This window comes from Pistacia vera, unplaced genomic scaffold, assembly GCF_008641045.1.
Source record: "Pistacia vera cultivar Batoury unplaced genomic scaffold, PisVer_v2 Contig291, whole genome shotgun sequence".
NCBI lineage: Eukaryota > Viridiplantae > Streptophyta > Magnoliopsida > Sapindales > Anacardiaceae > Pistacia > Pistacia vera.
The window spans coordinates 631,837-752,544 of record NW_022196103.1 but is presented as its reverse complement, the minus strand read 5'-3'; the positions used below and the strand labels follow the sequence as shown (position 1 = coordinate 752,544).

The following is a 120,708-nucleotide window of genomic DNA, read 5'->3' as shown; positions in this document are numbered from 1 at the left end:
TATATTGCTGCAGCTGATCAACCTATTAATATGGCTGAAGATATATTTGAAAGTTTGTTCAAAATTCATTTTTTCCAGGATTTAAAAGTTATTCAAAACTGTACTAGAAATGATTTAATAAAATTGTTTAAAAAAATGAAATTAGAATTAAAAAATAAATTTTATACTTGTCAATTAGTGTGGCTCTAACTGCCGATATTTGGAGTGGTAGAGCTAAACAAGATTATATTTGTGTTACTAGTCATTATTTTGATAATGAATTTAAATTAAATAAATCTTTATTAGATTTAGATTATGGATGTGGATCATAGTGGTTTAGAAATCTATATAAATTGTTGAAGTTTTAAAGATTATGATATTATTGATAAAGTGATAAGTTTACTTTAATAATGCAAGTTCTAATAGTAAATCTATAGATTTTTTTCAAACTAATTATCCTTTATATAACAATTTGAGTTTTTTTCACCAACGTGTGCATGTCATGTTTAATTTTAATTGTGAAAAGTATATGAAAAATTAAAAAAATATTGATAATTAGGGATCTTTAGCTTGGATTACTGGTAGTAATAAAAGAAATGCTGAATTTCAAGAAGCTTGTATAAAATCAAATATGTCTCCTAAACTTTTGCATTAGATATGCCTGTTAGATGAATAGTACTTATTTAATGCTTAGATTCATGTTTACCTTATGCTAATATAATAGTTATTTTGTAGCAATAATAGAGGTCCATTATTTGGTTGAAATGATGGAAGATAGCTAAAGTATTTTATCTTTTTCTCAAATGTTTTTACCAATCTACTTTACCACTTTCTGGTGTGTATTATCCTACTAGTCCATTGGTAATACATACATTATAAAATTTCCGAGTTATTTACAAAAAACAGAGACAATGAAATTTTAAAATGCACCAATAAGGCATGGAATTTTTTTTTTTGAAATATTGGGAACCCATTCATTTTCTTTATTGTTTAGGTGCTATATGATCCTAGAATTAAATTAGCACGTTTAGAAAATGGTTTTGAACAATTTAAGTGAAATTTACAAACCGAATCATTTGTCAATCAAATGGAGAGTGTAAAAATAGTCTTTTTCGAAGTATATTTCCACTATGAAAATAGGTATGGGAACCCCAGTCGCAAAGAAGCGAAATATCCAGTAGAGTTATAGCAGAAGAAACAGCAAATGAAGACTTATACCTTGGAATGCACTGATAGGCCAAGAGGACCCGAATCCGAACACAGCCGCAGCCTCCTCTTCAGAACACCACCACCACCACCACCACCACCAACAACAACAACAACTAATATATTGTCCCTCCATGGAGTCGCAGAGTAATGAATTCAACAATTTTGGCAACCCCCAAAATGTTCAACAGGTCACTTTGATATCTTAGAGTATGGAGAGCCAGAAAATGTATTTTCCGGTATTATCAAGACTTGCCTTGGATGTTTTCGCTGTTCCTGTCTCAACCGTCTCATCCGAACAAAACATTAGTGCAAGTGGAGGATTTTAAATGAAAGGAGGACTAAACTTGCTCCAAAAATGATTGAAGTCCTCACATGTCTTCGAGATTGGGAACGATCGCGCCATCAAGATCAATACGAGGTTATCGAAATACTTTAGTAGAATCGTTTCATTTTTGTAATATAGATGATACAGATAGGGAGGTCCTAGTGAACCCTCCAATTAGTTTTTTTGTAAAATGTATTTGTAAATTAATTGTCAATTATGCACTCTTTTTTCTTTACCAATTTTTCTCCTATTGGTTTTTCTTGGTGAGGTTTTTAACGAGGCAATAATGTTATAATTTCTTATTTTATTTTTTGATAAATGAATAATTTTTCTTATATTATAATTTTATTGTATCAAAATTGATTAATATTTGAAATGTTAACAAACAAAAAAATTGAATTGAATTATTGATATTTGAAAAGTTAATTAAAAAACAATTAATTATATTATTTATTTGAAAAGTTAAATTAAAAAAAAAAAAAAAAAAAAGGAAAATCGGGCTAACCCGGCCCAGCCCGCCACTAACCCGGGCGGGTTAGGGCTGGCGGCCGGCTGGGCCAGCCATTTTGAAGAAAATGGCGGGCCTAACCCGGCCTGCCTTTGCTGCGGGTGGGTTAGGCCCGGCCCGCCAAACAAAGTACCCGTCGCAGGCCGGGGGTTACTTTTCCACCTCTATTCCTACCATTGAAAACAGCCCAGATCCGTGAAAACCGAGATGGTGCGCAGTCACTGAGAGTGTAATTGAAGTATTTTCAAAATAAGATAGTAATTTTATAATTTCAGTAATTTAGGGGTTAGGGTTAAGTATTATGGTAATTACACCCTCACAACCCTAAAAATTGTTAATAGTGTTTTTTTAAGGGTGACAATACGGAATAAATAGAACTTGGATACCAACTTAAGATTTCTCAAACCTTAGTGAGAATATGTCGTTTACTCTAAAAATTTATTGGGAAAATGAGTTGGTCCACGTATCTCATAGAGCTGGCTTTGCTCAAAACCGTTCCCCTATTTTGGGCATTTTAACAGGTAAAATCTTTCTAACCACACAAATATACCAAGAGTTTTATTACTCTTATAAATATTATATAAGAAGTTTTCTTAAAACATGCACTAATAAAAATTTGATTATGGCGATACCACACTTTGTTTAAAAAAAAAAATTCATTTTAAATATATTAGTTCTTAAGAAATTTTATATTTATAAATAAATTAGGGTTCAAATTTTTTAAAATCTTAAAATATCAATACAAGTAGATGAAGAATATAGGTCCAAAATAAACAGAAAAAAGACAAAAACATTAGCCATCTATTTTTCTTCGGATTCATTAAAATCGAGTAATTGACGTTTTCCCACCCAAATATGTTTTAGTGACACTTTCTCATCTACATATTTTTAAAATACTTTTTTATTATCCAAACGTTATATATGTTGACAATTTTCGTTAAATACAGTGATTTTAATTGTGAAGCGAAATTATCCTCTAACCAAGCTCACCCCACCATTTTCATCACCAAATATGCTAACTGTGTCGCCCCTTGCAAATGCGCCTGCTTCTGTAAACATTTAATTGATCATTCTATTTTTACTTATTGTACTCAGAAAATAAAAGTGAAAAAACCTTTGAAAGGCAAAAAAAGGGAGAAAAATGCAGAAGTAAGATGAAGAAATAGAAACGACTTTCAAACGAGAGAAACTACAGGAACAAGAGGTCTATGGAAAAAGACCCTCCCTTCCCTGGTTTTGGAAGAAAAAGAGGATTCGAACAGAATTGAGAAAACAAAAGAGAACCGAGTGAATGGATCTTGATCATCTTATCTTTCTTCATAGTGAAATTTATTACAAAATTATTTTAGAACCATAAAATGATATTTTAAAATTAATAATGAAAAATTGCCGTTAAACCATATAAAAAAAAAAAAAGTCGTTTAATCAATGTGAGTATCACTATCAACTACATGGGTCCAAAAAAAAACAAAAATAATTGATAGAAACAATAGCTTTACAGCACAGAAAAGATGACAATAATAAGAATTGATTAGGCCCACATTAACATTAACATTAAATTTGACAAGGAAAGTGACAATCCTTCGTGCACATTAAAAGTGATATACGTTTCAGATTTTCCCAAAAATATGATGAGAAATCCAGGGGTTGATTACTGATTAGAACGGAGGTGTTACGGCATGGTACGGATTGGTACCTAATTTGAAGCAGAAACAAGACAAATCTCATTTGATTTCTTTTAATTAGCCAATGGGACACATGCAACACATTATTATTATACACTGCCTCCTTGTTTCTATTTTGTTGAAGCTATTTGATCATCAACAGGAATAAATGACATTATTAAACCTCTAATATTATAATAATAAATATTTTTTAGTTTACCTAAACTTTTCCAAGTATAAATTATTATTTTTATATATTAGCTATACCAAGAAAAAAAGGGAAAGATAAAGAGATAGGTTAGGTGTGGAGAGTAGGTTTTACTTTTTCCTATTAAGGTAAAAGTTGGAAAGTCTTTTTCAACAGTAGTTTAGACTTTAGAATGGCAAAGCACATAAACGTGTCTATTATTTCTTTTAGATTTTTATTTGATATTTCACATCCTGATGCTTTCCTTCTTCTTTGTTGAAATACATTATTCATTGGATTTTCCCCCTCTCCAAACGGAATATCAGAGAGAAAGCGACTTAAATTTTTAAAAATTCAACATTAATTTAATTTACATTCAAATGTTAAAAGCACAATCAGTCAAAACCCCACCTGATAATTTGGCCGTCGCCTGCTTTAATAACAATTCACATAAATTGGATTGAAGGGCGAACATTTATATTAATTATAGAGAGGTTTTGTTTTTGGTGTGTTGCGAACTAGAAAACACTATAGGTGTCAAACACGACCTGAACAAGTTTGAAAATCTCGATCACTGAGAGAATTTTTTATCTGACTGATAATTAGGATTAGGGATTAATTGAGGTACGCGTAGCTGTCTAAACACATTTGGTCATCAAAAAAATAATAGAGATACCACTGAAGTTCTACTGATCGATATTTCTAAGATTCGAAAGATTAGTTAATAGAATAATCATTAAAACTCTTATCTGACCATAATTCTAGGATACCAAAATTTGATCCAGATGTGTATACTCTGAGTCGGATACTCCGTCATCAAAAAGAAAAAAAAAAAAAAAAAACAAAATATCACTGACTCATAGAACTTGTTGGACATCACATGTTGAATTTCAACTCATTCAAAGCTACTTTTTTTGCTTTTTTTGTTTTATTATTTAAAAGACAAGAACAAAGTCTTTCTTACCATATTTTTATCTTCTCTGGATTAGTTCATCTACGTAAAAGCAGGTGAGAATTTGGTTGCATCACCACCCTACACAATGAATTTCCATTCATACTTTGATTGTAATTCTTTGTGAAAGTACTAATAAAAACATATTTGTGATATTTAAGACAGGAAGTAAACGTTTCTTGTTTAACCAAAAAAACAAATAAATAAATGAAACGTTTATATAATTCAGTTACAGCCTTCAAAAAAAGAATTTAGTGCCCAAAAATTATTAGTGGGTGCATGTGATTTATTATTATTGGCTTGTTTGGTGTTCTCATCTTCAATTTTCAAGAAAAATGTATATTATGTCAAATTTCATTACTACATGAAAAAATAAGTATATCAAAATGACCCAAGGAACAATCCTTCACGGAGTGATACAAGACAATTTGACAATCATCCACAAGTACTAGTTTTATACACAGGACTACCCTTAGGTTTAACTTTAGGAACGTAGTTTTTGATATTTAGTCAGAAGAAAAAGATTGTGGACTGTTACTACTGTCTCATACAGTCATAGTGCCACTCCCTTACGTTGTGCTCTTCTGGTTGGCTCTCACGAATTTGTGTTGGCTGGTCGTTCTCATTTTGTTTCAGAGCCTAATCTATTCTCAAATAAAAACTTCGTAACTGGGTAAAGCTTGAATTCTTCTCATTTTTTAAGTTTTGATTGGTGTTTGATGGCTCTTTATGGTGGTTTGGTTAATGTGTGTTGATCTTTGGGGGTTTGTAGTGAGAAGTTGAATTTTGAGCTTGTGTGGGAGGAAGATGGGGGAAAAGGGGTGAAGTTTTGGACGCAGGTTTGAAGGAAACTGTGGATTTGTAATAGATCTGAATATACTTTGAAGCTCTTTCTTTTTATTTTTTTGTTATGTGATTATGTTTTGTTTTCTGTTGGTATTTTTGTGTTAAAGTGTTGAGCTTTTTGTTGTAGTGCAGAAACATAGCCTTGAGGAAGTTTTTGAGAATCTGAGATGTAGCAGAGAAGGTTCAGCAGCGAGGCTGCTGAGGAGAGACTGACCATTTTTGGTCACACGGCTTGAAGAGAAAAAGGTATTTTTTTCTTCATGTTGCTGTTACAAACCATTATCTTTTCCTCATTATGTTTATGTCTCGTTTGGTGTTTATTAGGACAGCAATTCTGAAGTTCTTGGGGTTCATGTGGATCCTCTCTCGTGGGGTTATGGAGCGCTGCTATTATGGCTATTGCTCTTGCAAATGGAGGATTAAGTGATTGTTTAATGTTTGCTGGCCTTTTTTTTTGTGTGTGTGTGTGTTTCTCCTGAATAGTTGTGTCTTCTTCGACTTTCAGTGAATTGTATCCTTTTATTTTACTTTTGCAGGGAAACCCCCCAGATTGGCAGACTTCGTTGGTACATCACCTCTCTTATAATTACCTCGACCATCAGTTTTATAGAGAAAACAACGCTGGTAATGCTGCAGCTGCTGCTCGATGGCTCGTCTTGCTCCAAAAGCGAAGGTACCAGGTTCCAGCAACGATGAACACGTCAATGATCTTATGCTTAAGTGTTTAAATCTTGATAAGTGGCCCTGTGTATAAATGAATATTGGAGATACAGTTTGGCTCACTATTTTTGTATGATTCTTGAATGTATTTGTTAAAAAAGGTTCTTCGAGATGGAAGGTGGAATGAGCAAGATGCTGCCGTTTTAGTTCCTGGTGACATAATTAGTATCAAACTAGGAGATATTTTCCAGCTGTGATGCTCGTCTTCTTGGGGCGTCCTTTAAAATTGATCAGGTAGGTTGTCGGTAATATATTGTTTTACAGGACTATATTATGCTGAATTGGTCTATTTTTTGTTTTAATCTTTATTTTTTATTTTTTTTTGGACTGGCTTCCTGCGCTTACTGGCGAGTCTCTTCCTGTAACGAAAGGCCCGGGGATGGTATATACTCGGTTCTACTTGCAAGCAGGGAGAGATTGAAGCAGTGGTCATCGCCACTGGTGTCCCTACCTTCTTTGGGAAGGCTGCTCACCTTGTTGATAGCACTAACCAAGTTGGCCACTTCCCGAAGGCAGAGAGATGAATATAAAGTATCTTTATTACTAACTTACTTTGCATTTCTTTTTAATGATTCTGATTCTGTGTGTCACATCTCATGATACGTAGGTCTTGACTGCAATAGGGAATTTCTGCATTTGCTCAATTGCTGTGGGAATGATAATAGAGATTATTGTTATGTACCCAATCCAAGACCGGCAATATCGTCCTGGAATTGACAATCTTCTTGTGCTTCTTATTGGTGGAATTCCAATTGCTATGCCAACAGTTCTGTCTGTCACAATGGCTATTGGTTCTCATAGGTTATCTCAGCAGGTTAGCTAGGTTCCTAGAGATGTTTTAATTGATTGTGTTTCATGTGGCTTTTGATTTAGATGGAATGTGTTAATGATATTTGCAGGGAGCTATCACAAAGAGAATGACTGCAATTGAAGAGATGGCAGGCATGGATGTGCTTTGCAGTGACAAGACTGGAACATTGACGCTGAATAAACTAACTGTTGACAAGAATCTTATTGAGGTTGGTGGCAGTTGTGTTGTTGGGCATTTTCTTTTCATGCTTGGGGATTATAATTTCTCATTGCATGTCTGAATTTCCATTTTCAGGTTTTTGCTAAAGGAGTAGATGCAGATACAGTTGTTCTAATGGCAGCGCGGGCCTCTAGGACTGAGAACCAAGATGCAATAGATACTGCTATAGTTGGGATGCTGGCTGATCCAAAAGAGGTAACGGGTTGGCATCCTGACCTTGTATCTTCTTATTGAAAGCAACTTAGTTATTCAAATGTCAACTGAAGATGGTATTCTGTTTCTTTTTTTGCTACAAAAGGCTCGTGCTGGCATTCAGGAGATACACTTCCTTCCTTTTAACCCAACTGATAAGCGCACAGCTTTAACTTACCTTGACCGTGAAGGTAGAATGCATAGAGTTAGCAAAGGGGCACCAGAGCAGGTAACTTGTCCTCACATCTTATCTGTATGGTTGTCCCTGTTTTTTTTTTTTTTTCCCCAAAATTTTCTTCCTAATTCCTGGCCGTGATTTTATTTTCAAGATTCTACATCTTGCTCACAACAAGTCAGACATTGAGCGAAGAGTTCACGCTGTTATTGATAAGTTTGCAGAGCGAGGCCTGCGATCTCTTGCCGTGGCCTACCAGGTGATTGGAATTTTTCTTTCATTTATAATCCTGTTTAACATTTTATGTTTTGTTTACTCTATTTTATTTTCATGTTACTGTTTTTAATTTTTAATTTCCTTCATGGATGTAGGAAGTTCCGGATGGAAGAAAAGAAAGTCCTGGAGGCCCATGGCAATTTATTGGTCTGATGCCTCTCTTTGATCCACCTAGGCATGATAGTGCAGAGACCATAAGGAGGGCTTTGAATCTTGGAGTAAATGTTAAAATGATTACAGGTGGTTTCTATTTTGCAGTTTAAGTTATTTTTTTACTTGGGGAATGATATTGTTGAATGACTACTATGTTACTGCCTGGTGAAAGCATAATTAAGTAATAAGATATTGCATGTTTTGGAAATTTTACTGAAATTTAAGCTCTATACATATCATTTACCTTGTTTTAAAAATGAATGGAATTCTTTATGCTCATCATACTTATGTTGCTTTTACGGAATGATGAATCTATTCTTTGAAGTATTAGCATAATTGTGCTAATACTTCACGAAAAAGTCATTAGTACTTGGTATAATCATTAGATTTGGAATGACTATTTGATTGTCATTTTTCTTCTTGGAGTTTAGTTTTGTGCAAATTCATTTTAAGAAATTAGGTAGATTTATGGTACCTAAGGGCTGTGATTTGTCCTAACATCTTTGGTAGTTGCATCCATAATATTGAATCATATTCTCAAATTTTGCCTAATATGATGAATATTATCTTTGTGGACTATGCTTGTTTTGCTTAAATCTGTGAGTATCTTCAGGAGATCAACTGGCAATTGGGAAGGAAACTGGACGACGTTTGGGAATGGGAACAAACATGTATCCTTCATCTGCTTTGCTAGGACAGGACAAAGATGAGTCTATTGCCGCTTTACCAATTGATGAATTGATAGAAAAAGCTGATGGCTTTGCTGGTGTTTTCCCTGGTATTTATTTATTTGTTTTTTCAAAAAGATAAAGTTTTTATTTTTCTCTATTTGTTTTCATGCTCTTTGTTTACCTTTGATGTATGCTTGATGTTAAATTTATACTTGTTTCTGCCTATAGCCTAGTTTTTATTTGTCCTTGGTTACATTATTGAGTTAAATATGTTTATTGGTTCAGAACACAAATATGAGATAGTAAAGCGTTTGCAAGCTAGGAAACATATTTGTGGTATGACTGGTGATGGAGTCAATGATGCTCCTGCTCTTAAGAAGGCTGACATTGGCATAGCTGTTGCGGATGCTACTGATGCAGCTCGTAGTGCTTCTGATATTGTCCTTACTGAACCTGGCCTTAGTGTCATCATCAGTGCTGTTTTGACCAGTCGAGCTATCTTCCAGCGTATGAAAAATTACACAGTTAAGTTTTTTCTGAATGTAGTGTATGTCCTTACTTTTAACTCAAAGTTTTTATGTGAAACACACTGTTTTACTCTTGATCACTAGCTAGTTGCAGTGATATCATGTATGTCCTACATACGTTATGAGCCTAGAATGGTGTTAATTAGCACATACTTTCTACCAGTTTACTTATATTTGTCTATTCCCTTTCTCAGATATATGCAGTTTCCATTACAATCCGTATTGTGGTAAGATGTTCTTCTTTTCAGAGGGTTGTTACATCATATGGATTCATTTTCCCACTCTGGTGCTTTAGTCAATAAGATTAATTTTGGTTATTTGTTATGGTGATAGCTTGGCTTCATGCTTCTGGCACTCATATGGAAGTTTGACTTTCCTCCATTTATGGTGCTTATTATTGCTATCCTCAATGATGGTTCGTTTTCGTCTCACCTCAAATTTCAAATTGAATGTGTAAAATATTTAAAAAATTTACAAATCATGAAATAAGGTATGCTCAGTTGCTATACTTGTGATATTAGTTGATCACCTTGGGAGATCCTTTATGCCTTCCAATTGGTTAACGGTTTGTAATTCATTTTTCTTTTTCTGCTAGTCGATTATCTTGCTCTATGCTTTATTCTGTTAAACTTCCCATGACTTCACCTACCCACCTATTTAAACAATGCACTTTCAGGTACGATTATGACGATATCAAAGGATAGGGTGAAACCATCACCTCTGCCGGACAGCTGGAAGCTAGCTGAGATTTTTACAACTGGCGTTGTTCTTGGTAGTTACTTGGCAGTTATGACTGTTATTTTCTTTTGGGCAGCATACAAAACTGACTTCTTTCCGGTAAGATGATATTCCTTCTCCAAAGATGTAGTTTGTTTTAATCTTGGATGATACAGCCAGTTGCTTATTTACCATTTGAAAGCATTGTCCATCCCATTGTATGAATTTCCATCTTGTTGAAGTAAACTTCCCATCTTGGTGCCAATTGAAAGATGGGTGCCTTCATGGAGAAACCTTGTGGACATCTGATGGAACTTTCAAATGATTTACTTTCTCTATCATTTGGCAGCGAACATTTGGGGTGTCAACTCTTGAGAAAACGGCTACTAATGATTTCCGAAAGCTTGCCTCAGCTGTGTATCTGCAAGTGAGCATCATCAGTCAGGCCCTTATATTTGTAACACGATCCCGAAGTTGGTCTTTTGTTGAGCGACCTGGTTTATTGCTTGTAGTAGCTTTTGTGATTGCTCAGCTGGTGAGCCAATTTCTCTTTTCCATTTAATTGCAAATTTGAACCAATAGGTTTGGGAGAATAAGAAACACTTATAATTATATTTCGTTATGAGCAGATTGCTACTCTGATTGCCGTCTATGCAAATTGGAGCTTTGCTGCAATTGAAGGGATTGGATGGGGTTGGGCTGGTGTGATCTGGCTTTATAATATCATCTTCTACATCCCACTTGATCCAATTAATTTCATGATTCGCTATGCTCTGAGTGGGAGGGCTTGGGATCTTGTTATTGAGCAGAGGGTATGAATTTCAATGATTTGCTGAGACTTCTTTGCCTAGCTTGGATTTAATGTCTTATTGTATTTTGATTGATTTCTTTTTGATGTAGATCGCCTTTACAAGGCAAAAGGATTTTGGTAAGGAACAACGTGAGCTTCAATGGGCACATGCACAAAGAACATTGCATGGGTTGCAAGCACCTGATACCAAAATGTTCACTGAGCGAACCCATTTCAATGAACTCAATCAGATGGCCGAAGAAGCCAAAAGGAGAGCTGAAATTGCCAGGTGAGCTGCACTCTTTAAGATTGTTTTCTTTTGAGTCATGCCGTGGGAACCCGCTACTGGTTGCCTATATAGTTTTCTTTATAGATGGATATTACTTGAAGAAGATGGATCTTTAAAATATTGATGCATTCCTTTTTGGTATAATGACAAGCTCTGGTTTTCTTTCAAGACCTCTGATTGTTTTGGTTTCTCTAAGACTAATTCTTTTCTATCCTCTTGAAAAAAAATTAAATTTGTTCTCTTTTGGTGGCTTCTTTCAGATTGAGGGAACTTCATACACTGAAAGGTCATGTAGAATCAGTGGTGAGATTGAAGGGACTTGACATAGACACTATTCAGCAAGCTTACACAGTCTAAAAGAGATCATCTATTGATCTACTCATTTGTTAAGAGACGTTTAACGGTGCTGAGATTAAAGACATGCAATCCGCATGTTGTGAGTTATTCGTCAAACAGTGTTAGTTTCTGCTTCTATAGTTTCCATTTGAGCACTTTAGAGTGCCGCGGTAAGCTTTTTTTTGTTTGTTTTCCTCTCTGCTCTTTAAAATTACTCATCAGAACGTTGTGGCATTTAATGTTTATATTAGTAAAAGATTTAAGGTCAGTTCCCTTATTCCGCTGTACTATGGAAAAACTTTCTGTTTTTAGATAATTACTTCTGTTGTTGATAGTGGGCAATAAGAGCTCAGAAACTTGAAATATATTGGATTCCGCACTTCTTGCTTCTTGCTGTATGTTTGATCCATGGTTTATTTCTAGTAGAGCATGTCAAATGTTTCCAATGTTCGGCGTGTAATCTCATGATGAATAGTTTTTCCATTAAAGCAACCCACCAATGTTTTAACATTTTTAGAATTGGTCTGTTGTTAACTACTTCCAAAATTTGAAATATAAATATAACTTTTACAGAGTCGGATATAAATATAAACCCAGTCAGCATGATCACAGTGGACATATCATCTTTGAGCGTCAGTAATTTGACTGGTTACCCACCCAGAAGTTAAAACAGTTCAGGCTTGCTGAGATTCTACGTATATTGACAATTGAGAACATTATCCGTACGACTTCACTGGGAAAGCATTTAGCGATTATATAAATGCTTAAATGGTTTCATGGTCAATAAATCAATGTTGAAAAGCAGTTTACTATTAAAGCCCATAAAGAGCGTTGACTAAAAGTCTGAAGAAAAATATGCAAAAATTTCGCAGAAATTCTTCAGGGTTCTGACTTGGAGCCGGCAAAGTTGAAAAAAATATTCGTCTTTTTATTCGAGGAAATGATTATTAAGTGGAACCAGGAGTCACTAATCAGCTTCTTATGTTTCCTAAAAACTGAAAATGTAAATGTATCATACATAAGTTGCTAAGAAACCTCCATAGGCTAAGGCTGTGTGAACTCCTGCCACTATCATCTGACATCTCCATGAATGCTATCTCCTATGAACATAAACATCAAACTAAAGTTTTATCTGATTGCTTTTTCTCTCCATTGGCTTTAATGGTGTCGGAGCCAGTCTCTTTGTACTTGTACCAACTGGAGCATACTAAAAAATAGCCAAAATTCAAAATCCCGAAAGCAGCAATCACGTAATAGTAATAATCTAATCTTCCCTTGTTAAGATCTTCAGCTAACCAATCTCCAGTTGCAGCTTTTTCTGTTGTTTTGTGAACTACACCAATTAATAGACTACTCAAATAACTTGAACCTGCGATACCACAGTAGAAGAGAGACCCCGCAATGCTTCTCATGTTCTCTGGGAATTGCTTGTAATAGAATTCCACCTGTCCAACGGCCGCGAACGCTTCTGCAAGTCCAGCTAGTGCAAGCTGAGGAACCAGAAACATAGCTGACATCGATGAAATGGCACCTCTTCTCGGTTGAATCCCGAGAGTTGGCTTGGTCAGAGCTACAGTCCTCCGGTGCTCTTCAACAATGGCTGATATTATCATGGTTATCACAGATAGAGCTATGCCAATGCCCATTCTTTGAAGCAGTGTGATGCCTTCTTCTTTTCCGGTGAGTCTCCGGAGACATGGGACTACAATTCTGTCATAAATAGGTAGCCAAAGAGTCAGGGACAGCATGAAGAAGACGACGTAAGTTGCTGCTGGAATCTTAAAGTTGGTGTTTCCAAGACGTCTATCACTTTGCTGGGCTTGGAAAACTACATAAGTTTGTTGTTGAACAATGGCAACATGGTACACAAGAGCTGCAGCCCATATTGGAAGCACTCTGAAAATGCATTTCACTTCTTCCACTTGCTGCATACAGCACAGTTTCCAAGGATTCGCCGGCGAACCGTCGGGGTTTATTTTGTCTTCAGGGGTTACTATTGCTGCTTTGTCTAGAAATCTGATAACACAAAATTAGTTGTTAATTTGATTAGTTCCCGTGATAAGATTTCGAATGAGACTACCAAATGAGATGTTGGTTACCTGAATTGATGTGAATAAGGGAGCTTGGAGTTGATAGAAGTAGGAGGAATATAATTAAAAAGAGAGAGCCAAGGATGGTCTGGTTGTTTTAGTCGCCTTTTCTTGATTGCAACCGCTATAACCTGGGCTACACTAGTCATTGGACTACCGGTGGCTTTCACTTTGACATATATTTTTGAACCCATGAAGAAGAGAACGCATGCTATAAACATTAGAAGTGCTGGAATTGCTAAACCGATAGCCCAACTCACATTGGATTGCACATACACAATTAAGGTCAAGGATACCATCTGGGCAAAAGTGTAGGTGAAGAAGTACCAATTGAAGAAGCTATTGATACCTTTCTTTCCTGATTCTGTTTCAGGATTGAATTGATCCGCGCCAAATGCCAAGTTACATGGCCGGACACCACCGGCCCCTATTATCATTAGTCCAAACCCGCACAACAGAAATGCCATTTGCCCTACTGTTGGCCCTTCGCATGTCGCACTCTCTGCTGCACAGTGATGAGGATGCAATTTGTGGATTGCCGCGGTTAATTGAATTGTTTGCAGCCCCTTCACAAAAAAGAAAAAGAACAATAAGAGATGTAGGAATTAGATTCACATCATGTTGAACTGCATGCAGAAGAATTTTGATTCTTAGTAAAGGTGCAAATTACACACTGGTGTGTTGGGGAGATGATTACTATGTCAAATTTTACAATATTTTTATGGTTTAGTTGAATTATTGACCGGGTCTGTTTCGGAGTTTTGTCTGGCTCTGTCACTTCTGTGTTTTTCAAATAATATATATATATATATATATATCAGATCTAAGTTCAACGAAATTTCAAGATTCTGTCATGTTCATCACTTTGAGGGTCCTGACTATAAATAAATTCATTATTGAAACTCACTAAACAGCAAAAGAAGTACCAAGAAAGAAGTGATTGTAGCGAATCCCAACGTCTTATAGCGACCGAAGTAAGTATCACAAAGATAAGCTCCAAGCATAGTGCCAAAGTTTGTGGTGCCATTGAAGATATTGATAATTGTTGCAGCAGTTATGCTCTTCATGTTGAAGACAGAAGTTAGATAGATCAACAGATTGGCCAGTGTGCCAATAGCTCCCAGCTTCTCAAAAGTTTCATTACCTGCAATATCATGGAAATTTGTCACTCAAAATGAACAACCAAAAAAAAGAAAAAAGTAGGAAGCGAGTAAGCAAACAAGCATGCAACTCCCTTAAGTTCACCTATGATGAAAGGCATGGCTTTCCATCCTCTGTAGTTAATCTCAGGTTCTTTTTTACTAACTGCTTTCATATCCAGCTCCAGGGTTCCATTGATCTCAGTCTTTTCTATAGCTAACCCTCCATTCTCAGTTTTATCCATAACTACTTCTCTCTCATTCTTCTCAGACGTTCCATTCTCATAATTCTTACTCGCCATATCTCCCTCACTCTTCTCCATGTTTTCTCTCTCACTTCTTCTCCCTCATACGCACGTTAATATAACCACTGGCCCCTATAACAGTACATTTGGACCAAAAAAAAATCAACACGGTTTAGAATTAGCAGAAGAATTTCAGGTCATGCCTAACTACACATGTTCACATTCATGTTGCTTTCCTCCACCTATGAAACGCACATTAATCACTCACTGATCTCTTTTTGTCCAATTATTGGAAGGGGTTACTGTTCTTTGGTGGACCATCATTACCCACGTCATCCCTGACCTCAAGTCCACCGATTGCAAATGCTCCAGTGGGTGGTTGAAAATGAAATTGTTAATGACTTAAATAAGAAACAAATTTATCCATGTAAATCAAAGAAAACAAACGAAAAAGTTAAAATGAGATTCCCTTTCTCTCAGACTGGTGGCCTGCACTATCATTGATATATACATTACTCTATAGTCATATTGCGTTGTTTCAATCTGTTTGCCTGATCTTTAGTTCATATCTGGAAAGTCGTTTCAATTTGATTTCTTTCATGTAGCAGCATATCTACTAGTCAATCTGCATAAATTTTGGTTGTTCTTTTTTCAACATTTTTACACTCAACCACTTCTATGAAATTGACAAACCTAATGAAGTGTTTTTCCCCTCTTGAGCTTTCTCCATATATGGCTTTAGCTCTAAAGTTTGGAGATGGCACGTTTTCTTCTAACTCTAACAGCAGTTTACCAACTTAGTTAGAATAAAAGGATATATTCTGGAAGATCTAATAATAAATGGTAATAAGTTGATCAAAAGGATTCTGAAAAATGTTTCCAATATTTCACTATTCAGAACCAAATAAAAAAAGAATGGTAGGTTTGGCAAAATTCATTGGTGACCCCCACCATTGGGTGAGTGGACTTGCCAGAAGACTCCTTACGTAAAAAACGTCATCGTGATTGCTACTGAACGGTGCTGACTAAACTGTCCGGTTGCTCTTGCTCTTAATCAAAACCAAATTTTTTTCCACTCTATTTATGATTTATTTCTAATAATTAATTACTACACATGACGTACACCTCAAAATGGTAACCAAAAGGTTTGAAAATGATACATACCCACTTTCCCTCATGTTTGACTAGGAATTTTCATCTTAAAATGGTACCCAAAAGGTTTAAAAATGACAAACACCCACTTTCCCTCATGTTCTGTTAGGAATTTTCATCTACTAAAAGATAAAAATAGTAAAAAGACTGAAATACCCTTAACATCTTCTTCTTCTCAACGTCACACATTAGCAACCTCTGCTACCAACGTTTTGGCCACTTTTCTAGCCATTTTCCACCCAAAACCTCCTCCATCCACCCTTTTGGCCCTCCCTCACTGAACCCACCTAATCTCGACATCGATGCACCCATTAATCGCGAAAATGAGGCAACTGTTATTCCTTGCAACTACCCATATTTGAGGCTGGATTCTGGTCGATATTCACACCAGAAATCCACCATTCGAATCCCCACCATTCCCTCTTCGAAACCCAACCTCCCATCGCTCCTCCCCACTTGCCGTTTGTTGTCTAGTACTCAGTGTTTGCCCGCCCTCCAATTGTTTGTGAAAATTTCCCAACCAACCCAACAGACTACCACTCCTTTGTTGAGGATCTTGGGCTCTTTTGGAGTTTGTTATTGAAAATATTGTTATTGAAGTGTTGTTTGTTTGTGTGGGTTGTGTTTTTCGGTCACCGTCACTCCTCAAGTTCCCATCTTCGACATTTTCCAGCACGCACACAACATGCTCGACAAAAGGTTGCAGTCACGGATCTATTCCCAACGCGCGCTAGCAAGAGCTAGTGCCACTGTTTATCACCAAACTTCACAGAAAATGCTAAATCCGGTCAAAAAATCGATCGATGACACAAGAGGGCTGTGCAAACGGGCTTGGTGAGAATGGATACGGAGAAAAATATTTAAAATTAAAAATTTTGTGGTTGTAGATGAAATTATTATACTGTCTTTTAGCACAGAAATCCCTAACAGAATATGACAGAAAGTATTTGTTTATTATTTCCAAACCTTTTGGGTATCAATTTGTCTTTATGTCAAACTTTGGGTAGGTGGAAGTCGTTCGGCCATCTAAAGTACTTACAAAAGATTTCCCAAATAAACTTATTAAAGAAATTCAAATCTCAAATCCTTACAAAGAAAACACAATTCTAACTGAAAACTAAAAAATGGAATTTATTCGTTCTCCTCAAGAAGTTATTATTCACTCCCAAATCTCCAATTCTGAAACTGCTTTGCAAAAATATTAACATCACAAAGTACCCCTGGTGACCCGGCCAATCATTTTAGGGAGAACGACTTACACGTACCCAAGGTTTGTCGTAACGACAAGTTGGTACCCAAAAGGTTTTGAAACGACAAATAGGTACCTTCCGTCATGTTCTGTTAGTGGTTTCTGTTTATTACTGTTTATTAATAGTAAAAAGACTAAAATGCCCTTAAAGGTTTGAATTTTAGTTTTTTATAAATTTCTAAAAAACCCCCTAAGTTTACAAATTTAACTAAATACCCCAATGTATAAAAATTTTGTAAAATAACAAAAACACCCCCGCCACCTGCAGTGCCAGATTCCGGCCACCACCGCCGGAATCTGGACGGAAAGTTGCGTTACGACACAGACCCGTCGGATCTGTGTCGTTACGCGTCGATCTGGCCTTTTCCGGCCAGATCCGTGGCTGATCTGGCCGGAAAAGGCCAGATCTACGGCTAGATCTGGCCGTCGACGTCGCAAAACTCCATCCCGGAAAAGGCCAGATCTGGCTGTTGCTTCGACGGCCAGATCTTGCCTTTTCCGGCCAGATCCGTGGCGGATCTGACCGGAAAAGGTCAGATCGGCACGTTACGACACAGACCCGATGTAGTTTTCCGGCCAGATTCCGACGATGGTGGCCGGAATCTGGCACTGGGGGTGTTTTTGTTATTTAACAAACTTTTTATATATGGGGGTGTTTAATTAAATTAGAAAACTTAGGGGGTTTTTTAGAAATTTTTAAATTTATAAAAAACTAAAATTGAAACTTTGAAGGGTATTTTAGTCTTTTCACTATTAATAAACAGAAATCAGTAACAGAATATGACGGAAGGTACCTATTTATCGTTTCAAAACTTTTTAGGTATCAACTTGTCGTTACGGTAAATCTTGGGTATGCACAAGTCGTTCGGCCATCATTTTATTACACTTTGTGCACATAATAACGTATCAATCATGACCATGGACTTGAGGCAAAACATTTTCTCAATCGACATTCCTTTGTAAAAGTCATTTATTTTAATTTTTATTTAAATAAAATGATTGAAAATTAAAGACTTGGGATTTTTTAGAAAAAAGGATATTTCTAAAAATTAACTCACAATAGATCTTTCGAAGTTAGAAACAATTTCGGGCGCGTTTGGCTAGGTATTTTTATTCATATTTTGGACCGGATTTTACAGATAGTATTTGTTTTATTATTTACAGAATCATGTCCCTATAATTTAATCCTGACAACTATCCTAACAAATTTTTTTTTTACCGTTATAGTTTGTTTTTTTCACTGCATCTTTACTGCTTCACCATTTCACTTTCTCATATCCATCACCAGCTTTGTGCTTCACTTCTCAATTGGCATTACCGTTTTCAGTGCTTCACTTTCTTAGTATCCATCACCACCATTTCGGTTTCTGATAATCAATTACCAGGTTCAGTGCTTCACTTCCCAGTTTGCATTACCACCATGTCACTTTCTAGTATCCAGTACCAGCTTCAGTGCTTCACTTCCCAGTTTGCATTACCACCATGTCACTTTCTAGTATCCAGTACCAGCTTTAGTGCTTCACTTCTCACCGTGAACCCGCAATGCCCTCTGTCACAAACCCACATCCTAACCCAACGTGAACCCACCATGAACCCACAAATCCCTCTGTCACAAACCCATCGTGAACCCACCTCAGATCCCGAACCGTGAACCCACCGTGACCCGATCTGATCCTCACAACACCATCGTGACCCAATCTATCGCAAACCTATCCACCGTGACCCGATCTGTCGCAAATCCACCCACCCTGACCCGATCTGATCCTTAGAACCCCACCGTGACCCGATCTGTCATAAATGCACCCACGGTGACCCGATCTATTGCAAACACACCCACCGTTACCCGATCTGTCGTAAACCCACACCCCGAGCACACACAACCCCACCGTGACCGTGACCCGATCTACCGCAAACCAACCCACCCCGATCACACTGTCACCGTCACCCAATCTATCGCATACCAACCCACCCCGATCACACACAAACCCACTGTCATTGTGACCCGATCTGCTGCAAACCCACACCCCGATCTGGATCAAACCCACCTTAGATCTGTGTACAAGGGGATGCTGTTTTGCGTTTTTTCTTTGTTTGGCATGAATGGATTGTGAATGCGCATGGATGGGTTTTTGTTTTAATTGGGTTTTTATTTTTTTCGGCAATTGGCATAAAATTATTTTAATTGGGTTTTTGTTTCAATTGGGTTTTTATTTTAACAAAATGCAATAAAATATTATATTAATAAATCATTTATAAAAATATATATTACTCAAATATTCAACACAAATATCATAACCCTATCTAACTATCTAATACTATCCCCAAAATCCTATTCAAAATAATAAATCAAACGCACCCTTCAATTTTCCAAAAGAAGTTTAAAAGCCTCACCCACACGTGCAACACTAAACTACAATAAAAAAAATTCATTTAAGCTGAATAAAATAAACAATCCAGAACCTTAAACTCCATAAAAAACCAAAATATAACTTTCAATAAAAACAGTCACTAATTACACATTATATATATATAATATAATATATATATATATATATATAACGCATACTTTTGTTTTTGCAAAAATAAACGACACTTAATATACAAAGATTACCATATCTCTATTAAAAAAACAAAATTTAATATGAGTACTGTACATACAGTCAAACTTTAGAACTCAATGCTCAATCAAATAAAATGTGTCACATTTCATATTTAAAAAAAAAATATATCAAACGAACAAAGGACAATACAAAAAAAATTCACGGCGTTACGAGGTATACCAAAATTTTTTATTAATAAATTTATCACATTATTTTATGATTCACATCATGATTTAGAAGAATATCATATAACTTTGAAATACTAACGTCGGGTTGCAAAGCTTGTGCATGTACTTCTATTTAATTTAAAGATTTAAGAAAGAGTAAAGATTTTTTTCCATTCAAATAATGTCTTAATTAATGATACTTTTCACCAATAAATTTTAAAGTAACTTATTACTCAAATTATATTTTGTTTTCGATTTTATTGTTTTAACCTCACACCACATCATTCTTTCCTCAATCATCACTCACCAAAACCCTCAAACCTTACTCTCGTCGACCATGTCAATCTTGGCAATTGAGTGATTAGGGTTTGCACAACCGCCACTTCCAAGTCAATTTCAATCAAGTCCAACCACTAAATCCAATATTTCTACCACCAAAAGACTCATCAGTCTCTCTTCTTCAAAGCCACAATAGTTAGACTGAGTTTGATCTCTGTTTCTATCAGAATATAATAAATAGTAAACTACCTGGAATATAATTTAGAAAATAAAGACATTTTAAAAGTCTGTGAGTGGAAAAGTATCATACGCTATTATTGGATTGGGAAAAAGTCATTAACTCTTTTAAGAAATAAAAACTTGTACAATTGATTAATGTTTGGATTGAACTCCGATTAAGATGGTTTAATATGGTAAGAAAGTTGAGACCATGCTATCTGCGGGGCTATAATGGGATCACAGACTGGTCCAGTATGCAGTTAATACTGTGGGAAAAAACGGGTAACCATTGGAGAAAGGAAAAGGATAACATTTTTGACTTCAAGCTATAATTCATTATACTGATACATAATTATTGAAAGGTTGAACTTGAATAATCTTTTGCATTCTTTTCATCATGGAGAAGCTTGTTACAAGACTAGAAGTTGATGGCAAGGGATTCTAGCTAACTTCTTTTTGTATAAGTGAACTGTTGAAACATACCGTAGTGTAAGTTTTCCTCTTGAATGAATTTGTACTAATTCATGTTTTATACTGGAGGTTTTTCAGACCGCAGTTTTCCATTACCGAATTCATGTGGGAATTAGCATCATCACTTCCTTTAACTTGTACCACCTTGCACACACTATAAAATAACCCAAATTTAAAACCCCTAATGCTGCAACTAAGTAATAGAAGTAGTCCAATCTCCCCTTGTTAAGATCATCAGGCAACCAGTCCCCAGTTGCAGCCCCATCCGTGGTTCTGTGTATTATTGATATTAATAAACCACTCAAGTAATTTGATGCAGCAAAACCACAAATGTTAAAGACCCCCCAATACTCTGTTTTCTGGAAACTGCTTGTAGTAGAACTCGACTTGGGCAATTACAGTAAATGCCTCTGAAAGTCCTGTAAGTGTCACTGAGGTATTAGCCACAATCTGACAAAGAAGATATTGCACCTCTTCTTGGATCCTCACCAAGTGGCCTAGTGAGAGCCAAGGTTCTTCTCCTTTCTTCAATTGTGCCAGATAAAAGCATGGTGACTATGCGAAGAACCATACCAATACCCATCCTTCGAAGGATTGTGAGGCCACCTTCTTTTTTGTCACCTTTGGAGCCTTGGAACAATGATTCTGTCATAGATAGGTATCCATATAGTGAGGCTAAACATGGTGAAGATTGTGTAAGTTGCAGCTGGGATTTTGAAATTGGTATTGCCAAGGCGTCATCAGATTGGGGGCTTGAAGACACATAGGTTGTTGTTGAATCAAAGAACATAATACACAACAGCTGAGGCCCATATAGGAATACTCTTATTAAGACTTTCAGTTCCTCCACTTTTGCAGACTGCAAAGTCTCCATGGATTGGCTGCTGAACCATCGAATTGATTTGGTCATCAGGTGTCACGATCGCAGCTTTATTGAGGAACCTGAGAACATTTCATGCCAAATTTGTTAACTTACATTCATACTAAAATTTCTATATAAAGTATTCTACGATCTTAATTACTCATTGCATGTCAGCTTAGGAATTTGACATAAGTTTACTCGTCTTTATGATCTGATTGTTTGCTTGCTACAAGGTTGATAAATATATCTTCAATAGAAGTAGTAGAAGGCTAGAAGCAGTATAAGGTGATGGAAACATGTTTAATTTTGTAATTTTTTTTCTTGTTCATTGTCTTTGTAGCCTTGCAGAGCTGCTCTTAAGCTACCCCCATCTTTAAAAGCCTTCTACTTTGTTCTAAAACCGGTTTTTTATTAATACTCTCGTTGAGGTTTATGCCCAACTTTCACAACCTTTTTATTGCACATTAATAAGTTCCAGTACCGCTCAAATTATATAACTTACGCAAAAGTAGCCTATAAAGTTGGGATTTGCAATTTAAAGAACTTATTTTCTTAACTGAGACAAAATTTGAAGAAACTAGAAAGCAATTGAATGGTTACCTGAATTGTTCAGTGTAAGGAAGCTTGGAGTTGATACAATTTTTCGGAACATTGTTATAAAGGGACAACCATGGTTGATCTGTTAACTTCAGTCGCCTCTTCTTAATAGCAGCCACTATGACCTGCACTCAGCTTGTCAAGGGACTGCCATCGGTTTTATTTCACATATATTCTTGATCCTATAAAGAACATTACACATGATAGGAACATCATAAATGCAGGAATTGCCAATCCCAAAGCCCAGCTCACATCGGATTGCACATACACAACTATTGTTAAAGATACCATCATGGCAAAAGTGTAGGTGAAGTAGAACCAGTTGAAGAAGCTGGAGGTTCCCTCTTTCCAGATTCTGTTTTGGGATCAAATTGGTCAGCTCCAAGGCCAAATTACATGGTCTAATTCCGCCAGCTCCAACTACTAGGAATCCTGTCACCTAAACAGAAATGCCAATGCCATGGTGTCGCTCCATGGCAGTTCCAGTTGTTGATTCTCACAGGAAGGTGGGTGCAATTGTGAGATTGCTGCTGTCAACGAAAGTAAAACCATCCCCTTGAAAGAAAAAATGGAAAGTTAAGATTGAGTTTGACTCCCACAGACTAAAAGGGACTAACTAGTTGTGTTGTACCAGAAACGAGGCGATGGAAGCGACCCAGCGTCTTGTATCGACCAAAATAAGTGTCGCAGAGGAATGCTCCCAGCAAGGTTGCAAAGTTTGTTGTACCATTGAAGACATTAACGAGAGTTGTACTTGGATACTTTTCATGTTGAACACAGTAGTGAAATATACCAAGAGGTTGTTTGAGGTACCAGTAGTCCCCAGCTTCTCAAAAGTTTCATTTCCTGCAATTTAATATTTGTATTTGATTCATAAAGATCAGAATTAAAGAGAAATAAGGAGAAGAAAAAGCTATGAGCGAAAAAAGTCGTCTCTCTTCTAATTACCTATAACAAAAGGCATAGCTTTCCATCCTCTGTAGTTAATCTTAGGCTCATCAGTTGCCACAGCCTCTTCATTCTTCTCCAGGTTTCTGGCAAAGAACTCTTTCTCAGTTTGCTATTAAATAGCTAAATAAGTAATCCAACCAATCACATCCAGGCTTATGTTTTAGAGCAGAAAATAAAATAAAATAATCAAACAAAATCTTATCTTTCCTTAACCATATGAAAATTGAAGTTTCTGATGGAATATGTATAGAAGCACATGTAAAGGACAAAAATAGGATGAAGTTAAAAACAGAGAGGGTGATTACTATAGTTAAACTGATTTCCCACTAGTTTCCATTTTTTAGAAGCCCTCCACAGTCATTGGATTGCGTGCATTCATCTAATCTGTCAGCATGGTAAAATTTAAATGCTACAGGACTCTGAGCTCATCAAACTCAGTAAGTCGTACAAACTACTTGGATATATATAAAAAGAAAAAGTATCTTACAAGACCCATATAAAGAGGGTATAAAGTGCATTATGAAGTAAAAAACAAAAAAAAAAGGAAATAGAGAGAAATCTGAAAATCAAGGTGGGGATTATTTGTATATCCTTTGTATGTATCTTTTACCCCTTTTTATAATCTTTTTTTGACTTTTCATAACCTAGACGTGGAATGAAGGTTTTGAAAGGCAAGAAAGATTAAAAATTCGTTTTGGAAACATCCAACTTGGTTGAACTTTGAATTATCAATTGCTTTCATCGTGTAATTCAATTTAAAAATGGACGCTTCCATTGCGGACCGGCTAGAATCCTACCTAAAGTTGTAAGAAATCATCTCGGAGTTTACTCATCTCTTAGTCCGATCATCTACAGAATTCTTCAAAAGGATACGTAATGCAATGCTTCTTCATCGAGTTTTATGACTTTCCACTGATTTCCTAAAGAAAAATGAAATTGGAGATTTCCCATTCGTTTCTGCACATTTTGCTTGCATTCGTGAAATTTTGTTTCTTATTCTTGAAGCAAATGAATATAACAAAAATAATTATTGGGTTGGATGTGTTTATAGCGGCCCTCGTTTAAGATAATCAGTATTATATCAAGGTCCACTTCATCTCAGGAGGATATTCCCATAAGATGACCGGATTAAATTGCTTTCAGAATAAAAAAAGAAAACAGTTCTTAGATATAGTTTTCTATTGCACATAATCGTTAAAGTTTTAACTTGACGATAAAATAGCAAGAAGGTGAAAAAATAATGTTTAATTATTAGCAGTCCTTGTCTCAGAATCAAAATTCTACAGTAATATCATTCTTATCAATGGGGACAAAGCACAGGCGCAAGTAATGAACAAAACAAATAAAGTTTGCATTATTGACTTCTCCAGTAGTATATATGCGGCTGCGGGCCCCAATGTAGAATGGCAGTCAAACCCTCAGGCTACTGAGATAATAGATGCAAGAGGAGGAACCAGAGTTTGAAACGGAAAATTTAGAATGTGATAGGGCGTGTCTTCTTGTGTACTTCCAATGTCGTGAAAAATAAAATATTAAATGGTATTCCATTATTGAAGAAACGGGTTCCTCTAACTTCTGGGAGGCTGGGAGCTAGCTAGCTTCACAACTACTACTAATGAATTGCGTCTTGCCTGTTTATCACTTAACTACGATGCTGCCAGGTTTGAAATTTGATGCCCTGCAAAAATATTTTAATTATCTCAAACTGTAAACCAAAAATCATCGTTTTAAATACATTATCATTTTAAATATACTTATTTTGTTGACACCACTATGGTAGGTTCAAGCAATGTTCTAAAAACCAGATCAGACAATGAACCGTTCAGGGTCGTTTTCGATTTGACGGTTGGATCGGTCGGTTGGACCGTAATTTATAAAATTACATTTTAGTCTCAAAGGTTGAAATTCATCAAAAACCCCTATAATACTCTCTTAAGGTTTGAAATCTATCTAAAACAACCCTGTGCGTGAAGATTCTAGTGGGTGGGGGCGGTAGCGATGATCGACGGCCAATCGAAGCTGGAATCTTCGGGCTTGTGATGTGTAGGTGCTGCCGACTCTGATGGTGGTGCTAGGGAGTTCCATTGTCGTCAGAACTCGCGGAATCAACAAAAGAAATCCGCGTCGGTGAACTTTAGGTGGACGACAATCGACATAGGTTGGACGACAGCGACTGAAAATGGATGGGTTTGGTCGGGAGATGTCGGCGTCGAATGGGACCGTGTTTTCTCCGTCAAAAGATGGGAATCGGCAGGGTTTAGCTGCTATTGGATCGCGATCGCACTATTCTGGCGGTCCATTCGGTTTAAATCAAAATGGCATTTTTTTATATATACGGATCAGATTGGCCGGTTGCCGGTCGAACCAGTCCGACTGGGCTGTCTAGTCCAGTTTTCAAAACATTGGTTCAAGTGAAAAGTTGCATCAATAGTGGAAGTGACGACCGAAACGATGCAGTTTGGAGATTAATAAAACGCTGCGTTTTGTTAATTTGTGTTGGATCTTGGTCATTGATCCACTCTGATCTGACGGCTGAGATGCATATTGAGTTATAAAGGGCAATGTATAATTATTCACTCACGCATTTTGTCTTTGAGAAGAACATTGCATTCTCATTTTTATCTCTGTTAGGGTTTCAGTTGATTTGGGGACTCTTTGTAACTTGGGTTGATTGGGTAATTTGTTAGTCAATCAAGAGGGCTCTTTGCGCTTGTTCTTAGGATTCCTGATGAGTGTCTCTAAGATAGTACGGTGTGGATTTCTTGTTAATCATTGAGAGTTTGATCAGGTTTATAGTTGTTCTTGTTGATCTTGATCTATAATATGCAACGAGCTTCCATTCTTAGAGCTCAACGGGGACGTAGCTTATCCAAATTGGATAAGTGAACCACGATAAATCTGTGTTGTAGTTGTTGATTTTCTGTGGTTTGTGTGTTTTGTTTATTACAAGAAGTAGCTGTAGAGTTGAATGTTGATTATGTGTGACATATCTGGATATATGACAACAAGAGTGTGTTTTCTCATATTATCTTGTCACTCACTGAAATACGTAAAATAAAACTACCAAAAAGTGACAAGTACTAACATTAGGCTGTTTTCAAATGATTTAATCTACCTTCTGTATAAAGCTTCCAAGTTTACAAAACCACCTTCCAAAAATTAAGCACATTTACTGCTTTTTAAGTCGCTTGAGGAACCATCAAGCACCTAAAATATTGAGATATATGTTACCTATTCTTGTTAAGGTCATGACCACCCAACCATGGTGAATTCTCATTTTTCTTAGTAGCATTGTCGATGATATTGACAAGAAAGGCGTTTATGTATCTTGCTATACGGATAAAGCTGAGAAAGAAGGCTGCCATGCGACAGTCCTCATGCTCTCTGGCAAATGAACCATGTATCAAAACTGAGTCATGGCGCAATTTCTTAACAAGTCCAGCTACAATCATGCAAATTCTTGATTCTTTGTTGTAATGTCAGCCTTTTTATACTTGCTGTCCATTTTTTTTTTCCCCACTTGAAATTATATGGAAAGTGCAATCATTGATGTAAGATTCATCCAGGCTGGTGGCATTTTAAAATGTGGTCCGAATGATTTGTTTATCTGAATTGCTTGAAGGATCTCTAATGTATTATGTTGGTCCATAGCTTCCGGCCATTTTTGGGCAGAGTAATACTATGTGCACTATCCAATTTGTACTAATCCAAGTACTAACAGTTAAAATTTTAAAATTTCTTTTTTAGTTTTTTGGAAGAACTGACTTGATAATAAGAGAGGTCTATCACGTTAGTTAATACTTGGATTGTATGGTTTTTGGTTAGTGCACATATCATTATTCTTTTGGGCATGCCTTAGTCTTAAAACAACTCACTTTGTTTTGTGATTATAGCAGCCTTATCAAGGAACTTGAACATATTTGCGCGCTTGAGCTTTATCATCTGTGTCTCTGTGACACAGATACTCGCAATCTGGCTCAACACTAAGGGGGTGTTTGTCCGAGCTTATGAAAATTAGCTTATAAGCAACAAGTGCTTATAAACATTTGAAATTTTCAATTACGTGTTCGGTTAAAGTATTTATAAGTGATTGATAAGTAATTGACGTGTTTGGTAAAATGTGGCTTATAAATACATTTTATTATAAAATGACTAAAAATAATATTACATTAAACAAGAGTATACTATGTAATTTTAAAATTAAACAAGGATAATATGGTAATATACTTGGTCAAACTAGCTTATAAGCAGAGTATTTANAACGTTTAAAAGCCTCACCCACACGTGCAACACTAAACTCCTATAAAAATAAATTCATTTAAGCTATCACAATTCATATAAAATAAACAATCCAGAACCTTAAACTCCATAAAACACCAAAATATAACTTTCCAATAAAAACAGTCCACTAATTACACTTAAATAATAAAAAAAAATATATATAAAACGCATACCTTTTGTTTTTTTAAAGAAATAAACGACACTTTCAATTATACAAAGATACAATATCTCTATTAAAAAAACAAAATTATATAATATGAGTACGTATCATACAGTCAAACTTTAGAACTCAAATGCTCAATCAAATAAAATGTGTCACATTTCAATCTTATTTTAAAAAAACTTAAAAATCAAACGAAACAAAGGACAATACAAAAAAAATTCACGGCGTTACGAGGTATACCAAAATTTTTTTATTAATAAATTTATCACATTATTTTATGATTCACATCATGATTCTAGAAGAATATCATATAACTTTGAAATACTAACGTCGGGTTGCAAAGCTTGTGCATGTACTTCTATTTTAATTATAAGATTTAAGAAAGAGTAAACGATTTTTTTCCATTCAAATAATGTCTTAATTAATGATACTTTTTCACCAATAAATTTTTAAAATGTAACTTTATTACTCAAATTTATATTTTGTTTTCGATTTTAATATTGTTGTAACCTCACACCATCATCATTATCTTCCTCAATCATCACTCACCAAAACCCATCAAACCTTACTCTCGTCGACCATGTCAATCTTTGGCAATTGAGTGATTAGGGTTTGCACAACCGCCACTTCCAAGTCAAATTTCAATCAAGTCCAACCACTAAATCCAATATTCTACCACCAAAAGACTCATCAGTCTCTCTTCTTCAAAAGCCACAATAGTTTAGACTGAGTTTGATCTCTGTTTTCTATCAGAATATAAATTTAAATAGTAAACTAACCTGGAATATAAATTTAGAAAATAAACTGACATTTTAAAAGTCTGTGAGTGGAAAAGTATCATTACGCTATTATTTGATTGGGAAAAAGTCATTAACTCTTTTAAGAAATAAAAACTTGTAACAATTGATTAATGTTTAGGATTGAACCTCCGATTAAGATGGTTATTTATTATTGGTAAGAAAGTTGAGACCATGCTATCTGCAGGGGCTATAATGGAGATCACAGACTGGTCCAGTATGCAGTTAATACTTGTGGAAAAAACGGGTAACCATTGGAGAAAGGAAAAGGATAACATTTTTGACTTCAAGCTATAGAATTCATTATACTGATACATAATTATTGAAAGGTTGAACTTGAATAATCTTTTGCATTCTTTTTCATCATGGAGAACTTGGTTACAAGACTAGAAGTTGATGGCAAGGGATTCTAGCTAACTTCTTTTTGTATAAGTGAACTGTTGAAACATACCGTAGGATAAGTTTTCCTCTTGAATGAATTTGTACTAATTCATGTTTTATACTGGAGGTTTTTCAGACCGCAGTTTTCCATTACCGAATTCATGTGGGGAATTAGCATCATCACTTCCTTTATACTTGTACCACCTTGCACACACTATAAAATAACCCAAATTTAAAACCCCTAATGCTGCAACTAAGTAATAGAAGTAGTCCAATCTCCCCTTGTTAAGATCATCAGGCAACCAGTCCCCAGTTGCAGCCCCATCCGTGGTTCTGTGTATTATTGATATTAATAAACCACTCAAGTAATTTGATGCAGCAAAACCAACAAATGTTAAAGACCCCCCAATACTTCTCATGTTTTCTGGAAACTGCTTGTAGTAGAACTCGACTTGGGCAATTACAGTAAATGCCTCTGAAAGTCCTGTAAGTGTCAGCTGAGGTATTAGCCACAATCCTGACAAAGAAGATATTGCACCTCTTCTTGGATCCTCACCAAGTGGCCTAGTGAGAGCCAAGGTTCTTCTCCTTTCTTCAATTTTGCCAGATAAAAGCATGGTGACTATGGCAAGAACCATACCAATACCCATCCTTCGAAGGATTGTGAGGCCACCTTCTTTTTTTGTCCACCTTTGGAGCCTTGGAACAATGATTCTGTCATAGATAGGTATCCATATAGTGAGGCTAAACATGGTGAAGATTGTGTAAGTTGCAGCTGGGATTTTGAAATTGGTATTGCCAAGGCGTCTATCAGATTGGAGGGCTTGGAAGACTACATAGGTCTGTTGTTGAATCAAAGCAACATAATACACAACAGCTGAGGCCCATATAGGAATAACTCTTATTAAGACTTTCAGTTCCTCCACTTTTTGCAGACTGCAAAGTCTCCATGGATTGGCTGCTGAACCATCCGAATTGATTTGGTCATCAGGTGTCACGATCGCAGCTTTATTGAGGAACCTGAGAACATTTCATGCCAAATTTGTTCAACTTACATCATACTAAATTTCTTATATAAAGTATTCTAACGATCTTACATTACTCATTGCATGTCAGCTTATGGAATTTGACATAAGTTTACTCGTCTTTATGATCTGATTGTTTGCTTGCTACAAGGTTGATAAATATTATCTTTTCAATAGAAGTAGTAGAAGGCTAGAAGCAGTATAAGGTGATGGAAACATGTTTAATTTTGTAATTTTTTTTCTTGTTCATTTGTCTTTGTAGCCTTGCAGAGCCTGCTTAAGCTACCCCCATCTTTAAAAGCCTTCTACTTTTGTACTTAACCCGGTTTTTTATTAATACTCTAGTTGAGGTTTATGCCCAGCTTTCGCACCCTTTTTATTGCACATTAAATAAGTTCCAGTACCGCTACAAATTATATTAACTTACGCAAAAGTAACCTAGTAGAGTGAAAAGTATCCTATAAAGTTGGGATTTGCAATTTAAAGAACTTATTTTCTTAACCAGAGACAACATTTTCAAGAAACTAGATAAGCAATTAGAATTGGTTACCTGAATTGTTCAGTGTAAGGAAGCTTGGAGTTGATACAATTTTTCGGAACATTGTTATAAAGGGACAACCATGGTTGATCTGTTAACTTCAGTCGCCTCTTCTTAATAGCAGCCACTATGACCTGCACTACGCTTGTCAAGGGACTGCCATCTGGTTTTATTTTCACATATATTCTTGATCCTATAAAGAACATTACACATGATAGGAACATCATAAATGCAGGAATTGCCAATCCCAAAGCCCAGCTCACATCGGATTGCACATACACAACTATTGTTAAAGATACCATCATGGCAAAAGTGTAGGTGAAGTAGAACCAGTTGAAGAAGCTGGAGGTTCCCCTCTTTCCAGATTCTGTTTTGGGATCAAATTGGTCAGCTCCAAAGGCCAAATTACATGGTCTGATTCCGCCAGCTCCAACTACTAGGAATCCTAGTCCACCAAACAGAAATGCCAATTGCCATGGTGTCGCTCCATGGCATGTTCCAGTTTGTTGATTCTCACAGGAAGGTGGGTGCAATTGTGAGATTGCTGCTGTCAACGAAAGTAAAACCATCCCCTTGAAAGAAAAAATGGAAAGTTAAGATTGAGTTTGACTCCCACAGATACATAAAAGGGACTAACTAGTTGTGTTAGTACCAGAAACGAGGCGATGGAAGCGAACCCCAGCGTCTTGTATCGACCAAAATAAGTGTCGCAGAGGAATGCTCCCAGCAAGGTTGCAAAGTTTGTTGTACCATTGAAGACATTAACGAGAGTTGTAGCTTGGATACTTTTCATGTTGAACACAGTAGTGAAATATACCAAGAGGTTGTTTGAGGTACCAGTAGTCCCCAGCTTCTCAAAAGTTTCATTTCCTGCAATTTAATATTTGTATTTGATTCATAAGGATCAGAATTAAAGAGAAAATAAGGAAAGAAAAAGCTATGAGCGAAAAAAGTCTTCTCTCTTTCTAATTACCTATAACAAAAGGCATAGCTTTCCATCCTCTGTAGTTAATCTTAGGCTCATCAGTTGCCACAGCCTCTTCATTCTTCTCCATGGTTTCTGGTAAAGAACTCTTTCTCAGTTTGCTATTAAATAGCTAAATAAGTAATCCAACTCAATCACATCCAGGCTTTATGTTTAGAGCAGAAAATAAAATAAAATAATCAAAATCAAAATCTTATCTTTCCTTAACCATATGAAAATTGAAGTTTCTGATGGATATATGTATAGAAGCACATTGTAAAGGACAAAAATAGGATGAAGTTAAAAAACAGAGAGGGTGATTACTATAGTTAAACTGATTTCCCACTAGATTTCCATTTTTTAGAAGCCCTCCACAGTCATTGGATTGCGTGCATTCATCTTAATCTGTCAGCATGGTAAAATCTTAAATGCTACAGGACTCTGAGCTCATCAAAACTCAGTAAGTCGTACAAACTACTTGGATATATATAAAAAGAAAAATGTTATCTTTACAAAGACCCATATAAAGAGGGTTATAAAGTGACATTATCCAGAAGTAAAAAACAAAAAAAAAAAGGAAATAGAGAGAAATCATGAAAATCAAAGGTGGGGATTATCTTTGTATACTCCTTTTGTATGTATCTTTGTATACCCCTTTTTTATAATTCTTTTTTTGACTTTTCATTAAACCTAGACGTGAATGAAGGTTTTGAAAGGCAAAGAAAGATTAAAAAATTCGTTTTGGAAACATCCAACTTGGTTGAACTTTGAATTATCAATTGCTTTCATCGTGTAATTCAATTTTAAAAATGGACGCTTCCATTGCTGGACCGGCTAGAATCCTTACCTAAAGTTGTAAGAAATCATCTCGGAGTTTACCTCATCTCTTAGTCCGATCATCTACAGAATTCTTCAAAAGGATACGTAATGCAATGCTTCTTCATCGAGTTTTATGACTTTCCACTGAATTTCCTAAAGAAAAATGAAATTGGAGATTTCCCATTCGTTTCTGCACATTTTGCTTGCATTCGTGAAATTTTGTTTCTTATTCTTGAAGCAAATGAATATAACAAAAATAATTATTGGGTTGGATGTGTTTATTAGCGGCCCTCGTTTAAGATAATCAGTTATTTATATCAAGGTCCACTTCATCTTCAGGAGGATATTCCCATTAAGATGACCGGATTAAATTGCTTTTCAGAATAAAAAAAGAAAACAGTTCTTAGATATAGTTTTCTATTGCACATAATCGTTAAAGTTTTAACTTTGACGATAAAATATGCAAGAAGGTGAAATAATGTTTAATTATTAGCAGTCCTTGTCTCAGAATCAAAATTCTACAGTAATATCATTCATTATCAATGGGGACAAAGCACAGGCGCAAGATAATGAACAAACCAAATCAAAGTTTGCATTATTGACTTCTCCAGTAGTATATATATGCGGCTGCGGGCCCCTAATGTAGAATGGCAGTCAAACCTCAGCCGCTACTGAGATAATATAGATGCAAGAGGGAGAACCAGAGTTTGAAACGGAAAATTTAGAATGTGATAGGGCGTGTCTTCTTGTGCTACTTCCAATGCTCGTGAAAAAATAAATTATTAAATGGTATTCCATTATTGAAGAAACGGGTCTCCTCTTAACTTCTGGGAGGCTGGGAGCTAGCTAGCTTTCACAACTACTACTAATGAATTGCGTCTTGCCTGTTTATCACTTAACTACGCATGCTGCCAAGGTTTGAAATTTGATGCCCTGCAAAAATATTTTTAATTATCTCAAACTGTAAACCAAAAATATCATCGTTTTAAATAACATTATCATTTTAAATATACTATTATTTTGTTGACCACCACTATGGTAGGTTCAAGCAATGTTCTAAAAACCAGATCAGACAATGAACCGTTCAAGGGTCCGGTTTTCGATTTGACCGGTTGGATCGGTCGGTTGGACCGTAATTTATAAAATTACATTTTAGTCTCTAAAGGTTTGAAATTCATCAAAAACACCCCTATAATACTCTCTTAAGGTTTGAAATCTATCTAAAACAACCCTGTTGCGTGAAGATTCTAGTGAGTGGTGGCGGTAGCGATGATCGACGGCCAATCGAAGCTGGAATCTTCGGGCTTTTGATGTGTAGGTGCTGCCGACTCTGATGGTGGTGCTAGGGAGTTCCATTGTCGTCAGAACTCGCCGGAATCAACAAAAGAAATCCGACGTCGCGTGAACTTTAGGTGGACGACAATCGACATAGGTTGGACGACAGCGACTGAAAATGGATGGGTTTGGTCGTGGAGATGTCGTCCGTCGAATGGGACCGTGTTTTCTCCGTCAAAAGATGCCGGAATCCGGCAGGGTTTAGCTGCTATTGGATCGCGATTCGGCACTATTCTGGCGGTCCAATTCGGTTTAAATCAAAATGGCAGTTTTTTATATATACCGGATCAGATTTGCCGCCGGTTGCCGGTCGAACCAGTCCGACTGGGCTGTCTAGTCCAGTTTTCAAAACATTGGGTTCAAGTGAAAAGTTGCATACAATAGTGATGAAGTGAAGACCGAAACGATGCAGTTTTGGAGATTAATAAAACGCTGCGTTTTTTGTATTAATTTGTGTTGGATCTTGGTCATTGATCCAACTCTGATCTGACGGCTGAGATGCAATATTGAGTTATAAAAGGGCAATGTATAATCATTATTCACTCACGCATTTTGTCTTTGTTGAAGAACATTGCATTCTCATTTTTATCTCTGTTAGGGTTTCAGTTGATTTGGGGAAATCTTTGTAACTTGGGTTGATTGGGTAATTTGTTAGTCAATCAAGAGGGCTCTTTGCTCTTGTTCTTAGGGATTCCTGATGAGTGTCTCTAAGATTAGTTACGGTGTGGATTTCTTGTAATCATTGAGAGTTTGATCAGGTTTATAGTTGTTCTTGCTTGGATCTTGATCTAATAAATAGTGCAACGAGCTCTCCCATTCTTAGAGCTCAACGTGGACGTAGCTTATCCAAATTTGGATAAGTGAACCACGATAAATCTGTGTTGTAGTTGTTCTTGATTTTCTTGTGGTTTGTGTGTTTTTGTTAATTAGTTACAAGAAGTAGCTGTAGAGTTGAATGTTGATTATGTGTGACATTATCTGGATAATATGACAACAAGATGTGTTTATCATATTATCTTGTCCATCACTTGAAATACGTAAAATAAAACTACCAAAAAGTGGAAAGTACTAACATTAGGCTGTTTTCAAATGATTTAATCTACCTTCTGTATAAAGCTTCCAAGTTTACAAAACCACCTTCCAAAAATTAAGCACATTTACTGTTTTTTAAGTCGTTTGAGGAATTTATCAAGCACCTAAAATATTGAGATATGTTAAGTCATGACCACCCAACCATGGTGAATTCTCATTTTTCTTAGTAGCATTGTCGATGATATTGACAAGAAAGGCGTTTATGTATCTTGCTATACGGATAAAGCTGAGAAAGAAGGCTGCCCTGCGACACTCCTCATGCTTTCTGGCAAATGAACCATGTATCAAAGCTGAGTCACGGCGCAATTTCTTAACAAGTCCAGCTACAATCATGCAAATTCTTGATTCTTTGTTGTAATGTCAGCCTTTTTATACTTGCTGTCCATTTTTTTCTTTCCACTTGAAATTATATGGAAAGTGCAATCATTGATGTAAGATTCATCCAGGCTGGTGGCATTTTAAAATGTGGTCCGAATGATTTGTTTATCTGAATTGCTTGAAGGATCCCTAATGTATTATGTTGGTCCATAGCTTCCAGCCATTTTTGGGCATGCCTTAGTCTTAAAACAACTCACTTGGTTTTGTGATTATAGCAGCCTTATCAAGGAACTTGAACATATTTGTAAGATTGAGCTTTATCATCTGTGTCTCTGTGACACAGATACTCGCAATCTGGCTCAACTGTAAGAGCGACGGGCTATCAAGAAGAAAGATATGGAGGCCGAATTGCCGGGCTTCAGGCTGAGAGCAATTGGATTGCCCATTACAAGTGGAGGGTCTCATAAGAATGCTAACTTTGACCTTGACTCACCTCATTTTCCCCAAAAATATATGGCTTCGTTTGGTTGGATTTTGGGAATACTACTTTTAGTATTTCCAAAAAAGTTAAACAGTAAAATACTCAAAAACTCACAATATTATTCAACTTTATTCAACATTTTTTAAACCCCCTAAATTTATTAATTCAATTAAATACCCCTAAATATTTTTAATGTTTTTGTTACGGCGACTCCGGCCACCCTCCGGTGGTGGTGGCCGGCTGTCCATATTTGAGGGTGGATTGGGGGTGTTTTTGTTAACTTTTAATATTTTATTATAAGGGATGTTTTGTAAAAAAAACAAACATAGGGGGTATTTTATAATTTGTAAATCCTACATCGTAATACCCGCCCAATTCAACTTTTTTTTTAACTTTTTTCAAAAAACTTTTCCTAAAAACACAAAATTGTGAACCAAACGGAGATTAAAATTTAAAAGTGCTATTTATAAAAGGTTATATTTTTTTAAACAAAAGAAAACCCTAACCACTACAACTTTATTCCTCGTTGACTTATTTCAAATTAATTTATTGTTATCTTCCTCACTTGTGAATACGAAAATAAGTTAAGTTATTAAATTGTTTAACTTATAAGTTATAACTACTGACATTATATAATTTATTTAACTTTATAATTGTGTGAACATTAATGTTGATACCAAAAAAGGTACAAACTAAAGAGATCCGATTGACCGTGATAGAATTGGAACGGATGTATGCATGATTAATTAAAATCAGCAAAGATTGTAATGTAAATGGCAATCAAATGAAAATGACATAAAAGAGTTTTTAAAATGGTTCGGCAAGTTGCTCCTCAAACCTACATCCACTATGTTTATTGCTTCTTCTTTTATTGAATGAGAATTGTTAACCCCTTCTAAATGGTTTTTGGGGTATTTAAACGTGAATTTTACAAAGGTAGGTGAGATAGATCTGGGATAGTAATCACACTTGATGTACGTCAAAGTCAAGCTAAAAAGATATTGGCAATATCCTCTCCGAGATATCAGGAGATCTGGACTTATCTTTTGAGTTGTTGGACAACTATTGTGACGAGCTTTGTTTCAATTGAGCTTTATCCTCTTGCCACCTTAAGATCGCAACAAGCTCTATATGGCAACGAGCTTCATGTTTCACGAGCTATTGACATTTTCGAGCTTACAACAAAATTCACGCACAACAATTAACTTTATATTAAAATTGTTTCTTTTATATTGTTAAATTAAGTAGTTTAGGGTGTGAATTATTTTATGAATTATGAATTTAAAATATTTGGAATCAGATTTGTTATTAAATTATAATTAAATTTTGAATAATTTTTGCTATAGAATTATTAAACTCTGAATATAAATCTCATATTAAATAATACAAAATTATTATTTATTACTTTGATTAATTTATTCAAAATATAGTTCGTATAGGTTATATATATATAATGGATCAAATGGGACGATCCAAAGTTTTTCTCTAAAAAAATATCTCAAACCCAAACGGCCCAAACCCATTCCACTTTTCAGAACGATAGGGCGGATTTGAATATCCATCAAAAAGGTGGACATGGGCACGGATCTTTTAGTATTCAACCCATCCATCCCATTGATATCCCTATATCTGTCGAAGAGATTTATTTACTTTAATTACTTTTGTTGGATTTAACATCCTTTAATTATAATTTTTGTTTCTCAATAAAGATTAAATTATCAAATATATTCTAAAATTATAAAATAAAACTGCCACGTCACTTTATATAAAAAACTTTGTTTAAACAAATGCAATACATATTATTTTATTCTAAAATAAAATCTAATTATTTTTATTTTTTAAAATTAATAATAAAGAAGACCTCTACCCTCGGACCTCTAAGAAGATTATGGGATTTCCAGCCCTCAGACCATCTCGAACCATAAACACCAAATTGGTGTGATTTTTGGTGTAAAATACTATTGTATCTCCAACCCATTGCACTAAATATTATACAAAAAAGAATATTTCTTAGAATATTATCTTTATTTTTCTTTCTATTAATAATCAACGATTAATTTATTTCACTAATTATTTTTGTATATATTAATTAAATATTGAGAATGATATTTTTATTAAATAATAATTACAGTAAAACTTTTCTATAGTGATATTCTATATAAGAATAAACTCTATATAGTTATAAAAAATTTTATTCCCAACTTGGGATAGTTATAAATAAGAATAAACTGTACATGATAATAAGTTATAATTTTTCTAATTCCCGTCTTAAGGAAAGTTGCCTCCATATAATAATAATTATGTGTATATTGCAAAAAAAAAAATATATATATATTTAGTACATTAAAAGTTTAAGATGAAATAAAATACTTATCTAAAGTTGTTTGGAAGAATGATTTATGCTTTAAAGTTGTTACCACATCTTTTAACTTGTGGGTACATTACTCGCTAGCATTAACATCTTCTTGTTGAAACCAAAATATTTATACCTTCTCAAGCATGTTTAGAGTTTCTTGGCACGAAACTTTTTGTATTCTGTATTATCATCGTCATGATTATTTCCTTCTCTTCTTGTGTAATTGTAGTAATGATTTTTTCTTCAATTAAAGCATACATGACTTGTTGTTCATTTGAATGATTGAGGAAGATATTAATATCCATTCTATTAGTGTAGTGAACTTGTTAAATCTGATCACTCAATTCTACAATGACTCTTTGATTATTCTCATCCACTTTATTTATAACTTGCAATTCATCGACATCAGGGGTCCTAATTTTATAATGCTTAAAACAATTGACAATTGTTTGTGACTTCAACTCAATTTAACCATGCAGCAACTGTATTTATAATTCATCAAGGACACTTATCTTTGCTGGTTCCAAGACACGATCTTCTATTTGTTTAAAAAGTAGGCAATTGAAGTGCTGAATTGAAATTCGAATACTATTAAAACATGAATTGAAATCTTAATACTGTACTACTAAAACATGAATTATAAAATAACAAATTTTTATAACTACACCTCTATTAAATTATAATCTCCTTAGAGTAATAAAATTAATTAGTCTCATCATTATGACTGTAGAGAGATTTTACTGTACTTTGAAAATTACACTAATTTAATCAAATTAAACATTTATTTCATCAAATAAACATTACATTTAATACAGAAAAACATTAAATCTAATATAAAATGCCACCAAAAAAAAAAAAATTACATTTAATATTTTGATAATCTTAAAGGATCCGGAACTAATTTACCAGAATACTAAATTGTTATTTTAGTTTATGTTGTATTTTATTTTTTAATTTTAGTATTTTTAAATTAGTGTTAATTTTTATTTTGAGTTATTTTAGTTTAATATTTGTATTGAATAAAGTTTTGTTTTTTATTTTTTTTATTTTTTTTTGAATTATATAATTATTATAAATTTATTATTATAAATACCAATATAAATAATAATCAAATTAACATAAATATAAATAAAAAAAATATTTTATAGTATTTGAACAATGTCACATCAAATTAGTATACATAAATAGTATTATATCAAATTTAACGTACAATTATACTAATTTAGTGTAAATGTAATGTTTGACGTAGGCTGAAGCCCATTTTTCACGCCACCAAATTGGCGTTGGGTTGGAGATGCGCTCAGACTTCTATAAACAGGATTATCCGCCAGTATTTGAGATTGAAGTAACTGGAATATATATTGTCCAGCACTAACGGGATGATTACTCTGCTTTGGAATTCATACTCTCTGTCGCCAATTAGGAATTTATACTTGAGTGAGCATCCCTAAAAGTGTTCTTCATTTTGTTAAAGCAGAAAAAAGAATCAGAATTCATATTCCTGTTTCAGTCAATATCAATATTAATCAATTTCCTGTCTGTATATATCCAAATAAGAAGACTATTAAATTACCAACCAAATGAAGGTAAAAGAAATTTAATGCGATAAGTACAAGAAATGCTATCTCAAGGCTATAAGACAAAAACATAGTGGGCGGAATAATTTAGAAGTGAAGCATCTGAAACTCCAGATTTTTTCGAGTTCCGAAATCCATGATTTATTTCCCTTCATCAATGAAGAAGGGAACAAGGTTCTGTACACAGAATACGTCATAATTATTTTGCCCGCCATTAACTCATCTCTATGTTAAATATATAAAATTCGTTAGATTCATCTACTCCATGCTCTGAACTATACATATTTCTTTCTTTATTAAGTGACGCACTATTTTGTCCAGTAGCATTCTTCAGGGTTAGATGAATAATGAGAAGAATCAGCCCCATTTGGCATTATATTTAATATTTACTTTAATTTTTTATTCAGTAATGTATGCAAAAGGTTATATAATGAGAAGAATCAGCCCCATTTGGCATTATATTTAATATTTACTTTAATTTTTTATTCAGTAATGTATGCAAAAGGTTATATAATTAGGTTAAGGCAGTAAATTTTGAGGGGAAAGGAAAATGGAAGTATGGTTGAGTTGGGTTTTAGGATTTCTGCCAATATTGGGGTGGATGTTGTGGTGGTGGAACGACCTATGGTATGCAGTTCCTCTCAAATTTAGATATTCCGGTACCGGAACCAGGTTGCCACCTGGTTACATGGGCTTTCCATTTTTGGGGGAAATGATCAGCTTTCTTTGGTACTTCAAGGTTCTTCGCCGCCCTGATGATTTCATCAATTCAAAGCGACGAAAGTAAGTAATTAAGACACACATCCCTTTTCTTTTTCCTATTGAACATATGTAATACATACATATATCTTAAAATTTTCAAACATAAGTGATTAATGATATCTATGGCCTCTATATTGATTAGTTCTGTAGATCTTCTAGTTTTAAAACCCCAGTTGGAGATAACAGCAAGAGGACGAAGTTTAGTCTAATCTGCTAGAGGTTGACAAGAAGAGCCTGGCCGGCCGTAACTTAATCATATCATAATACCATGTCTTACTAAAAGTCGGTGTTGATGATGATTGATCAGGTATGGTGATGGAGTAGGAATGTACAGAACCCACCTCTTCGGATCACCGTCTATAATAGCATGCTTCCCGTCGATCAACAAATTTGTGTTTCGATCAGATGCCAATTTTATCCTCAAATGGCCCAACATTGACTTAATGGGAAGCACGTCTCTTGTAGCAGTCCATGGAAAAGCACATACCAGGCTCAGAAGCTTCGTGATTAATGCGATTAATCGACCTGATGCTCTTAGGCGTATCACTGAAATGGTACAACCACGTATGGTTGCTGCACTTCAATCATGGGCCCAGAAGGGTCGACTGAAAATGTATGATGAAGCAAAGAAGGTAAAATCATCAATTAGTTGAGTATTTATATCACTAACGAAACGTCCCTTTTAAGATTTAAGTATGAAGTGATTCAATATCCCATGTTTGCAGGTGACTTTCGAGAATATTGGAAAATTATTCGTAAGCTTTGAACCAGGGCCTCTTCTGGAAACCATGGATAAATTGTTTTACGGGTTGCTTGGTGGAGTTAGAGCTCAACCGTTCAACTTTCCCGGAACTGCTTATCACCATGCCCTTCAGGTAATTAAGGTTACACTATTTTAGATGTCTATACCCTGTATATTATTGTGAATAAATGATATATTACAGAGTCCTGTCCATGAATGACAGTGTAGGAAAAAGCTAGACGCAATTTTCAGGGTGGAGCTGGAGAAGAAGAAGAAGAAAAAGAATGAAAATGGAGTTGAGACAACAAATGATCTAATGGATGGGCTGATGCAAATTGAAGATGAGGAAGGCAAAAGGTTAAGTGACCAAGAGGTTGTGGATAATATTCTCAGCTTTGTTGTTGCTGGATATGAATCTACGGCTGTTGCGTCAATGTGGGCTCTTTATTATCTTGCCAAGTATCCTAATGTCCTTGAAAAGCTACGGGTATTATACATTTCCATATCTATATATCAATTCTATATCTTCTTGTGATCCATCCTGAGTATGTACCTTCTATGCAAATTTCAGGAAGAGAATATGGCGATACGCAAAAAGAAGAAAGGAGATTACATTACTATTGAAGATGTTTCTAAATTGAAATACACCAACAAGGTAATGTATATATTTGTTAAATTGGTAAGAGATTTTATTGTTTCCTGAAGTAATGATCTTTCCTTACAGGTGGTGGAAGAAACAATAAGAATGGCCAATATAGCCGCGATTTCTTTCAGATTGGCCACGCAGGAAGTGGAATACGAAGGTAGAAAGCTAAGTTTATTATGATTTAAGGAATGATCTCAAGTTGAAATTATTGATCCCTTATGCAGGTTATAAAATACCAAAGAACTGGAAGGTGATTTTGTGGCTTCGATACCTCCATACAGATCCAGAAAACTTTGATGATCCCACCTGCTTCAATCCTGATAGATGGAATGTAAGCACGAAGTGGATTAGTTTGTATAATTAACCAATGCCTTGCAGTTTTTAATTACTTTCTGTTTTATTAATATATAGAAACCAGCAAGGCCGGGTAGCTATCAGGTTTTTGGTACTGGAGCTAGAACCTGTCCTGGAAACACGCTTTCTCGGTTACAAATTGCTCTGTTTCTTCACCATTTGTCGGTTGGATACAAGTAAAGGAGGCCAATGACCTTTTAATTAATTACTTGAATTAAATTAATCCATAGTTTGTATGAGCTTTATTTAATAATGTTATTTTAATTGAATTTCAGGTGGGAATTAACGAATCCGGATGCAAAGATTATTTATCTTTCACATCCAAGACCGGTTGATGGGGTTGAGATCATCAATTTCAGGGAATTCTAGTATTACTGGTTACTAGTGACTCTTTGCAGTTAATAAATTAATTTTTATTTTATAATTTGGTTTTCTATTCTGGTTAGGAAAATTTTATTTTGGTTAGTGGGTTCTTGCTTTTACAAAATATGTACAGCTTCTCATCAATAAAATCCAGACGATATTGTTGTTAATATAGCATTTTGTGGACGTTAAGCATCTATTTTTTATTATTTGAAATATATTATAATAAATGTTTAGGGTCAAAAATCGTTTTGACCCTGACGAGACCCAATAATGAAATAAGTATGTCACGGCCTAAGGTTTCAGCTTAATCTCAATTGGGCTAATGCTTAAAATCACCTTGTGAATTACCTACTTTATGAGTTGGGTTATCCTATAAGTTAAGCTAAATTGGGTTTCAGCCCATTAGCTTGCAACAGTTCATAAATAGGAAATCATAATCTCATTCTATTTCCTCTTCTACTAAGATTCTAAATCTTGCTCAAACTATTAAACTTAATCTGATAAACGAAATAAATCATATTTCTTTTCTGATAGGGATTATCTCCCGAAAAATGGCTCAGTGTCTTACTAGAATTCCAACCCCTTAGGTTCACTATAAAAACAAAGGTATGCCCTCTCATTGAGGAATCTCTCATGTCAATTTAGACTACTCAAAACCATCTATTTGCTCCCAAAGTTCTTGTTCCCAAGAACCCGACGCCTCTGTCGTAGTCCTAGCCTCCGACAAGACTCTTGGTAATCTGTCTTCTCCTTAATTCTTATCAAATAATCTTTTTCAGCCTTGCTGACTTGAGCGTCGGAGTGCCTACAGCAAACACCACCCTAGTGTTTTCCGTAAGCTTCACGCTTGTCCTTTCATGTGTGCAGGTCTAGTGGATTGTCAGTGGTCTCAACCTCACGGATCAGACCCTATTTTCATGATGGTAGATTTTTTGCATCTACAATAAACATGTTTTTTTTTTTTTTATTCAAAAACATTTTGTGAGTATTATTGTAATTTTTTATTTTTTTGAAGGCAGTATTATTGTAAACTTTTTTTATTTTTTATTTTACATATATCTTTAATTTTTAAAACTATTTTTAGATTAAAATCAAATGGGCCCAGATTATAATATCTGACCCTTTTATCACACCCACAGGATTTATTGAAACCCTAAAGAAGTCACACTTTTTAATAAATTTTATAATGATAAATTTGTCCATATATAAATTATTAAAATTAACTTTAATTTCCTATTTTTTCAAATATTTTTGACATCTCACTATTATCTCATAAATACTACTATCTTTTGCTATTCACATTATTTTAGAATTGTAAGTTTTTAATTGCTTCACATATAAATTTATTGTTATTTTTTTCTTCAAAGTATTGATAATTATTTTAATCTATATTTTTTTGTATTGTCTAATTGTATTATATTCTTAGGATATTTTATAAGTATTTTTTTAGCTTTAATTTTTTTTGAACTTTCAATCTAATTATCTAAAATTTTAATTTAGAAATAATGATAACGAGGATATTGTTGACGATAAAATTTATGGTTGATTCGGAAGGGGCAGATCTTGTGAGAAGTGAGTCACTGACAATCTGATGAACTTGCACAAAGAGAGAAAGATAACGTGAAGGCTTGGGTGACACCGATGTGGTGTCTGCCGTAGGTGCTCTGACACTCAAGTTAGCGAGGTTGAATGTATTTTAGTGAGGGCCAAGAGCGGAAAAGATTTACTGTTATAATGCGGCTAGGGCTAGACTAACACAAAGTGGCCAGAGCGTAGCTTTGCAATGGTTAAAGGTGGTAAAGTTAGTCAAAACTAAACTTTACGGCAGGGGAAGTGGTGATTCTTGGGTGTAAGAATTTAGGAGCTAAAGCTATGGGTGATTCTGAATGAAAATTGAAAGGCTTGACCCCTTTTTATGTAATGAGCCAAAGAGGTTGGAGTCTTAGTAGAACTCTGAGTCCTACTTGGTAAATGAGTCCTAATTAGGAAGGAAGCACATGAGGTTTGCCTTTATTGGATTAGGGTTGCTACTTCAAGTAAGATTATGAATCTTGACTGAAGTGAAAAGTAAATATGATTCTGATTCCTATTTTGGGACTATTGTGAGCTAACAGCTAGAACCCGATTTAGCTTAACTTATAGGATAATCCAACTCATAGAATGATCAGTTCACAAGGTATATCTAAACGTAGGCCTAATCGGAATTAGGCTATGACATTGAGCCGTAATATGTTTATTTCATTATTAGATCCCGTTAAGCCTAATATGATTTTTTGCCCATAAAGATATATAACATAAGTACAGAGAATGTCATGTTAGTTCTTTTAATATATAATAAAAAGTATTTAATGCATCTAATTGGTTTTAAGTTTTGAAAATGACAGAATTCGTGGCCAATTATGGATATTTGCAGGCGAGGCACATCCACTAAAATTAAAGCAAAACTATTGGAATTACTCATTATCACATTTCCTTTTCTAGAATTTACAAACTAATAACAATTTAAGGGTGAGTGGTTTCGAGTATCTGCAATTTTAGAAGGAACCATAACTTGAAATGTAAGTTTCGGTTCTTTACCCGAGTACCCTATAAAATATTACCCCCTAGTAATTTAAAAAATAACAAATATATCCTAAAAATTTATAAATACACCCCTGACAGTTTGTGATATTATAATTACTAGAGTGAAAATGAAGTTTTTGAATTTGCCCATAAGTTAAATCAACATTAATTGTGACAAAATAATCAAATTAAATATTAAGATTAATATGATTTATGAATCTTTAATTTAATTAATTAGAATGACTCTAAATTTGTTTTATGTCATACAATAATGTTATAATTAATTAAATATCTAATCATTTAATGAAGTACAATTTATCATATACAATTACTAATTTACTATAGATATGCTTTAAACTTGATAATTGAAGTAAATATTATTCTATTAAATATACTATTTTATTTAAAAAAAACGTATTACATGTAACAAGATTATAATTTATAAAACAAAAGTATGGTCATTCGAATCCTAAGTTTTTTTTTAACATTATATTGATGTTGATACGAAAATTCGTACCAACATGAGAGAAACGATTGACCTTGACAGAATTTGAATGGATGTGTGTGTGATTAATGAAATCAGCAAAGGAAATATAAGCAATGCAATCAAGTAAATGACACAAGACAATTTTTAAACTAGTTCGGCAAATTAGAATTCAGGCCTACGTCCACTGTTATCTTATTGCTTTAGAGAGCTTATAATAACAAGTATATTATGCCTAATGAAATTTGCTAACCCCTTTCTCATCGGTTTAGGGGATTTTTTTACAAGTTGTGATAAAAGGAAAGAGAGATAAGTTCGGTATTGCGATCAGAGTTGATTTGCAATCCTCTGATCTTCGTGATTGAGCATTGAGATTGTGTTGGTGTTGATCTTATCCCTCCCGAAATATCCGAGATTGAAACTTATCTCTATTATCTTTAACTTTTTTGAAAGTCGAGCTTACTCTGGATCGTACTGATTCTGAGTCGAGCTTACTCTTGGGTCGAGCTGATTTTGGGTTCAACTACTTCTCTGCGAGCTTCTGAGATTTGCGAGCTCTATAGAAAAATCACACATAACAAAATATATAATCAACCAAGTTTTTGTAACAAGTTTAATCCAATTAAGAATGAGATATACTAGTGAATCAAGTTAAACGAGAATGTTACGGTGATGGAGTTGGAATGTACAGAACCCAACTCTTCGGATCACCGTCTATAATAGCATGCTTCCCGTCGATCAACAAATTTGTGTTTAAATCAGATGACATCTTTATGATTGAATGGCCCAACGCTGACATTGTGGGGTATTCATCTCTTGTAGGCTGTAGCAGTTCATGGGAAAGCCCATGCAAGGCTCAGAAGCTACGTGTCAAATGCGCTTAATCGGCCTGATGCCCTTAGGCATATCACTACTGTTGTTCAACCCCGTATGGTTGCTGCACTTCAGTCTTGGGCAGAGAAGGGTAGATTGAAACTGTATGATGAAGCAAAGAAGGTAAAATCATCATCAATTAAACATTATAAAGAAAATCCTCTTCATTAGTTTATGAACTTATGTTTACAGCATGTCTAAATATTGTCTAATTAATGCTTACAGGTGACTTTTGAGAATATTGGAAAATTATTTGTAAGCTTTGAACGAGGGCCGGTTTCAGAAACAATGGATAAATTGTTTGAGGGTTTGGTTCATGGAATTAGAGCTCAGCCGTTCAACTTTCCTGGAACCGCTTATCACCATGCCATTCAGGTTAAATCACACTATTCTCCATGTACAAATATATTACTGTGATTTTCTCTTCCCTTTGGTGCTCTGCTCTGTAAATATACTGATCTTACGGCAAGAATTTTATTCTAATCAGTGCAATATTCACGAGCCAGGCCATCTTTGATTAATTTTAAGCACATTGACAATGTTTGGGTGAAAATTAATATACCAGTGTTCTGTTTTGTCTCTGTCCACGTTATACCATTAGATCTCTTTGTAAAATATTGCACAAAAAAATTGAGTTGGATTATTATTACGAAAATATGATTTCAATTTGAAAAAGTATTTAATAAATTTTTGGAAAATATTTAGATTATTTTGATCTCATATATTTGTTAATTTAGCTAAACATCCCTAACAATAAATATTTTAAAATTAACAAAAACATCCCAACCCACTTATTAAATGCCGATAGCCGGTCACCACTGTCGGGCGGTGGTCTGAAGTCTCTGAAATGGCACATGACCGACTAGATCTGACTGGTAGTGAACCGATCTGGAATTTTTCGATCAGATACATGGTGAATTTGTTCAGAAACGGTCAGATCTACTGCCATAGATCTGACCGTTGATGACCAGATGTGGCCAAAACTTTGGCAATAGATTTAGCATTTTTCGATTAGATCCATGGCGGATCTAGCAAAAAAACGCCAGGTTAGTGCACGATTGGCCACATCCAACCGGTTGTGCGCTATTTTGATAGATTCTAGCCACCTTCGGTGGTGGCCAGTTGCCGAGAATATGTGAGGGTGTTTTTGTCAATTTATAAATTTTTTTGTTGAGAGTGTTTAGTTAAATTAACAAACCTCAAGAGTTAAAAAAATCTAAATATTTTGAGTTGAATAGAATATAATTGAATTTTGAGAATATTGAAATAAATATGTATTTTGAATAGAATGAGATAGGATAACATTTTGAATAATAAAACAAATACAGTAGTTAATTGGGAACATCTCCATGCATGAACAGTAAATGGCCCATTTCATTCGATTTATCGTTAATTTTTTCCGCAAATAACAACCACCGGCTTTCAGGTGGGGCCGTGGGGCTGAAGTGGATCTGTATTTACTGGAAACATATTATTTTGACCATATACAGTAAAACCTCTCTATAGTATTATAAGGAGGTTATAATTTAATAAGGATGTAGTTAAAAAAATTTCTTATTTCATAATTCATATTTTAGTAGTACAATATTATAATTTTAATTCATGTTTTAATAATATTAAGGTTTTAATTCAGCGTTTTAATTGCCTACTTTTGAAATAGATAGAAGATCGTATTTTGAAACCAACAAAGATAATTGTCATTGATGAAATTGTAAATGCAGTTGCTGCATGGCAACTGATGTAAAGCCACAGACAATTGCCAATTGTTTTAAGCATTACAAAATTAGAACCCCTGATGTCGATGAATTGCAAGGTATAAATGAAGTGGATGAGGAGAATCAAAGAGTCATTGTAGAATTGAGTGATCAAATTCGACAACTTCATTACACTAATCGAATGAATATTAATGTCTTCCTTAATCATCCAAATGCGTGACAAATCATGTATGTTTTAACAAAAGAAAAAATTATTTCTACAATTAAACAAGAAGAGAAAAGAAATAATTATAAGGATGATAGTACGGAAATACAAAAAGTTTCATGTCAAGAAGCTCTAAACATGTTTGAGAAGCTAGAAATGTTTTGGTTTTAACAAGAAAATGTCTATGCTAGCGAGTAATGTATCTGCAAGTTAAAAGATGTAATAACAACTCTAAAGTATAAATTATTGTCCTAAACAACTTCAGATAAATATTTTTATTTCATCTTAAACCTTTAATGTAACATATCATATATTTTTTTTGTAATATACAGATAATTATTACTATATAGAGGCAACTTTTCTTAAGACAGGAATTAGAAAAATTATAACTTATTACAATGTGGAGTTTATTCTTATTTATAACTATCTCAGATTGGAAATATAATTTTTTATTCCTATATAAAGTATTACTATAGAGAGGTTTAACTGTATATAGAAGTATTTAAATAAATGATCGTGGATCTATTACTTTTGAGATGACCAACAAAAAAAAAAAAAAAAAAAAAAAAAGACTAAAAGTCTAAATGAGGTTTTGTTGGGAAGAAATTAACTTATGCTAAATTTAAGGCCGGGGGCTCAGTAGAATTTGATATATGAATATGACAGTATGTCCATGAATGGGTGCAGTGTAGGAGGAAGCTGGAGACAATTTTTAGGGTGGAGGCGGAGCTAGAGAAAAAGAAGAAGAAAAATGGAAACGAAGTTGAAACAACAAATGACCTAATGGATGGGCTGATGCAAATTGAAGATGATGAAGGCAAAAAATTAAACGACCAAGAGGTTCTAGACAGTATCATCAGCCTTGTCCCTAATGTCCTTCAGAAGCTACGGGTATTATATATAACCATGTCCATAAATATGTCGATTCTATATTCAAATATTTACAAAATGCATAATTATATATATCTCTTCTTGTGACGACTCACCCTGATTATGTCTTCTATGCAAATTTCAGGAAGAGAATATGGCTATACGCAAGAACAAGAAAGGGGATTTCATTACTGGTGAAGATGTTTCTAAATTGAAATATACCAGCAAGGTAATGTATATATCTGTTATGTCCAGGAAAATGAAGGGCTGACGTGGGAAAGTCACGTGAAGGGTGACCTGCTCCCGTCAGAGCAGCACGCACATGTCAGACCTGCCAAGTGATATGGAGCCCACACGTGTCCTTTTTTCTGCAACAAATCGTGCGATGTCAGCCTGGGAAAAGGGAAATGGGACGTAAAGCCGGATTACATCCTGACAATCACACCAAACCATGGATTTAGTGATGATTATACGCTTCAGACTGATATAAAATGAAGAAGACCCCTTCATTAGAGGGGGTCGGCCGTTTCTCATACAAAAAGAGCTCTCTCTCTCTCCTGTAATCATTTTGACTTTTTCATCTTATGTAAGTCAGCTCGCACTCGCGACCTGACCCACACTAATATCAATGCAAATCAGTGGACGTAGGACTTGCTACCTTAGCATCCGAACCACCTTAAAAAACTCCTTTTACATTTATTTCGCTTTAGATATTTCATTTCCATGTGCATTGAACGGCCAATCAGCGTTACACACGTGAAAATTCGTTGGTGCTTAAACGGAGCATCAACAGTTGGCGCTAGAAGGAGGGCTTGATTTAGTGTCTACCCTTTATCAGGAGAATCTTTGACCTACTGGTCTTACAGCTACAATGGCCCGCCAATCTGAACCTGAGCAAGGGAACCAGCATGCGGAAGGAGTCCCCCTGGCCCAGAGGGACACCCCTTCCAACATACTTCTAATTTCGCAAAATGCTGCTGGGAATACCCCAGCAGCCCCGCAATTGGACCCTGCCATCAGAAGCTACCTGGAGAGGTTTGACAATACTCTCCAGATGGTCAACCAAAGGTTGGACCGTCTGGACCAAGGCATGTCATCTACGACAGCTGGAGCGGTACAACCGCTAAAAACGCCTGCAGGTCGCGCGAAAGCGCGGCAAAGGGCGATAGCCCGTGCCGCGAGCACTGCAGCGCGTAAGCGCAAGGGTAACAAGTGGCAAAAAACAAGCCTACGGGCTCCCAAGGGCCGGCGAATACCAAAGGTGCCCCAAGCAGGGTATCAGCAAAGCTGAGACTTGGCGAAAGAGTGGACCCCGAGCTGTCTCACGCCACGATGCAGGTAAACCCAAGCAAAAATGCTGGGCATGGTGGTCCCGATCACCAACAGCAGAACGATCCCGATCGTTATGCGAGAGGCCCTCACACCTCACGGGGCGGTTCGTACCACCGCGAGGGTCGTGAAAGTGCCCCTCACAACCCATCGTCTTCACACGCCTCTAGTCAGCGTGTGTCAAGGGCGGCCGGAAATGCCGGCCGAGGCGAGGAGGAATCTGATCTCCGGACTTTCCTGAACCACAACCGAGAAGGCAGGGCTCGCACGGGTGAAAACAACCCCCAATTGGCCCCATTACCGCAAATTGAGGAGCTGCAGCAAGCTCTGGACAGGCTAAGGGAGCAGCAAAACGAACAGGCGCAGGTCGCCTCTACATCCCCATTTTCTCTGGAAGTGCTAGCTGCCCCACTTCCACCAGGGTTCAGAATGCCAGATATGCGGCCGTTTGATGGAAATTATGATCCGCAGGATCATTGGTATGAGTTCAACGACCTGATGGAGCTCCACCAGGTTTCGAACCTTGCGAAATACCGATGTTTGGCTGTGACGCTGACTTCTCACGCCAAACGGTGGTTAAGGTTGCTCCCAGCGGGATCGATCAGTTCGTGGCCTCAGATGAGCACGACGTTCTTGCAGCATTTCCAAGCCAACCGGAAATTTTCAATGCCTTTAAGCTACCTCAGCAACATAAGGCAAGAAAGAGACGAATCCCTGCAGTCTTATGTTGACCGCTTCCACAGGGAACTCAACAAGGTGGCCCATGCTCCAGAAGAGTCCATCCGAACTCTTATAATAGCCGGAGTTCGCCCGCAAACCGACCTGTGGAAGGAGCTGCAGGCTGAGGACGATATTTCCCTCACCAGATTCTACAACCTGACGGAAAAGTATCTCCGAATAGAGAATTCATTGGCGGCACTTCGCCGTCGCGATCACGGGACCTCAAGCGGTGTGTCAGGTCGGGGAGACAACAGGCGAGCTGATCGCAAAGGAGACAATGACGATCAGCGAAAAGGGAAAAAACCCCGCTACGAGCAGAAAAAATCCTATGCTCCTGTTCCCCGTCACGACCGCGACAGGGCCCAATACACTCCGCTGAATGTGTCCATATCTGCGATCCTCGACAAATCCGAGGAAGCCAGTCTGCTCGGTGAGCCAGAACCCATGAAAACTCCTGCAACGGCCAGGAACAGCAAGAAATACTATCGTTATCATCGGGATAACGGGCATCACACTGATGAATGCCGAGCTCTAAAGCAGGCTATCGAAGAGCTTATCAAGAAGGGACACTTCAAGGAGTACATTGACGACTCCCCAAAAGAAAACCAGGGGGAGCGAAAGAACAAGCGCCGTGATCGCAGCGGGTACAGTAGTGTGAACCTAATTTTCGGAGGTCCGTACCTCGCTGGAAACACGTGAGGGGCGCAGGACAGGTATGCTCGAGAAGCACATCATGACCCAATCAGGGTCATGAGCACATCGCAGCGACCTTAGAAAGCCAGGAAGGAAGAACCAATCACCTTCTGCTAGAAGGAGGCAGCTTGTCTGCACCACCTACACGAGGACGCTCTGGTGATCACACCCCTGATAGGGTGTCATGATGTCTGCAGAATGCTTGTGGACAACGGAAGCGCTGTGAGCATTCTGTTCAGGTCCGCTTTCGATAGAATGAACCTGGTCGAGGCCGACCTGAAGCCAGCCTCGATGCCTCTATACGGTTTTACAGGGGATCACCTAATCCCCAGCGGAACAATCCAGCTCCCAGTCACGCTCGGCGACTACGACGAGGTGACTAGGGTTACCGAATTCTTGGTCGTGGATTGCCCATCGGCCTTCAATGGAATCCTAGGGCGACCTCTACTGAGAACCTTCAAGGCAGTTACTTCCATTTATCATCTCAAGATGAAGTTCCCCACTCCGTCGGGGATCGGGGAGGTTACTCGAGTGAAAATGAGTTTTTGAATTTGCCCATAAGTTAAATCACATTAATTGTGACAAAATAATCAAATTAAATATTAAGATTAATATGATTATGAATCTTTAATTTAATTAATTAGAATGACTCTAAATTTGTTTTTGTCATACAATAATGTTATAATTAATTAAATCTAATCATTTATGAAGTACAATTTATCATATACAATTACTATTTACTATAGATATGCTTTAAACTGATAATTGAAGTAAATATTATTCTATTAAATATACTATTTTATTTAAAAAAAACGTATTACATGTAACAGATTATAATTTATAAAACAAAGTATGGTCATTCGAATCCTAGTTTTTTTTTAACATTATATTGATGTTGATACGAAAATTCGTACCAACATGAGAGAAACGATTGACCTTGACAGAATTTGAATGGAGTGTGTGTGATATGAAATCACAAAGGAAATATAAGCAATGCAATCAAGTAAATGCCACAAGACAATTTTTAAACTGTTCGGCAAATTAGATTCAGGCCTACGTCCACTGTTATCTTATTGCTTTAGAAGCTTAATAACAAGTATATTATCCTAATGATTTGCTAACCCCTCTCATCTCGGTTTTAGGGGATTTTTTACAAGTTGTGATAAAAGGAAAGAGAGATAGTTCGGTATTGCGATCAGAGTTGATTTGCAATCCTCTGATCTTCGTGATTGAGCATTGAGATTGTGTTGGTGTTGATCTTATCCCTCCCGAAATATCCGAAGTTGAAACTTATCTCTATTATCTTTAACTTTTTTGAAAGTCGAGCTTACTCTGGATCGTACTGATCTGAGTCGAGCTTACTCTTGGGTCGAGCTGATTTTGGGTTCACTACTTCTCTGCGAGCTTCTGAATTTGCGAGCTCTATAAAAATCACACATAACAAATAATAATCAACCAAGTTTTTGTAACAAGTTTAATCCAATTAAGAATGAGATATACTAGTGAATCAAGTTAAACGGAATGTTACGGTGGATGTTGATGTACAGAACCCAACTCTTCGGATCACCGTCTATAATAGCATGCTTCCCGTCGATCAACAAATTTGTGTTTAAATCAGATGACATCTTTATGATTGAATGGCCCAACGCTGACATGTGTGGGTATTCATCTCTTGTAGGCTGTAGCAGTTCATGGGAAAGCCCATGCAGGCTCGACCTACGTGTCAAATGCGCTTAATCGGCCTGATGCCCTTAGGCATATCACTACTGTTGTTCAACCCCGTATGGGTTGCTGCACTTCAGTCTTGGGCAGAGAAGGGTAGATTGAAACTGTATGATGAAGCAAAGAAGGTAAATCATCATCAATTAAACTTATAAAGAAATCATCTCCTTCATTAGTTTATGAACTTATGTTTACAGCATGTCTAAATATGTCTAATTAATGCTTACAGGTGACTTTTGAGAATATTGGAAAATTATTTGTAAGCTTTGAACGAGGGCCGGTTTCAGAAACAATGGATAATGTTTGAGGGTTTGGTTCATGGAATTAGAGCTCAGCCGTTCAACTTTCCTGGAACCGCTTATCACCATGCCATTCAGGTTAAATCACACTATTCTCCATGTACAAATATATTACTGTGATTTTCTCTTCCCTTTGGTGCTCGCTCTGTAATATACTGATCTTACGGCAAGAATTTTATTCTAACAGTGCAATATTCACGAGCCCCATCTTTGATTAATTAAGCACATTGACAATGTTTGGGTGAAAATTAATATACCAGTGTTCTGTTTTGTCTCTGTCCACGTTATACCATTAGATCTCTTTGTAAAATATTGCACAAAAAATTGAGTTGGATATTATTACGAAAATATGATTTCATTTGAAAAAGTATTTAATAAATTTTTGGAAAATATTTAGATTATTTTGATCTCATATATTTTTAATTTAGCTAAACATCCCTAACAATAATATTTAAATTAACAAAAACATCCCACCCACTTATTAATGCCGATAGCCGGTCACCACTGTCGGCGGTGGTCTGAACTCTGAAATGGCACATGACCGCTAGATCTGACTGGTAGTGAACCAGTCTGGAATTTTTCGTCATACATGTGTGAATTTGTTCAGAAACGGTCAGATCTACTGCCATAGTCTGACCGTTGATGCCAGATGTGGCCAAACTTGGCAATAGATTAGCATTTTTCGAAGATCCATGGCGGATCAGCAAAAAAACGCCAGGTTAGTGCACGATTGGCCACATCCAACCGTTGTGCGCTATTTTGATAGATTCTAGCCACCTTCGGTGGTGGCCAGTTGCCGAGAATATGTGAGGGTTTTTTGTCAATTTATAAATTTTTTTGGAGTGTTTGTTAAATTAACAAACCTCAAGAGTTAAAAAATCTAAATATTTGTAGTTGAATAGAATATAATTGAATTTTGAGAATATTGAAATAAATATGTATTTTGAATAGAATGAGATAGGATAACATTTTGAATTAAAACAAATACAGTAGAATTGGGAACATCTCCATGCATGAACAGTAAATGGCCCATTTCTTTCGATTTATCGTTAATTTTTCCGCAATACAACCACCGGCTTTCAGTGGGGCCGTGGGCTGAAGTGGATCTGTATTTACTGGAAACATATTATTTGACCATATACAGTAAAACCTCTCTATAGTATTATAAGGAGGTTATAATTTAATAAGGATGTAGTTAAAAAATTTCTTATTTCATAATTCATATTTTATTAGTACATATTATAATTTTAATTCATGTTTAATAATATTAAGGTTTAATTCAGCGTTTTAATTGCCTACTTTGAATAGATGAAGATCGTATTTTAAAACCAACAAATAATGTCATTGATAAATTGTAAATGCAGTTGCTGCATGGCAACTGATGTAAAGCCACAGACATTGCCATTGTTTTAAGCATTACAAAATTAGAACCCCTGATGTCGATGAATTGCAAGGTATAATGAAGTGGATGAGGAGAATCAAAGAGTCATTGTAAATTGAGTGATCAATTCGACAACTTCATTACACATCGAATAATTTAATGTCTTCCTTAATCATCCAAATGCGTGACAATCATGTAGTTTTAACAAAAGAAAAAATTATTTCTACAATTAAACAAAAAGAGAAAAGAATAATTATAGGATGATAGTACGGAAATACAAAAGTTTCATGTCAAAGCTCTAAACATGTTTGAGAAGCTAGAAATGTTTTTTTAACAAGAAAATGTCTATGCTAGCGGTAATGTATCTGCAAGTTAAAAGATGTAATAACAACTCTAAAGTATAAATTATTGTCCTAAACAACTTCAGATAAATATTTTTATTTCATCTTAAACCTTTAATGTAACATATCATATATTTTTTTGTAATATACAGATAATTATTACTATATAGAGGCACTTTTCTTAAGACAGGAATTAAAAAATTATAACTTATTACAATGTGAGTTATTCTTATTTATATATCTCAGATTGGAAATATATTTTTTTTTCCTATATAAGATTATTACTATAGAGAGGTTTAACTGTATATAAAGTATTTAAATAAATGATCGTGGATCTATTACTTTTGAGATGACCAACAAAAAAAAAAAAAAAAAAAAAAAAAAAAAAGACTAAAATCTAAATGAGTTTTGTTGGGAAGAATTAACTTATGCTAAATTTAAGGCCGGGGGCTCAGTAGAATTTGATATGAATATGACAGTATGTCCATGAATGGGTGCAGTGTAGGAGGAAGCTGGAGACAATTTTTAGGGTGGAGGCGAGCTAGGAAAGAAGAAGAAAATGGAAACGAAGTTGAGACAACAAATGACCTAATGGATGGGCTGATGCAAATTGAAGATGATGAAGGCAAAAAATTAAACGACCAAAGGTTCTAGACAGTATCATCAGCCTTGTCCCTAATGTCCTTCAGAAGCACGGGTATTATTAACCATGTCCATAAATATGTCGATTCTAATCAAATATTTACAAAATGCATAATTATATATACTCTTCTTGTGACGACTCACCCTGATTATTTCTTCTTGCAAATTTCAGGAAAGATTGGCTATACGCAAGAACAAGAAAGGGGATTTCATTACTGGTGAATGTTTCTAAATTGAAATATACCAGCAAGGTAATGTATATATCTGTTATGTCCAGGAAATGAAGGGCTGACGTGGGAAATCACGTGAAGGGTGACCTGCTCCCGTCAGAGCAGCACGCACATGTCAGACCGGCCAAGTGTATGGACCCACACGTGTCCTTTTTTCTGCAACAAATCGTGCGATGTCAGCCTGGGAAAAGGGAAATGGACGTAAAGCGGATTACATCCTGACAATCACACCAAACATGGATTTAGTGATGATTATACGCTTCAACTGTATAAAATGAAGAAGACCCCTTCATTAGAGGGGGTCGGCCGTTTCTCATCAAAAAGAGCTCTCTCTCTCTCCTGTAATCATTTTGACTTTTTCATCTTATGTAAGTCAGCTCGCACTCGCACCTGACCCACACTAATATCAATGCAAATCAGTGGACGTAGCTTGCTACTACTTAGCATCCGAACCACCTTAAAAAACTCCTTTTACATTTATTTCGCTTTAGATATTTCATTTCCATGTGCATTGAACGGCCAATCAGCGTTACACACGTGAAATTACAGAATTCGTGGCCAATTATGGATATTTGCAGGCGAGGCACGTCCACTAAAATTAAAGCAAAACTATTGGAATTACTCATTATCACATTTCCATTTCTAGAATTTACAAATTAATAACAATTTAAGAGTGAGTGGTTTCGAGTACCTGCAATTTTGGAAGCAACCATAACTTGAAATGTAAGTTCCGGTTCTTTACCTGAGTACCCTATAAAATTAATTACCCCCTATTAATTTAAAAAATGATAAATACACCCTAAAAATTTACAAATACACCCCTGACAGTTTGTGATATTATAGGCTTTGTTTGTTTTGTTATTCCTATCCATATTCCCAATTTTATTCCCAAAATACTTGTTTGTTTTATTATTTGAGAAATACTATTCAATTTTTTTAATTACTTTTAAACCCCTTAAGTTTATTAATTTAATAAACACCCCTTAGAAAAAAAGTTTAAAAATTAATAAAAACACCGCCACTCACCCATAGTTGTCAGATTCTAGCAACCACCGTCGGTGGTTTTCGGAATCTGTCACAACGGCGTAGAAACAACTGGAAATTGCCGGTAATTCATCGATCTAGCCTTGACGGTCAACGACGGCAAAATCTTGGCCATCGTTGACCGACAATGACAGCCATATCTTTGGCCGTTACTAATAGCCAAATCTGGCCTTTTGCGGCAGTCGAATGCCAGATCTGGTCGTAGATCTGGCCTTTTTCTGCTAGATCAGTGGTGGATCTGGCCGGAAAAGGCCATTTCGATGCACGACCAGCTAGATCCGACCAATTTATGTCATAATTCCATTTTTCGGCCAGATTCTGACAGTGGTGGCCGGAATCTAGCACTGTGGGTAGGTGGGGGTGTTTTTGTTATTTTACAAATTTTTTATATATTGGGGTGTTTAGTTAAATTAGCAAACTTAAGGGTTTTTTTAGTAAATTTTAAAATTTTACCTCATAATACTTATCCTATTCAACTATCAAATATTATTCCCAAAATCTTATCTAAAATAACAAAACAAACGGATAAAAAAAAACATAGTAATTAATTGGGAACGCCCCCATGAATGAACAGTAAATGGCCCATTTCATTCGATTTATCATTAATTTTTTCCGCAAATAACAACCTTTTGTTGGATTTAACATCTTTAATTATAATTTTTGTTCTTAATAAACTTAATTATCAAATATATTCTCAAATTATAAAATAAAACTGCCACGTCACTTATATAAAAAAACTTGTATAAAGAAGACCTCTGCCCTCAGACCTCTAAGAAGATTATGGATTTCCGGCCCTCGGGCTTCTATAAACAGGATTCTCCAATCTCCGCCACTATTTGAGATTGAAATAACTGGAACATATCTATTGTCAGCACTAACGGGATGATTACTCTGCTTGGAATTCATTTCTTCTGTCGCCAATTAGAAATTTATACTTGAGTGAGCATCCCTAAAAAGTGTTCTTTCATTTGTTTTAAAGCAGAAAAAAGAATCAGAATTCTAATCCTGTTTCATCAATATCAATATTAATATAAGAAATGAATGAGTCATCAATTTCCTGTCTGTATATATCCAAATAAGAAGACTATTAAAAATACTAACCAAACGAAGGTAAAAGAATTTAATGCGATAAGTACAAGAAATGCTAGACAAGGCTACAAGACAAAAAAATAGTGGGCGGAATAATTAGAAGTAAAGAATCTAAAACTCGATTTTTTCGAGTTCCGAAATCCATGATTTATTTCCTCATCAATGAAGAAGGACAAGGTTCTGTACACAAAATACGTCATAAATATTGCCCACCATTAACTCATTCTATTAATATATAAAATTCGTAGATTATTTCTCTATGCTCTGAAAATGCAGCAGCCATACATATTCTTTCTTTATTAAGTGACGACATTTTGCAGTAGCATTCTTCAGGGTTGATGAATATGAGAACAATCAGCCCCATTTGGCATTATATTTATATTTACTTTAATTTTATTCAGTAATGTATGCAAAAGGTTATATAATGAGAAGAATCAGCCCCATTGGCATTATATTAATATTACTTTAATTTTTATTCAGTAGTATGCAAAAGGTTATATGGTGTAGGTTAAGGCAGTAAGTTTTGAGGGGAAAGGAGAATGGAAGTTGGTTGAGTTGGGTTTTAGGATTTCTGCCAATATTGGGGTGGATGTTGTGGTGGTGGAACGACCTATGGTATGCAGCTCCTCTCAAATTTAGATATTCCGGTAACGGAACCAGGCTGCACCTGGTTACATGGGCTTTCCATTTTTGGGGAAATGACAGCTTTCTTTGGTACTTCAAGTTCTTCGCCGCCCTGATGATTTCATCAATTCAAAGCGACGAAAGTAAGTAATTAAGACACACATCGCTTTTCTTTTTCCTATTGAACATATGTGATACATATATATCTGAAAATTTTCAAACTAAGTGATTAATGATATCTATGGCCTCTATATTGATTAGTTCTGTAGATCTTCTAGTTTTAAAACCCCAGTTGGAGTAACAGCAAGAGGACGAAGTTTAGTCTAATCTGCTAGAGGTTGACAGGAAAAGCCTGGCCGGCCGTAAATTAATCATATCATAATACCATGGCTTACTAAAAGTTGGTGTTGATGATGATTGATCAGGTATGGTGATGGAGTAGGAATGTACAGAACCCACCTCTTCGGATCACCGTCATAATAGCATTGCCGTCGATCAACAATTTGTGTTTCGATCAGATGCCAATTTTATCCTCAAAGGCCCAACATTGACTTAATGGGAAGCACATCTCTTGTAGCTGTCATGGAAAAGCACATACCAGGCTCAGAAGCTTCGTGATTAATGCGATTAATCGACCTGATGCTCTTAGGCGTATCACTGAAATGGTACAACCACGTATAGTTGCTGCACTTCAACATGGGCCCAGAAGGGTCGACTGAAAATGTATGATGAAGCAAAGAAGGTAAAATCATCAATTAGTTGAGTATTATACATAACACGAAACGTCCCTTTAAGATCAAGTATGAAGTGATTCAATATCCCATGTTTGCAGGTGACTTTCGAGAATATTGGAAAATTATTCGTAAGCTTTGAACCAGGGCTCTTCTGGAAACCATGGATAAATTGTTTTACGGGCTGCTTGGTGGAGTTAGAGCTCAACCGTTAACTTTCCGGAACTGCTTATCACCATGCCCTTCAGGTAATTAAGGTTACACTATTTTAGATGTCTATACCGTATATTATTGTGAATAAATGAATATTACAGAGTCCTGTCCATGAATGACAGTGTAGGAAAAAGCTAGACGCAATTTTCAGGGTGGAGCTGGAGAAGAAGAAGAAGAAAAGAATGAAAATGGAGTTGAGACAACAAATGATCTATAGGATGGGCTGATGCAAATTGAAGATGAGGAAGGCAAAAGGTTAAGTGACCAAGGGTTGTGGATAATATTGTCAGCTTTGTGTTGCTGGATATGAATCTACGGCTGTGCGTCAATGTGGGCTCTTTATTATCTGCCAAGTATCCTAATGTCCTGAAAAAGCTACGGGTATTATACATTACCATATCTATATATCAATTCTATATCTTCTTGTGATCCATCCTACCTTCTATGCAAATTTCAGGAAGAGAATATGGCGATACGCAAGAAGAAGAAAGGAGATACATTACCAGTGAAGATGTTTCTAATTGAAATCACAACAAGGTAATGTATTATTTGTTAAATTGGTAAGAGATTTTATTGTTTCCTGAAGTAATGATCTTTCCTTACAGGTGGTGGAAGAAAACAATAAGAATGGCCAATATAGCCGCGATTTCTTCAAGTGGGGCACGAGGGAAGTGGAATACGAAGGTAGAAAGCTAAGTTTATTATGATTTAAGGAATGATCTCAGTTGAAATTATTGATCCCTTATGCAGGTTATAAAATACCAAAGAACTGGAAGGTCATTTTGTGGCTTCGATACCTCCATACAGATCCAGAAAACTTGATGATCCCACTGCTTCAATCTGATAGATGGAATGTAAGCACGAAGTGGATTAGTTTGTATATAACCAATGCCTTGCGGTTTTTTAATTACTTTCTGTTTTATTAATATATAGAAACCAGCAAGGCCGGGTAGCTATCAGGTTTTTGGTACTGGAGCTAGAACCTGTCTGGAAACACGCTTTCTCGGTTACAAATTGCTCTGTTTCTTCACCCATTTGTCGGTTGGATACAAGTAAAGGAGGCCAATGACACTTTTAATTAATTATGAATTCAATTAATCCATAGTTTGTATGAGCTTTATTTAATAATGTTATTTAATTGAATTTCAGGTGGGAATTAAAGAATCCGATGCAAAGATTATTTATCTTTCACATCAAGACCGGGGATGGGGGTGAGATCATCAATTTCAGGGAATTATAGTGTTGCTGGTACTAGTGACTCTTTACAGTAATAAATTAATTTTTATTTAAATTTGGTTTCTATTCTGGTTAGGAAAATTTTATTTTGGTAGTGGGTTCTGGCTTTTACAAATATGTACAGCTTCTCATCAATAAAATCCAGTCGTATTGTTGTAATATAACATTTTGTGGACGGAAACATCCGAAACCATGTAAAGGGTTACTTAGATGGTTAAACATCTATATTTTATTATTTAAATATATATAATAACATTTTTTTATTCGAAAAATTTTTGAGTAATTTTTTTTTTCTGAAGGCAGTATTATTGTAAACGTTTATTTTTTTTATTTTACATATATATTAATTTTTAAAACTATTTTTAGATTAAAATCAAATGGGCCCAGGTTATATTATCGACCCATTTATCACATACGCTGATACACAAACACCATACATTTAGAGTGGATTTATTGAAACCCTGAAGAAGTCATACCTTTTAGCTTTTAATAAATTTTATAATGATAATTGTTCCATATTAATTATTAAATTAACTTTAATTCCCTATTTTTTCAAATATTTTTGACATCTCCTATTATCTCATAAATACTACTATCTTTGCTATCACATTATTTTAGAATTGTAAGTTTTTAATTGTTCACATATAAATTTATTGTTATTTTTTCTTCAAAGTATGATAATTATTTTAATCTATATTTTTTTGTATTGTCTAATTGTATATTATTAGGTATTTTATAAGTATTTTTTTAGCTTTAATTTTTTTGAACTTTCATCTAATATCTAAAATTTTAATTTAGAAATAATGATAACGAGGTATTGTTGATGTGAATTTATGGTTGATTCGGAAGGGGCGGATCGTGAGAAGTGAGTCACTGACAATCTGATGAACTTGCACAAAGAGAGAAAGAAACGTGAAGGCTTGGGTGACCGATGTGGTGTCTGCCGCAGATGCTTGACACTCAAGTTAGCGAGGTTGAATGTATTTTAATGAGGGTTAAGAGCAGGAAAGATTTACCGTTATAATGCGGCTAGGGCTAGACTAACACAAAGTGGCAGAGCGTAGCTTTGCAATGGTTGAAGGGGGTAAGTTAGTCAAAGCTAAACTTTACGGCAGGGGAAGTGGTGTCTTGGGTGTAAGAATTGGAGCTAAAGCTATGGGTGATTTAAATGAAATTGAGAGGCTTGACCCCTTTTTATGTAATGAGCCAAGAGGTTGGAGTCCTAGTAGAACTCTGAGTCCTACTTGGTAAATGAGTCCTAATTAGGAAGGAAGCACATGAGGTTTGCCTTTATTGGATTAGGGTTGCTACTTCAGTAAGATATGAATCTTGACTGAAGTGAAAAGTAAATATGATTCTGATTCTATTTTGGGACTGTTGTGGGCACGGCAGAATCTGATTTAGCTTAACTGTAGGATAGTCCAACTTAAGAATAGTCAGTTCACAAGGTACATCTAAAAGTAGGCCAATCGGAATTAGGCTATGACATTAGTTGTAATATGTTTATTCATTAAGCCTAATATGATTTTTTGCCCATAAAGATGTATAAGATAAGTAAAGAGAATGTCATGTTAATTCTTTAATTATATATATATATATATATATATTATATATATATATATATATCTATATATATATATATATAATATATAATATAATATATATATAAGATAAAATAAAAATATTAATGCATCTAATTGGTTTTAAGTTTTGATATTAAATTATAATTAAATTTTGAATAATTTTTGTTATAGAATTATTAAACTCTGAATATAAATCTCATATTAAATAATACAAAATTATTATTTATTATTTTGATTAATTTATTCAAAAACATAGTTCGTGTATATATATAGAGTAAAACCTCTCTATAGTCATAATAGTATGATTAATTAATTTTATTATTATGAGGAGGTTATAATTTAATAAAGGTGTGGTAACAAAATTTTCTTTATAATTCATGTTTTAGTAGTACAATATTAGGATTTCAATTGATGTTTTTAATACTATTAAGATTTCAATTCAATGTTTTAATTGTCTACTTTTGAAACGAATAGAAGATTGTGTCTTGAAACCAACAAAGATAAGTATCCTTGATGGAATTGTAAATGCAGTTGCTGTATTATCAAATTGATGTGAAGCCACAAACTATTGCCAATTGTTTTAATCATTACAAAATTATACAACAAATTGATGTGAAGCCACATACTATTGTCAATTGTTTGAATCATTATCAAATTAGGATCCATGATGTCGATAAATTGCAAGTTACAAATGAAGTAGATGAGGAGAATCAAAGAGTCATTGTAGAATTTAGTGATCAGATTCAATAACTTCATTACACTAATCGAATGAATATTAATGTCTTTTTCAATCATCCAAATGAGCAATAAGTCATGTATGCTTTAACTAAAGAAGAAATCATTACTACAATTAGACAAGAAGATAAAAGAAATAACATGAGGATGATAGTACAGAAATACAAAAAGTTTTGTGCTAAGAAACTCTAAACATACTTGAGAAACTAGAAATATTTGGCTTCAACAAGAAGATGTTCATGCTAACGAGTGATCTACCCGCAAGTTAAAAGATATAGTAACAACTCTAAAGCATAAATCATTATCTCAAACAACTTTAGATAAATATTTGATTTCATCTTAAACCTTTAATGTAACATAGCATATATTTTTTGTAATATACAGATAATAATTACTATGTGGAGGTAACTTTTCTTAAGATGAAAATTAGAAAAATTATAACTTATTACAATATAGAGTTTACTTTTATTTATAACTATCCTAAATTAGAAATAAATTTTTTTATAACTATGTAAAATTCATTCCTATATAGAATATCATTATAAAGAAGTTTTATTTTATATATATACAATAGGTCAAATGGGACGATCCAAAGTTTTCAAAGTTTTTCTCTAAAAATATAACCCAAACCTAAACCCAAACGGCCCAAACCCATCCCACTTTCAGAACGGAAGACGGATCATAGGGCGGATTTGAATATCCATAAAAAAAAAAAAAAAAAAAAGGTGGACATGGGCACGGATCTTTTAGTATTCAACCTATCTATCCCATTGATGTCCCTATATCTGTCAAAGAGATTTATTTACTTTTTAATTACTTTTGTTGGATTTAACACTTTTTAATTATAATTTTTGTTTCTTAATAAACATTATTATCAAATATATTCTCAAATTTAAAATAAAACTGCCACGCACTTTATATAAAAAACTTTGTATAAGAAGACCTCTGCCCTCAGACCTCTAAGAAGTTATGATTTCCGGCCCTCGGGCTTCTATAAACAGGATTCTCCAATCTCCGCCACTATTTGAGATTGAAATAACTGGAACATATCTATTGTCCAGCACTAACCGGGATGATTACTCTGCTTTGGAATTCATTCTTTCTGTCGCCAATTAGAAATTTATACTTGAGTGAGCATCCCTAAAAGTGTTCTTCATTTTGTTAAAGCAGAAAAAAGAATCAGAATTCATATTCCTGTTTCAATCATATCAATATTAATAAGAAAATGAATGAGTCATCAATTTCCTGTCTGTATATATCCAAATAAGAAGACTATAATTACTAACCAAACGAAGGTAAAAGAAATTTAATGCGATAAGTACAAGAAATGCTAGCACAAGGCTACAGACAAAAACATGTGGGCGGAATAATTTAGAAGTAAAGAATCTAAAACTCGATTTTTCGAGTTCCGAAATCCATGATTTATTTCCCTTCTCAATGAAGAAGGGGACAAGGTTCTGTACACAAATACGTCATAATTATATTGCCCACCATTAACTCATCTCTATGTTATTATAAAATTCGTTGATTCTCTTCTCTATGCTCTGAAATGCAGCATGCCATACATATTTCTTTCTTTATTAGTGACGCACTTTGTCCAGTAGCATCTTCAGGGTTAGATGAATATGAGAACAATCAGCCCCATTTGGCATTATATTTATATTTACTTTAATTTTTTATTCAGTAATGTATGCAAAAGGTTATATAATGAAGAGAATCAGCCCCATTGGCATTATATTTAATATTTACTTTAATTTTTTATTCAGTAATGTATGCAAAGGTTATATGGTTAGGTTAAGGCAGTAAGTTTTGAGGGAAGGAGAATGGAAGTATGGTTGAGTTGGTTTTAGGATTTCTGCCAATATTGGGGTGGATGTTGTGGTGGTGGAACGACCTATGGTATGCAGCTCCTCTCAAATTTAGATATTCCGGTACCGGAACCGGCTGCCACCTGGTTACATGGGCTTTCATTTTGGGGGAAATGATCAGCTTTCTTGGTACTTCAAGGTTCTTCGCCGCCCTGGTGATTTTCATCAATTCAAAGCGACCGAAAGTAAGTAATTAAGACACACATCGCTTTTCTTTTTCCTATTGAACATATGTGATCATATATATCTGAAAATTTTCAAACATAAGTGATTAATGATATCTATGGCCTCTAATTGATTAGTTCTGTAGATCTTCTAGTTTAAAACCCCAGTTGGAGATACAGCAAGAGGACGAAGTTTAGTCTATCTGCTAGAGGTTGACAGGAAAAGCCTGGCCGGCCGTAACTTAATCATATCATAATACCATTCTTCTAAAGTTGGTGTTGATGATGATTGATCAGGTATGGTGATGGAGTAGGAATGTACAGAACCCACCTCTTCGGATCACCGTCTATAATGCATGCTTCCCGTCGATCAACAAATTTGTGTTCGATCAGATGCCAATTTATCCTCAAATGGCCCAACATTGACTAATGGGAAGCACATCTCTTGTAGCTGTCCATGGAAAAGCACATACCGGCTCAGAAGCTTCGTGATTAATGCGATTAATCGACCTGATGCTCTTAGGCGTATCACTGAAATGGTACAACCCGTATGGTTGCTGCACTTCAATCATGGGCCCAGAAGGGTCGACTGAAAATGTATGATGAAGCAAAGAAGGTAAAATCATCAATTAGTTGAGTATTTATATCACTAACGAAACGTCCCTTTTAAGATCAAGTATGAAGTGATTCAATATCCCATGTTTGCAGGTGACTTTCGAGAATATGGAAAATATTCGTAAGCTTTGAACCAGGGCCTCTTCTGGAAACCATGGATAAATTGTTTTACGGGCTGCTTGGTGGAGTTAGAGCTCAACCGTTTAACTTTCCCGGAACTGCTTATCACCATGCCCTTCAGGTAATTAAGGTTACACTATTTAGATGTCTATACCTGTATATTATTGTGAATAAATGATATATTACAGAGTCCTGTCCATGAATGACAGTGTAGGAAAAAGCTAGACGCAATTTTCAGGGTGGAGCTGGAGGAAGAAGAAGAAAAAGAATGAAAATGAGTTGAGACAAACAAATGATCTAATGGATGGGCTGATGCAAATGAAGATGAGGAAGGCAAAAGGTTAGTGACCAAGAGGTTGTGGATAATATTGTCAGCTTTGTTGTTGCTGGATATGAATCTACGGCTGTTGCGTCAAGGTGGCTCTTTATTATCTTGCCAAGTATCCTAATGTCCTTGAAAGCTACGGGTATTATACATTACCATATCTATATATCAATTCTATATCTTCTTGTGATCCATCCTACCTTCTATGCAAATTTCAGGAAGAGAATATGGCGATACGCAAGAAGAAGAAGGAGATTACATTACCAGTGAAGATGTTTCTAAATTGAAATACACCAACAAGTAATGTATATATTTGTTAAATTGGTAAGAGATTTTATTGTTTCCTGAAGTAATGATCTTTCCTTACAGGTGGTGGAAGAAACATAAGAATGGCCAATATAGCCGCGATTTCTTTCAGATTGGCCACGCAGGAAGTGGAATACGAAGGTAGAAAGCTAAGTTTATATGATTTAAGGAATGATCTCAAGTTGAAATTATTGATCCCTTATGCAGTTATAAAATACCAAAGCTGGAAGGTCATTTTGTGGCTTCGATACCTCCATACAGATCCAGAAAACTTTGATATCCACCTGCTTCAATCCGATAGATGGAATGTAAGCACGAAGTGGATTAGTTTGTATAATTACCATGCCTTGCGCGGTTTTTAATTACTTTCTGTTTTATTAATATATAGAAACCAGCAAGGCGGTAGCTATCAGGTTTTTGGTACTGAGCTAGAACCTGTCCTGGAAACACGCTTTCTCGGTTACAAATTGCTCTGTTTCTTCACCATTTGTCGGTTGGATACAAGTAAGGAGGCCAATGACCTTTTAATTAATTACTTGAATTCAATTAATCCATAGTTTGTATGAGCTTTTATTTAATAATGTTATTTAATTGAATTTCGGTGGGAATTAAAGAATCCGGATGCAAAGATTATTTATCTTTCACATCCAAGACCGGGTGATGGGGTTGAGATCATCAATTTCAGGGAATTATAGTGTTGCTGGTTACTAGTGACTCTTTACAGTTAATAAATTAATTTTTATTTTATAATTGGTTTTCTATTCTGGTTAGGAAAATTTTATTTTGGTTAGTGGGTTCTGGCTTTTACAAAAATATGTACAGCTCATCAATAAAATCCAGTCGATTTGTTGTTAATATAACATTTTGTGGACGGAAACATCCGAAACCATGTAAAGGGTACTTAGATGGTTAAACTCTATATTTTATTATTTTAAATATATTATAATAACATTTTTTTATTCGAAAAATTTTTGAGTAATTTTTTATTTTTTCTGAAGGCAGTATTATTGTAAACTTTTTTTATTTTTTTTATTTACATATATATTTATTTTTAAAACTATTTTTGATTAAATCAAATGGGCCCAGGTTATATTATCTGACCCATTTATCACATACGCTGATACACAAACACCATACATTTAGAGTGGATTTATTGAACCCTGAAGAAGTCATACCTTTTAGCTTTTAATAAATTTTATAATTAATTTGTCCATATATAAATTATTAAATTAACTTTAATTCCCTATTTTTTCAAATATTTTGACATCTCACTATTATCTCATAAATACTACTATCTTTGATTTCATTCACTTTTTTAGAATTGTAAGTTTTTAATTGCTTCACATATAATTTATTGTTATTTTTTTCTTCAAAGTATTGATAATTATTTTAATCTATATTTTTTTGTATTGTCTAATTGTATTATATTCTAGGATATTTTAAGTATTTTTTTAGCTTAATTTTTTTTGAACTTTCAATCTAATATCTAAATTTTAATTTAGAAATAATGATAACGAGGATATTGTTGATGGTAAATTTATGGTTGATTCGAAGGGGCGGATCTTGTGAAATGGAGTCACTGACAATCGATGACTTGCCAAAGAGAGAAAGATAACGTGAAGGCTTGGGTGACACCGATTGTGGTGTCTGCCGCAGATGCTCTGACACTCAAGTTAGACGAGTTGAATGTATTTTAATGAGGGTTAAGAGCAGGAAAGATTTACCGTTATAATGCGGCTAGGGCTAGACTAACACAAATGGCCAGAGCGTAGCTTTGCAATGGTTGAAGGTGGTAAAGTTAGTCAAAGCTAAACTTTACGGCAGGGGAAGTGGTGATTCTTGGGTGTAAAATTTAGGAGCTAAGCTATGGGTGATTCTAAATGAAAATTGAGAGGCTTGACCCCTTTTTATGTAATGACCAAAGAGGTTGGATCCTAGTAGAACTCTGAGTCCTACTTGGTAAATGAGTCCTAATTAGGAAGGAGCACTGAGGTTTGCCTTTATTGATTAGGTTGCTACTTCAAGTAAGATTATGAATCTTACTGAAGTGAAAAGTAAATATGATTCTGATTCCTATTTTGGGACTGTTGTGGGCTAACGGCTAGAATCTGATTTAGCTTAACTGTAGGATAGTCCAACTTACAGAATAGTCAGTTCACAAGGTACATCTAACGTGGCCTAATCGGAATTAGGCTATGACATTAAGTTGAATAGGTTTATTTCATTAAGCCTAAATATTTTTTGCCCATAAAGATGTATAAGATAAAGAGAATGTCATGTTATTCTTTTAATATATATAATTATATATAATATATATATATATATATATATATATATATATTATATAATTATATATATATATATATATATAAGATAAAATAAAAAGTATTTAATGCATCTAATTGGTTTTAAGTTTTGAAATGACAGAATCGACAGATTCGTGGCCAATTATGGATATTTGCAGGCGAGGCACGTCCACTAAATTAAAGCAAAACTATTGGAATTACTCATTATCACATTTCCATTTCTAGAATTTACAATTAATAACAATTTAAGAGTGAGTGGTTTCGAGTACCTGCAATTTTGGAAGCAACCATAACTTGAATGTAAGTTCCGGTTCTTTACCTATACCCTAAAAATATTACCCCCTATTAATTTAAAAAAGATAATACACCCTAAAAATTTACAAATACACACCCTGACAGTTTGATATTATAGGCTTTGTTTTTTTTTTTATTCCTATCCATATTCCCAATTTTATCCCAAAATACTTGTTTGTTTATTATTTGAGAAATACTATTCAATTTTTTTAATTACTTTTAAACCCCTTAAGTTTATTAATTTAATACACCCCTTAGAAAAAAAGTTTAAAAATTAATAAAAACACCGCCACTCCACCCATAGTTTCAGATTCTAGCAACCACGTCGGTGGTTTTCGGAATCTGTCACAACGGCTGTAAAAACACTGGAAATTGCCGTTATATCTCTCGATCTAGCCTTGACGTCAACGACGGCAAAATCTTGGCCATCGTTGACCGACAATGACAGCCATATCTTTGGCCGTTACTATAGCCAAATCTGGCCTTTGCGCCAGTGAATGCCAGATCTGGTCGTAGATCTGGCCTTTTTCTGCTAGATCAGTGGTGGATCTGGCCGGAAAAGGCCATTTCGATGCACGACCAGCTAGATCCGACCACTTTATGTCTAATCCTTTTTCGGCCAGATTCTGACAGTGTGGCCGGAATCTAGCACTGTGGGTAGTGGGGGTGTTTTTGTTATTTTACAAATTTTTTATATATTGGGGTGTTTAGTTAAATTAGCAAACTTAAGGGTTTTTTTAGTAAATTTTAAATTTTACCTCATAATACTTATCCTATTCAACTATCAAATATTTTCCCAAAATCTTATCTAAATAACAAAACAAACGGATAAAAAAAACATAGTAATTAATGGGAACCGCCCCCATGAATGAACAGTAAATGGCCCATTTCATTCGATTTATCATTAATTTTTCCGCAAATAAACACACACTGGCTTTCGGGTGGGGCCGTGGGGTTGCAGTGGATCTGTTCTTACTGGAAACATATTATTTGACCATATGTATGGAAATATTTAAATAAGAGTAATATTAATCTTATAAAGAGGTATACAAGAGACAAATCCAGTCCTTAAAATTTATTATTCCTCTCTCTTTCTCTCTTCTTCTCTTCTTTTAGGATTGAATTTGTCTCTTATATGCTTTTTGTATACCTCTTGTAAGGCCTTAAATAAATTATCGTGGATCTATATTTTTGAGATGATCAACAGAAAAAAAAAAAAAAAAAAAAGTGACTAAAAGTCTAATGAGGTGGTGTTGCGAAGAATAACTTCTGCAAAATTTAAGGCCGGGGGCTCAGTAGAATTTGATATATGAATATGACAGTATGTCCATGAATGGGTGCAGTGTAGGAGGAAGCTGGAGACAATTTTTAGGGTGGAGCTAGAGTAAAAGAAAAAGAAAAATGGAAACGAAGTTGAAACAACAAATGACCTAATGGATGGGCTGATGCAAATTGAAGATGATGAAGGCAAAAAATTAAACGACCAAGAGGTTCTAGACAATATCATCAGCCTTGTCCCTAATGTCCTTCAGAAGCTAGGCATTATATATACCATGTCCATAAATATGTCGATTCTATATTCAAATATTTACAAAATGCATAATTATATATATCTCTTCTTGTACGACTCACCCTGATTATGTCTCTATGCAAATTTCACGAAGAGGATATGGCTATACGCAAGAACAAGAAAGGATTTCATTACTGGTGAAGATGTTTCTAAATTGAATATACAACAAGGTAATGTATATTCTTATTTATTTAAATTGGTAGAGCTAGAGATATTACTGTTTCGTTCTAATTCAGACTCCTTTCAGGTGGTGGAAGAAACATAAGGAAGTGGAATTTGAAGGTACTTATGTAATCGATGATCAGTAGTAGCTAAATTGAGAAGAGACTAGAAATGTGAAGTTAAGTAGTGATAGTGAGCCTTATGCAGGTTAAAAATACCAAGAACTGGAAAGTAATTCTGTGGGTTCGATACCTGCATACAAATCCTGAAAATTTTGAAGATCCCATGTGCTTCAATCCTGATAGATGGAATGTAACTGCAATTAATACCCCATGCAAGAAGTTTGGGCTAATTAATTTGTACAGCGGACTAGTGGGTGTAGTTTTTAATAATTTCTTTTTTTATATATAAATATAGGAACCAGCAAGATCGGGCACGTATCAGGTATTTTGTGTTGGACCTAGAATTTGTGCTGGGAATATGCTTGCTCGGTTACAAAGTGCGCTATTTCTTCACCGTTTGTTTGTTGGATACAAGTAATTAATGGAGACTAATCCTGGTCATTTCAGTGATGCTTAATTATGCCTTCTAATAAGTTTAACCCAGTTATTCTATGATTAAGAAGTTTAATTTCTTTTCTTTATTGATATTAATTTGAATTTTAGGTGGGAACTGCAGAATCCGGATGCAGAGATTATTTATCTTTCACATCCAAAACCGGTTGACGGCGTTGAGATCATCAGCTTCAGTGAAATATAGTGCTCTACTTCCAGTTTCTTCATAATTGTTTTTATTTATATATATTGTTGATGCGTGATTTTGACATCAACTAAACGCACATGTGAAATGCTGAGCTGGCCCAGAAGACATACGCGAATAGGGGTTTTGGAGATGAATAATAGGTGAAGAAACAATGTTTTAAAGTGGTTCGGATGCTTAAACAAGCGACTTCTACGTCCACTGGTATTGTATTAATATGGAGGGTCAGGTCGCAGTTAGCGAGCTGACTTGCAAATGATTACAGAGAGAATAAGCTATTACAAAGAGAATTTAGCTATTACAAAGAGAAAAATGAGCCAATCCCACAAACGAGAGAGGAGCTCTCTATTTATAGTGGGATGTATTGGAGTAATGATTACAGAATCGATAAAAGGGTGGCAGATACTGTGCAAATCCTTCTTTGAGTCTCGTTACTCACCCACTCGAGTGATTTCCTCGTTTCAGGAGGTAAGGGTTGTCCCTCTACTACTTTTATTATTGTTTTTGGTAGTTGACCAGAGATGAAATACTCTCTTTGGGATTGAGCCATTAATGGTGGCTCTAAAAGTATCCTGTTAGGGTTTTTCTAGGGTTTAAGGGAGGAAATATTTATTGTTTCCTTCCACATCATCGTACGGAATAATGTACGAGGATTGAACGATTCCCTACTTGTCGCTTTTTACAGACCGCAGTAGAATGGACCCCCTAATGACCAGAGCCGAGGAAGGGACCAGCTTGGCTGTGCAAGATGGTCCTGCGAGTCCCTCTCAAGAGATCCTGTCGGTGCTTATTGACGACGAGCTCCAAAGAGTGATAGACTAATACGCTATCAGCGTGGAGGTCTTCCGAGATAGGACATGCACAGCTTGGAATCTGCCAATAGGGTTGGCTGCGATCTCCGAGGACATTTTCAAGGGGGGGGGTTGATCCATTTCCACCCATTTGTCAGGTCGGTTCTCGACCATTTCGGGATCGTACCTCTGCAGCTCACACCGAACGAGTACATGATAGCCGTGGCCATGTACATCGTGTGCCGTGAAAATGGACTGGGCGAGCTAACCGCGCTAGAGCTCGGTTGTTCGTATATCTTGAAAAAGAGTAAGGACAAAGATTCCTACTACCTTTCCAGGCAAACCACCATTGGAGCGGGAATACATAGCTACCCCAGCAATGCAGGGGCGTATGAGACGAAGTTCTTTTTCTTTCGTTATGACGGCCTTTGCTATTTCCAATATCCGAGTAGGTTTTCCTTTTTTATCACTTTGAGAACTCTTTTGGTCTTTGCTAACGAGCTCTAATTTTCTTTGCAGTTAACAAAATGACCAGTTTAGAGCTCCTCACGGACCTAGACAAGATTACTACCTTTGGCTTCTTGCTCGAAGAAAGTTGCGACGCTAGATTGCTCGTGACAACTGCAAACTTACAGAAATACGACTTTTTCAACTCGGAAGCGACCTTAGAGCTCCCACTGAGTAAGCTTCGCGACCTTGGTTTATTTTTTTTGTGCGTGCAGCGAACTATTTTGCTAACAACGTTCACATGCAGCGACCATGCCTCCAAGGGTGTCCAGATAGCCACGAGAGAGGCAGTTTACCTTCCCTAGAGTGGGGGGCCATCGAACCGATTGGAGGTGCTCCCACCAACCCCCCCGCTGGAAGGGCGCCGACTGGTGCTTCGGTCCAACCTGCGAGCGCTCCCTAACCCCCAGATGTTCTTCCGAGGCAGAAGACAACGGCCCAAGAAGAGGTGGCAAATTCGGACCGAAGAATCAAAGTCTGAGTCGAAGGACCTGGGCATTTAGCCTGAGAGGTCGCATGCCTACCAAGTACTTCGCTCGATAGGGCCTGCCAGGGGTGCGACCGACATCTCTATTTCCCTGGGGGTACCACGAATAAGGCAGAGCGAGGTCGCGAGCCATGGGAGGAGACCAGGCAAGGAACTGATAGGCGGCATGACTCCTACTGGAGGCGCGGGCACAAACACTCCTGTGCTTGACTCAATGGGACAACTTCCGAACCATCTACAACCGGTGGGTTTTACCCTGCTAGAGTGCGGGCTCGCAGAGGCTTTTGAGGAGTTCGTGGCTTCTGGTTATGTGGACCTGATGTCCACATCCATTCAGCACTTGAGCAAGGTAGGACGAGCTGTCCTCGGCGAGGACTTTGCTTCTTTTTGGTAGCAAAGGAACTAACTTGTTATTTCTTTTGTTCATAGGCCTTGCTCTCCATGCAACTGTCCTTACAAAAGGTCCAACGGGGAGCCGCTGAGGGGATGGTCGCACTGAGAGAAGAGAACACTCGGCTCAAATGGGACTTGGAAGCCACTGAAGCAAAGAAAGACTTATCCACCGTTTCAACGAACTAGTACCTAAATGAGGGGAACGCTGCTCTTCGTACGGTGGACTTCCAAAAAGCTGAGCTTGAGAATCATGGGGAGGAGATGAAAGAGCTTCAGAGGACAGTGGCCAGACTCACCAGGGAGGCTGGTGAGAAAGACCAAGAGCTAAGAACGACCTTTGAGTGGGCCTTGCGAGTAGAGCGGGAGAGGGGAGAACTGTGGGAGGCCACCGAAAAGCAAAGGCAAGCGCTTGAGGCCGAGCTGCAAGCTAGCCAAGGAAGAGTCACTTTGCTGACTGAAGAGATGCAGCGTCAAGGGGCGGAGATCGAGTCGAAGGCTGCTGAATAGGCAATTCAGTCCATCTATGCCCTACGGCCGAGGAATCCCGGACTGGATATGTCCGACCTCTCGAAGGAGTACCAGGAAATCCTTAGATCTATGGCGTGACTTGACGATGAGGAGGCAACAAAGGCCGCCAGAAGACCCGACCAGGGGGAGCATTCGGGTATGTCCCCGAGGAGCCCGCAACTGGCCAGGTGATTGGTGATCAGCCTGGGGATGACGAGGTCGCGCCTCTGGGAATTGGAGATAAAGGCCACTAATTGCCTTTACTTTTGTATTGCCTTTCCCACACTTGCTTTTTGTATTTCCTTTTATGAATAAAGATAAGGCTTTCTTAATCCGTTATGAATATTTACAATTTTCATACTGTTACATATGAGGTCGCGCTCTAACTGTTTTACCATTACAATAGAACAAGTTTGTGCAAACAAAATCATATACATGGGAAAATAATAATTACAAACGAACAGAATTACAGAATTGGACATTTGCTATTTACAAAGATTTAAGAAAGGTAAAATCTTTACAAGGAAAAATTGAGTTCAGAATTGCTGATAATACGGTCACAGATGTTCATCATTCCAAGCTTGCGGCACTATAGAACCATTCATTCTTTTGAGGCGATAAGTCCCCGGTTTTATTACTTTGGCTATGAGGTATGGGCCTTCCCTGTTTGATCCCAAAACTCCGGCACTTGGTTCCCTAGTACCGAGAAGAACTTCCTTCAAGACAAGGTCGCCGACCTGAAAGTCTCTTCTTCTGACCTTAGAGTCGAAGAACGTTTTAGGGTGTTGCTGATAGGTTGCTATTCTTAGCTGAGCCTTATTGCGATGTTCTTCAACTAGGTCTAGACTTACGCGCATAAACGCTTCATTGTCGACTTCATTGAATAGGTCTCTCCGAAGTGAACCGGTCCCTACCTCTGTGGGGATCATCACTTCGCAGTCATATGCTAGCGAAAAAGGGGTTTTTGAGGTAGAGGTTCTCGGAGTTGTCCTGTATGCCCATAGGACTTCTCGGAGGTCGTTGACCCAATTCCCTTTGGCCGCGCCGAGTTCGGCCTTCAAAGTGTGCTTGATGGTTTTGTTGACAGCTTCAACTTGACCATTCGCTTGCGGTCTTGCGACAAAGGCAAACTTTTTATGTATACTTAGCTCGTCTCAAAACTGCTTGAACTCCTCATTGTTGAACTGCTTGCCATTATCTGAGATGAGGGTATGAGGAATCCCATAGCGGTACATGATGTTCTTGAAGATGAAGTGCTTGAGCTTTTTGGTGGTGATTGCGACTAATGGTTCTGCTTCGACCCACTTGGTGAAGTAGTCTACCACGACCACCGCATATTTGACTCCCCCTTTACCAACTGACATGAGACCAATGAGATCGATTCCCCACATGGAGAATGGCCAAGGGTTGGTCATGGTTATTAGCTGGTGGGAAGGAGCTCGTGGTATGTTTGTGAACAGCTGGCACTTGTCACACTTTTTGACAAAGTTGTAGGTGTCTTTTTGGATCATGGGCCAATAATACCCTTGACGAACAACTTTGTTGGTAGGAGATCATGCGGCTGTGTGATTATCGCAGATTCCTTCATGTATCTCCCTCATGATGTAGTCTGCCTTTTCGCTGGTTACACATCGGAGGAGAGGGACGCTAAACCCTCGCCTATACAACTGGTCTCTGATGAGGGTGTAATGAGCAGATCTTGTTCGCAGGGTCCTTGCCTCTACCTTGTCGTTGGGTAAGGTCTCATCTTAGAGATACTAAATGATGGGGGTCATCTAGGAAACTGATTCTATAGTATTCACAGCCTGTTCGATTGAGCTTACCCTAGGGGGCCTCTATGAACCGAACATGAATGCTTTCCGGCGCGTCTGAGTCTAACGACGAGGCTATCATTGCTCAGGCATCTGCCACAGAATTGCTATCTCTAGGTATCTGTGTGATCGTGAAGTGCTTGAATGGCTTAAGTGTGGTCTTAGCTTTCTTCAGATAGCAGATCTTAGTTTCCCCCTTAGCCTGGTACCTCCCTTAGCCTGGTACCTCCCAAAACCTGGTACCTCCCAAAACCTGGTACCTCCTAAAACCTGGTTGACAACCAGCATGGAGTCACTATGGATGCTGATCGCGATCGAGCCCATTTCTCTGGCCAACCGTAATCCAGCGAGCAGAGCTTCATATTCGACCTCATTATTGGTCGCTTTGAACCCAAACCAGAGTATGCTATGGACACGAGCCCATTCGGGACTCAAGAGGAGAAGACTTGTCCCGACCCTTTTTCTGTTCGATGATCCATCGATGTAAAGGCTCCAAGTCAATAGATTTTGGGTAGTTTCCTGAATGGCTTCGCTGGGCTGTTGCTCCGACTCATTCATTGGATGATATGAGAATTCTGATATGAAGTCGGCAATGGCCTGCCCTTTGATGGTTGTTTTTTGTCTGTACTTCAGATCGAACTGACGTAATTTTATAGCCCATTTAAATAATTTACCTGATGCCTCTGGTTTGTAGAGGACCTGCTTGAGCGAGTAATTGGTCATTACATGGATCGTATGAGCGTGAAAGTATGGTCGCAACTTTTAGGAAGCGATCAGCAAGGCATAAGCTAATCGCTCCATTTTTGAATATCGCTTCTCGGCATCCAACAGACGCTTGCTCGCGTAATATACTAGCAATTGGACCCTTTTCTCTTCCCAAACTAAAGCTGCACTAACCGCAAACTGACAGATGGATAGGTACAGGAGAAGGATCTCTTGCAAGAGAGGTTTAGACAGAAGAAGTGGCTTTCCGAGGTGCTCTTTAATACTCTGAAATGTCTGTTTGCATTCGGGAGTCCACTTAAATTTCTTGTTGGCCCTCAGTACATTGAAGAATAGTAAGCAGCGGTCTGTTGCTCTTGATAAGAAGCGACTTAGTGCAACAATTCGCCCATTGAGGCTCATAACTTTCTTTTTGGAGGTCGGGCTTTTCATATCGAGAAGAGCTTGAATTTTCTCGGGGTTGATCTCTATTCCTCTCTGGTTAACCATGTATCCTAGGAATTTTCTTGAGGATCCTCCGAATGAGCACTTGAGAGGGTTTAGCTTCATTCTGTATTTTTGAAGGATGTCAAAAATCTCAGCGAGATGCGCTATGTGATCTGAAGCGACATGCAACTTGACCAGCATGTCATCTACATAGACCTCCATCGATTTCCCGATCTGCTCAGAGAACATTCAGTTAACCAGCCGCTTGTAAGTTGTGCCAGTGTTTTTGAGGCCGAAGGGCATAACCCTGTAGCAATAAAGCCCCTAATCTGTCACAAAAGAGGTATGCTCTTCGTCCGACGCGTACATCAAAATTTGATTGTATCCCAAATATGCATCCATGAAACTCAGCAGCTCATGCTTGGAGGTGGCATCCATGATCTGATCGATCCTAGGCAGGGGAAAACTATCTTTTGGGCATGCTTTGTTGAGATTGGTGATCCGCCATTTGCCGTTGGGCTTCTTTACTAGAACCGGGTTGGCAACCCAGCTTGGATAGAGTGCTTCTCAGATCGATCCATTCCGAAGGAGATTATCTACCTCAAGTTTCAAGGCAGCATATCACTCCGGATCCATCGCTCTTCTCTTCTGGCGAACCAGCTTGACTTCATTATCGATGTTCAAAGCATGGCAAATAACATTCGGGCTGATCCTGACCATATTTGCATGCGACCATGCGAACACATCGATATTCTCTCTAAGGAAGCCGGTCAGTTTGGTGGCGAGCTAGGGGTTGAGATTACTTCTAATCCTCAACACTCTGCTCGGCTCGCTCTGGTCGACTAACACTTCAAACAGATCCTCAACTGGCCCACTAGAAGGGCATTCCTGAATACGAGGATCCATATTATCCTCGGTCAGGCTAGGCTGTGGTTCGATCCGACTGATCACCATTTCCTATCAGGGAATGCTGTGCGAGATGCCTTTCCCTTTACACACCATCTGCACCGCCCTTACATAACAGTCGCGATATGCGCTCTAAGATCCGCTAACTTCCCCTATCCCCATCAGGGTGGGGAACTTCATCTTGAGATGGTATATCGAAGTAACCGCCTTGAAGTTTCTCAGCAGAGGTCTCCCCAGGATACCATTAAAAGCGGATAGACAATCCATTACTAAGAATTCAGTTACTTTGGTCAGCTCATTAGAGTCACCCAACATGACTGGAAGCGAGATCGTTCCTTTGGGAATCAGGTGGTCCCCTGTAAAACCATATAAGGGGATCGAGGTGGGCTTCAGGTCGGCCTCATCCAAATTCATTCTCTCGAAAGTTGTTTGGAACAGGTGTTCACAGCACTTCCGTTGTCCACCAACATTCTATGGACGTTGAAGCAACCTATTAGGGGCGTGATCACGAGAGCGTCATCGTGTGGATGATGCAATCGGACTGTATCCTTTTCGGAGAAGGTAATTTTCTCCTCCTTGCGAACCTTTGGTGGTCGTTGCATCGTGTTCATCACACTGATGGGGTCGTGATGGGCTGCGCAAACATATCTTTCCTAGGCACCTCGCGAATTTCCCACGAGGTGTGGCCCTCCGAAGATCACTCCGACATTACAGATACCCTTGAGATCACAACGCTTATTTCCTGGTTCTTTTTGATTTTTCTCCTTTGTGAGAGTAGAGTCATCAACGTACTCTTTGAAATGCCCCTGCTTAATGAGGTTTTCAATTGCCTGCTTGAGAGCTCGGCACTCATCGGTGTGATGCCCATTGTCCCGATGATAACGACAATATTTTTGTTATTTCTGGATGAAGAAAGACCTTTCATGGGCTCGGATTCCTCTTTGCGTCGGCTGATAGTTTCGACCGCTCTTGACACATACTGGCTAGAGTCGTGTGATGGCAATGAATGGTGCGGGGAATTTTTATGACCTCCGCGATGGTACAAACCACCCCGCCAAGTGTGGTAACCTCCACACGATGACGATCGGCATTGTTATTCTAGTGGTGATGGGAATCGCCCCGCCTAGCACTTTTATGGGATTGCTCATGCGACGTGGCATAGGACGGCTCGGGATGCGACCTTTCACCAAGCCTTAACACCACGAGTATTCTACTCGGGATGTGGTCGGTGTTTGCCATCCCTTTGGAGCCCTTAGGCCCGCTGTTCGCCACTTGCTTACCCTTCCTTTGACGTGCTGCAGTACGTGCGGCATGGGTTATCGCCCTTTTTCGCTCTTACGCTTGACCTACAGGCCTTTTTGGCGGTTGGACAGTCCCATTTGATTCGGGTGGCATGCCCTAGTCCAAACGGTCCAACCTTTGGTTGACCGTTTAGAGAGTATTGTTAAACATCTCCAGGTAGCTTATGACGGCAGGGTCAAGTTGTGAGCTTGAAGGGATATCTCCCATGGCATTTTGTGGAACTAAGGGAACCTCAAGAGAAGTGTCCTCTTGTACTTAGGGGATCTCCTCAGCACCATGATTGGTTCGCTCAGGTTCGAATCGGTGAGCCATTTGCTGTTGTAGGACCAATTAGTTAGAGATTCTCCTGATGAAGGACGAATACTAAATTAGGCCCTCCTTCTAGCGCCAAACTGTTGGTGCGTGATTTTGACACCAACTAAACGCATGTGTGAAATGCTGAGCTGGCCCAGAAGACACACGCGAATAGGGGTTTTGGAGATGAATAATAGGTGAAGAAACAATGTTTTAAAGTGGTTCGGATATCTAAACAAGCGACTCCTACGTCCACTGGTATTGTATTAATATGGAGGGTCAGGTCATAGTCAGCGAGCTGACTTGCAAATGATTACAGAGAGAATAAGCAATTACAGAGAGAATTTAGCTATTACAGAGAGAAAAATAAGCCAATCCCACAAATAGGAGAGGAGCTCTCTATTTATAGTGGGATGTATTGGAGTAATGATTACAAAATCCATAAAAAAGGGGCACATACCGTGCAAATCCTTCTTTGCGTCCGGTTACTCACCCACTCGAGTGATTTCCTCGTTTAGTACAGGGGTTGGACACGTGGACGGCCTCCAACCTTTCGTCATTCTGGCATGCACCCACTACACTGGCAAGAGCATGCTGCTCACGCCAGCATGCGACGTGGCAGTGTCTGAGCGACTGTAGAATCTGCCTAGACTTTGATCATTTACGCTGACTGGGCTCTGCGTCAGTCCTACTTTTTCAGGCATAACATATATCATCATCCACTTTGATTAAGACTATATTTATTAATCTCCTTCTACACTTATTTAAACACAGTTTTTTATTTACATTTGTTAGTTTGATTTTCTTTTTGTAACATAAGAAAAGAAGAATACACTTTTAAGTGGTTAGAAAAGCTCTAAAACATATATTAAGATAAAATCACTTTAAAAAAGAAGACTTTGAAAGAAAAGCACTTTCAACTTTCAATATCATTCAAAAACACTTTTGCAAGTATACTCAAACACATGCTACATCCTTTATTTCTTATAAATAGCATTTAGTTTAAGGAATATTATATTATTGAGAATGTTATATTAATAAAAAGATAGATTATCTTAAAGTATAATAAAGAATATTATATTACTATATTTAGTTAGATTGATAAGTATAAATAATTAATGTGTTTGGTTGGGATGAATAAAATATTACCATAAAGGTTTATGTTTTTCTTTTTTAATAATAATAATAATATTATTATTTAGAATATTACTTTACCCTTTACATATGATAATTTAGTTAAAATCCACTAAAAATTTAAAATTTAAAAAAAAATACCTCCAATTATTCAAGACGACTACTACTATGGGTGTTCAAAAGAACTGATTGGAACTGGAACCGGCGGGTACCTAGGGTTTGGTTCCGGTTCCTACCCGGAACCAACCTTCAATGGATAGGTTTTGGTTCCAAATTTTTGGAACCGTTACTGTTTGGTCCCGGTTTCAGTTCTTATAGCTAGGAATCGGAACCGGAATCGGGAACCGAGACTAATATAAAATAAAATTAAAGAGTAGGGGGGTTAATAAAAACTTTTGTAGAAAAAGTAATGTAAATACATTTGTATTTATATTTCATAACATTTAAAGTAAGTTGGTTTGACTTTTGAGAATCTATCTTTACAAAGTAATGGAGTTTGTAATTGTGAATTTATAATTTATAATTTTATTTTTTTTAACAAGTACCAGGTGGTAGAGGTGTTCAAAAGAATTGGTTGGAATCGGAACCAGTGGGTACCCGGGGTTTGGTTCCGATTCCTACCCAGAACCGACCGTCAACGGGTAGGTTCCGGTTCCAAATTTTTGGAACCATTAATGTGCGGTTCTGGTTCCTATAGTTAGGAATCAGAACCAAAACTAGGAACCGAGAAGCGAGACTAATATAAAATAAAATTAAAAATTAGGGGGGTTAATAAAAACTTTTGTAGAAAAAGTAATGTGAATACATTTATATTTATATTTCATAACATTTAGGGGCGTTTGGTTTAGGAATGTTAGATTACTGGGAATGTTGGATTACTAGAAAGATAGATTACCTTGGAAGATTATTGGGAATCTTTAGGAAAATATGTTTGGTTAGTTGGTTGGTATGTTATATTAATATGTTTGGTTATAGAGAATAAATTGGTGGGTATGTTGTTTAAATTACTAAATTGTCCCCCTTTTAAATATTAATATAATATTATTTTTATTATTAATTTTTGAATAATTTCTTTTAACCCCCAATATTTCAGATTTAGCTAAAACACCCCCATTTATATAAAACTTTAGTTTATGACGAAATCACCCCTACCTCCTGCCGCCGTCTGTCGCCACCGTGAACCACCGCCAGATGTCTCTGAAAGTCCCCGTGAGTACTTCACCGTGACCAAGAGGCTCCGATATGGTCATTTCTGGCCATATTGGGCCAGATCGATGGGTCTGGCCGGAAATGGCCAGAATAGATCTGCCCATTTTCAACCAGATCTGGCTTGATATGGCCGTTTCTGGCCATCACTATGGCCGAAAACGGCCATAGCGAAGCCTCCTGGAGTCTCCCACAGAATTTCCTTCTCTTTTAGGGACTCCGGCGATTTTCCGGCGGTGGTCCGTGGTGGTTGGCCCGCTGTCGGCGGTGGTGGCTAGGTGGCAGTGGTGGTGGTGGCTGGGTGGTAGTGATGGTTCGTAAATAATTTTAAATATAAGGGCATTATTGTCCAAAATTTTAATTAAACAAGGGTAAAATTGAAATAGGATATTAACGTAAATTTGTTTTAAAGTGGGGATATTATTGTCCAAAATTTTTATTAATAAGGGATAAAATTGTAACAAAAAAAGATAACCTTGTTATTTTTTTATACCTAAGAAAATAGAGGTAATCAGATTACCCCTGATATTACCAATAGTAACCACTATTGGTATTTGAAGATTACCGGTATCTTATATTACTTGACAACCAAACATGGTAATCAAGTAATATAAGATGACATTACCCAAGTAATCCCACTTAACCCCCAACCAAACGTCCCCTTAAAGTAAGTTGGTTTGGCTTTTGAGAATCTACCTTTACAAAGTAATGGAGTTTGTAAATTTGAATTTATAATTTGTAATTTTATTTTTGTTAACAAGTGCCAGGTGGGGGGATATTTGTAAGCTTTTAAGGTTCTTTTGCCATTTTAAAAACTTTTGGGAGGTCATTGTAATTTTACAGGGTACCCAGAACAAGAACCAGAACCATGGTTACAGATTTCAGTTCTGGGTATCTATGAATCAAAACTATCGATTCTGGTTCTAAATTTCAAGAAACTATTGATTTCGATTTTGATTTCGGTTACTCAAAAAAATACAGGGTATCCAGAATCAAACACCCCTAACTGCCACGGTCGGAATTATCTTTCATCCCCCAGCTATAGTCCATACGCACCAATAAAGTAGTGCGTGATTCCTTTATTACTTATTGAAATCTGTCTTCACTTTGATGAACGAAGATGTGATGGCATCTATACATCTGGCCCACCTCTAATCAATACATGTCAGACCACATAAAGGCTTTTTTTCCCACCAATATTTGCTTCTAATGTAAGCATCCATGGTGATGGCTTATGGCTGAAAGCAACTCATCATGTCGGAGTGGAACATATTACATTGAGTACATTTATAGTAAAGGCAAAAGGATCCTAATTTTACCTCCAAGTTCAAACGAAAATCAATGCTGCTGATTGATTATCATCTTTATTTTGACCCAGACTGCCTTGCCAAACAAAAGACTCCATATTTGTCACAGCATGAGATTGATTCTAGTAGTTATATATCCATCGCCATCATCACTAAATTTTTAGGTTAAATCTTGACTGCCATAATTCATGGGTTCAACCTAAGATTGTGCATAAATTCGGTTTAATTTAAGGTAATCAATTAGCAGGTACTAATTACATTCATTATTAGTCATGCTCAGATGTTGTTTTAACACAAAATTTGAACAAATAACCTCCAAATCCTCTTTTTTACTTTTTTATTTTTTTTAATGATCAAATGTATCTAAATCAGTTTATATATATTTTAACTAATTTTTCAAGACTCTAAAACTATTAATTAGATAAGAGTTCGAGTGACTACCATATTAGCACATGAAAGAGAAATTTAAACTCAGAATCTCTGGACCATCAAAGAGTCTCAATTAAATTACTTGACCATCCAAAGTTGGTTAATCCTCTCAGGTTTAATAAAAAAGAAAAAAAGAACCTTCTATATTAAGCATACTAATCTGACTGTTTATACTAAATTAATAACATTACCAAATTGTTATAATATAATGAATAATGTATTCCATACGAAACATGTGGCTGAAGATCCGCCCTCGAAGAGTAAAGTACATAAGGAAGCCCTATATAATCTTTAAAAATTTGATTTCTGAGGGTGGTCAGACATGTGTCAATGCAGTTTCAGACTTTTTTTTGATGCAAAAGCCAAATAACAAGACATTTTAAAGGCAACTCTGTTGATGTTAATAATGGAGATAATCTCTACTTGCTTCTTACACATCGCCAATCTGCAATAAGATAATCCAAAAAAGGTTTCTGCTTTTCATGTGTAGCGAGTATTGACGTTTTATCTACTGGTGAGAGTGTTGTCTATGGCAATGTGTTTGAATTTTATTGGACAACGGCTATTTGTTTTCGCACAACTTTCCATACATTTTTTCAAAAGTTTGTCTTTCGCTCTGTTCATAAAATATAGGAAAAAAAAAAAATGGTCTTTCTCTCTTTAGTGCTTCAAATAATTATTAGTTTTATCGACGGTAGTTCGTCCTGTCATCTCACATACACACATTATCACAACAGCTTTCACATTTCTCTCACTCACTCTCTCTAGCTGAGTTAACTCGTTGCACAGTTGGTCAGTGGCCGCTTACTCGACGGAGCTCTCTACACAAGAAGCCCCTTTGTGAAGAGAATGAAAATGGGCATGTTGGTTTTTGTCTTCTCGGTGATATCTGTAGCAACCCTTTTCAGCTCGTGCTCACTTGCTCTTATTCAAGATGGTAAAAAGTCTCTTTTGATTTCATCTCTTATTTTTCAGTTCTTTCAACTGTTTGAGGGTTTGTTTTGGCTGAATCTCGATAAAAGAAAAGGTTGGGATTTTTTTTTTTTTGATGATTTAATCTTAATTTTTCAGGTCTTACACTGCTAGAAATTAAGAACTCTTTGAATGACAGTAGAAACTTGCTTGTGAACTGGCAAGCTACTGATGAAACACCTTGCAAATGGACTGGCATTTCCTGCCACACCCATGACCAACGGGTTCGCTCTATGTATGTCACTCTTATTATGCATTTATTCAATCCCTATTTTCATTATTTCCTATTACTCTGAGCCTTTTACTTCAGAACAATTAATTTTTTATATTGGACTTCTCAGAAATCTACCCTACATGCAATTAGGAGGCACTATATCTCCCAGCATTGGTAAACTCAATAGATTGCAAAGATTGTGAGTTTGATGTTCCTTTTCTTCATTGAATTTATTCTGCTAGGAATGCCAGAAAGATACAATATAATGTTTCTAATTATAATTTTTGTTTTTATATGAAACAGGGCACTTCACCAAAACAGTTTGCATGGATTCATTCCTAATGAAATTACGAATTGTACCGAGCTTAGGGCCTTGTAAGTGAATATAGATGTTAACTAATTTTAATTTTTGTCTCTGTTTGTGTTTTCTAAATGCATCGAATATCACATGCTGTATTTGGTCATTTATGTAGGTACTTGAGGGCTAATTATCTCCAAGGAGGCATACCAGCAAATATTGGAAATCTTTCTTTTCTCACTATATTGTAAGATCTTCAATTGCCCTTTTATTGATGGATCCTAATTTTCAATCCTGGTTCAGTTTACATTCTTACCCTGACATTGTCTTCTGATTCTTGAATGTTACATTTAGGGATTTGTCCAGCAATTTACTTAAGGGTGCTATACCTTCTTCTCTTGGCCGTCTCACACATTTGCACTCTCTGTAAGTTGAATGGAGTTGCTATTACCTTTTCAACTGTGTATTCTAATGTTTTAACCTAAAGTGTTAGTAAAATATTTGGTGAATCTGCTCTAATTGCCTGTCATGGTGTTTCATGCAGAAATTTGTCGACCAACTTTTTCTCTGGTGAAATCCCAGATTTTGGAGCCATGAGCACGTTTGGAAACAAGTCGTGAGTATTTCGTGTTATCATTCTGCTTCTGTTCTCTTATTGTTCAATGGCTAGGCTTGATCAAATACTATAGGCCAATATGCTACCATTAGATGAGTTGCAATTGTGACTACTAATTTTTAGACTTCAGAGTATCTAATCTATTTCATTAGTACCTTGCACTTTCTTCCCATTTCACTATTATAACAATAATAAATGTTTGACAACATTCAGATTTCTATTGGCCATGCCTTATAATGAATGAAGTGTATTCAATACCACTATGAGTCTAATTCTTATATGGCTTCATTTGATATTTCGCAACTTCTGTCTGGTAATCTTTGGTTGAGTGCTATATTTAATGCTGATCAAATTACTTCCTATGAGAGGACCAAACAAGGATAAATCTTTATAGAAATAATTTATTGAATGAGACTAAATATTGAGGGCAAAATCGTATAGCTACAGTACATACATCTGAACTATCAAAAGCCCTCCTAGTTGCCAGACTGCATACTGAGACTATACCTAGCACTTGAATTGTTATTTTGCCATAGAGCTGAAATAGTTGTATCTTGTGTCATGACTTGAATGGTTTTTGAGGGTATTTTAATTGTGAGATGATAAAGCCATCCCATTATAAAGGAGTGCTAATCTGGATGACATGACCAAGTGTAGACATGCATGATTATCTGTTGGCTAATTGGTCATAAATGTCAGGTTAATTAGGTCGTTTATTTCCTTGATTGACATTGATTGCTATACAGCTTTGGGATGAAATTTTTAGTCGTACCAAATTATGTGGTAACTTGCATACAATATTCACCATCTTAAATTATGTGGTGAGCAAATCTAGTATCAACAACTTATGAAGTGTTTCTCAGCAATTGCTGTTTCTCTGTCGATAGCCTGAGCATTGAGCTTGTTCTAAATATTGCCCTTCTTATGGTTAGGTTTATTGGAAATCTGGATCTTTGTGGTCGACAAATCAACAAGCCATGCAGAACCTCAATGGGATTTCCTGCAGTTCTACCACATGCAGCAAGTGATGAATCAGCAGGCAAGTGTTATTAGCATTTTTCTTGCTTTTTCATTGGACAAGAAATGTGCCAAGGGGCAATAGTTGCTACTGCTATCTGCTTCTGCTCATAGGTGTGCATATATACTAATACTGGATTGTTCGCTGTGGAATTGCTGTAGTTCCTACAAAACATTCCTCTCATTACATGAAAGGAGTGCTGATTGGTGCAATGTCCACCATGGGCCTTGCCCTTCTTGTGCTTATTGTGTTCCTTTGGTTTTACTTACTGTCAAAGAAGGAAAGGGCTGCAAAGAAGTACACAGAAGTTAAAAAGCAAGTCCATGAAGATGCAAGTAAGATGGAAGTTTATCTTAATGTAGTTATTTTTCATTATTTCCATAGTGCTAATCTTTAAATTCTTCAATAGGTACAAAGCTTATTACTTTTCATGGAGATATGCCATACCCGTCTTGTGAGATTGTTGAAAAGCTGGAGTCTCTTGATGAAGAGGATGTTGTAGGGTCAGGAGGATTTGGTACTGTATACCGGATGGTCATGAATGATTGTGGAACATTTGCTGTTAAAAGAATTGATCGGGGTCGTGAAGGATCTGATCAAGTGTTCGAAAGGGAATTAGAGGTCTTGGGTAGCATCAAGCACATAAATTTGGTTAATCTGCGGGGTTACTGCAGGCTTCCTACCTCAAAGCTTCTTATATATGACTATCTATCTATGGGTAGCTTAGATGATTTCTTGCATGGTAAGTCGCCCTATCTATTCAGTCAGACATGGATGATTTATCATGAGTGTTAGGCATATAGAACCACTGATGTAGGTGGTCGGGACACAAAACCAGCGGCTCCTTTAACATGATAGAAATTAGATTTTAGAATGTAAAAGTATGTCATTGGATGGTTGTTTTAGTTAACTCCATTGCCTAAATACCAGCAGAGAAGTTATAATAAAGACTTACGAAGAGGCTGGAGTAAAAGCTATCTCACTAACAATGAACTGAATTATACCAACTGAAGCTAAATTTTTCAGATTTCATGGGCTTTTAGTTTCTCAAGTTTGTGATTACTTGCATTTAGAAATTGGCATGATACTAAAAATGGGGTGTACCTGGTTGATGAACCTTGCCTTTTTAATATTGGAATATTTTAGCACCCCTGATTACTTAGTGTTGAATTTAATCCTCTTGAATGCAAGTAACATCAGGTTTTTTTTTTTTTGGTTTGGTTGTTTAGAACAAAGCCAAGGAGAGCGATTATTAAAATGGAGTGATCGTATGAGAATAGCCCTTGGTTCTGCTCGGGGATTGGCGTACTTGCACCATGACTGCTCTCCAAAGATAATTCATCGTGACATAAAATCTAGCAACATTCTCCTGGATGAAAACTTGGAGCCCCATGTCTCTGACTTTGGTCTTGCCAAGCTTTTGGTAGATGAGGAGGCCCATGTCACAACTGTGGTTGCTGGTACCTTTGGCTACTTAGCGCCAGGTGTGTGTTTGCTCTACTATTCACCTTAACTCTATGTTTTGGGTTTTTTTGACAATCTCTCAGCAAATCAAATTCAGGATTTAAATGTGCACTAGCTAGTACATCCTAATTTTCTTCTCTTCTGTTGTAATAAATGTGACCATGTGATTGGACATGATAAGTTGCACTCAAAGTTAATGTGTTAAGAGTTTCCAACATATATACTATGACTTATTCATAGGAACTTAATGGTCTTTGTTGTACCTGAACCAAGTGTCGAGTCGCTTTAAAACCAAAACTTGGGGGAAAGAATTTGGGTTACTAAGATCCAACCTGAGAAGCTAAAATATTTCTCTTGAAGTTAGGTAAAAGCTGAAGACTACATTTTTAAGCATTAAATTTATTAGTTTAGGATGTTATAGGTCTTATTGATTCCCTGCAACATTATCCAGCTGTGGGACTCATGGACCTTGTTCTAACTGTCAGAAGGAAATTTATTTGGCCAATTTGGCCAAAGATATTGCAAAGAGAGAAGAAATAGCTATTAAGTAATATATTTGAAGCACTTTCACGGATTTGACTATTTGGTAATCCATTCCATATTTCATTTATTTATGCTATTAGTTCCAAAACATAGTTATATGTATTAGTCCAGATGACTGATTAATTGCTTTGTTTCTACTTCATAACAGAGTATCTGCAAAGTGGGAGGGCTACTGAGAAAACGGATGTGTACAGCTTTGGAGTTCTCTTGCTGGAGCTTGTAACTGGGAAAAGACCAACTGATCCCGCTTTTGTAAAAAGAGGCTTAAATGTTGTCGGTTGGGTAAGCTCTCCAAAACTTCTTATGTTAATGTGCGTGCCTATATCTTTGTTAGAGATAATAACAAGCAATGAATACATTAGGATTGACATAAACTTAAGTCCTTGGTTTCTTAACTTTTGAGGACACAAAAGATTACAACTTCTGTGTATTTGTGCAGATGAATACCCTATTAAAAGAAAATCGATTGGATGATGTAGTAGATAAAGGCTGCCCTGATGCTGATCTGGAAACTGTAGAAGCGATTCTTGAAATAGCTGCAAGGTGTACGGACGCAAACCCAGATGATCGGCCGTCAATGAATCAGGTATTGCAGCTGCTAGAGCAAGAGGTCATGTCACCTTGCCCGAGCGAGTTTTATGAGTCCCATTCAGATTATTGTTAGATTGACACATAAAGCATGAGCTACTCGAGTGAGTAATTACACCTTATTTTGAAGCGTTTTGCCCCTCCCTTTGGGGCCTGTATATTAATGTTTATCTGCAATTAATGCATATGCCACTGGACACTTGCTTAAGTTACTCGAGTCTCTTTATTTTACCCAATACTCAACCTTTGTTTTTCTCAATTTTGCATCTGGTGGAGACCAATTTGGTTAGGACAAGCTTCAGGCGATGCTTTAATAATCTATATGACTGATAGTTAATTGTGTTACCAGTTGCTCCTTTCCAGATACGAACTAGGTCAATTGATGAAATGACTAGGTCCGTTAATGAACAGTTTTTATGTATATTAAATTTCTATTAATGTTATATAGCGGCTGGATGAAGTTCCTAAAAGAAATTAATTGAACAAGAAAAGTCAAATGGCTAGCAGTTAAGAACTATAGGAGATATTAAAGTTAGGTGAATTGTAAGTTTGTGACAAGATTTATCCAAAAGGCCATAAAGCTAATAACAATGGGAAAGGTTCCTGATACTGAGTCCTGACCCAACAAAGCCCCTCTTAGCAATTAACAAAAAGTCAAAAACTCGGAAGACAAATTTGTCGGTTTTGTTTTATTAAAGCCCAATTAAATTTAATTGTTTATCACAGAAAATAGTGTCTATACCGCTGTCGAAGAGTTCTTCTTTGATCTCAGAATATGTAGTATTACTATTAATAAACAGAATAATACAACACATACATTATTTTTATATAACATTTGACTCTAATAAACAGAATAATTGAGTGAAAGTTTAATTTTAACTTTAAATTAGTCAATCATATCTTGTTATCTAATATTGTATGAGAAATATTGTATGAAAATAATGTATGTGTAGTATTACTCTAATAAACATACGACGCATCGAAAGATATATATATATATATATATATATATATATATTCTCAATAGGATATATCAAACAAAAACGATACTAGGAAATCTGCATGGACTCAATCCAAGTTGCAAAATCCAAATTCTGACGGTTTTCACAATAACTTTTGTTTTCTTTATAACCTGAAACCTTTTCTTTAGTAAGTACAACTCTGAAATGGCTGACACCACCTCATGCAAGAAAAAGCTTCAAGGCAAAGTGGCGATCATTACAGGAGGCGCCAGTGGCATCGGTGAAGCATCAGCTCTTCACTTCATCAACCACGGCGCACAAGCGATTGTTATAGCCGATGTCCAGGATGAGAAAGGCCAAAAACTTGCCGAATCCATCGGCCTCGACCGCTGTATGTACGTACGTTGTGATGTGTCCGACGAGGAGCAGATTAAAAACCTTGTTGAAACCACTATCAAAACCTACGGACACCTTGACATCATGTTTTGTAACGCCGGAATCCTAAGCAAATCCGAACAAATCATCTTGGACTTCGACCTGTCCGACTAGGAGAAACTTTTTGCAGTCAACGTACGGGGCGTGATTGCCAGTATAAAGCACGCGGCACGTGCAATGGTGAAGGGTAAGATACAGGGTAGCATTATATGCACTGCGAGTGTATCAGCGACTATGGGAGGTCCAATATTTACGGATTACACAATGTCGAAGCACACGGTGGTGGGTTTGATGAAGTCTGCGAGTAAGCAGTTGGGAGGCTATGGAATACGGGTGAACTGCGTGTCGCCGGGGCCGGTGGTGACGCCGATGCTGTGTAGAATGTCAGGGTTGAAAGCGGAGGAAGCGGAGAAGGCTTTTGAGCGTTCTTCTTGCCTGAAAGGGGTGTTGAAACTGAAGCATGTGGCGGACGCTGTGTTGTTTCTTGCTAGTAAGGAGTCTGAGTTTGTCACTGGTCATAATTTGGTTGTGGATGGTGGCTTTATTGCAATGGTTAATTTAGTGTAGAGAAAAAAAATTAAAGATATTGTTAAGTTCAAAACAAACTCAATTCTAACATATTCCATTATCAAACACACCTACACACAAATCAAACAGGAAAGAAATCAAGAACACAAAGATTTTTTACAGTAACTCACTTATTCCAATAAAATAAGTTACACCTACATTGAACTCCAAGTAATTTGGGGTTCACTGCACTATAAGAATCAAGATTGTACAACTCATAAACCAATCAACATAATAATACCCAAATCTCTCACTTTAAACAATATACCCTCAAATCAACCGTAATCGCAACTCAAGAGAATACCTATACACAGTATCTCTACTCAAAGAAGAACCCTACTTTTCTACCCATAATTTACACCAATTGTGACCCGATTACAAGATTTGAGAAGGAACCTAAGAGCCTGAAGAACCCCCAACAGAGACTGATATCGCAAGAGAGGAAGAGTTTTATGCTACTGTGCAGATCTCCAAATATATGGCCTTATATAGTTTGACTTGTAGGATTGTTGAAGGCTGTTGGATCATGCTGGAATCAATGGTTGAGATTAGTCACTTAAGTGAACTCCAAAACGACGGCGTATAGACAGTAGCAAGACGTCATCGTTTTAAAGCTTCACTCAACAGGTATAAATTAATTAATGTGTTGATTTGGAATCTTGAATGTTTGGAGCAGAAGATACCTTGTTTAGAGAGTGGAGGTAGGGACTCTAATAAATCAGTAATATTGGATTTATAATTCAATCTCATAACATTCTCTCACAATTTTTAACATAACAATTCATAATTGATCAGTTCCCAAATGGGCAAGCATGATGCATAGCAAAGAGACGAGATCTATTTACGAATTGATCAAGTACGAGTTACAACGTCGATGGTTGTTGACCTAGTATTACACATAACAAATTTGAGATCATATTCAAGTTTATTAACCCTAAGGGGTTGGTCTGGTGGTTAAGGAGGTGCGCTCTTTTTTTTTAACTTCTTAAATTCAAACTTTAGAGCCACTTACTTCAATACATAATTATGCTTTATCCGATTCATTGTGTTTGTAGAGTATTGAATGGATTTCGAAAATTAGTTAAAGTGCGCATAAACTAGTTTGGATATCCGATTAAAAAAAAAAAAAAATTCAGGTTTATTATCTAGAAGATTACATTTATTGTTAAAATTTTATAAAAAATAAGGAAAGTCAAAGTAGTACTATTCAAGGCCTGTTTAACACGGTAGAACCGTAGAAGTCTAGAAGAGGTGAAGACTTGAAGAACATTAGAACAGCTATTTGATGAGTCAAAGTCTTGTTCTATTTGATGGGTCAATGACCCAATTATCACTTTATTTTTGATAAAGCGGCGCATGCAATATATGGTTTCTAGAATGAAAATGATTAATATATTAAATGTAAATCATATTCATATATTGCTCATGACTCATTTATGTTATTTTTTTAAGAAAAGTTATTTATCATTACATTTTATATTACATTATTTTCTGTAAAACTTTTATTTATTAACAGAGGAAAGAGGACCCATGGCAGGTAACCCAATCGTAAAGGTGAAACCAAAGCTTTAACCTACTGTCTCGGGTTTTGTTCACTTATCAAATTAATGAATTATGCATGCAAAAAGTAAAACAATGACATAAGAATCCATGCTGCCCTAGGTTCATTTGGGCCACAAAATAAAAAGTTATTTAAAGAGTCTATAAAATTAAGAGAAAAAAACAATGTTTCAGTCAATATCAGTCACCAATTCCCATCGGTCTTTCACTGTTTTAGGTTATTTTTCCAAAATAGTATTCTAAAAAAACATTAGAATAGTAATTAGTAAACCATATAGAGCCGTCATTTTCTGAGTATTATTTGGTGTTTTAAAAATTATCAAGTAGAATTTAAAAAAAAAAAAAGAAGATAAAATGTTGTATAAGAAAATTTAAATATCGTATTTATCATAAAAAATAATACACCATTAATTTCATCGCTTAATTTATTAGCCTGGCGGCTTAGAAGTGTGAGTTTTTAAAAAGAGCAGCTGGCATTTAATTTTAAGTACCAGAATAAATTCTCCTATCTCTGATCTCTCCGTAATGGTTTGGTGACATGAGCAAAAGACTTTGAACTTTGATCAAGGAGTAAACGACTGTTTTCCACCCAAGTTTTGGTGTAGCGATACTTCTAATCTTAAAAAGTCCTAAAATATCTTTTTTTTTTACTTAAAATTAATATTTCGTTACTATTTATAACTAATTTAGCCAATTCTAATAGTAAAATTTATTTTCATCACCACCATTTAAACCTTTGATTTCATTTTTACAAAACTCGTCTCACTTTGATATTTAATTTCTCGCTAATTTTTTATTATTATAAAGCTAGAGTTTTATATTCTTAGCTAATTTATAACTAATTCTGACTATAGATATTCAATCAGTCACTACTATTTGATCTATTGAATTTTATTCTATAAAAACTCTCTTATTTTAACTCTTGATAAATCGTCGAGGCTGAAAAAAGTAAAGTGTATTTTAATTATTACAGTTGAATGGAAAAAAGATATTTTGAATCTTTTTAAGTGGAAAAGTGTCACTTTAAGGCAAACCTTGGGTGGGAAATAGTCGTTTACTCTTTGAACAAGTTTATAATTTCCACGAAGAATAAGGAGGGCCGGCCACTCTTCTCTGCGCAGACTATTCATCATAATTTCACTATAAATTCTTAACTTCTGGTATCCAAACGAGCAAGGAGAGTATCTTGTGTTTTTAAAGTCTCTCTCTTCCCACTTCAAAAACCAGCGTTTTAACAAAAAATATTAATATGTCAGGATCCATGCACACCCTGTCCCTACCCCCAAAGAAATTGGAAGGTAAAGTAGCCGTAATAACAGGCGGCGCCAGTGGAATCGGTGAAGCTACGGCACATCTTTTCGCCGACCACGGTGCTCGTATGATTGTGATAGCCGATATCCAAGATGATCTCGGACAACAAGTAGCCAAATCAATTGGAACAGAAAAGTGCATGTACATGCACTGCGATGTTGCAAATGAAGATCAAGTCAAAGCATTAGTTGACTCAACGGTCCGGACTTATGGTCAGCTAGACATCATGTTTAGTAACGCCGGGATTTTAAGCGCCTCTCCTCAGACAGTTCTTGACCTCGATTTGACAACCTTTGACCGTGTGTTTGCCGTAAACGTCCGTGGCATGGCTGCATGCGTGAAACATGCGGCTCGTGTGATGATCGAGAAGGGCGTAAGAGGGAGTATCGTGTGCACGGCCAGTGTTACAGGTAGCCGGGGAGGTTCACGGCTGACAGACTATTGCATGTCGAAGCATGCGGTGATTGGATTGATAAGATCAGCCAGCACGCAGCTTGGAGTGCATGGGATTAGAGTGAACAGCGTGTCGCCATCTGCAGTGGCGACTCCAACTTTGTGCAGGTCGTTCGGTGGTATTGATGCTGAGCAAGCTGAGAATATTTGTGAACGATTCTCCAGCCTGAAAGGGATTGTGCCCAAAGTGAATCATGTGGCAGATACTGTACTGTTTCTTGCGTCTGAAGATTCTGCGTTTGTGAGTGGGCACGACCTGGTGGTGGATGGTGGCCTTTTATCGAAAATGCTCTAGGTTTCTTTGATTTGATTGCCCACCAAAATAAAAGCATTTGACTCCATGACCTGATGGAGCAATTTCTTAAGCACATATACTATGAGTTAGAAGAATAAGGCCAGATAGCATCTCCTGATTGTTTAATCTGAGCTCTCATGTATTTAACAATTATCAACCACTTAATGATATAAACATTGACATTTATGTTCACGTCATACAAGATAACATCTAGTATGTCTTATACTAAATTAACTCGTATATAGTTTAAACTTTCAAACTAAACGTATATGCATATCATATATAAATATAAATAATAAATTTCATATATTTTCTGATTAGCTCAAGTCACAAGTTCCATTTAAAGAAAAGGTAAAATAATGATAAAAGGAATTTTTTTTTTGGACAATAGGCATAGTCTTGACTCTTGTATAACGTGTGATTGAATTCAAGAAATAGAAAAAAAAAAAAAAAATTTAAACATTGGTTGTCTTACGAAGTTATACATTGAACTGACAGTCCCTATCTTATATTTCACAAAACTCATATATTTTTAATCAAAAATTTTACATAAGGAATCTATTAAAGAGTAACAAGAGTCAACTTACATAATAACAAACCCCAAGGGGTTGGCCTTGCGGTCAAGGAGGTTTACTTCATTCTTTGAGTTCCTAAGTTTAAACTTTAGGATCACCTACCACAATAACAATGTGATTTACATGATCATTTGGGCTTATAGGATGTTAAATGGACACCGATGATTAGTTGAAATGCGTGCAAGCTGGTTCGGACACCCCGGTTACCCAAAAAAGAAAAAAGTCATAGAATAATATTATTTTAAAGATAAAATTAACGAAATTTAACAGCTACTTTTAATATATGTATATTGTTATGATTCTTTAATTTGAAAACCTACTTGAAATCTAATCAATCAAAGCAATAAACACAAAACAAGCAACCACAAATCAGACACACGATATACGTACCGTGGTTCACCTATTCAAGAATGAATAGACTATGTCCATGTTGAGCTCTACAACTGATGGGGTTCTCTGCACTAATTGATTTCACAGAGCCAGTTACAAACACAATCAAGATTCACTCACTCCTCACTCCTCACTTCGCTCAAACCTCACTCAGAAACCTATATAGAATTGTAATCACAACCCTAGGAGAAACTCTACCCTGGTAACCTTAGCTCGAGAGCACACAAACCCTTTATGAGTGATTTTATAGAGAAATCCTCACTTGATTACAACAGATTTTACAGAGGAATACACAAAGAACCCTAACAATGGAAAAATCATATATAAGAGAGAGAAAGTGTTTTTCGATCTGTTGACCAAAATAAAATTTTGGATTGCTTTTATATTGCTGGATTCGTGGCTTAATGACGATTGTTAGATCAGCTTGAGAAACAATGGCTTAGATCTTGAATGGTTGAACCAATATGACATCATTTGGATAAGTGAATTAGCTAAAGTAAATATGCCACCGTTTCTAGCTTCACCTTCAACACACACCCAGACACACAACAACAACAGAAAGAGCTTTTAGCTATGATTTTGTTAGCAACAATTTCAAGATTCGTCACCAAAGGTAACTATTAGCAATGAAATATGAAATTGGTCGCCAATAGTTTAGCGGACTTTCTAATCCTCACATGAGATGGCGGGAAGCAAATTGGGGACGGACTTAACGACAACATAGTTCGTCATATAATGTTTTTGACGATGAAAACACAAAAAGTGACGCCCAAGTTGTTTTTGCGACGTAACCATATGTCGCCATTGATACTGTTTAGAGACGAAAAAAATACAAAAAGTAGCCAAAAGTATTTAGCAGCGCAAATGCACGATGCCATAAAATGTGTTTGGAGATGAAAATACAGAAAGCGATGCTAAAGAATTTTAGCTATGCAACAAAAGGCCCGTTGTAACGCCTTTTCAGTGACAAAAATATAAAAACTGACGCAACATCCATCTGGCTACACAACAAATAGTTTGTCAAGAAATGTTTTTGGTGACGCAAATATAAAAAACAATGCCAAAAACGTCTTGCGACGCAATCTATGTTTCGTCATGAAAATGTTTTGGGGTCGATTTTCTTAAAATCGTTGCAATTAGTATGTTAGAATTTAAATTTTAATGTAATTTTATATTTCTATGACAATAACTGAAAGTGTAAAACCAATCAGTAATAAAAGAAATCAAAATTAAAAGAGTGTCAATATAAAAAATAATGTCGTAGAAATTTGGCTCTTGAATTTGACATTCAAACATGTACTTCACTTTAAAAATGTTGCTAATATTATACGAATTAGCTTTAATTCTTAATAAAGAATTTATTCTTTCACTTAATTGATTGGGTTCGTTGTTATATAGTACTTATTCAAAGCCTTGATATATAAATATATATAAATATTCATGAAAAGCTAAAGACAATGCTCTTAAATAATAATAAGAGCATTGTTTTTTAGGTTTACACTGTTTGCAGCTTATGTTTGGTATTTGTTTGTTGCTCTTTAGAATCATTGGGTGCGTTTGGTTCATTATTTTGGATAGGATTTTGAGAATAATATTGGATAGTTGAGTAGGGTTATGATAACGTGAATAAGATTTGCAAAATATGTGTTTGGTAGAGTATTTTGACCTTGATATTTGTGTTGAATATTTGATTGATATATTTTTTTATAAATGATTTATTAATATAATATTTTGTTGCATTTTGTTAAAATAATATATTATTATATATATAACTTATCCAGTTACATTTTAATAATATTAAACAGTTTATTGGTAATTTTGTCACCCGTAAATATTAAAAAACAAAAACCCATATTAATTTCAAGTACTAATCCAACTGTTTAAAACACATCACATTAATACATATATGACAAAAGTACTAATTATCAACCCTTACAATCATTCTTACACGTTTACTCTATTTACAACTACGACATGGTCCACTCTGCTGCCCACAGTGCATTCGTTATGTTATCCCGTATAGTCGTCATGTTGTCTATAATACCTTGTTGCGATTGACTCGGTCCTTCTCCATTTCGGCCATATTCTGTCCCGTTTTAACGATCACAATATACTTGCTCATTAATCGTACTATTATTGGTTTGTTCGAAGATACAGTCATCCATATTATATATTCTGATAAAATTATGAAGTATACAATATGCCATAACAATCTTTTCTTGTTTGTCTAATGGGTAATTCTTCATTTCATTCAAAATACGGAACTGAGAAAGTGAAATGGTGAAGTGAGAAAGTGGGAAATGTTAGTGAAGAATAATGAAGCAAACTGAGAAAAATAAAAGCCAACGCTAAAAAAAAAGTCAAAAAAGCTGTCAGAAAAAATATCATGAAGATTGGTTTGTGCAAATAATAAACCAAACATTATTTAAAAATCCGGTCCAGAATATGGAAAATAATACTGAACCAAACGCAGTGATTATTATTTATTATTATTGTTATCGTTATTATTACTATTAGGTTATTGTTAGTATTATTTTTTTTATAAAATATATTATAATAAATTTATAATATTATTTAATATTTATATCTAAATGTTAAATTTAGTACGTTAAATAATATTTATTAATATTAAAGCAAATAAATTAAAATTAATGCACAAAGGAAAATCACATCACAATTATACAAATTAAATTTGGATAAAAATAATAAATATTATGAATTCTCAATATCATTTTCAACTTGTACATCTTCACTTTCAGTGGTTCAATTTTCATCACTCATCTCATTTTCACTATCATCATTTATGAAACCGATATCATCATCACTAACTCTACTACTTGGCTCCACAAATTGAACAACCTCTAGTTCCACATCCACCCCACGAAGTTCTTCTTGTTCATTGATTTCCACATCAATATGAAAGCTAAATTCATCTGAATTATTGGCTTGATTGCATCACGCGTTGTCGGTTGATCTTCCTCAATTTTATCGGTAATGTCGTACAAACACCTATGTTGCACCTTTTGTATAACTTGCCAATTGAAAAAATCAAATGTCAATGCACCAATCGACCATAAATCTTTGAGTTCTTACCGGGTCACACCGGCCGATGTGTATTCCAGTTTCCTGAGAAAATCATATCGTTAAAGGTACCAAATTCCGGTTTGATTGGTCCGACCGACTGGTATGGTCTGGTTCTTTAAATAGTGGATGCAGGTATTCACATCATAAGAATGAGATAAATGTAAAACTCGAGGACATGGTCCATCACAAGACAATATTATCCATTTGTGGTTACAGTATTTTAATTGTCTATATATACACTAGGGTAGGAAAATTACCCACTATTTATTTTATATTGAGTAAAATTATTACTTTAGGAATACTTGTGTAATTTAGGATTACTTGAGGACATGCTACTAATTAAAATGAAACTAGCAATTACTTTAGGATTACCTAGTGCTTAAATTAATCTATAATTATTATGTATAGCTACATAATTAAATGTTAATATATTCTATATATATATATATATATATATGAAAAATGATACATAAACCCAACAACGAATATTATATTCTATATATACCAACACCCCTTCATATTTTATATATATTCTATTATGTGCCATGCCCCTTTTCATCTCCTACTTCTATTTAGCATTTACCCTACACTAGTCACATCCCTTCATCTTCTTCTTCTTACACCTTCTTCGTGTAGCTCCACTCACGCCTCAAAAGTCACACCACTAACTCATCATTTCATCTTAACATCCATGACTTCACCTTCTTCTTCTTATGCCTTCTTCGTGCGGCTCCATCCATGGCTTATTTCACATTCTTCTTCATACGGCTTCACCTCACTGAGTCACCACACAACATCAGTCCTCCATCCACGACTCTTTTCTTCTTGAGGTTTGTTATATCTTTTTTCACTCCATATTCCATAATTCTTTTTAATTTTACTTGAATGCTTGGGTATATGTAAATATTCTTGTTTGACTTTTAGTTTGGAGCAAAATTACTTGGTAGTAATACTTCAACAATTATAACTGTAAAATACATGGGAACATTAGATAATACAAAATGGGTAGAAATTGCAAATTTGTGTCACTGTTAGGCCATTTCCACAATTACTATTTGTTGGTATTCTCTTTTCATATCTCTTTTCAGTTGATTTATATCAAAGAAGTTGTGTGCACCAGTTTTAACCCTTTCTGCTGCATATTTATGATAGAATTTGAGGTGGGCCTGACTCCTCACCCAATAAGGCCTTGTTGAATGGGAGGACTACCCCTTCTTATAAACCAGTAGGCTTGAGTGTGCCTAGTCGGTGTGAGACTCCAACACTCCCCCTCACGGTCAAGCCTGTTGATGGAGGTAGTTGTTGGCTTTAACTCCTCACTTGCTGGTCAAGCACTCAACTCAATTCTGAACTTGGGCTCTGATACCATGATATAATTTGAGGTGGGTCTGACTCCTCACCCAATAAGACCATAATAGAATTTGAGGTGGGCCTATCTCAAATTCTATCATGGTATCAGAGCTAGGTTCAGTTGAGTGCTTGACCAACAAGTGAGGAGTTAAAGCCAAAAACTACCTCCATCAGTAGGCTTGACCGTGAGGGGGAGTATTGGAGTCCTACATCAACTAGGTATGCTCAAGGCTACTGGTTTATAAGAGAAGGTAATCCTCCCATTCAACAAGACCTTATTGGGTGAGAAGTCAAACCCATCTCAAATTCTATCATGGTATCAAAGCTGAAGGTCTTAAGTTTGAATCCCTATATACAAACTGGATAAAGAAAATGAAAAAAAAAAAAATCCAAGTTTGATGTGAGGAGGCCTATTGGTTTAATATATGTAAGATGTTGAGCCTTCACCTACAAGCTTAAGCTTTTAGGTGAGATGATAGCTTAACATGATATCAGAGCCAACCCTATTTGAGTTGAGTGATTGACTAGTGGTGGGCTGTCAAACTACCTCCATTCATAGGCAAGTGGACCATATGGGCTTGACTGTGAGAGTGAGTGTTGGAGATCCCATATTGACTAGGCACGCTCAAACAAATGGGTTTATAAGAGTGGGCAATCCTCCCACTCAATAAGACTTTTTGGGTGAGGAGTTAGGCCAAAAAACCAACAAGTGGTATAAACCAAGAAGTGGTATAGACCCAACCCATTAAGCATGGTATCAGAACAAGGTTCTCTGATATGAATAATTGTTCTTTATAGAGCAATCGTCAGAAAATATACCAGTGTGTAATCATCCCTCCAGTCGTCAATCTGAGAAGGAGAAAACAATTGCAACCCAAACACCAAATCCAATCAAACCCAACCACCATCTTTGGTTGCTGCAAACAACAAAAATACCCATATATATTTTTTTTCAATCACTCTCAATAGTCATCAAGTCCAGTTGCACATTACCAAGCAAACCACAATGAATCTGCCCGAAGCAACGAACATTACCAAGTCACCCAATCTGTGCCATCAAACCCATACCATCAAGCAACTCACACCAACCAAGCAACCCGCACAATCCAAACACCAACAAATCAAAACCCAACCAACCATTCTACAATATTCTTTTCCTAGCCAACAAGTTTCAACAACAAACAAAAAATATCCCCAACCATTGCATAAATTTTTTCCAGCCAACAAGTTCCCACAACAAAAACAAATTACCCACATCCCAAAATCACACTGACGACGACGATCAAATCACTAAGCCAAGAAGATCCAAACAAAGAACAAAAAATCACCGCCGACGAGCCCATCGATCTGCTGCTTCTGAAGCTGACAACGCCAAACCAAAATTCCACACTAACTCCAATCTGTCGTTGACGGCTCTGATCTGTCACTGCTGTGCCGTCATGAATCATCGCCTTTCCTTGGTCTAGAGAAAGTTTGTTGCATTTGTTTACCTTTGCTTTAACTTTTTTGGTTTTATTTATTCTTTATTCTCAAGTTACATTAAAAAGGAAAAAGAAAAAAAAAGGGTCAAAGAAAAGTAAAAAACAAGGGACGGGGGGGGGGGGGGGGCGCGGGGGCGGGGGGGGGGGGGTTGGGGTTTGTTAAAAAAAAAGTAATAAAGAAAAAAAATGGTGTGTGGAGAAATTCTACGAAAAAACTTGGTTCTAAATTTCGCTGAAACTTCAGGAATGGTAGCTTAGAATGAGAGTCAACATGCACAGATGAAACCCGACAAGCCCAACAACAACAACAAGAAAGGTTCTATTGCTGCTATTGTGGAAAAGAAAGAAGATGCCAAACAGTGGTCATCATTTGTAGCCACTATTGGAAATGATGGTAAGTCTTTACATATATGTATATTTGTTTCTAATAGTACATGTATAATTGATTATGGTGCTACTGATCAAATAACATTCAATTCTAGGCATGTTTCTAACCTTAAAACATCCCCACAAAAAATTGTTTCTACTGCCAATGGTGAGTCTCCCTGAGTCATTGGGGAAGGATCATTAACCCTAAAAAATACTTTACACTTAGAGTCTGTGTTAGTTGTTCCATCCCTAAATTATAACTCGTAGCTAGTCTCCAAAATAACCAAAACCTTATCTTGTGTGGTGATTTTTTTGCTAGACTTTTGTGAGTTTAAAAGCATTCAAACAAAGCAGACAATTTGTTATGGTGTTAGACGAGGGCAGCTGTATTACTTGGATTTAGAGTCACAAAGTTCTACTGTGTTAAAGCAAGCTTTGACAGTACATTACTCAAAACAAAAATCTAACATCTAGTTATGGCATTAGCGCCTTGGACATGCTTCGTTTGGTTACTTAAAAAAACTTTTTCCAAGTTTGTTTGAAAAAAATGATATCAGTAACTTACGCTGTGATGTTTGTGAACTATAAAAAAGCATCAAGTCCCATTTTCAATAACATTAAACAAAAGTCCAAGTCCTTGTATGCTTATACATTCAGATGTCTGGGGGCCATCACAAGTTACTACTTTAGGTGGATCTTGTTGGTTTGTTACTTTTATTGATGACTGTACAAGGATGACTTGGGTATGTCTAATGAAATCCAAAAGGGAGGTTAATTTGTTGTTTTAGAGATTTCACAAAATGGTTTGTACACAGTATAATGCACAGGTTCAGGTCATCCGAAGTGACAATAGAGGAGATTATCAAAGTTCGAATCTTCAACAGTACTTGGCAACACATGGTATCATTCATCGAACTGCTTGTCCCAGCACACCCCAACAAAATGGTGTTCCTAAGCGAAAAAACCGGCACTTATTGGAGGTCGTTCGTGCCTCATTAATAGAAGCTTACATGCTATTATCTTTTTGGGGAGAAACACTTATTTATGTAGCCTACCTAATCAATTGGGCAACTTCTAGTTCTATTGGGTTCGAGACACCTTTTCAGGCTCTTGCTAAAGCAATGAATGCTTCAGTGGTCCCAAATTTATCGCCTCATGTTTTTGGCTATATCACCTTTGTTCACCTTTATAAACATCAACACAACAAGTTGTCCCTTCATGCATTGAAATGTATTTTCGTTGGATTATGGTGTTAATTAAAAGTGGTATAGATGTTATCATCCTCCAACTCAACAAACATTTGTGACGATGGATGTTGTTTTCCATGAAGATTTGATAAATTTTTCTTCTGAGTCTGAACTTTAGGGAGAGTATTGTTAGGCAGAAATTCAAGCCCTTGACTATGTTTTTCAAGATGTGGGAGATTATGAGTCACAAACTAGACCTGTTGTTCAACAAGAAGATGAAATGGATGATGAAAGTGTGGAGGTGGTATCAAACCTGTCCGTAGAAGGTTCTCAATCTGAGTCTCTCATTCCTAGTGTGTCACAACCATTATTTATTGAGAATGTTTTTGATTTAGAGTCTGAACCAATTGAGTCTGAACCAATAAGGAAACAATTACTACCACGTAGTACTAGAGGGATTCCCAAACCAATATACGAACCTGAGCTATCTAGTAAGGTCAAATACCCCATGAGTCATTATGTGTCTAACCATTGTCTGTCAGAATCGAATATGTCATTTGTGAATCAATTATCTGTTGTATCTATTCCTAACAGTGTATAGGATGCCTTATCTGATCCAAAATGGAAAGCTGCTATGAATGAGGAGATGAAATCATTACAGAAGAATGAGACTTGGGAACTTGTTAATCATCCACCAGGAAAAAAAAACTATTGGATGTTGATGAGTTTATACTGTGAAGTATAAAGTTGATGGTATAATTGAGAGATTCAAAGCCAGGCTAGTAGTAAAAGGGTATGGGATAGACTATACAGAGACATTTGCACCTGTAGCTAAAATCAACACGGTATGTGTTTGACTATCTTTAGCTGCAAACCTTGATTGGCCATTACAACAATTTGATGTGAAGAATGCTTTTCTACATGGAGAATTGTCAGAAGAGATATATATGGATCCTGCACCAGAGTATATTTCACCATAAAAGCACAGTCAAAAGGTATGTAAGTTAAAGAAATTTCTATATGGGTTGAAACAATCTCCGAGAGCATGGTTTGGGAGGTTTACAAAAGCTATGAAGTCTTTTGGCTACCATCAGAGCAATTCAGATCACACATTATTCCTAAAAAAACATCAAGGAAAGATCACTGCACTTATTATATATGTGGATGATATGGTAGTCACTGGAGATGATCCAGAAGACAGAAAGGCTCTACAAAGGTACTTGTCAAAAGAATTCGAAATGAAAGACCTAGGTTTCTTGAAATATTTTCTTGGACTCGAAGTGTCTCGATCTAACAAAGGTATCTTTCTATCACAAAGAAAGTATGCCTTAGATGTTTTGCAGGAAACTGGTATGTCAACAAGTCAACCAGCAGATACACTAATTGAAGAAGATTTGAAATTATGTATCAAGATTAATCAAGTATCAGTCGACAAAGGGAGATATCAGAGACTTATGGGAAGATTGATGTACTTGTCATACACTAGACCAGATCTTGCCTATGCATTGAGTATAGTCAGTCAGTTCATGCATAACCTTGGAGAACAACATATGAATGCTGTCACACGCATTTTGAGATACTTAAAACATACTCTTGGGAAAGGAATCCTATTTACTAAAAATACGAATTACCAAGATGTGAATGCATATACTGATGCTGATTGGGCAAGAGCAGTGGATGACAAGTGATCTACTTTGGGTTCTTTCACTTTTGTAGGAGGTAATCTAGTCACATAGAGAAGCAAAAAACAGAATGTTATGGCATGCTCAAGCGTTGAAGCAGAATTTAGGGGAATGGCACTTGAGATTTATGAAGCTTTGTGGCTACGACTTCTCTTGCAAGATTTGGGCGATCAACCTAATCTACTAATCCAGTTATATTGTGACAATAAAGCAGCATGTGATATTGCTCACAATCCAATTCAACATGATCGTAAGAAACATGTTGAAGTAGATAGATTTTTCATAAAAGAAAAACTAGATGAAAAGATTATTGAATTGCCCAAGATTCGGTCAGAGGATCAATTTGCTGACATTCTTACCAAGGCTGTCGCTAAACATATATTCTTACAAGTTTTAGACAAGTTAGGCATGTGTGACATCTATGCACCAACTTGAGTGGGGGTGTTGATATTTCCTACATATTTTGTAATCTCCTATTTTTGTCAGTCCTAGGATACTCATGATATTATGTAATCTTCTAATTATGTCAGTATATTGTGTAATCTGAAACTGGCATAATTAAGAGATTCAATAGATTGTATTTTACTTATATAAGGACTGCAACTATGTTCGGGACCTGCATGGGCCACCAATACCACTTTTTGGTTTTTGGGCATAACTTCTCACCGAAAAGGCCTTATTGAGTGGGATGATTGCCCACTTTTATAAACTCATTGGCTTAAGCGTGCCTAGTCGATATGGGATCTCTAACACTCCTCCTCACGGTCAAGCCCATATGGTCCACTTGCCTAATAATGGAGGTAGTTTGGCAGTCCACCGCTGGTCAATCACTCAGCTCAAATGGGGCTGGCTTTGATACCACTTGTTGGTTTTTAAGCCTAACTTCTCACCCAAAAGATCTTATTGAGTGGGAGGATTGTCCACTCTTAAAAACCCATTGGCTTGAGCATGCCTAGTTGATATGGGATCTCCAACAGTTTAGTGCCTTCTTTGGCTTCTTTTGCCTTCTCCTTTATACTATCACGAGCATTAGCCACTTGCTCTTATATGTTCCTTTCGATATCACCCCTGATTGCCTTCCCCAAATCTTTTGTTTCTTTGATAGTGCCTTTAGCTTTTGCCACCAGCTTTTCTATGGTTTCCTTCACATCTCGATCCGTTTGTGACACTCCCTCTTTGGCTTTACCGTATGTTTTCTGTATAGCCTCTTTTGCTCCATGAACCTTCTCTCTGAAAACCCTTCTTTGGCTTTACCAAATGCATATTGTACAACCTCTTTGGCCTCATGAGCTATCTCTTTATTCTGAGCAATGGTGTCATGAGCCACTTCCGATACCTTATCCTTTACTTTAGTTGCCTTCTCTTTCTCGAAAGAAATTGTCTCATGCACCACCTCTAACAAAAACTCATGCACCACCTCTAACAAAAACTTACTTTCCTTTCAAGAAATTCTATTATACTACAACAAAAAGGGCTTTTAGCTACGATTTTGTTAGTGACAATTTCAAAATTTGTCGCTAAAGGTAACTATTAGTGACAAAATATGAAATTGGTTGCCAATAGTGTAATACCCCGTATTTTTTGTATAGAATTTTATTAAATTTTATTTTGTGATTTTGGGGGGTAAAATGTTAGATTTTAAAAGTTTTAGGAGAGCAAAGTGTATTATCTGAAACAACTGAGGACTGAGAAAAATTTGCCAGATATTTTGATGAACAGTGGCTAATCAAAGAAACGAAAAAAGGGGAAGAAGGGAATGACGGGGAGAAGAAGAAAGAGAGGAGAAAAAGAAGAGAAGAAAGAAAAGAGAGGGAAGAGAGAAAATGGAGAAAAGAAAAGAGAGAAAGAAGGGAGAGAACGTAGAGAATGACGAAGGTGGCTGGAAAAGTGCCCGCCGGCGAACAAAACTCTGATGATCGGGAAGAGTGGAGGAAGATCAAGCGTAAGGGAGGTGGGTAAAGCCTAAAATTTCCCTCTTTGACAAGTGTTAGTTCAATTGATTTGTGTTGTTCATAATTGATTACAATGGCATGAGATTGAATTAAAATAGGGAGATTGATTTCAATAATTTTATGTGGGTAGAACATACATGTTGTTCCTAAACCAAAATGGGTTAAAGATATGATTTTTGATATAAGGGTTTATTGTGCAAAATCTGTCTAACTGGGATTCCGAAAATTCTTTACATGTTTTGGGTTTTTGATTGAAGCTTAATTTTGGATATCTTGTTGTAGGCTTCTTGAGGAGTGTTGAGAAATTTATTTCACTCAAAAACTCGAAGGATTGAATTTTATATGGATTTTTTAAGTTGCCTTGTCAATTCTGGAATTTTTGTTTTCTGCAGAGCGTGTATTTTCAGAAAATGATTTGATGCATCTATTCTTATCCAAATTGAGTGATTTTAAATTCTGATGAATCCTATATGTGTCTAGTTTAATTCTGGAGAGTTTCGTGAGGTTTAGATTAAGGGTTGAATTTTTATGATTACAATTTAGTAACCTCAATTCTGGTAACAGTTGGTAGATTTGAATGAGTTGAAAGAAATTTGTGTTTTAAATAATTATTGACTCTAGAATGACTTGAGAAAATCATGGGAACAACTCATGTGTCTCTAGAAGGCCCCATAAAATTATGGCTTAAAATGACAAATAGAATTTTTATGAAAAATCCGAGAGTGACCTATGTTCAGTTATGAGACAGTTTTGTTAAAGAAGAAGCTAAGTTTTGCTGTATAAAGTGTCCAATGAATTTAATAATGAGGTATTACCTTAGGGGGACTTATGAATGGAGGATTTATTGGATTTTGTATATAGGGAGGCAAGCGGGGGCATTGTTAGAGGATTTCAATATTTTTTGGCTTAAGGGTCAAGCTCCAAAATGGTGAGTGGAAAATCCAAACCCTAACTTTCATTTTGAATTAATTGTTTGTTATAAACTTCAAATGAGTTGTTTTGGTTTACTATTTGCCGTAATTTATTGATTTACTTTATATAAATATGATTCATTGTTAATGTTATTGGTATACATGAGAAATTGAGTATTTTTTTGGAAAATTGTTGTTGATATTATAAAAATTTGGGCTAAGGCGTTATTATGAAATCATGTTGAAAACTTGCATTTTAGCCTTATACTGCACATGAGAATTTAATGTTATGTTATATGTTTTCTTGATGAATGAAGGCATGAGATTTCTGTAAAATAGTAAGTTAAAGGTATGTATATTGATTATAGTAGTTTTCAAACCACCATATATAGTACTCATCCCCCTCATGATATTGATTTGATTCTACGCATGCGTATGACACGATTTTGTGGCTCAAGTGGGTCGAAGGCTCGAGCGAGGCAGATATATTGCTACACATGATTTTTTCGACCCAAGTGGGTCGAAGGCTCGAGCGTGACAAATATCGCTAGACATGATATTGTCGGCCAAAGTGGGTTGAAGGCCCGAGCGAGATAGATATCGCTAGACATGATATGATTGTGCTGACTTGAGCGATGCATGGTCTCGCTGGGTCAAAGGCTTGAGCAGTGACCGATTCTGCCTAGCAGGATGGATCTAGTGGTTCAACCCGCGCGATGTTAGATCTTGCTGGGTTGGACGGATTTACCCCTGGGTACTAGTTGGATGAGAGTTTTCACATGTGATTGAGAGATGGTTTGGATATGTATATGTATATCATGAAACTACAATGAAAATTTATAAATGCAAGTGCTATTTGTATATGAAATTACAATAGAAATGAGATTTTTTAGAGAAAATGAGTATTGATTTGTTACCATAAAAGTTTTCAGAAAGAAGTTTTTGCAGTGAGAGATTTCAACATTGGTTATGAAATATGATTTATATTATAAGATATGTTATGAAAATGAGATTTTATGAGCATGAATGTTTTATTATATATTGAAATATTTGTTATTACATACTAATCTATTCTTCACTCACTAAGCATTATAGCTCACCCCTTGTTTTTCTTTTCCACCCCCACTAGGTCAAAAAGGAGATCGTGCAGAGGAGTGAATCTCACTCAAGGTTGAGCCATACGACTTTATTTCATCATATGTGTCATGGTTTTGTTTTATTTTTTACTGCAAAGTTTATGTTTCTTCATTATGTATTTATTTCAGGTTTTGGATGGTATGTATATAATATATATATATAAACTGATACTATACGTTTCATTTTGTAAAAATTCAGTTGCATTTGTTTATTTACAAATGATGTTATAATTATTTGTAAGAAACAAAAAGGAGCGCCTATAACTTTTTTTAGCTAGAAGAGTTTTATGATGTTTTAATTCATAAACAGGTTTTATAGTTTTCTCACATGGCACATCTCGGTCACTTGAGTCTCATGGGTGTGCCCGGAGCCTATGGGATAGGGGGAGTCGGGATAGGTCGTATCAAATAGTTTCGTGGACTTTCTAATCCTCGCATGAGATGGCAGGAAGCAAATTGGCGACAGACTTAGGGATGACATAATTCATCATACCATGTTTTGCCGATGAAAATAAAAAAAGCGAGCCCTAAGTTGTTTCACAACGTAACTATATGTCACTGTGGATACTTTTAAGAGACGAAAATAATACAAAACGTAGCCAGAAGTATTTAGCAATGCAAATGCACGGTGCCATAAAATGTTTTTGGCAACGAAAATATATAAAGCAATGCCAACGAAGTTTAGCTACGCAACAAACGGCTCGTCATAACACCTTTTGAATGACGAAAATATAAAAAATAACGTAAAATTCATCTGGCTACGCAACAAATTGTGCGTTGGGAAACGTTTTTGGCGACGAAAATATAAACAACAACGCAAAATCCATCTAGCTACGCAACAAATTGTGTGTCAGGAAACTTTTTGGTGACGAAAATGTAAAAAAGAGCACAAAATCCACCTGGCTATGCAACAAATTGTTCATTGGGAAATGTTTTTGGTGACCCAAATATGAAAAAAAAAACTCCAAAAACGTATTGTGACGCAATCTATGTTTTGTCGTGAAAACATTTTGGTGTCAATTTTCTTAAAATTGTTGTCATTAGTATGTTAGAATTTAATTTTTAATATAATTTTATATTTATATGACAATAACTGAAAGCATAAAACCAATCAGTAATTAATAAAAGAAATCAAAATTATTATTATTATTATTATTATTTATTTTGTAAATACGAAAAGCACTATGGGGTAAATTGTTTTACATGTTTCCACTGTTGGTAGCTTAAGTTTGGTACTTGTTTGTTGGTGTTTAGAATCATTATTATTTATTATTATTATTATTATTATTATTATTAGGTTATTGTTCGTATTATTTTTTTATTATAATCAATTTATAATATTATTTTATATTTATATTTAAATGATAAATTTAGTACATTAAATTAATAATATTTATTTTGTGTAATACTAACATTTATAATGTATTACATGAATTTTTTTTATTACGAACCATCGGTCCAACCGGTTCAACCCGGCAGTTGGACATCTTCATTTTTATTATTTTTTTATATGTCATGTTAACGTCAGAATGACGTCATCACATTGACATCAGCATGATGACATCACGGTTCAACTTACAGTTGAAACGGTTTGACCGGCCAACCCAGTGACCTGATCGGGTCACTCCTCGGGTCGGGTTTTAAAACCTTGGCAATTATCCATATTCACGGCTGGATTCTAGCATAAGTGATATGAACATTCCATTTATACACCCTATTTCTATTACTTCATAAACGTAAATTAGGTCTACTAATATGAAGATATACAGTAGTGATTGATAAAAAAGGATAAAAACAATAAACCCGCCACTAAATTGATATCTTAATAATATTATTAATATTATTTAGGTTTAGGTTAATATAATAAACCCACCATAAAAAAAGATAAAAAGAATAAACCCGCCACTCAACTAATATCTTAGTATTATTATTATTATTTAGGTTTAGGTTAATATAATATTATCTTCAGCAACCAACCAGCTCACAATGCCCATAAACCCGTTGCCTAAAATGATCATGGTTGTGTTTGTTTTCCTATTCCTATCCTATCCTATTCCATGATCTCTTTATTAAAAAGAAAGTTACAAATAGCCGCCATTATATTCTTCTTCTTTCAATTTGTTCCCGCCAACATATTTTATCTCAGACTCTCTCTCTCTCTCTCTCTCTCTCTCTCTCTCTCTCTGTGGCGCTTCGATTCATTAAGGTATGAATCGCGTTGCTAAGGTTGGTAGGGAAACACAGCAAATTAAGGTTAAACATATTATTTTCGTTTCAAAAAAATTTGGAATTTTAATTCTTCTATTTATTTATTTATTTTTGTGGATTCAATTCATCGTTTCAACATTGTTGTTTGGTAATTTGATTTCTTTTTAGTAGCTAGAATTCTCTTTTTGATGATTTGCTTTATTTTGTAATATAATTAGGGATTTGTAATTTATTTTATGAAAATTGTTCATTTTAATTTCCATTTTATGGATTAAATTCATTGTTTTAACATTGTCGTTTTGTAATTTGATTTCATTATAGTAGCTAGAATTCGACAGAGTATAAACTTGGTTCTTGATTTCCCTTGTGTATGGTTCAAGTTGTTATTTGGCTAATTTGAGGGCAATTAGTGTTGATTAGTTTTTGTTTAATTTTAATTTATGATAGCAGTAGGATAGGGCTTTGTTAATAGTACAATTTAAGGTTTTTTTGTTTGTGTGTACTTTATAAGTTGAGATAATTTTTAGGCGGTGTAAGTTATTCAAAATTAGTAAAATTTTGAGAAACTAAGATACAATTTAGAAGTCAGAATCGGTTCTCATCTCATTAGGTTTGTTTTTTTTAATTATTTTTTATTTTTTAAATTTGAAAGCTGGTTTGATGGATGAAAAAAAAAAAAAAAAGGAAACATTATGATGACCATTTTATGTTAAATATTTCATGAACACAATTTTTCAAGTACTATACTAACTAGTTCAGCTTTATAAAACTATCCATGCATGATTAGCTAGCCAAAACTTTGATATTAATTATTTTATCTATGTTAGATGTTTAATAAGAATAGGAACAAGGGTAAAAAAAAAACGACATCAAGCATGAATACTTCTCATAATACTCATATTTCGTCAACTCCTATGGCATCTGCTTCTCCGGCATGGACTCCTCTGACATTGAGTCCTTATTCGACTCCTCCGGCTTTAATACATATTACACCTATCAGTCCTATTGGAGATGATAGTATATGATGTAGTATTTGTATATGTTAATGTTTGAAATTATTTTATTTTATTCATTATTAATATTGAATGTAAATTTTTAAATATTGCAAGAGCCTCCTCTTTCAAAGAAGAAAGTACATTTGACGACATGTGGAGTAGGCACCAAAGATATTGTCAAGGTCTCTGGGAAGATTAGAATTGTGATGGATTCTGAAACTGGGAGACCCACATGTTGTTAGAGTCATAAAAGTGACTCTATTTTGAAGATAAAAAGACCCTTTGTGTAATTAAATTGAAGTTATATTGAGACAATTAAAGAATTTATGAATTTATTCACAAAAAATTGCATCCTAATGTTTTCTAATGAATTTAGCATATTTGGAATGAATTTGGAAATGGTGTGATTTGATATTAGGTTGTGCGTGGTTTATGGATTAGAGGTGATTTTGTCTCATTTATGTTGTTCAGGGGGTAAAATGTCATGTTTTCAAGGGGTTGATTTTGTCACTTTTTAATCATGTAGGGACTAGAAAAGTTTGCCATATTTTGTATAAAATGAAAGCCAAAGGTCATAGATTGGTGGCTGCTGCCCACCAAAACCCTTCACATTCTCTGATCAAACGCCGACGACTCTTCCTCTCCCATTTTTGGCAACGTTCCAGCTTTCTCTTGCACTGATCATCATCATCCCGCACTCACCACCATGATTCGCGCATTTGCCGGCGACATTTTGTCTTTTAGCCATTGTTGGGCCACTTTTCGGTGATCTCCGATGACTTTTTCACTTCCCTGGTGGCCGATCTACCTTCCCCACACTCAGATCCACCTTTCTCTAAGCTCCATCAATGCCAAAATTGCCGGAATCCACCATCGCTGCCGCCGCGCCTTTTCAGCTTCCACGCAAGTTTTTGCTCACTTTCCGACAACCTTTCATCTCCCCAGGGCCTGATTCGAACTCCTCATCACCTGAGCTTTCCATTGGTACCTTCGGATCCCATTTTTGCCACCATTTCCCGGAAGACCCGCCGAAAAACTTACGTATTCTGGCGAGTTGCGACTGTTGGTATTCCAGGAGTTCTGTTGGTCTTTTTCACCTCCTCATCGCATCTTCCAGCTGCAGGTCACTTGCTCTTCGCCATGACTAGCTTCGTTTCCACCACTCTAGCCTCCGTCGACACCACCATGAGCGGCTGAGCTCTCGGTTGTCTGTTACGGTGTAGGTGAGATCGAGATTAACACCCATGACTCTCCTCAACAGCTCTCGACTAGTTGGATGAGCCCGATTGTTGGACATTTGATTAAGTATTGTGTATCGGACTATGTTTGTTTTCGTTTCATGATTCATTACGATATTATAATGTAGTTTGATGTGCGATTTGTGATTATTGATGTTGTCCATTGAGATTAGTTTTTGATATAAAACCTATTGCACGATAAATGTTGGTTTGAGATAATTAAATGTTGAGTATTGCTCTAAATTACTTCGCATCGATTGTAATCGAGTTATATTTGCATTTAATGCAATTTCTACTTATGCTACATTGATTGTGTAGTTGGTTGATTTGATGATACGTGTTGATGAATTGTATTTGTTAATGATATACCAACTAGTGCTAATGACTTGTGGAGTTTTCAGTAGTCAAAGATAGTCTTTAACTAATCGAACTTGAGCAATTGGGTGAGACAAGATAGACTATACCTAGAGTGCCAAAATGCAATTTTATTGGTTTACCTTGCCTTGTAGGTTTAGGGGATCGTAGAGTGTGGAGGAGAATTGTGAGAGTTGGTCTTGAGTAGAACTGAATCCGTAGCGGCAACGCTTTTAATTTTGTGTTTTAGTTAGCAATTTATTTGATGCTTTTAATTTCCTGTAATTAATTAGTTTCCTTAGTTTTAATCAATTAATTCATCAATTTCTCTTTGGTTAACTCAAATATACATTAGGTCGTCAGTCTTTGCTCCTTGTGGATTCGACACTGCTTACTGCTAACTACGATATTTATGATTAATTTTGCGACCATGATGACCAGCTTGACAAAATTTTTAGCTTCAAAGTGACTGTCAAGTGAATGTGGGTTTTTGGTATGAACCATGGCTCCACATTAGGCTAAAAAGTGGATGAAGATTGACCTTGATGATAAAAAGTTGATTATGACTCATTTATTGGTAAACTTGTTTTTAATTTTATTAATTACAAATATATTGATTTTTTTTTGGTAGACAAAGTTTGATATTGATTTGAATGATCCTTAAGTAACTTAATTGTCTTATGGGTAGGGCTTATTGCAATAATCATTATGATCATGCCCAGTATTTTCGAAGCTTTGAGGATCCTAAAGAAGTGCGGTGACATCCTTATAAAGGCATGCGACCAGGAGATTGGGATTGGTTATGCACACTTTTTGCTAGCGAAGATTATCAGGTAATAATTTTTAATATTTATGATTTTTATTGGTAACGTTACGTGGATGATTTATGCTCAGTTACTTAATTATTATTTAATGCTTATTATTGAAATATTATCTAATATTTATTTTGGCGTAGCTAAAATATTATTATATATTTCATTATGCATCATTATTCAATATGCATAAACTTTTGAAAGTAAACAAGGCCAATCGTGCTAAGTTGTCGTATAATCATTATGGTGGGTCAAAACCCTTTGTTTTTCAACAAACAAATAATTCAGAGGTTTGAAATATATATTTAATGTGTATATTGTAATTGCTATTTGATAAGAGTGTAATTTAGATATTTTTATTCCTTCCATATTATGTTTTTTGTTATGTTTTATGCCTAGTTGAGCTGATTAGAGTTTATTTTGTAAGTTTGGCATAGTTGGATAGACTTTAGGAAATAATTGAGAAAAGATTAGGAAATTCCAGATTTTCCAGATTTTTCGTTATTCTGACTAGTGCTACGTTTTTCAGGTTTTTCAGGGAGCTAGATTCCTCGATTGCAAAAGTGTTCTTCAGAGAAATTAAANGGTTATGCGCACATTTTGCTAGTGAAGATTATCAGGTAATAATTTTTAATATTTATGCTTTTTGCTGGTAACTTACGTGGATGATTTATACTCAGTTGCTTATTATTTAATGCTTATTATTGAAATATTATCTAATATTTATTTTGGCCTAACTAAAATATTGTTATATGCATCATTATTCAATTTTCAAAAACTTTTGAAAGTAAACAATGCCAACCGTGCTAAGTTGCCATACAATCATTATGGAGGGTCAAAACCCTTTGTTTTTCACTGAACAAAAAATTCAGAGGCTTGAAATATTTATTTTTGAATAATTTTTTATTTAAAGTGTATATATTGTAATTGTTATTTATTTGTTTGTTTTTTTAATATTAATTGTCTTTTATTTGTTTATTTTTTGAATATTATGATCTTTTTAAAGGCCAACTCCAAGGGGAGGAGCATTTATTCCATGACACTCATTTTAGCCGTAAAAGAAATACTTGGATAAATGATGAAGCCCAGGTTTGATATGAAAGTATTATGTAGTGTATTTCATTTTTTTTGTATAAAAGTTTATTATATTTTTATATTATATTTATATTATAACCTAATACCTTTTATTTTTTAATTTATAAAATTTTATTATTTTTATTTATATATTTGTGTGTATGTACATATATATTATTTTTGTAAGAACAAATGAAGAGCATTCTCAATTAAGAGCCTAAAGAAGGTTCTCAGCCACCTACTCAATTAGAGATCACTCAACGGGTTTTAGGAACAAAATCTGGTTATTATCGTGGATTGGGTTATAGTCCAAAACCACTTGCATCTTCTAAAACTTCAAGGTGAGCCAATCAAGAAGTTTTAGAGGAACTCACACACTTGCGTGAGGAGGTGCAAGAACTACGAGGTATAAGGGAAGAATTTTGCCAATATAGGCAAATGATGGAGAAGATGCAATAGTTCATCTCAGTTAATATGGGTTCTTGTTCTACTAGCTCACAGACATTTCCGGGCCAATTTCCACCAGATCCTCTACCACCTGCAACAATTTGAGTTTTTATTTGTCACTTTTTGTTGAATATTAACAATTTAGTCAACTTTATATATTTTTAACTTTTTATTTGAAAACAAACATATATAGTTCTATAATATATTTGGTTTGATATATTTGTGTGACTTCAATTAATTACATTTTAGAATTAAATTTTAAAATGTCTAAGATAAATTAAATATTATTTAATCATATATTATAATATGGGCGACAACAATTATGTTTCGATGTTGTAGACTTTTAGCTATGAAATACATTTATCGTTCAAAAGTTTTGCTGATGACTTTTACATTTCATTGCTAACAGTTTCAAGTGACGAAATATAAAGTACGGTTGTGCTATACTTTAAACGACACATATAGAGATTACCTCGCTATTAACTTTAGGCGACAAAACATTTCTTCACTGTATACTTTAAGCGACACACACAATTATGATGTCGCTAATAACTTTATGCAACAAAAATGTATATTTCGTCACGGTATTTCATAAGCAAGAAAAATTCACATTTTGTTGCGGTATACGTTAGGCGACACAAACACACATCTCGTCGTAGTATAGTGTATGTGATATAATAGATAGTACATCGCCATTAACTTTAAGCGACGACAACTAATATTTCACAAGTAAATAGTTTTAGCGATGAAAATGGTATAGGCGACAATTTTTTGGTTTGTTGCCAAATTCAAGGACGAATTTTAACAAATCATCATCTAAAATAAAGTGCGACACGTCTTCTGCGATAATCATGGTGATGATTTTCTTCCATCGCTAAACATATACCACAACGATTTCTAATTTTTTAGCAACGAAAAAATTCGTAGCTAAATAAAGGTTTTATTGTAGTGACGCGCGCACGCGCACACACACACACATATATATATATATATATATATGCTACATTTACACCATTCTTTTATACTATTTTTTACATATGTCACAATCACATAAATTCTATTATAATATTAAAAATTCAAAATAATTAAAAATTTATGTAATTATGGCGCACACACACACACACACACACACATATATATATATGAGTAATGCTACATTTACACCACTCTTTTATACGATTTTTTACATATGTCACAACCACACAAATTCTATTATAATATTAAAATTTTAAAATAATTAAAAATTTGTGTAATTGTGGCGTATGCCACATCATAATGTAATGAATATAGTGTAAACGTAGTACTATTATATATATATATATATATATATATATNGGTTTAATATTACATTACGTGCATATATATAATAAATTTTATAAGATGGTCAGCAATAACACATTAACGATCAAGGAGACTTTGAATAGCAAAATTAATAAATATATTTTGTTTTAATATTACATTACGTGCATATATATAATAAATTTTATAAGATGGTCAGCAATAACACATTAACGATCAAGGAGACTTTGAATAGCAAAATTAATAAATATATTTTGTCAAATAGATCTATCAAGAAGGTCGGGTTTCGCTATAAAATTTCAAGTTGTAGTGTTGAAACGAACACAGGAAATATCTGGTTATTTTAAAGTCTCTCCCATTCCCCTTCTCCGCCTGTTTTTCCTCTATCAAATCTAAATAGTTTGTGAAGAAGTAAATAATGTCCGAATCTAGAAAGCAATTGGAAGGGAAAGTAGCCATAATCACAGGTGGCGCTAGCGGAATTGGGGAGGCTACGGCCCGTGTTTTCGCTGAACACGGTGCTCGTATGATCGTGATCGCTGATATCCAAGACGATCTCGGCCAACAAGTAGCTGCATCAATTGGAGCAGACAAGTGCACGTACATGCACTGCGATGTTTCAAATGAAGAACAAGTCAAGGCATTAGTTGATTCAACTGTCCAAAAATATGATGGACTGGATATCATGTTTAGTAATGCCGGGGTTTTAAGTGCCTCTGAACAGACAGTCCTAGACCTTGACTTTTCAACCTTCGATCGTCTCTTTGCGGTGAACGTCCGTGGCATGGCCGCATGCGTGAAACATGCAGCACGTGCGATGGTTGAGGGGGGAGTTAGAGGGAGCATAGTGTGCACGGCCAGTGTTACCGGCAGCCGTGGAAGTGTAAGGATAACTGACTATCACATGTCGAAGCACGCGGTGATTGGATTGGTTAGGTCAGCAAGCACGCAGCTCGGAGTGCACGGGATTCGGGTGAACAGTGTATCACCGTTCGGAGTGGCGACGCCGGGTGTGTGCAAGTCGCTCGGTGATATGGAAGCTGAAGAAGTTGAGAAGCTTTCTGAGCCATATCCGTGCCTTAAGGGGATTATTGTGAAAGCAAAGCATGTGGCAGACACTGTGTTGTTTCTTGCATCGGAGGATTCTGCATTTGTGAGTGGGCATGACCTAGTGGTGGACGGTGGGCTTTTATCTAAAATGCTGTAATTTTTTTACCTACCTACCAAAATAAGGCTTAAACCCAAGGCCATATAGAGAAATTAATGTTTGTTGAGTTGGAAGCAAGATGTAATTGGCAATATATATATTTTGTATTGATTCCCGGGTTATAAGGTTCCTAAACAAGACGAGCATCGTTCTGACTGTTTAGAACGGTTGATCAGCTCAATTAATTGGTTTGTTAGATGCAATTTCTCTAATTCATATATCGTTATCTACAAAACTTTCGATAACAGGATTCATTTAATGTAAGATGAATATGTATAGAGTGGAATTAAATGATAGGCAATCTAAACTGTGGCGAGAGAGAGCTGCGCTTTACGGCAATATGTATGAAGATTGTTTAAGCAATCCAATTATATTGAATCATGTTGGAGAAAAATTGAATTGTACGAATATCAGTAATTTCAACAGACTGAATACTTGAATTATTACTATTGAAACCAAAAGACGTAATATCTGAAAACAAAAAAAAAAATCTCTCAATTACAATCAAAGGAAAACTGTTCCACTGCAACACATTCTAAACTGGAAGATACAGATATTCAGGTTGTTTGTGCCATAGATAATAAGCAGCATAAATCCACCGAGGATGGACCAAATATTTTATCTCTAGTTCTGCCCATTCATAATCCTCAATCTTATTGTTTGATGACACCAAATGTGTAACCGAAGAGTCAATCCTGGTTTTGCAAGTTGCTCCCATCTCCTCTGCTCTGCTCCAAACTATAGCTGCATCAGCTCCAACATCCTTAAAGAATAGAGTACACCCTATCAGAATATTTCCACGAATTTTTCCTAACAATGTTCTAACATCTTGGGCACCAAGATTTGTTGGATCTTCAAAGAATAATCAGTGGATTTGTTTTAGAACTCCAAGAACGTTTGCAAGTGCCCCGTTAGTTTCATTTTCATCGGTCCTCATCACTGAGAAAGATTTATGATCAAACCTTTGATCTCTATAATAATTATATCTTCCCATAACTATCAAGTTCTCTTTATGCTCACTCCATGCACTCTCGGTATCATCAAGAATAACTATACCTCTCTCC

The 120,708-nt window shown here is 35.9% G+C and overlaps 10 protein-coding genes and 2 pseudogenes across 11 annotated transcripts in view; 8 read left to right on the top strand and 4 right to left on the bottom strand.

Annotated features, from left to right (window-relative positions):
- Nucleotides 1-6,977: 6,977 nt before the first annotated feature.
- LOC116134722 (plasma membrane ATPase 2) lies at nt 6,978-11,935 on the top strand. Its single transcript, XM_031420381.1, has 15 exons — nt 6,978-7,204; nt 7,290-7,409; nt 7,496-7,615; nt 7,719-7,841; nt 7,942-8,046; nt 8,159-8,303; nt 8,830-8,994; nt 9,173-9,411; nt 9,609-9,641; nt 9,748-9,829; nt 10,091-10,251; nt 10,481-10,666; nt 10,761-10,943; nt 11,032-11,210; nt 11,471-11,935. Exons 1-15 carry the CDS (start codon nt 7,046-7,048, stop codon nt 11,565-11,567), a joined length of 2,097 nt encoding a protein of 698 aa, XP_031276241.1. The 5' UTR covers nt 6,978-7,045; the 3' UTR covers nt 11,568-11,935.
- A 518-nt stretch (nt 11,936-12,453) lies between these two features.
- Nucleotides 12,454-15,272, bottom strand: LOC116134731 (protein NRT1/ PTR FAMILY 2.11-like). The gene is made up of 4 exons (XM_031420392.1): nt 14,882-15,272; nt 14,563-14,780; nt 13,646-14,202; nt 12,454-13,562 (listed from the first exon to the last, which is right to left on the bottom strand). The coding sequence occupies exons 1-4, from the start codon at nt 15,096-15,098 to the stop codon at nt 12,662-12,664; spliced, it is 1,893 nt and encodes a 630-aa protein (XP_031276252.1). The 5' UTR covers nt 15,099-15,272; the 3' UTR covers nt 12,454-12,661.
- A 5,829-nt stretch (nt 15,273-21,101) lies between these two features.
- Nucleotides 21,102-27,019, bottom strand: LOC116134770 (annotated as a pseudogene).
- A 2,021-nt stretch (nt 27,020-29,040) lies between these two features.
- On the bottom strand, nt 29,041-32,208 carry LOC116134732 (protein NRT1/ PTR FAMILY 2.11-like). The gene is made up of 5 exons (XM_031420393.1): nt 32,041-32,208; nt 31,726-31,812; nt 31,405-31,622; nt 30,765-31,324; nt 29,041-30,209 (listed from the first exon to the last, which is right to left on the bottom strand). Exons 2-5 carry the CDS (start codon nt 31,805-31,807, stop codon nt 29,306-29,308), a joined length of 1,764 nt encoding a protein of 587 aa, XP_031276253.1. The 5' UTR covers nt 31,808-31,812; nt 32,041-32,208; the 3' UTR covers nt 29,041-29,305.
- A 7,805-nt stretch (nt 32,209-40,013) lies between these two features.
- On the top strand, nt 40,014-42,735 carry LOC116134785 (ent-kaurenoic acid oxidase 1-like). The gene is made up of 9 exons (XM_031420431.1): nt 40,014-40,477; nt 40,764-41,088; nt 41,182-41,331; nt 41,422-41,685; nt 41,770-41,853; nt 41,923-42,001; nt 42,069-42,175; nt 42,256-42,374; nt 42,474-42,735. Exons 1-9 carry the CDS (start codon nt 40,245-40,247, stop codon nt 42,565-42,567), a joined length of 1,455 nt encoding a protein of 484 aa, XP_031276291.1. The 5' UTR covers nt 40,014-40,244; the 3' UTR covers nt 42,568-42,735.
- A 1,612-nt stretch (nt 42,736-44,347) lies between these two features.
- On the top strand, nt 44,348-49,544 carry LOC116134769 (ent-kaurenoic acid oxidase 2-like). Its single transcript, XM_031420419.1, has 5 exons — nt 44,348-44,365; nt 46,433-46,606; nt 46,709-46,858; nt 49,091-49,294; nt 49,419-49,544. The coding sequence occupies exons 1-5, from the start codon at nt 44,348-44,350 to the stop codon at nt 49,542-49,544; spliced, it is 672 nt and encodes a 223-aa protein (XP_031276279.1).
- Nucleotides 49,545-66,952: 17,408 nt separating this feature from the next.
- On the top strand, nt 66,953-72,374 carry LOC116134768. The gene is made up of 8 exons (XM_031420417.1): nt 66,953-66,992; nt 67,196-67,277; nt 67,347-67,424; nt 67,672-67,787; nt 71,701-71,735; nt 71,823-71,927; nt 72,033-72,151; nt 72,281-72,374. Exons 1-8 carry the CDS (start codon nt 66,953-66,955, stop codon nt 72,372-72,374), a joined length of 669 nt encoding a protein of 222 aa, XP_031276277.1.
- Nucleotides 72,375-84,950: 12,576 nt separating this feature from the next.
- Nucleotides 84,951-90,656, top strand: LOC116134734 (LRR receptor-like serine/threonine-protein kinase FEI 1). 2 transcript variants are annotated; one of them, XM_031420395.1, is made up of 14 exons: nt 84,951-85,111; nt 85,387-85,534; nt 85,669-85,804; nt 85,911-85,982; nt 86,087-86,158; nt 86,257-86,328; nt 86,436-86,507; nt 86,626-86,697; nt 87,630-87,736; nt 87,877-88,050; nt 88,125-88,457; nt 88,945-89,199; nt 89,871-90,004; nt 90,162-90,386. In XM_031420395.1, the coding sequence occupies exons 2-14, from the start codon at nt 85,447-85,449 to the stop codon at nt 90,384-90,386; spliced, it is 1,812 nt and encodes a 603-aa protein (XP_031276255.1). In that variant the 5' UTR covers nt 84,951-85,111; nt 85,387-85,446. The 2 variants fall into 2 exon arrangements, with proteins under 2 accessions (XP_031276255.1, XP_031276256.1); XM_031420396.1 differs by lacking the exon at nt 84,951-85,111 and having other exon boundaries at nt 85,249-85,534; nt 90,162-90,656.
- A 791-nt stretch (nt 90,657-91,447) lies between these two features.
- Nucleotides 91,448-92,274, top strand: LOC116134767 (annotated as a pseudogene).
- Nucleotides 92,275-95,027: 2,753 nt separating this feature from the next.
- LOC116134820 ((-)-isopiperitenol/(-)-carveol dehydrogenase, mitochondrial-like) lies at nt 95,028-95,893 on the top strand. Its single transcript, XM_031420471.1, has one exon. It carries the CDS (start codon nt 95,084-95,086, stop codon nt 95,891-95,893), a length of 810 nt encoding a protein of 269 aa, XP_031276331.1. The 5' UTR covers nt 95,028-95,083.
- Nucleotides 95,894-118,855: 22,962 nt separating this feature from the next.
- Nucleotides 118,856-119,644, top strand: LOC116134766 ((-)-isopiperitenol/(-)-carveol dehydrogenase, mitochondrial-like). Its single transcript, XM_031420416.1, has one exon. The coding sequence runs from the start codon at nt 118,856-118,858 to the stop codon at nt 119,642-119,644; it is 789 nt and encodes a 262-aa protein (XP_031276276.1).
- Nucleotides 119,645-120,179: 535 nt separating this feature from the next.
- LOC116134764 (RNA polymerase II C-terminal domain phosphatase-like 4) overlaps nt 120,180-120,708 on the bottom strand; it is a 14,143-nt gene continuing 13,614 nt past the window's right edge. Inside the window, exons 4-5 of the mRNA XM_031420415.1 lie at nt 120,540-120,708; nt 120,180-120,407 (exon numbers count right to left, since the gene is read on the bottom strand). The exon at nt 120,540-120,708 is cut by the window's right edge and continues 563 nt beyond it. Coding sequence (XP_031276275.1) covers nt 120,180-120,407; nt 120,540-120,708 — 397 coding nt within the window. The remainder of the gene's footprint in view (nt 120,408-120,539) is intronic.

Excerpts from the sequence above, each read along its gene's own strand:
- LOC116134722 (XM_031420381.1), top strand. The coding sequence starts at position 7,046 with ATGATAATAGAGATTATTGTTATGTACCCAATCCAAGACCGGCAATAT. Across the intron at positions 8,995-9,172 it reads CTTTGCTGGTGTTTTCCCTG|AACACAAATATGAGATAGTA; the intron begins GTATTTATTTAT and ends TTATTGGTTCAG. Across the intron at positions 10,252-10,480 it reads ACAAAACTGACTTCTTTCCG|CGAACATTTGGGGTGTCAAC; the intron begins GTAAGATGATAT and ends ATCATTTGGCAG.
- LOC116134731 (XM_031420392.1), bottom strand. The coding sequence starts at position 15,098 with ATGGAGAAGAGTGAGGGAGATATGGCGAGTAAGAATTATGAGAATGGA. Across the intron at positions 14,781-14,881 it reads AGCCATGCCTTTCATCATAG|GTAATGAAACTTTTGAGAAG; the intron begins GTGAACTTAAGG and ends ATGATATTGCAG. Across the intron at positions 13,563-13,645 it reads CCTTATTCACATCAATTCAG|ATTTCTAGACAAAGCAGCAA; the intron begins GTAACCAACATC and ends TTGTGTTATCAG.
- LOC116134732 (XM_031420393.1), bottom strand. The coding sequence starts at position 31,807 with ATGGAGAAGAATGAAGAGGCTGTGGCAACTGATGAGCCTAAGATTAAC. Across the intron at positions 31,623-31,725 it reads AGCTATGCCTTTTGTTATAG|GAAATGAAACTTTTGAGAAG; the intron begins GTAATTAGAAAG and ends ATTAAATTGCAG. Across the intron at positions 30,210-30,764 it reads CCTTACACTGAACAATTCAG|GTTCCTCAATAAAGCTGCGA; the intron begins GTAACCAATTCT and ends AAATGTTCTCAG.
- LOC116134785 (XM_031420431.1), top strand. The coding sequence starts at position 40,245 with ATGGAAGTATGGTTGAGTTGGGTTTTAGGATTTCTGCCAATATTGGGG. Across the intron at positions 41,686-41,769 it reads ATGTCCTTGAAAAGCTACGG|GAAGAGAATATGGCGATACG; the intron begins GTATTATACATT and ends TGCAAATTTCAG. Across the intron at positions 41,854-41,922 it reads AATTGAAATACACCAACAAG|GTGGTGGAAGAAACAATAAG; the intron begins GTAATGTATATA and ends CTTTCCTTACAG.
- LOC116134769 (XM_031420419.1), top strand. Across the intron at positions 46,607-46,708 it reads TGTATGATGAAGCAAAGAAG|GTGACTTTTGAGAATATTGG; the intron begins GTAAAATCATCA and ends TAATGCTTACAG. Across the intron at positions 46,859-49,090 it reads CTTATCACCATGCCATTCAG|TGTAGGAGGAAGCTGGAGAC; the intron begins GTTAAATCACAC and ends GAATGGGTGCAG.
- LOC116134768 (XM_031420417.1), top strand. The coding sequence starts at position 66,953 with ATGGATGGGCTGATGCAAATGAAGATGAGGAAGGCAAAAG. Across the intron at positions 66,993-67,195 it reads GAAGATGAGGAAGGCAAAAG|GAAGAGAATATGGCGATACG; the intron begins GTTAGTGACCAA and ends TGCAAATTTCAG. Across the intron at positions 71,736-71,822 it reads TAAGGAAGTGGAATTTGAAG|GTTAAAAATACCAAGAACTG; the intron begins GTACTTATGTAA and ends AGCCTTATGCAG.
- LOC116134734 (XM_031420396.1), top strand. The coding sequence starts at position 85,447 with ATGAAAATGGGCATGTTGGTTTTTGTCTTCTCGGTGATATCTGTAGCA. Across the intron at positions 85,805-85,910 it reads GACCAACGGGTTCGCTCTAT|AAATCTACCCTACATGCAAT; the intron begins GTATGTCACTCT and ends TGGACTTCTCAG. Across the intron at positions 86,159-86,256 it reads TGTACCGAGCTTAGGGCCTT|GTACTTGAGGGCTAATTATC; the intron begins GTAAGTGAATAT and ends TCATTTATGTAG.
- LOC116134820 (XM_031420471.1), top strand. The coding sequence starts at position 95,084 with ATGTCAGGATCCATGCACACCCTGTCCCTACCCCCAAAGAAATTGGAA.
- LOC116134766 (XM_031420416.1), top strand. The coding sequence starts at position 118,856 with ATGTCCGAATCTAGAAAGCAATTGGAAGGGAAAGTAGCCATAATCACA.